Source organism: Vulpes lagopus, chromosome 5, assembly GCF_018345385.1.
Source record: "Vulpes lagopus strain Blue_001 chromosome 5, ASM1834538v1, whole genome shotgun sequence".
Lineage (NCBI taxonomy): Eukaryota > Metazoa > Chordata > Mammalia > Carnivora > Canidae > Vulpes > Vulpes lagopus.
This window is the reverse complement of record NC_054828.1, coordinates 94,749,050-94,893,228: the sequence shown is the minus strand read 5'-3', so window position 1 is coordinate 94,893,228 and position 144,179 is coordinate 94,749,050. Positions and strand designations below refer to the sequence as shown.

General features: G+C 44.0%; 1 protein-coding gene, 1 long non-coding RNA gene and 1 pseudogene across 2 annotated transcripts; 1 reads left to right on the top strand and 2 right to left on the bottom strand.

Moving 5' to 3' along the window:
- Positions 1-9,320: 9,320 nt before the first annotated feature.
- On the bottom strand, positions 9,321-42,072 carry LOC121490567. The gene is made up of 3 exons (XR_005987714.1): positions 42,012-42,072; positions 41,576-41,699; positions 9,321-10,911 (listed from the first exon to the last, which is right to left on the bottom strand). It is a non-coding gene; the product is annotated as an uncharacterized LOC121490567 (long non-coding RNA).
- A 13,250-nt stretch (positions 42,073-55,322) lies between these two features.
- Positions 55,323-109,137, top strand: ST3GAL5 (ST3 beta-galactoside alpha-2,3-sialyltransferase 5). Its single transcript, XM_041755920.1, has 7 exons — positions 55,323-55,530; positions 80,814-80,937; positions 83,982-84,093; positions 92,899-93,242; positions 98,172-98,358; positions 100,771-100,929; positions 106,255-109,137. Exons 1-7 carry the CDS (start codon positions 55,440-55,442, stop codon positions 106,501-106,503), a joined length of 1,266 nt encoding a protein of 421 aa, XP_041611854.1. The 5' UTR covers positions 55,323-55,439; the 3' UTR covers positions 106,504-109,137.
- Positions 109,138-113,614: 4,477 nt separating this feature from the next.
- On the bottom strand, positions 113,615-116,280 carry LOC121491542 (annotated as a pseudogene).
- Between the last annotated feature and the right edge of the window lie 27,899 nt (positions 116,281-144,179).

Sequence of the window (144,179 nt, the reverse complement as noted above, 5' to 3'; positions counted from 1 at the left end):
TGCCACTGCACCTAAGAGGTTTGAGATACAGTGCTTTCTGAACCCACGTATGATGCTGACCTTAGAAATTTTACCCCAAACCACAATTATCCATCCCCACATAATACTGGGACAATTTTTCTCCTCCGTATACCCAGGAGGTATATATTTGTCATCTCCAGAGCTTGTATTTTAAGATGACCTTTAAAGTCCTTGTTTACAAAAACATGCAATTCTTTTCCTTGTGAGGTCATATCCCTAGGGAGACTTACTAAATCTGTGTTTAAATTTCTTTGCCTATTTTTTCCACCAGTGTCATCAGGTGACCTTTATAAACATACAATTTAGCACTGATTGAGGTCAATTCAGGCTAAGGCATCTTCCTTCCTTCCTTCCTCTTTTAAAGGAAGGAAGGGGGAAAGAGGGAGGAAGGAGGGAAGAAAGGGGGAGGGAGGGAGAAAGAAAGAAAAAGAGAGAAAGAAAAGGGGGAATAAAAGAAGAGGTAGGGATGAAGAAAGGACACAAACAAGCATGCAAACAAAAAGGCTAAGAACTCCAATGTAAGAATACTTAGAACTAATGTTTAATAAGGGATGATTTTCAGGACCCCTCCCCCACACTTGCCTCATCTCTAGAGCCTCAGTGTCTGGAACAGTGCCAATAAACATTTGTAGACTGAATGGCTGTTGTTTCGGAGCCCTAGTAAAGATTTCCTCCATGGCTCTTAGGACCTTGGGGCTCTGGTCCTAGGAGAAACATGAGCCCCCACACCCAGCCCATACTCTGCCTCTGCTCCCTGACAGAGCTCCAGCGTGCTTCTTTTCTCCTGCAACATGTGTGTTCAGAAACACTTTGGCTTTTATTAAATCCAACTCTACTGCTAATATATTATATAACTTAATCTTGTGCCAGCCACCCCCTGGCACAGGATCCTGCTGGGCAGGGGGCCAGATTTGAAGCAAAGTTCTCCCTGCTAGAGATTAAGTTTGGTTAAGAGGTGAGATATTCACTGCCAGATGCACAAACTCCAGAATAATTTTCCAGCTGCATGTAGGCCTCTGTGTAGTTTCTGCCTCTGGTGGCAAAGGTCGCAGGTCATCTGAACTGGGAATGATAAGAAGCAGGAGTTGCCATAGGAAAGTATAAATAAAAGGGATAAGGGTGGTGAAGGGAGCTGGGTCTGGCCAGGAGGTTGAGATAATTTCCTGCGTTGTCAGAAGGCCTCTATGAGCTTTTTTTATACCCCTAACTCCAGCCACCTCCAGCAAGCCATTGTGTGGACTAGACTTGGCTTTGAGAGTTCTACCAGTGTCCATTTTCATAATGTGTGATGAGTTTTTAGACCAAAGAATATCGAGGTGGCTGTTCTTTAGGAAAGGTATAGTTCATTTTGCAGCTTCCTGTGTGGTCAGGGAGCTTTATTGGCTCCTCCAAGCATGGTCTCAGCCATGGTGGCCTATGGCCCCGAGGTTGAGAATCCGCCCTCACAAACCATCCCCCTGGCTGTTGAGTGTATCCTCATTAAATGACTCCATCCTTGGGGATCCCTGGGTGGCGCAGTGGTTTAGCGCCTGCCTTTGGCCCAAGGCGCGATCCTGGAGACCCGGGATAGAATCCCACATCGGGCTCCTGGTGCATGGAGCCTGCTTCTCCCTCTGCCTATGTCTCTGCCTCTCTCTGTGTGTGTGTGACTATCATAAATAAATTTAAGGTTTTTTTTTTAATTTTTATTTATTTATGATAGTCACAGAGAGAGAGAGAGGCAGAGACACAGGCAGAGGGAGAAGCAGGCTCCATGCACCGGGAGCCTGATGTGGGATTCGATCCCGGGTCTCCAGGATCGCGCCCTGAGCCGAAGGCAGGCGCTAAGCCGCTGCGCCACCCAGGGATCCCCTCATAAATAAATTTAAAAAAAATAAATGACTCCATCCTTATGAGCTCCAGCACAATGGAAAAGAAACACTCTCAGAGTGAAACTCTGCAAGCACCTTTGAAAAAGTCCTAGATGAGACATCAGTCAGTGACAGCATGGTGAGCAAGTATTCCTTGGTCTTTGCATTCCCTTTCCTGGAGCCTGGAAACTATTGAGAACTTGCAATGCACTCAAGGCTAGGGGAGGGACAAGCATAATGTTAGCATAAAAAAGATATAATAAAAATGCCAGCAGGAAGTTTACTCTTCCATGCTACAGATGCTCCACCCTGAACCTGATCATAATCTAATCAAATCCAAAGGAACTCTCTACCACCTTCTTATCCATTTCTTAGCATAGCACTTCTCTACTTTGTAGAGCTCGCTAGAACAGATCCTTGCCCCCTCCCCACACTCCAGAGATTCTGTTGCAGTAGCTCTGGGCGGCGGACAAAATCATCACTTCTGACAAGCCCCCCCAGACGATGCATATGATGAGGCTCAGGACACATTACCCCAAAACATGGCCCCTTGATATACTGAACATCTTAAGCAGAAGGAGTTTGAGAAAACAACATATGGATGGCTGAATGGTCATTTTGCTGAGAACACACATGCCAAAAGATTTATCAGAAAACAATATTTGTGTTTGATCCAGATCTGAATACTTGTGGTTGGACATGCATATTAGGCTCCATATTTGTAAAATATTGGAAAGACTCCTCCCTTGGGGATCATTGTGAGGATTATACTCACAGCTAGTAAGTGTAGCACTGGAGCCAAAATCTAGCTTCTCAGACTTGGAGAGTGCAGAATGGTACCCTTAATAGTGAGGACCTGACCCTGGTTCCAGCAGAAGGAGCTCTTCCAGGGTCCAGACATTGTGCTAACTGCTCCATAGATAATGTTCCATTTAAACCTCACAACAGGGGATCCCTGTGTGGCTCAGCAGTTGAGTGTCTGCCTTCAGCTCAGGGCGTGATCCTGGAGACCCAGGATCAAGTGCCACATCAGGCTCCCTGCATGGAGCCTGCTTCTCTCTCTGCCTGCGTCTCTGCTTCTCTCTCTCTCTCTCTCTCTCTCTCTGTCTCTCGTGAATAAATAAATAGAATCTTAAAAAAAAAAAAAACACCTCACAGCATTCCAGGAGAAAGATATTATTATTATCCTTGAGGAAAGCTGAACTGGGAAATGAAGTAACTTGTCCAAGGTTGCAGAGTGGGAAGTGGAACCCAGGTCCCCTCACCATAAGGCTGCTACTACTTCATAAATTGTGAGACTTCTCCCAACAGGGCCTCTCAGGAAACCATCAGGTTGGCTGCAGCCTGAATAAGGCTGGAAGCAAGGAGACTTGGGATGTAGTACCGGCTCTGCTGTCACATGCAACATAGGGGTGGCATGGAGTAAGATTTGGAGATTCAAAGGAAGCACTAATCTCTGTATTAATCCTTATCTTGTTTATGGGAAGAGATTTATCTGGACCAGAAATCAGTGAATTTATTCAGACATTTAAGACTTTGCCATTTTAACTATAAACAGTATATAGGCCAAAAAATGTGGCTGTATTCCAATAAAACTTCACTTATGGATGCTGAGATTTGAATTATGGAAATTTCGTGTGTCACAAAATATTATTCTTCTTTTGATTTTTTTCAACTACTTAAAAACATAAAAATTATTCTTACCTGCAGGATGTACAAAGGCAGATGATGGATTGGATGTGGCACACAGGCCATAGTTTGCTAACTTTTGATCTAGATGAATTCAAAATGCTTTAGAAAATTATGTTTCAGTATGCCTTAAAAATTTAATGGTAACCACTAAAAGAAAAGACATAGGATGTATAATTTCCAGCGCACAATAAGAAAAGCAATGAAATAAAGAAAAACTGATCAGCTGAAGAAAAAATAGAAAAAAAGGAAGAAAGTATGATGGAGAACATACAAACAACATGATAAGGATAAATCTGATTGTATAAGTAATCAGTGTGCCCATGGAAAGGCTAAATTAGCCAATTATAAGACCTAGATTTTCAGTTTAGGTTAATAAAAAGAAAAAAATAAAGCTATATCCTATGTCCAAAAGGTATATATAGAAGAAAACTATGCAGAAAGTTTGCAAAAAAGGTAGAAAAAAAACAGAACAAATGAACACAGGGGGGAAAGAGAGAGAGAGAGGCAAACCATAAAATAGACTCTTAACTCTTGACAACAAATTAAAGGTTGGGAGGGTGAGGTGGGCAGGAGGATGGGTGAGATGAGTGATGGAGATTAAGGCGGGCACTTGTGATGAGCACTGGGCGCTATATGTAAACGATGAATCACTGAATTCTACTCCTGAAACCAATATTGTAGTATTTTAACTGACTGGAATTTAAATGAAAACTTGAAGAAAAAATATAAATAAAGGCAGAAGGAAAGAGATACTACCCAAACAGGTATCTTATGTTACATAATAACTAAGAAAACAAAAACAATCATTTAAAAAACATCACACCTATTAGGATGGCTACTATAAACAAAACACAGAAAAATAGAAAACAAGTGTTGGCAAAGATGTGAAGAAATTGGAACCCTTGTACACTGTTAGTGGGAATGTAAAACAGTGCAGCCACTATAGAGAGAAGGATGATGGTTTCTCAGAAAATTAAAAATAGGATTACCACAAGATCCAGCAATTCCACTTCCACCCCAAATAATTGAAAGCAGGGACTCAAAGAGATATTTGTACACCCATGTTCATAACAGCATTATTCACAGTAGCTAATGGGAAAGCAGCTCAAGTGTCCATCAGCCGATGATTTGATAAACAACAAAAGGTGGTCTGTACATACAGCGGAATAGGATTCAGCCTCAAAAGGGAAGGAAATTCAGTCACATGCAAACTTGAGGACTAGATGAAACTTGAGGACATTATGTAAGTGAAATAAACCAGTCCAAAGGGATGAATACTGTATGATTCCACTTACAAGAGGATCCTAGAATAGTCAGATTCAGAGACACAAAGTAGAATGGTGATTGCCTGGCGGTGTGAGGGGAGAGGAGTGGGGAATTGTTACATAATGTGTAGAGTTTCAGTTTTGCAAGATGAAAAGAGTTCTGTGGGTCATGGTGATGATGGTTGTACAACCAATGTGAAGTACGTAATGCCACTGCACTGCACACTTGGAAATGGTGAAAATGAAAAATTTATGTTATGTGTCTTTTACTACAATTTAAAAAAATAAAATAAAAAGCATCCCAGCAAACATGGATTTGTTCATTTTGATAAAAGCTACAGTCCGCTAAAAAGATAGTCATATGCTTCAATGCAATTTGCCTTAGAGTTCTGAAATATATCTAATATATATAAATAAAATGTATCCAATGAAGAGACTACTCATTTTTTCCAGACACCCATGGCCCTTTTACAAACTAACCATGTATTTGACCACAAAAAGAATGCCAATAAATTCCAAAGAGCACACAAATCTTATTACTTGGTCACTCTGCAATAAAATTAGAAATTAAAAAGCAAAACAAAGCACAAGAAGTAGCAAAATAAAAAATCTTTTCACTGGAAAATTTAAAGCCTCTTTTAAAGTAGCTTTTGTGTTAAAAAAAAAAAAAAGAGAGAGAGAGATTATAAACTAGAAATAAACCTAAATGAGCCTTTGTTTTCAGGGGCTTATGGGACCTGATCCAAGTGGACTCAGGGGAAATTTATTAAAAATGAGAAGAATTCAGAATAAATGAAGGAATAATTAAAATCAAGAGGCTGGAATGAAAGATCCACAAAATAAACCCAAAGAAACTAGGTGGATGGAATATAAAAATTAGCAGAATTTAAACGAGGTGGAATATTCATATCAAAATACACTTAATTAATAAACAAAATCTTGTTCTTGAAAAAACCATATTACCATAGACAAATCCTTTTTTTTTTTTAGATTTTTATTTATTTATTTATTCATGAGACACACAGAGAGAGAGGCAGAGAGAGAAGTAGGCTACATGCAGGGAGCCTGATATGGGACTCGATCCCAGGTCTCTGGGATCAGGCCTGGGGCTGAAGGTGGCGCTAAACCGCTGAGCCACCCAGGCTGCCCACCATAGACAAATCTAACTAAATCACATAAATAAAATATATGAATAAAAATTAAAAGAATATTCACATTTGAAACGAAAAAGGAAACACAACTACTGAGATTTTAAAGCACTCTAAAAATTACTAAAAAGAAATTAATGTTAATAAAAGTTTTTAAACCTAGGTCAAAATGCAGAATTTTCTAGAAAGATGCAAATCACTAAAATGTGTCTAAGAGGAGATGGAAAACCTGAATAGTCCAATAAACACAGAAGAAATTAGAACTGTTGTTAAAGTTCTTTCCATGAGCCCAAATCAGGCTTAGATGGTTTTTATTGGTGAATTACATCTGATTTTCAAGGACCTGGTTATCTCTATGGTACATAAATTCTTCCAGAGTGTAGGAAACGTAAGTCTAGACGCCAAGCTGGAAAGATAGCCTGTGTGTCTAGTGCAGGGGCGGGGAGGGGGGGTTCTGGGAAGCCAACTAGAGTTAGGAGCACAGTTTTTTTGGGTGAAAACACCTGTGCTAGAAAAAAGGAGGCATCCAGGTTCGGTGGGTTAGTCGTCAGACCAGGATGCAGATCTGACCAAGTCTTTGCCGAGCCAATGAGAAGCTCTTGAGCAGGGACTGCCTATTAGAGGAGTCCCACACTAGTAGAAATAGCTAGGCATGTACCTTCCTCAGCCTTGCTACTCAGTCCTTGAAAACAACTCGAGAAAAGTGTGACCTTGGCTCACCACAGTGCATTAGAAAAGGAAAGAAATCAACAAAGAAGGAAGGAAAACTATGAGCTAATTACACTAAAAAATTAAAGGCCCAACACTCTAAATGAATGAAGCAAAGAATCTATTAATTGGCTACATTAACAGATTAAAAAGCAGAAAAGATTATTCCCATCACAATAAATGCCTTGATAAATGGATTTAATAAAATTTGTGCCTGTTTCTAAATAAGAACATAAAATTTTGGCAAGCTCGAGGTAGAAAGAAACTTTCTTACCTTGATAAAGTCTAGCTGCCAAAAACTGTTAGCAAACATCCTATTTAATGGTGAAAAATCAGACATTCTAGAAACATTTGGAATGAGACTAAGTTACCCACCATCACTATTACTGCTAACCAGTTTACTGGCGTCCTAACCAAATAGGAAGAAAAAAAAAGAATTTAAAGATTGCCGTTTATTGTTTTAAAATTAATTGTGATGATGGTTGAACAACTGTGAATATGCCCCCAAAACATCAATTTGTGCCCTTTAAATGGGTAAATTGTATTGTATGTGAATTACATCTCCAAACACTGTTAAAATATCATTATCCTGTCCATTATAAGACTTACTACTTAGAAAATATTGTCTACCTAGAAAATCAAAGAAAATACACTTAAAAACGAATAAAAGTAAAAAAAAAAAAAAAACGAATAAAAGTGAGAGGGTTTAGAAAAGTGGCCAAATACAAAATCAACATACAAAAACCATCTTCTAATAAACAAACAATAGCCAATTTCACAACATCACAGAAAGAGAATCCCATATACTCCATGCAGAAAGATTAAACAGCCAAAGATGGATCTAATTAGAAATGTGGAAGACTTAAATTTTAAAGACAATACTTGACCAATGAACAAAAGTTGAGGTATAAAGCATGGCAGCCAAACAATTCCTGCACCCCACTTCCCCTTTGGGAATGACTACAGTGGAAATTTCCTTTAGAAGAAAGAGCCTGTGGATATCATGGGACCATGAAGAATGTTACTAATGAAGTATTTAAAATGCCTAGCACAAAGTCTGGCGAATAGTGAGCACTCAACAAATGCTAATTATTTTTCCAGATTCCACATACAATCAGCACTCAGGGGCACAGAAATGGAAAATTGGCCTTGATCCTGCAGTATACATAGATTGATTGGGGTGGTAGAAATGCTCTGAAGGGAGTTCGACACTTCCTTGAACTAAATGTGCCACTTAGGAATGGAGGGATCTGACTGGACATAGGAGCTCATGGGAAAATAAGTCATCATAGTTCAGAGATAGAATCAATGTGTGCGTTTGGCTTCTCAAAGCCTGAGGTTCTTGGGCATTTATCTATTCAGGGGAACACTGACCCAACTACCTGGCACCACTCAGAACTGCACAAGAAACAGGTGGATTAGAAGAGTTTTCATTCACTCATCTGTTCATTCATTCATTCAAAAAACAATTATTGGGTTTCAAACTGTTCTTAGCACCTGCAAGGAGCTAAGGGAAAAAGGGAGGTGTATAAGGTAAAGACTCTTTTTTTTCCAGTCTAGTAGAGTGAGAACAGGATACAAGGAGACCAACAAAGTTGGAAGAAGGACCAGGCAAGAGATTTAGGAGCAAGGCCAGGGGTAGGTAACTTTAGGGACAGGCATGTGGGAACATGACCCAAAAGGAGGCCCAGGATTGGGAACCCATTTCAACAGCTGTCCTCACTTCTCAGAAGGGCAAATCATTAAAGATTGACACCACCAGGTGTTGCTGGGGTGTGTAGAACCAACTCTCCCATATTGCTGGGATGGTGTAAATTTGGGCCAACCTTTCTGGAGAGCAACCTCACAAAACATGCCAACATTTAAAACACCTACATATGACTCAGCAACTATCCCATGGGAATAATTGAACAAATGAAAGCAAATATCAGTACCAGCACAGAATATTCATGCATCATTGCTTGAAGAGGAAACAATTGTAATCCTTGGATCAGTCACACATTCAGCCTTAGACCAATCATGATGATCACAGGAATCGGGTCCCCTGATTGGCCAAATCTTAGTCACACATCTCTCCTCTGTTGCCAGGGTATGGAGGAGAATCATGCTGGACAGTTGAAGATTAATCTGGGGGAGGATGTTCCCCAAAGGGGAAAAAAAGGAAGAACACTGTTACCATAAAACTGGGGATAAGAAAACGTGTTGAATAAACAAAATCTATACTTACTTCCATCCACTAGAGTAGGAATAGGTGGTGCATGTTTCAGGCAGAGGGAATAGACTATTCTTCACAGCGCCTCAGAGAGCCATCATAGTCTGTGATGAAACTCCCTGTCCTGAGAGGATGAGGAGGGACATGGGGGAAGGTTAGCTTTTATTAAAAAAAAGACCTAGGGGATCCCTGGGTAGTGCAGCGGTTTGGCGCCTGCCTTTGGCCCAGGGCACGATCCTGGAGACCCGGGATCGAATCCCACATCGGGCTCCCGGTGCATGGAGCCTGCTTCTCCCTCTGCCTGTCTCTGCCTCTCTCTCTCTCTCTCTCTGTGACTATAATACACAAATAATAAATAAAAATTAAAAAAAAATTTAAAAAAAGACCTAGATTGGTAAAATCCAGCCATATGAATAATTGAATAACTTGAAAGGTATGGCTGAGGCTGTGGGGTGGCTGTGACAGAAACATAAGACAATTGAGAATACTTTGAGTAAGTTAGGAAAGTTTCTTACCCTAGATGGTCCTATGTTGTGTCTACACATGTCAGCGTGTGGCTTGCACAGAGGGCACCACTTGCTGCCTGGTGACGTGGGACAAATGACTTAATCACTTGAAAACTTAATTTTCTCATCTCTGAAACTGAGAGAGGAAACCAGTCATATGGGCTGACTGGGAGAATTTCATGTGGTTGTGTAGGTGAAAACTGCCAACACTGTGCCAGTGAACATGCGTTGAATCTAAGCCAAGAGAAGGGCCTGCCAGAAGGAGCCCCCAAATTTAAACAGAAGGGGCAAAATGCAAACAGAAGACATTAATTATGGTGGCCTTAGGAAGTCTGAAAGCCAGAGCTTTGTTCTAGGGCAAAGGGAGCCATGGAATGTAACCTGGGGGCAGTAATGAGAGTTATAATTGTACTTGACCTAAAACTATGTTGAAAAACCAGAACTCGCCCCTCTCCAAGTTCTTAACTGTACAAATGGAACAACTGTTTACTTTTAGGTTTTTATTCTTCATGCACACTTTCCCAGGCACCCTTCAGAACAGGAGCTACTTAAACTCCCCAAGGCAAGGATAGCCCCCCCCCACCACGCCTCTCCACTTCTCCTGCCCCATACTCCATCTTGTCCTGTGCCTAGAATACCACAGGCTTTGTGTACCCTTCCTCAAGACCAACGACAACATTTATAATGGCTGCCTTGGGGCACCTGGGTGGCTCAGTGGTTGAGCATCTGCCTTGGGCTCAGGGTGTGATCCTGGTGTCCCGAGATCAAGACTCGCACTGGGCTCACTGCAGGGAGCCTGCTTCTCCCTCTGCCTTTGTCTCTGCCTCTCTCTTTGTGTCTCTCATGGATAAATAAATAAAATATTTTCCAAAAAAGTTGGCTGCCTTGAATCTCCTCACCTCAAACTCAAGCCCAGGGAGCCTTATGCCAACAGGGCAGCAAGCCTGTGTTGCTCCGTCGGGGAGGTAAGGAGAGAGGGACACCACTGCGAAGACCTGTGTGTCCGGAGAGCATGAGACAGTCCCGCCCCTCCAGACCCCCACGTGGTACAGCCTGTAAAGAAAGAGCATTGAACCAGAAGCACAAAGGCTGCTCTGTTGATGTGGAATTGGGCAAGCCACTGGCTTCTCCAGGCCCCTTTCCTTACTCTTAAAACGGAGGCGACGATACCTCAGGGAGCAGTGGAGAATGAGAAAAACCTTGCAATGACAGGTCCTCCGCAGCCTCCATGCGCTGTGTAGGTGCATGTCGTTATTACCCTTCTACATCCCACAGGGCTTTCCAGAGTGTCAGAGCAGTGCTCTGCGTCCTGGGGTAGGAAGTAGATGGTCTAACTGGCTCAGGATGCTAGGCACAAAAGCGAAGCCAAGAAGCAGCAGTCATTTCTTAGAGTTCCTCTTGCCATTTTCCGTCTGGGCTCCAAAGTGATGCTGTTGCCAAAGCCACCAGGACTTCCCTCCTGTGTCCGGAGGGAGAACTGATATGTTGGCCAGGAAATCTCACAGGTGTCTGTGGAACAGAAAGGAAGCACCTCAGAAGCATGTGCCCATGGGGGTGTAGAACATGGAAATGCCGAAGCAGAAGGAGCTTTCCTTCCCTCCCTTGGCTCCTCATCACACGTCCTGGGGTTCAACCTTCACCTTGGAGCCCAGCCACCACCACAGGGCCCCCACTGCCAGCAAAGGGCTCCCCCTGGAAGCAAAGAAGAGGCTCTCCCACAAAGATGCTAGTGTTCCAAGGCAAACATTTCCATTCTGAATGGCTTTCGTGAGACCATTCCTCTATGTTTGGCTGTATGCTTGGCACTTTGGAAAGAAACGAAAGGCATGAGGGAAAAGACCCACCGCCACCAGCTGCTGGTGATAAACAGCTGTATTTGCACAGCCAGCCTTGGAGAGGGACTTCCCCAGGTCTAAGCCACCAAGTAACATAGGTGTCACGAGGCTTACCTTCACTGATGCCTGTGTCAGGGGCATTCTGGAAGCTGCCTCAGCTTACTTGGCCAGAGAGAAGATACCAGATCAGAGCAGGGCAGATCCAGCAGAAGGAAGGCTGTGTCAGGAACACAGGCTAGCCAACAAGAAGTGGCAAAGGCTCCTTCAGGGACATAAGACATCAGGCCCAGTGGACAGGGAGGCTCCAAGGCCAGGTGCCAGGCTGGAGGTGTGCTTAGGATGATGGAGGCTGGTGCTGGCTACTCACTTCTGGCCCCTGACCATGAAACCTCCTTCTTTCCCTCCTTTTCCTACTTTTCTTTGATTTAGCAACTTTTTATTAGACCGTTTCCCAAACAGCAGGATTTCTTGGAAACTTTACTACTTTATTGAGTACTGTAAGTCTGAAAGCTATCCTGACAGTTCTCGCTCACTCTTCAGTGTCACAAAACAGTTCTGCTGAATGAAAGGAGCAGGTGCATGCTCAGGCTCTTGTTGATCTTATATTAATTCCACCAGAGGGGCCAGTGAAACTTTGTGAGGCCAGGCACTGGCTGCCACGTAGGGAACTCCCTGCTCTTATCAGTAACACAGCAGCTGTCTCTCAGGTGGACTGTTTGCGCTGAAGAGTTACATATTTTATTCAGCTTTCTTGAGTTGGGCTCCAAAGCTCAGGGTCAGATGACCTGATCCTCCTCTTCCTTAGGCCAGCCTCAAGGCTCTTCTTGAGCATTACGTCCCTCACAGGGTAAACTGAGGCAGATGGAACAAGCCCAGGAGACTGTGCCTAGCCACGCAGGATGGAACCTTCCCGCTCCTCACCACAGCCTGGCAGGCTCAGCCCATGGGTTCCCAAAGAACTAGTGCCCAGGTATGTTGGAATCTTTCTAGACAATAGATGCCTAGCCAGCCTCCCTTATTCTACTGACCTCTCTCCCATTCTCCCTCGTGGCTGGCCTAAGTACTATTTAAAACATCAGTCTGGGGATCCCTGGGTGGCGCAGCGGTTTGGCGCCTGCCTTTGGCCCAGGGCGCGATCCTGCAGACCCGGGATCGAATCCCACGTCGGGCTCCCGGTGCATGGAGCCTGCTTCTCCCTCTGCCTGTGTCTCTGCCTCTCTCTCTCTCTCTGTGTGACTATCATAAATAAATAAAAATTTTAAAAAAATAAAATCTTTAAAACATCAGTCTGAGGCATTCCTCCAGTTGAAAAGCATCTCTGATCTCTGCCATTACATCCCCAGCCCCAAACGCCCTTTGTTCCAATAAACTTCTCAAAATGGCTCTACCTGGGAACCCCGGGTGGCTCAGCGGTTTAGCCCCGCCTTCAGCCTAGGGCGGAATCCTGGAGACCAGGATCGAATCCCATGTCGGGCTCCCTGCATGGAGCCTGCTTCTCCCTATGCCTGTGTCTGTGCCTCTCGCTCTCTGTGTCTCTCATGAATAAATAAATAAAATCTTTAAAAAAATGGTTTTACCTCCCCTGCCACTACCCACCAGCAGCATCCTGATGATGCCTCTCCTGGAAAATCATTACTCATTCTCCTAGATCCGGAGCAAACATGGTTACTCTGTGCACCTTCTCCTCCCCCAGGCAATTGGCCATTCCGGTCTCCGGTCTCCGAAGCCTGCTGCCCCAGCCTCCCTAATAGTACTCACCACCCACACTAGGGTTCCAGTACTCCAGCTGTTGACTCAGTTATCCCCCTGCCACCCACTAAGGCAGCTTGAGGGCAGGGGCTGAGCTTAGCATCAAAGCAGGTGCTTACTACACATACGTTGCTGAAGATAAGACAGAGGTAAGAAGCTCTGGCTAGAGAAGAAGAATAGTGCATTGATTACCGACTGTATGACAGATATGTTCTAAGCTCAGTTAATATCGCAGCAACTCTATGAGACACATATTATCACAAGCTTCAATTTACAGTTAAGGAAACGAAAGCAGAGAATGGTTAAGTAGCAACACAAAATCTACTAAATAATAAAGCCAGGATTCAAAACCAATCTCTGCTCTTAACCACAATATATATGCTTTTCAAACCAAGTAAGAATGAGATCAAGAACTAAATTTTATTTCTTATTTTTTTAAATTATGTTTATAGGCACCATTGCTTTTATTTATTTATTTTTAAAGATTTTATTTATTTATTCACGAGAGACACACACGCACACAGAGAGAGAGAGAGAGAGAGAGGCAGAGACACAGGCAGAGGGAGAAGCAGTTTCCGTGCACAGAACCTGATGTGGGACTCGATCCCGGGACTGCAGGATCATGCCCTGGGCCGAAGGCAGGCGCCAAACCGCGGAGCCACCCAGGGATCCCCAAGAACTAAATTTTAGAAGGCTTGAAGCTTCAGCATCAAATAGGCCAGAGTATAAACTTTGGTTCTGACCTTGACCTTACTCAACCAAGTGGAGTATCAGTCTCCCCGAATGTAAAATGGGCATAATAATAGTATTTTGCCTTATCAACAGTTTGGTTGATTTTAAAATTCCATAAATCTGGTATAATCTACAACAGTAATGCCAGCGGGCTGTGGCCTGGTGACGTTTTTAGAACTCCTGCTGCCAGCCCTAATATCAACCCTTGAGAAATAATGTTCACAGAGGATTATCTGGAGAATATGCAGGATATCTCCCCATTTCGACCTGACTGAGCCAGACTAACAAAGGCTTTTCTCCGAGACAACTTTTTCTGAAACTGACTTTCCCTCAAAGTATTGCACTTGCTTTCATTATCCCTGCTCTTGGGCACTAGGCCTTCTGCCATGTATTTGAGATCAGTGGGCTTATTGTGGGCATGTTGTAGCAGATGCCTTGAACCCGACTCCATTTCCCTTATGTGAGGATTGTAGGGACACTTGTCTCACACAGGGATTTTCTTCATCAGAAGCACAGTGCTAAAACAAGGGGACATAGTTTGATCCTAATGGCTGGTAGCAGAATAATTCTTAGGAAGCGAACAGTCCTTGTTTGGGAAAATATTTTGATAAGCTGGAGGCATGGGGGTAGAAACACAAGAACTGGGTGCTTTTATAGGACAAGCAACTCGGGGTAAGGCACAGATTGAGACAAAGAGGGGAATTTGACCTCTGAGAAGGAGGAGAGGAGCCAGGGGAGGAATAGGAAGAGGTGTCTGTGAGATGATGGGAGAGGTGAAGGCCAGTGGCACAGGGGCTTGCTGTTTGCTGGGGCTGCTGTAACAAAGCACTATGGACTGGGTGGCTTACACAACATACATTTATCTTCCTGCAGTTGTGGGTGCTAGAAGTCTGAAATCAAGGTGTGGGCAGCATTTGTCTCTTCTAAAGCCTCTCATTGGCTTGCAGATGGCCGCCTTCTCCTGGTGTCTTCACATGGTCTTCCTTCTATGCGTGTCTGTGTCCCAAAGACACCAACCAGTCATGTTGGAATAGGGCCACTCCAATCACCTATTTTAACTTCATCTTTAAAGACCCTATTTCCAAATACAGTCATATTCTGAGGTACCGGGGAGCTAGGACTTCAACACATACGTTTTGTGGGGAACACAGTTCAACTCATCACAGGAGGCAAAGGACATTTGAAGACCACCCTCCGTCCAACCCTGTTTTCCTGTAAAAGTCTTCATTAATTACTTTGTGTGGGTGAAATCTTTTGTAGATGCTAAAAAAAAGATAAGCCTCCTGTCTGGAAGCCATATGGTGTGGAACAGATTCCCCCTTGTGGGATCAAGAACCCTGAGAAAGTAAGCCTCCTGGGAACCGGCAAGAAAACTTGGGTCACGCTTGGGACCTCCCCTGGGCCTGGAGATCTCAGCTGGCATCTGGTTTGCATCACTGATCATGTTTTCCTCTTGGCTTTCTTTGATCATTAGGAAACTCAGAGGCAAATTGGAGGTTCCTTACAATAAATGCTGAGGAATTCATGCAGAGTTACTTCCCATGCTGTATCCCACTATTTAGCCCTCATTTTCTCTTGACTCTCCATTGTGGACTTTTCTGTCTTTGTCGTCTATTCCTTTGAAGCATTTTACCCCACTCCATATAGTCCCTACAGAACTGCCAATCATTATACCCAGCCCCACCTTTCACCCTCATCAGGGCAATGTGGGCACCTGGCTCAAGTTGGCTGGAATACCCCAACTGAATGACTACAGTCCTGGCTATGTAACTCAAGATAAGTCACAGAATTGCCTCAGATTGATATGGGGAGACAGATGTCCTCTTAGCTATTTGCAAAGTTGAAGTGATATGAATCTGAGGCTTCCAAAGGCTATCTTTCCTATCATATGGATACAACCTCATTCAGGCAAAGGCCACATGAGGCAAGCAGAGCTGAAAAAGGAGAAGAGACAAAGCTTTGAGGGTCTATTTGAGCCTTAAGATCAAACTACACCTAGAGCTGGATCCACCCCTGCATCACTTATTATCAGAGTTAATAAATTCTCTTTTCCCATTGGGCACTGAGCTACAGACTGGAGGTAGGTATCAGATTAGATCTGTTTCCCACTTCAAGTCTAGAAGGGAGCTCTCAATTTGAACACAAGGCCAAAGGGCAGTGATTATCTCTGAGTCAGAAACCTCAAGGCAAGTCTAGTTCAAGGACCATGACCAGTAATAAACTTCTGTTGTTTTTAATTAACAGAGTTTGTAAACTCAAATATAACAGCTCCTCACTAGGATTGTAGGGATATTATACATCCAGAAAATTTCAAGCTTGGCCAACAGTGGTATGTGATTGCTTAAACCCCAGGGTAACCCCAGGCCCAACAATTACGCTGAAAGGGAGAGGCCACTAAAGTAGCCCCACAATGAGGAGTCTTCCCCTACACCTTACTTAGAAGTGGTCTTGGAAATCTCAAGACCAGGAGTGTCTTTGCAATTAGTAGAAAGGGCGCAGTTGGGCTGTCTGACCCAGAAGACTGCCTGGGGCTGTCTTTGTTCCTACCCTGCAGAATGTGGAGTATACTAGAAGCCACTTTGCATGATTATTCCTTCTCCTCACTGCAGAATGGGAGACTTATTGTGGCATTTCTGATGTCCCTTTGTCATTGGGTTTTGGGTATGCTGGGGATGGTGGAGATGGTGGTTAAATTTATCTTTTGGCGATAGGGTGCTAAATCCATGAAAGAATGTTTCAGAACCTCACAAAAGGGGAAAATGCATCACCTGGAAATCCTGAATTTTGGACTGAGTGTGGCAACTAGACATGATTTTGGTTTTCAGTATTTGTTTGTAGAGTCATTGTATTCTGTTCCTTAGGAGTGTTTATAGAATTGTATTTATGGGAAGAAGGGTGATTTTGTTTGTCAAGCTTCCTTCCCAGGAAGGAAGGCCCTATGTGGTCTTGGAGAGTATAGGCATCAAAACACTCCCACTCCTATTTCCAGCTTCACAGAGGTGGAACCTAGCCCAGGCTGACCAATCTGAAGATTCCAGTCATGTGACTGGTTCAATTATGGACCTGTCATAAGCAAGTCCAATCATGATTGACATATGATCATTAGCTAAGAGAGATCCATTAACACAGACAATGGTGTAGAAGTAAAATCAGCTTCAAATTCAGCATTGGACCCTCTTTTCTTTATTTTTATTTTTATTTATTCATTCATTCATTCGTTCATTCATTCATGAGAGACACAAAAAGAGAGGTAGCAACATAGGCAGAAGGAGAAGCTGGCTCCATGCAGGGAGCCCAATGTGGGACTCGATCCCAGATCCCAGGATCATGACTTGAACCAAAGACAAGCACCCAACCACTGAGCCACCCAGATGTCCCATGGACTCTCTTTTCTTAAAGGGTCTTCAGTCATTCTACCCTCAGAGATTTCTCATTAGCTGTTTCACCTCTTGGAAGTTTGGAGCCTCAGACCGTTTTCCTTTGACCCCTGGCATGATTTGTTTAGATTATATGTTTTAATTCCCAAATCTATTATAATTTTTTGTTACCAATGACTTGCTTGTTTAAGAATGTGATCTCTATGAATCTATATGTGATCTGTATGTTCAACTCTTTGAACTTTGTTTAGACTTGCTTTTCATTCATACAAGTATGTGGCCAATTTTTGTAAAACATACCATGGATTCTTAAAAAGAATGTTTTCCTAATTTGATTAGTGCAGAGTTCTGTGTAAGTTAAACATTGCTCAAGTCATCAATAGTCCTACTGATTTTTGCTTTGTTTTGTTTTATCTACTTGGTCTGTAAATTACAAAAAAGATGAATTAAAATCTCCTATTATGATGGTGGATAAGTCAATTTCTCCTTGTCACTCTGATTTTTGCTCTCTATGTTTTAAAAACAACAATTTCTTTAGAGCAGTTTTAAGTTCACAGCTAAATTTTATTCTTTCAGATTTTCTACATGGGCAATCATGTTATCTGTGAACAAAGGCAGTTTTAGTTCTTCCTTCTCAACCAGTATACCCTTTATTTACTTTTCTTATCTTATTGTACTAATTAGGATTTCCAGTAGAGTGTTAAAAAAGAGTAATGAAAAGGGTTTCCTGATTCTAGTGGGAAACCTACTGGCCCATTTCTGCTGGGTGAGGGTTGAAGTCTCCAACTATGATAGTGGATTCGTCTCTCTCTCCTTGCAGTCCCACCATTCACTGCTTCACATATTTTGACACTCTGTTGTTAGGTGGATGACCATTAAAGATTGTTATGTCTTCTCAGGGACTTGACTTCTTTGTTATTATGTAATGTCCATATAGCTCTGATAACTCTCCTTGCTTTGAAATGCACACTGAAATTAAGATAGCTACTCCTGGGACGCCTGGGTGGGTCAGCGGTTTGGCGCCTGCCTTCGGCCCAGGGCGTGATCCTGGAGACCTGGGATCGAGTCCCACGTCGGGCTCCCTGCATGGAGCCTGCTTCTCCCTCTGCCTGTGTCTCTGCCTCTCTCTGTGTGTGTGTCTCTCATGAATAAATAAATAAAATCTTAAAAAAAAAGATAGCTACTCCTGCTTGCTTTTGGTTAATGGTAGCATGGTATATTTTTTTTATCCATTCACTTGTAATTTGTGTGTCTTTGTGGTTATAGTGGGTTTCTTGTGCATAACATTTCTTGGGTCCTTTTTTGATACACTGTGATGTTCTCTGTCTTTTAAATGGTGCATTTAGACCATTGACATCCAGAGTGATTATTAATATAGTCAGATCAATATTTACCATATTTGTTACTGTTTTCTGTTTGTTGCTTTTGTTCTTTGTTTCTGTTTTTATCCTCCACTTTTCCCCTGCTTTTTGTGGTTCTAATTACACATTTTATATGATTCTATTTTCTCTTCTTTCTTAAAATATCAGTTACACTTTTTAAAAACACTTTTTAGTGGTTGCCCTAGAGATTGCAATATACATTTATAACTAATCCAAACCCACTTTCAAATAACACTGTACTTCACACACAATGTAAGTACCTTATAGCAATAAATAATAATAATTCTTCCTTCCCATCCCTTGTATCTTTGCTGTCATTCATTTCACTATATACATATATAATCAAATGTATGGTTGCTATTATTATTTTGAGCAGTTATCTGTTAGATCAATTAAGAGTAAAAATGAAAGTTTTTATTTTACCTTCACTTATTCCTTTTTTCAGTATTCTTTTTGTAGATCCAAGTTTCTGACTTATATTATTTTCTTTTCTCTAAAGAAATTCTTTTAACATTTCTTCCAAGATAAATCTATTGACAAAAAAAAAAAAATCCCTCAATTTTGTTTGTCTTGACTTGAGAAAGTCTATTTCCTTCATTTTTGAAGGATAATTTTACAGAATTCTAGGGTGGTGGTTTTCTTGTCTCTCAACATTTTAAATATCATTGACTCTTGAACAACATGGGTTTGAATTGTGTGAGTCCACTTATATGAGGCTTTTTAAAAAAGTGGTAGAGCCTAATGCAGGGCTTGAACTCATGACCCTGAGATCAAGACCTGAATTGAAATAAATTGTTGGACACGTAACCAACTGAGCCACCTGGGCGCCCCTATATGTGGCTTTTAAAAAAAAGATTTTATTTATTATTCATGAGAAACAGAGAGAGAGAGAGAGGGTGGGGGCAGAGGGAGAAGCAGTCTCCATGCAGGGAGCCCGACATGGGACTCAATCCTGGGTCTCCAGGTTCACACCCTGGGCTGAAGGTGGCCCTAAACCGCTGAGCTACCCAGGCTGCCCATTTTAAAAAAATAAATACAGTATAGTAAATGTATTTTTTCTTCCTTATGATTTTCTTAATAACATTTTCTTTTTTTCTATTTACTTTATTGTAAGAACACAGTACATAATACATATACAAAATATGTGTTAGTCGAATATTTATGTTATTGGTAAAAATTCTGGTCAACAGTTGACTATCAGTACTTAAGTTTTGAGGGAGTAAAAGTGATACTCAGATTTTTAGCTGTACAGGACGTCCAGCCCTAACCCCTTTGTTGTTCAAGGGTCAGCTATACTTCACTCCGTTCTCTTCTTACTTGCATTGTTTCTGAGGAGAAGTCAGGTATAATTCTTATCTTTGCTCCTCTATAGGTAAGGTGTTTTTTCTTCTGGCTTCTTTAAGGATATTTTCTTTATTTTTGATTCTCTTTTGTTTGGAAAATGATATGCCTAGGTGTAGGGGGTTTTTTTTTTGGGCATTTTCCTTCTTAGTGTTCTCTGAATTTCCTGGATCTGTGGTTTGGTGTCTGACATTAATTTGGGGAAACTCTTAGTCATTAATGTTTCAAAGTATTTATTCTGTTCCTTTCCTTCTTTATTCTCCCTTGGGTATTATGATTATGTGTTACTCTTTTTGTAGTTGCCCTATAATTCTTGGATATTTTGTTCTGTCTTGTTGTTGTTTTTGTTGTTCTCTTTGATTTAGAGTTATCTATTGATAGATTCTCAGTCTCAGAAATTCTTCCCACAGCCATATCCAATCAACTAATAAGCTCATCAAAGACATTCTTCATTTATGTTACAATGCTTCTTTTTTAAAAAAGGATTTTATTTATTTATTCATGAGAGACACAGAGAGACAAGGCAGAGATATAGGCAGAGGGAGAAGCAGGATCCCTGTGAGGAGCTTGGTGTGGGACTTGATCCCAGGATCAAGATCACAACCTGAGCAGAAGGCAGATGCTCTACCACCGAGCCACTCATGTCCCTATGTTATAATATTTCTAATCTCTAGCATCTCTTTTTGGTTCTTTCTTAGGATTTCCATCTCTCTTCTTAAACACTGTTCATCTATTCTTGCATGCTGTCTGTTTATCCAGTAGAGACCTTAGCATATTAATCACAGATATTTCAAATTCCCTGTCTGATAATTCCAACATCCAATGTCTAATTCTAATGCTTTCTCTGTCTCTTCAAGCTGTTTATTTTCTTTTTAGTGTACCTTATAATTTCTTCTTGATAGCTGGATATAATGTAGTGCTTGAAAGGATCTATTGTAAATAGGCCTTCAGTGATGTACTGGTAAGTATAAGGGAAGGAGAAGCATTCTGTAGTCCTCTAATTATTTCAGTATTTCAGTGAGCTCAGTATTTCAATGAGCCCCACAAAGAGAGCGGGTCCTAAGTCCTGGAAACTGTGAATATTACCTTACATAATAAAGTTTTTGCAGGTGTGATTAAGTGTTTTGAGAAGAGAAGATTATTTGGATTATCTGGTGGGTCCTATAAATGTCCTTGTAAGACAGAAGCAGAGAAAGATTAGACACAACAGAAGAGTAGTTAAGAGGAAGATAGAAGCAGAGATTGGAATGATGCAGCCACCAGCCAAGGAATGCCAGCAGCCGCCAGAAACCAGAAAACATGAGGAATGAATATCCCTCCCTGCAGAGCCTCAAGAGAGAAGATGACCTTACCAATACCTTAATTTCAGACTTCTAGCCTCCAGAACTGTAAGAAAATAAATTTTGCTATTTTAAGCCATGGAGGTTGTGGGAATTTGTTGTAGCAGCCCCAGAGGACTAACATAAGAACATTTTCATTTATTGGCTATTTGGATATTCTCTTTTATGAAATGCCTATTCAAGTACACTGCCTGTTTTTCTTTTTTTAAAGATTTTATTTATTTATTCATGAGAGACAGAGAGAGGCAGAGAGATAGGCAGAGGGAGAAGCAGGTTCTCTGTAGGGAACACGATGTGGGACTTGATCTCAGGACCCCAGGATTACGATCTGAGCCAAAGGCAGACACTCAACCACTGAGCCACCCAGGTGTCTGTATTGCCTATTTTTCTGTTGTGTTGTCTGCCATTTTATTTTATTTATTATTTTGTAATGATTCTTTTTATATATTCCAGTTATAAGTTAAAATGATTTGAGTTCTCTAAGAAGTAGAGACTGAGGTAGAGTTAGGAAGTGAAAGGCTTATTGTGGAGTAATACCCATGAAAGAAGAGGAAAAAGAAAGAAAACAAAGAAAAGGAAAGGAAGCAGGATTAGACTATAGTGCAGACCTGAAGGTCTCTGACAGCCCAACAGGGAGGTCTGGAGCAAAGGCTACCCATTAGAGGAGTCAGTTCCATGGGGAATGGGGGTGGAAATCACTAGGCTCTTGTACCGCTATTTTGTTTATCATTGGCTGGGGAACACTCCACAGAAAACATGCTTGGTCATTATTGCCTTTCTTAATCATTGATCAAGGACCACTGGCCTGGTCCTTGGCTTGAAAGTTGGTGTGGACCCAAAGGAGTTAACAGTAGGAGATTGTGAGTTAATCACACTCCTCACTCAGCAGTGAGCAGTCCTTTCTTGAAGGAGGCTTTGAATAGTGTATTGGCCATATGAGTCCTATATTGTAAATATGTTCTTCCAGTTCATGTTTGTCTTTCACAATCTTAATGGTGCCTTTTTATGAACAGAAGGGTTTTTTTTTAAAGATTTTATTTATTTATTCATGAGAGACACAGAAACATAGACATATCTCATATTCATGAGAGACATAGGAAGAGGGAGAAGCAGGGTCCTCACAGGGAGCCCGATGTGGGACTCAATCGCTGGACTAGGATCACGCTCTGAGCTGAAGGCAGACGCTCAACTGCTGAGCCATACAGGCATCCCATGAACAGAAGTTTTTTTTTTTTTTTTATCTCAATGTAGTCCAGTTTATCATTTTCCCCTTTATGATTAGTTATTTTTGGGTCATGCTAAGAAATATTTGCCTACCCTAAGTTCTATTCTAAAAGATTTTTAGGGTGCCTGGTTGCTTCAGTTAAACTTCTGTCTCTTAATTTCAGTTCAGGTCATGATCTCAAGATTGTGAGATCAAGCCCTACATTGGACTCCACACTGGGCATGGAGACTGCTTAAGATTCTCTCTCCCTAAAAAATAATAAATAAATGATTGTTCAAAAAAAAGGTTTGTTTATTTATTTATTTATTTATTTATTTATTTATTTATTTATTTATGAGAGAGGGAGAGAGAGCACACAGGGGGAGAAAGAGAGGGAGAAGCAGACTCCCTGCTGAGCAGGGACCCTGATGTCAGGCTTAATCCCAGGACCATAGGAACATGACCTCAGCTGAAGGCAGATGCCTAACTGACTGAGCCATCTAGGTGCCCCTAAATAACAGATTTTTAAAAATTATTTCCATTTAGACCTACAGTCCACCTAGAATTGATTTGTGAATGATGTGAGGTAGGGGGTCATAATTTATTTGTCCCCTTTGCTATTCAATTGCCCTAGAAAAGAATATCTTTTCCTTTCCCCACTGTTTCCCAGTGTCACCTTGTCATCCATTAGATGAACATACATGCATTGATTTACATTTCCCTGATACCTAATCACGTTGATTAGCTTTTTGTGTGCTTATTGGCAATTGTATATTTTCTTTGGAGAAACGTATATTCAGATTTGCTCATTTTAAAAAATTGAGTTATTTTTCATATTATTATTGAGTTGTAGAGCTCTTTATATATCCTAGATACAACCTTTTATCAAATATAATAGTTACAAAAATTTTCTTTCATTCTATCATTGTCTTTTTACTTTCTTGATTATGTTCTTTGAGGCACAAAATTTTGACATTTTGATGAAGTATGATTTGTATATTTTTTTCTTTTGTTGCTTGTGTTTTTAATGTCATACTAATTCAAGGTCACAAAGATTTACACCTATGTTTTCTTCTAAGAGCCTTATAGTTTTAGCTCTGATATTTAGGTCTTTGGTCCATTTTGAGTTACCTTTTGTATATGGTGTATATGGTCAAATTTGATTCTTTTCCATGTGGATATCCAGTTGTCCCGACACAATTATCTGAAAAGATTATTTCTCCATTGAATTGGTTTGGCACCCTTGTTGACAATCAACTGACACTAAATGTGAATATTTATTTCTGGACTTTTAGTTCTATTCCATTGATCTATATATCTGTCCTTGTGCCTATATCACCCTGTCTTGAGTACTGTATCTTTGTAGTGAGTTTTAAAATTGAGCCTTCCAACATTTTTTTCTTCTTTTTTTTAAAACAAATCTTTTAAAAAAGATTTTATTTATTTATTTATTTATTTGAGACAGACAAAGAGGCAGAGGCAGAGGGAGAAGCAGGGTCCCTGTGGAACAGGGAGCCCAATGCAGGACTTGATCCCAGGATTCTGAGGTCATGACCTGAAACAAAGGCAGACACTTAACTAACTGAGCCACCAGGCACCCCAACATTGTTCTTCTTTTTCAAAGTTATTTTGGCTATTCCAGTTACAGTTGATTTTCATATATTATCTCCCTCCTTGATAAATTAATTTAATTTTGATTGTTTGGAGATTCCTTTGGATTTTCTATGTACATAAATATGCTACCTACAAATAATAGCACCTTCATTTTTTTCTTTATACTTGGTCAGCTAGATAGATTCTAGCTTCTCTATGGTACTTCCTAGTTTCTCTTTTTACTTCTTTAAATATAGTAAACATATTTGTTTTATATTATGCATTCAATCATTGCTGTCTTTGGGGGTCTAATTCTACAGTTTGTTGTTTCTCTCAGTTCTAACTGATGGTGACTTTATATTTAAAATATGTTATGATTTATTTATTGTTGTTTCATATTTCTCAAAGCTTTATCTTTGGGGATGTTTTGAGGTGTGGGGTTAGTTTTCGTCCTTCTCAGGAGGGTTTCCATTTCTTCTATCAGGTGCCTACAGGATACAACTAAACTGGTACAAAGTTTACACTGAATTTTTAGCTTTGAATTTGGAATTACATAAGAAGTATATATTTCAGGGATGCCTGGGTGGCTCAGGGTTTGAGTGTCTGCCTTCAGCTCAGGGTGTGATCCTGCGGTCCTGGGATCAAGTTCCACATTGGACTCCCTGCATGAAGCCTGATTCTCCCTCTGCCTATGTCTCTGCCTCTCTCTCTCTCAGTCTGTGTCTCTCATGAATAAAAAAAATAAAATCTTTAAAAAAAAAGAAGTATAAATTTCAACCCCTAAAATATGTGTATGCAGGCTTATGATTAAGAATTAGCAAAGGAGAGGTACCTGGGCAGCACAGTCGGTTAAGTGTCCAACTCTTGGTTTCAGCTCAGGTCATGATCTCAGAGTTGTGAGATCAAGCCCCACATGAGGCTTCACATTCAACATGGAGTCTACTTGAGTCTATTCTCTTTCCCTCTCCCTGTGTCCCTCCCAGTCATTCTCTCTCATAAATAAATAAATAAATAAATAAATAATAAATAAATAAATAAATATTTTTAAAAATAATTAGCAAAGCAGATCTTTTTTTCTATTCAATTTAGTGCCAAGTCTTAGAACTTTGAGGGTTGAGCTTTTTTTTCTAGTTCACCCACTGGGAATGTTACTTTTCTGAGCTAAATGAAAGTGTCTCTAATCCTACATCCCATCCCACATTAAGGCCCAGAGTTTGGCTCATATTCCCGGTACATAAGACTTCTCAAAATCCAGCTCCAGGCCCCCAGGGGTTGGCAGATATCTTCAGGGTAAATCCTGACTTCAGCATTTGCCTCTCTGTATTTGGGTTTTTCTCACCATGGGCCTCTGAAGGTTTCTCTTACTTGGCCACTACTATAACCCTACATTTAAAAAGATATTTTAAAAAGCATTTTATCCAGCATTCTGAGTATTCTGCATTGGCAAGGCTTCTCCAGCATCTCTGCTGGGAATAATCACTGTTGGATACTTGCCTGCTGACAAATTCAGCTCCAAGCTGACCTGAAATATCCAAATCCATCAAATGACCAGAGCTGAACAAACAGGCCTGTTTCATAACAGATTTTTTCCTTTATAAGACAGTTGTGTTGACCATAAAATTTGTTTCCCTCTGTTAAAATTCATACAGAGGATTTGACAATGATCAGTTGCTCTCAACTGCAGGTGATTTCCCACCTTCCTGCCTCCCAGGGGATATTTGGCAATATATCTGAAGACGTTTTTTGGTTGTCATAATTGAGAAGGGGGTATAAATGGCATATGGTAGATAGAAGCCAAGGATGATAGTAAACATCCTATGATGCAAAGGACACCCCCCAAAACAAAGAATTATCCAGCCCAAAATGTCAAAAATGCCAATGTGGAAAAAACCTTGGACAATAATTACTATTTCTTTCTTTAAAAATTATTTATTTATTTGAGAGAGAGAGAGAAGTGGGAGGGGCAGAGAGATAGAGAGAGAGAATCTCAAGCAGATACCCTGCTGAGCACAGAGCCCAGTGGGGTATAATCTCATTGAGACCATGAGCTGAAATCAAGAATTGTCTGCTTAACTGACTGAGCCACCCAGAAGCCCCAGTAATTATTATTTATTTTGAAAATCTTCCTTCAGGAGTCTCAAGTGTGTGTAGCGGGTGTGACTGTTACTTGTTTCTTCTAATACTTTTGGTTTAGGTACAAAATTTTAAAATGTTTATTGGTCAAAAATTAATGCAAGGGAATGAACATTGCTACCATCTAACAACACCTTTTCTGTGTCTGGCCCAGTGCTAAACAGATTAATGAAGACAGTAACATTCATTTCCTCATTTTCTCCAGAACTCTAGCATTTTGGATCAAAAGTGGATGTGAAGCTTCCAAGGCAAATGATAGGTAAGCTTCAAATAAATTATTCACTACAAAGCAGAAACTAGATAGAGAATCTAGGCATGACAATACATAACATTTCAAAGCTGGATTTTAGTCAATCAACATATCACAGTGTGATTGATATGATCACAATCATGTTTCCTTTGACATTCAGAAAAGCTGGCCACGCAAACACAGGTGCAAGATGTCATTCACCTTCCAACATTGTGTGACTCAGGCTGCATATAAGAAGCACTCCTAGGATAAACTCGTGGGGCCTCCAATACCTGTCTCAGCCTGAGATGTCTTTCCTGTAGAGAATAGGATAAAACAATTTGCTCGGCAGCATTGAGCCCCCTTTACTAGTTAGAAAAAAAAGATAGGATAATAAAAATCCTCACAAATCTAGGGCCATTGGGCTTGAGGAGTCACACAGCACTATTCAGGGATCAGGGCAGGAGATAGGAATGGGACAAGCAGCTGTAAGGCAGGAATGGAATAGGGTTTTTTTCTGGATTAGTCAGTACAGACTTACTAGAATGCCAACCATGCTTCTGGTAGTGTTTGAAGCCATTGGGAAAGGGTATAGTTATAAGCTAGTGATAATTGCAACTTACTGTGTTTGGTATGTCTGCTCCATTGCCTTGCTTTCATTTGAGACAGGCATGATTAATCAGAAGAAGTTATCAGCTGTCTCAATAGTGTCATTTATATGGGCCTAGGAGAGGGGCCATCCTACCACTCAGCAGCAGGTACTATAGGAAGGGTACAAATCCAGCTGAGTGTTGGTCCAAGTCATCCATGCTTCCCTGTTGTCCTATAGCCCTGTGCTACTTTCTGATCTTTCCTGGTTCTCCCATTTGGTCAGTATGGTAGATCAGCTCCTGATCTCTCTTCAAGTGCCCTCTTTGGTGTTCATGCCTCAGTGCCTTGGACATTGCCCCTTTGGATGTCACCCTGGCAGTGAGCTCCCAGTACTATGTTTGGGACTGAGAGTACATGACACATCAGTGTCCCTAATCCTACCTCGGGACAAATCAAATGCTGGCACTTCCAATCGTCTTTTATCAGCTGGAGAATTTTATGTTGTATGTTTTCAAGATTTCAGGCAAAAAAAAATCTGGATAAGAGATGATATGATAGGACATTCTGGGGGGCAAAATCATTCCCCCCTACCCTGGAACTTGTTGTGGCTTGAGACAGTCCTTAGGCTCATTTCCTTCTTCAGGGTCTCAAATAAAATACAAGATGCCTAGTTAAGGTTTAATTTCAGATAAACTAGGAATAACTTTTTAAAAGAACAGTAACATCCCATAAAAATATATTCTATTTCTGAGTGCAGCCAACATTGTGTCCCCAAGCCAGATCTGTGAGCAAATCCCAGGTAGGTGGGGCTCAGCAGGTGTCAGCTTGCACCTCTCTTCTGCAACTCCCCCCTCCCCAGATCAGCTCCCCACCTGGCTAGGATGTGCACGCAAGTGAGCCACCAGGTTTTGTGCTGCAACCCCACTGCCAAGGATGCTGGGAAAAGGAGCACTACCTCCCAGGCCTCTGGTTTGGAAGCTTTTTCAAGGCTCCTGGGGCAGAATTTCCTCAAGTCAGGACAGGTCTGAAAGTGCTGTCTGGTAGCCAGAGAGTGATGAATAGTCACCACATACACAGGCCTGGACATTACCCCCAAAGGTCTTGCCAAACAAGATCTGACCTAGGACATCAGAATGAGCATGACCTGGGGGTTATTAAAGCCTGAACATGATCACCCACAGTGGCCCTGGATTCTAGAGGGAAGGAGAGGGATGCTTCCTCCTCCCCTAGCCTACTGGCCACTCAGAAGGAACCCTGAGATGGGGTCAGGGCAGGGCCAGGCTGACTGTTCTTATTCTGCTAGTCTCCTGTTTGGCTGAGCACCAGAGGGCCCTTCTCCCAAGGACAGTCCCTAAGCCTACCCACCCTTCTCATTGGGACCCTCATTCTGCCACTGGGCTTCACTGACTGCCTACATGACTGCAGACTTAACTTCACTTTACTAGGTGCACACTTTACCCATGCACTTAGTGCATAGATCTTGGCCTCTAATACCATCCTCCAGGGAAAGGAAGCAGGGTTCCTGGGAGGAGAGATTGATTTTAGGATTGGAGCAGGGAATACACAAGGTGAACCTGGAGCCCTTGTGCCAGAAGGTAAAGAAGTGCTTTAAAAACACACACACACACACACGCATAATACAAGACCACATTGATGGGAATATGTCAAAAAGGCTCCGGAGCCAACTCAAAGAGCTCCCAATGGCCAGAAGCGGAACAAATATTTTGAGCAACAAAAGAATTAAAGTAATATGGGGTTATAACTTGAAGTACGCAATGAATATCTATGAGTCCATACTGATAAAACTAAATGATTGAAAAAAATAAATGGAGGACAAGAAACAAACCCCCCATGCAGAAGAGTTCTACATATATGAAGACAGTTTATCCTCAAGGAGGTGGAGCATTCAGTAAAGAACTAAGGAAATCTGGATAAAGTATGGATTTTAGTTTATATAACGTATCAGTATTGGTTCATGAGTTGTGATGAATGTACCATGTTAATGTAAAATGTTAGTACCACAGGAAACTGGGGTGGAGTGTATGGGAACACTATACTGTCTTTTCAAGTTTCTGTAAAACTATTTGAAAATTGAAAGTTTATTTTAAAAAAAAGATCAAACAAACAGCCCAGCTTTATCGAATTTCTGATTATGAAAACAGATAATAATGTAGATTCAGGCAATGCAGAAAATATAGACAAAAGTAGCAATCACCTAAACTCTCAGCCTTCCCCTGACATATTAGTAATTCCTTCTAGACTGTGCCTAATGTCCACAGAGTCGTATGGGAACAATTTCATGTAAATCAGCTCCTATGTGAATAGCCATTTTTACCATGTGCTTTTTTTCTACACAACAATACATCTAAGATATTTTCTATTCCAATATAGAGCTAGATCATTCTTTTGTTTTATGATGTTCTGTTATGCTATAATTTACCTAAGCAAGATTGTGCACCATGTAAGCTTGAGTTATTTTTTCTCCTTTTTCTCCTGTGAACAATACCACATTCACACACAAACATTCTTGAACTCTTGTTCAATTATTTACATAAGATAGATTCCTAAACCTAGAATTGGTGATAGCAAGAGATACACATTTACTATTTTGGCAGAGGTTGTTAGATACCCTACAGCAGTATTGGTCCATTTCTTTGCTACCATCAGCAGTGGATGATAGGGCCTGATTCCTCATATCCTGCCCCAACATCGGGTGTTCTCATTCTTTTCAATATTTGCCCATTTGTAGTTGAAGATAATGGCTGATTTGATCCTCCCTTGTTGGCCTATATTTCAAGCTTGTGTTCCCACGTTTCTTCCCCTAAAATTATTGTCCCTACTCCATATTCTAACTTCAGCATAGCCCTTGGGCCCAATGGTTAAGCCCCTACCACTAGAAACAGAGCATGGAACACACGGAGGTCAGAATCCTCATATTTCAATTCTTCCTTTTCCTTTCCAGGGCCTAACATATTCTGAAAAGGTACAGGACAGCCCCCCCAAAAATGCTTGTTGGATACAAGTATGGGATCAGAGGGAAGAACTAATCTAAGCTGAGCCAATTAGATTCTTTCTCAGATATTTGAAGTAAGAGACATAGAAACCACTGTAGTATTGTGGGCCAGTGGAGTCATAAGATTCTGGAGAGTTGGAGTTGTTTTTTGTAGCATGGTAACCCAGAGCAGTGAGTTATTTCCTAGCAGAAGATAACAGTAGCCAGTGGGAAAAGCTAAGAGAAACAAAGATGAAGAAACATGGGAGGGAAGGAGCAGAAGAAGGAGAGGAGGAAGGCCTGCCTTCCTCTACCAGGTCCTGTGAGCCCTGGCTTTCACTGGTGTGTTCCTAGAGGTTACCTTATATCCTTAGGATAAATTCTGCTTTTGTTAACCCATCCTTGACCAAGACTATGAAATAATGGTTCAAGCCCAACTCATTTTGCTTATTTTTCACTGTTCTCAAGCAACTTTCTGATGATTAACCAAATTCCCTTGACACCACAATATAGGGACACTACCCATAGTGTGTATTTACCATTACAAATGTATGGCTAGCAAAAACAAAACAAAACAAAACAAAAAAACCCACAAATGTATGGCTATCAAGTAGTTACTGAGTAACAACTAAGCACTTAGCACTAGGTGGGGAACCTTGTATATACCCAAAAAATAGAAGACATAATTCATCACCCCAAGGGACTTAAGGTGGGAGATAAAATGAACATATGAAAGAATCACACACCCTGATCAGTCCAGCATGGTAAGAGCTGGGCCAACACTATTGTTCCTTGAGAAGACTGCTGAGATCAGACAGTCCCAGATGACATGTCCCAGAGTCTATGTGACATGTCCCAGACATAGGCGGGGTGAGTGCTGGAATGCTGCTGTGTCTGGGACACCCTTAAAGAGAACATGTTGGTTGTAGTTGTCACACATCGAGCCCCATGCAGCCATGTCTCAGCAACTTGGGAATTTCCCAGGTGGTTGATGAGCCCTAAGGGCCGGTGTGTGTGTGCATGGTGGGGAGTGTATGCCTGGGAAGTGGGGAACGCTGCCCTACTGGGCTTGACACAAGGGTATGGGTGCAGAGGGAAGGAGTCGAGCTTCATAGGCTATGTAGGATGGAGGTGTCAGAGGGGCTGGCCCACTCCAGGCAAAAAGCCTCCATTTAATTTTCTATAAAAAGGAGGATATTCTGCTTTCATCATAAGCAGATAAGTTTTAAGACTTCAACAAAGCAAATGTGTGGAAATCACACTGTAATTTTTATTGGGTTTTCAGTTTTTAAAGATTTTTAAAAAATGTCTTAAAGTAATCTTAACATCCAACATGGGGCTCCCACTCACAATCCTGAGATCAAGAGTCACACACTTCACCGACAGAGCCAGCTAACCACCCCATACACTGCAACTTTTAAAATGCTATTTGGAAAAAAAAATAAATAAAATGCTATTTGAAAGAGAACTGTGGTTATCCTAGTGGTTATAATGCCAAATGTAGTTTTATTTGATATAGAGCATTATTTTTAAAGGTAACAGCTGATTGACCCCTGTAATTACACTCTGCTTTCTATTTTGGAACCACTTCTGATTTGCTAGAGGGGTTTAGGAGCTCAGTAATGGCTGATGTGAATGAACACATCACATGGCAGGTAGTTCTTAGCTATGTGTGGTATCTGTCTCCATCCTTCTTCAGAGGTAAGCACTACAATGATTCTGCTGAAGTAGAGAAGGCCAATAACATGCCCAAGGTCACACAACTAGGAGCGGTAGAGCCAAGGTTCATCCCAGGAAGCCTTATCCCAGAGCCCTTGTTCTTGATTTACTCACTCTGCTGCCTTTGGAAACCTTCCAGCTGAGGAGCTACCCTCCCCTTCCCTCTTCTGCTCTAAGCATCCAGATATGAGAAATTCCTTTTCACTCTTTGAACAAACCCATTTGTCTCTTGCCTCTGGGTCTTGGCACATGCTGTTCCTTTTTCTAAAATACCTTCCTCCCCATCCTTCTTTAGTTGAACAACATATGGTTAGAGTCTCAGCTTAGCACACATGTCCCCTGGGAAAGCACCTCCTGAGTCCTCTGAGTATGAAGTAGTGTCCCCACTCTACACTTGTATAGCACTTCCTCCCTGGTGGGATGTATCACTCTGTTAGAACTGCCTTTTGACTTCTCTGTTTCCCCTTGAGCACTGTATTAGCAGTGAGCACTGCACACATTTCCCCCTGGGGTTAATCTTTCTTACTGCCATAGACTGATGGTTAGCCCAGTGCCTGGCACAGAAGGGCCTCCATACATCCTTGTTAGAGAATGAATTAATGAACAGCTGCTTGGTACTGCATGGTCGTGTGTATGTGCCTTTCTGAGGGCATGTGGTATGAAGCATTCTTCACGAGACCCAGAAGACAGTGACTGGGAGAAAGAGATGGAGGCTACCCTCCCTCAGCCCATCCCTTGAAGTACATTGTACGAGACTGTCCCAGGAGGCTGAGTGAACAGGAGATCAGCTCGTGCCACCCGGCAACTAACAGAACCCAGAGATTCCCCCACTGGAGAGGGTCTCTGCCTCTGAGGGGTGGGAAAGGAGGCATATTCTAGAGACAATTTGACAAAAAAGGGAGAAAGGGCTGTAGGTTTCCTTTGCATTGGTGTGTGTGTGTGTGTGTGTGCTTTCCAGTAGAGCTCTGTGTTTAAAAAGCTTGTCTAAGGGGAGCTGGGTGGCTCAGTGGTTGAGCATCTGCCTTTGGCTCATGTCTAGATCCTGGGGTCCTGGGATCAAGTCCCACATCAGACTTCCCACAAGGAAGGAGCTTGCTTCTCCCTCTGCCTATGTCTCTGCTTCTCTCTCTGTATCTGCCATGATTAAATAAATAAAAAATTTAAAAAAAAACGAAAATAAAAACTTGTCTAATCAAGCAAGCAGGAGGAAAACTCACGGCCCGGTTCAGTCCTAGGCCACATCAAACAAAGCCAGACCTTCAGCACAAAGGAGATTTTTGCCTTTCCTGGCAAGGACAGCAGCGTGGGGATTATAAAGGATTTTGGTCAAGGCAGAATCATGATGAACGTCCTGTTCTAGGAATCCTGAGGCCCTGGATAGATCAGAGGAAAAGCAGCAACTGCCTTGTCCAGGGTCACAGCACTGTTTGTCTATAGCTGAATGCCGGCAGGTTCCTACATGGATGTACTGGCCAGGGCAGGTTATTGGAAGGTCAGTCTCACTCCAGGCATATTGGGTCCCAGTCCAGAGCTCCTCCCACCACCCCAGCTAACAGGATTCTCCAACTCTGAGGCATCTTTAGACAATCATGTTTCATCTTAGGCTGGAAAGGTGCTGTCTCACCCATATGTCACAGACTTTTCAGACTCAAGGTCTCAGGGCTTGGAGAAGCCCTGCTCTTCAGCAAGGAAGCATCATGGACCTTGATGTAAAAGTCACCCATCGTGATGTTTGGACTTTACTAAGTGGAACCTAAGATCCACTTGCAAAATGATTTCAAGAACCTCATTGGTTGAGTCTCATACTCCTTTTTCAGAAGTTGTTTTTCATAAATGTTAGGTAATTGTACAAAGTGAAAATGTTACCAGTTGGCTGTTGACCACATGTTACCAGCCACCTTTTTACCTCTAAGGTCACCAATGTCCCCATTAACATTTAGTACTTGGACCTCTTAAGTTTTCTTTTATACATTTCTATTACCTAGAAAGTTCCTTCTTGCCCTGTTCCAACCAATTCCACCTGTTCTGACCTCTATCATCATTGACTGTTTTTCTCTTTTCCAGAGTATCTCTGAGGATTCAATATTTGTGTCTCTCCAAAATTCATGTTAAAACTTTAACCCATGATGTCAGAGTATTAGCAGGTGGAGGTGGGGACTTTGAGAAATGAAGCCCTCATGAGTGGGATTAGTGCTCTTATAAGATGAATCCCGGAGAGATCCATACCCCTGTGTCCTGTGAGGACACAGGAGTAAGATGGCCATTTCTGAACCAGGATAAAGGCTCTGACCACACAGACAATTGGCTGGCTCTTTGATCTTTGGCTTCCTAGCCTCCAGAACTATGGGAAATAAATTTCTGTCATTGTAAGTCACCCAGCCTATAGTATTCTGCTATAGCAGCCTGGACTGACTAAAACAGTGTTATAATACTGGAATCATAGAGGAGATAGTCTTTCATGTGTGGTTTCCTTCACACAGCATAATATCCATGAGATTCATCTGTGTTGTCACGTATGTTGTCTATCCTTTATTTTTATTGCAGAAGAGTTTTCTATTATACATATATTCCACAGTTTTTTTTATCCATTCAGCTGTTGATGGACGTTTGGGTTCTCCTAGTTTTTGGCTATTAAGAATAAACCTGCTGGAGCACCTGGGTGCTCAGTCAGTTAAGAATCTGACTCTTGGTTTCAGCTCAGGGCATGATCTCATCAGGGTCATCAGGTAGAGCCCCACGTCGGGCTCTGTGCTCAGCAGGGAGTCTGTTTGAGATTCTCTCCTTCTGCCTCTCCCCTCTTCAATAAATAAATAAATCTTAAAAAAGAAAATAAAGCTACAATGAACATCAATATACAAATCTTTGTGGGGGGGGGGTGGACAGAAGTTTCATTTGTCTGGAGTAAAACCACCCAGGAGCAGAATTCCTGGATTATAAAATAGGTGTATGTTTAACTTTATAATGAACTTGTGGCTTGTTTTCTATGTCACCTTCCTGAAAAGATGTTTAGAAATCAGCCTGTAAAGTCCACACTAAAACAACCTCCATAAGGAGAAGGTGGTAACAGACAGGTAATAGCTCTTAGGGAGAAAAGCCGTTTAACCAGTTCCTCAATTAACCAGCTTCTGCATCATTTTCATAATTCATGCTAATTTTGGGCTGTACCCAAGGAAATGCTTATTGCAGACACAATATTGAAGGGCCCAGAAGGGTATTTATACCAAAATGTTGACCAAAGCTTTCAGAATTTTGCTTTAAGCTCAATCAACTGCAACTTAGCAGGTAATTTATTGAGACTGTAAAATATGGAAAGATCACCCTTTGGAAACCTAATCTGACTTCTGAATTTTCACTGCTGGAGTCTCCATCTTAACCTAGGAATGTTAAACAGGCTTTTCTGTGAATTGAGGGCCTGGCTATCTGGGTCTTTGCTCTCTGCCAGATGTATCATCAGGCCATATTGTATAGGAAAGCAGCATAAGAAAGTCGTATTTGGGAGACTGAACAGGAAAAAGGGGTCTGAACTCTGCTGGACCCTAGGAACAGGAACAAAGGGGTCTGGCCAGGCTGAAGGAGACCTGAAAACCTTGGAAGCCCTGTTTCTTTTGGCAGGACTTCAGAGGACGTGGATGTGGGGTAGCTGGTGAGCCAGGAACTAGGAATTGTGGCCTAGAAAGTTTATGCAAGAGGCTGGAGTAGCACAGTCCCTCACCTGGAAAGTCCCTCCTCAGAAACAGGAGGCTAGAGTAGAAGTTGACCATCCTAAGAAAAACACCACTGGTGGGCTCCTGGAAAGTCCTGGAGCCAAACGACCCACACTGCATTTCTGGGCATTTGTTGTCCTCTATCATAGAATACATCATTGCTCCTGTCTTCAGATCCTTCTTGTAGTACAATCTTACACTCCCACCTTTGCCACGTGCCTTGGCAGCCCTGCCCACTAGCCCGAGCCTCCTACTTCTCACCACTGATGTCAACACAGCCGTGTGACTTGCTTTGGTCAGTGGAGTGTAGGCAGGAGTGACTTGGGAGGCCCCAAGAGGTGTCATGTGTCTCTGCTCAGCTTCCTCAGCTCCTACCATTTGATTGGTAAAGAATATGCCCTAGTAGTGCTGCTCCAAAGAAAATACAGAATTGTATGGTATGTGAATTGTATCTCAATAAACCTTTAATAAAACTCAATCATCTGCTCGTTGTGTCTACCATAGTGAGGCAAGCACTAGTATTTTTCCCTTTATCACGGTACATGAAACTAAGGCCCAGGGAGCTTAGGTAGCCCTCCAGTTTGTTCACCTCCTAAGTTTTTTTTTTTTTTAAAGATTTATTTATTTATGATAGACAGAGAGAAAGAGAGAGAGAGAGAGGCAGAGACACAGGAGGAGGGAGAAGCAGGCTCCATGCCGGGAGCCCGACGTGGGACTCGATCCCGGGACTCCAGGATTGTGCCCTGGGCCAAAGGCAGGCGCCAAACCGCTGAGCCACCCAGGGATCCCCTACCTCCTAAGTTTTTGAGCTGAGACAGGGATTGGGGTCTTGACACTGGCACCTGGGGGGGTCCTTCCAGTGTGTTTGCTATCCCATCTTAATGCCAAAGGGAAACTAGATTTTTTTTTCAAATATTTTATTTATTTATTCATGAGAGACACAGGGAGAGAGAGAAAGAGAGAGGCAGAGACACAGGCAGAGGGAGAAGCAGGCTCCACTCAGGGAGCCTGATGTGGGACTCGATCCTGGGACTCCAGGATCACGCTCTGGGCCGAAGGCAGGCGCCAAACCACTGAGCCACCCAAGGGTCCCTAGATTTGAGGACTATTTAGACAACACTCGGTTATGTATAAGGGCTGTTTTTAGCTCTTTTTCTAGCACCTCCTCTCCTGGCACCCTCCTCCCTGCACTCACCTTCCCTCATCTGCTGACGACACTGGTTGTTCAGAGTCCCTCCTTGCTCTCTTTTAGCAAGCACTCTTGCTAAGAATATCAAAAGATATTTGACTAGTGTAAACCAACATTTAACATGATCGCAGGTAGTCTTTCCCACATTGCCAGGTGCCCTGAGTCTCTGATGCTCTTGCCTCCCCCACCCCTACTTAGGGTGGCTGGAGATGTGGGGCATCTTCCTTTTGGGCTCCATTGTCAGGGAGGGAGATTTTTCATTTGACAGAAATATGCATCTCTGGGATGTCTCCCATGAACTGGCAATTCATGCTGGCTTAAATGCACCTGCACTCAAACTTCCCGGCAACCCATAGACTGTGTGCATGGATGAGCATGTTTTTCAGATAAGGAGACTGAAGCTCAGAAAAATTAGGGAACCTACCCAAGATCTGGCAGAGAGTGAGGGCCCCACCAGGCTTCCATTACAGGTCTCCTAATTCCAAGTCCAATATTCTTTTTCTTATTTAGGGACGTGTATTTTTTTTCTCCCAGGGTCACCCCACGGAGTCTACCACAAGCCTGGAGCAAAGAAGGAGTCCCAGAAGGGAATGAAAAAGAAATCAATGAAAGCCAACCTATGCCAGCTTGCCCAAAAGACTTTTTTCCTTAAGAAAAATGTATGAGTCAGCCCTCAACCCTAGCACATCTGTGTGTGACAGAAAGACTTGTCCTGGGATTTTCATTTGCAAGAGGAGAAGAGTACCAGTTGCCCTGAATTGGCACAGTTTGAGCATAGAATGGGCAGAAGAGGGATGGATGGGTATTGAGGGGTAGTTAGAAAAGCTGATGAAATGTTGCTTCATCTTCTTAGAGGCAACAGAAGCTACCCAAACACCTGCCAAGGAGATGGAGGGTGAGCATTCCGAGAGAGGAATCCCTTGGGAGTTGTTGAAAGGGATTGAACAGTAAGGAAACTCACAAACTACAGAAGGAAAGGGAATTGTGGAAAGGCCAGCAAGATGTAGAAACTTTATTGCAAAGCTAACATCATATAATTTCATTTACAATACTTCTCCCCACCTTTCAATTTTAGTATATGTGCTGCCGAAGCGAGCACTCTCCCCACCTTTCAAAATGAATTGTAGGTAACTGGGCACTGGGCACCCCAGTGCCACCGATGCCACTGGCCACTGGGTGCCTTAGCTATCAGCCCCACCAGAAAGGATTCCAAGTACATTGTTCAGTCTAAATTTAAAAGTCTTGGGTGAGAATCTGATTGGCTGTCTTTAGTTCATATGTCCATACTCCTGCTGCCAGGTCAAGGGGAATTTTCCACCTTCTCAGCCTCCAGAGTGAGATCCTCTTGCAAAAGCAGAGGCCTCACAACCAGGAAGCAGACTTAGGTGCTGCATAATTATTTTTTTTAAAGGATGATGCTGCACAATTATGACAAAAATATGTCTATTCTCATCAAGACCATGATACCTACTTCTCAGGGTTGCTGGGAACATTGAAAAAGGTCATTCAATTATTCTACCATCATATATCAAGTTACCAATAGTATTCCTAGCACCATGCTAGGTGTTGGGTAATGTCTCTAAGTTCTGACACATACTAAGAATTCAATAAGTGATAACTATGTTAAGAAGCTATGAAATGGGAGCGGAGTGAGAGAGAATGACACGAGGGGTCTCAGCTAAACACTTGATTGAGCTCTGATCTCTGAACTTCCTGGAAGCCAAGAGAAATAGTTCTAATGACAGGAACCATAAATAGCTGATTTACTGGGTTCTTTCTATGTATCAGGCACTGTGCCAAACATCACACATGTATTATCTCACACTGAATCCTCATGACAACTCTATAAAGTAGATATTATTACTCTGATTGTACAGATTATGAGAAAAGGTTCAGCATGGCTAAATAACTTGGTCAAGACCAATCAATCAGTTAATGGTGGCACTGGGATTTGACCCATATCCTTTTGACCCCAGAGCCCAAACTCTTAATCACTGCTCTGTGATTCTATCACCAAATGTCTGGGACAAACTACTGAGGGGCTGCCAGCTACCACTGCCATGGGGCAAGCCTTTGCAAAGTTAACCGAGGTCTATTTGTTCAGGCTCCCATCTTTTTTCACATTTTTGTTTGCCGGGCTGGTTAGCATTTTATGCAACTGATTTAAAATTTCCCTTTCTTTTTCTTGCCTGGGAATAGTGGCAGAAGTAAATGAGAAATAAGACAGAAGGTGCTGAGGATAGATGGGGAGGGAGTGAAACCATTTACCCAGTCATGGTGGATTTGCCATGGCAGAGAGCCTGGCAGGAGATTTAATCATTAGTTTCCCATTAATTTTTGGAATCAGATCCTCCCTGGCACAATGCTGAGGAAGACAAGGGTGATTTTATGTTCAAAAACACTGAGACTGGAAAGGACCTTAGAATCTTCTAGTCCAGCTGTTTTCAAAGAGTTTTAAAGCGGTGGAATCATACTTTAAAGGAAATCTTCACAAAAGCCCATATTCTAAAAATAGATCAAACAAGAGCTGTTCTGGGCAAAGGATAGCTAGAGGCCCAGAGCAGTTCAAGAATCACCAAGTCTGATACCTGTGATCTAACTTTGTGTGCACAGTGAGCAGCGTTTGTACTTGGGAAGCAATCTATGGGTGTCTGCAGTGGCTGTACTTTCTAGCTCCCTTGAGGCCCACTATGCCTCCATTCTGCTGGGTGCCTGCTCCACTCTTGCTCCAGCAGAAGTCTGCAGCTTCACTCTCATGAGAGGGTAACCAAGTGGATCTGGATAGGGGGCTCAGCAACAGTGGAGTGTGGGTGCAGAATGGAAAAGGAAAGGATCAAGGACTGATCCATTGATTTTTCATCTTAAGGACTCCCAGCCCTTCTTGCCGCTTGGGGCTTAAACACATAAGGAGGCTGACCCCACCCTCCAAGCAAGAGCCTGGAAGACTTCTCTCTGGGGGAGTCTGAGCAGCCCAAGGGGAAATATCTAAAGATGTGGCCAGCAACTTGGGTCCCTTGGTATAAAGAGCCAGCCCGGATCCCCTTCCATATGAGCGTACTCCCTCCATGCATGCTGGGCTGATAAGAAAGTGCCATTAAGATGGGGGGGGGGGTGGTACTGTGAGGGAGTAAATTAAAAACTTTAGGTGGAAGGAATGGTATAACAACTGTACAAAGACAGGCTATGGAGAGGTTTTTAAGAGAGGTATGAATAGGACACTGGGCTGGGAGTAGGGCAGGCAGGGGTGAGGAAAAAGTAGATGAGATTCAGAAGGTGGCTGGGCCTAGCAGGTGCCAGAGAAAGCACCAAGGTGAGCGCAGGAACAATGGGCTAATGTCCAAGGTCAAAGGCCTCTTTCAGAGCTCTGTACCCTGAACAGGCTGTGCCAGCCCAGGGCAGGGTGGAGAGAGGGTGCACTTGGCCCTGGGTCTGTGCTGGCAGCTGCCCTGGGGACTGGGTAGAGGACAGCCACCAGGGCCAGTCTTAAAGGATGCAAGTGACTTCAGTAGATAATGAGGAGCCTGGATGAGAGTTGGGAAATAGGGTGACGTCTAGAATCGAGTTAGACTAAAGGAAGAATGAATTTGTGAGCCAAATGCTGGGAGAGACGATGGGGGGCTGTGCCAAAGTCAACCCCAGAAAGTCTCAGATGAAACTGAGACGTGTTCACAAGAGGAGGAGGAGGAGGAGATGGGAGCCCTGAGGACAGAAATCGCTGGCAGGGAAGTGAAGCCCTTTGGATGGGATACAAGAACTCCGATGGAATGCAGGAGGAAGTGTGGAGCAAGAGAGAAATCCGAATGAAGACAAACACCTGTACGGGGGCAGGGGTCTTCAAATGTTCCGAAACTTTCTGGCCATCTTCTCTCCCTTAACCAGTGTGATGTGGGGAATGCAGGGAAGAGTTCTTTCCCTTTCCCAATGCTGCAGTGGGCTCAGCTGAGAACAGTCTCATGGACCCACCAGCCAGGTACCGATCCAGTGACAAATGAAGGAAGTTTGTGAAGTTGGGTTTCCCGGGCATTCTTCCCTCAGCCTTCTGCACAGACTTCGTAGATAACACTGCACTGACGTAGATAACAATGTCCATCCTTTCACAAGGAGAGTTGGTGATGCCTGCAGAGTCTCCAGTGAAGGAAGCAGGGCCTTCTACTTAGAAGACGCCCTCCCTCAGCATGCCTGCGTACCTAGGTTTCATTCCTTACTCTTTTCTCTGAATGCAGGCATGGAATATCTTGGTTACAAGTGCAAATAATTGTCTGGGAAGAGAAACTAAAAGTTCATTACTAACCATTCACACTTTGGTTCACTTCACAGGGCCCCAAGGAAAGAAGAGTTTCCAGGATAAATAATAATAAACGCGAATCACACTTCTGAGTAAATTAAAGACTTTTACACTCATTGTCTTGATCCTCAAAGTAACACTTAGGGCCTTACAGGATGATGATCCCCCTCTTACAGCTGAGGGAATCAAGACCCAGAGAGGGTAAGGGACTTGCCCAAGAATACACAGGCAGTTGTTGGCAGAAGTGACACTTGCACCCAGGGCTCCTAAAATCCAGTTTGGGGCCCTTTCCTCGGTGTACATGGTGGGGAGGGGGCTGTGATGGGCCAGGTGTGGGGCAGTATTCCAAGATAATGTGCAGTGGGGAGGGTATCCAGAGGACTTGAGAGAGAACAAGAGTCGGGGAGCTCCTTTGTGTATACCACCACTGGCTAGGGTTGAGGCCACAGTCAGGGTCCCCTTAATTCTACCCATTGTCAAGGCCTCTTCCCACAGCTCTGGGTGAGACAGAACAAAGAGGAGGAGAGAATACTGGACAATAAGCCCCAGGCCACCCATCAATCCCAAACAAAGTGCCCCATCCTAATTCTTTGCTTCCCTGGGGGAGCCTGCCCTGGAGAGCCAGCCCTACTATCAGTACAACCTCCAGATTTCCCAAGAGGTATGATTGCTGGGTTAAGAGCTCGGCATTTTTGGAGCACCTTGTTCTGACAGCATGTGGCCACCCTAGGTCACAGTCCAAGGTCCCTGAGGTGCTCAGAGCTGGGAATTGACTTACCTGTGGATGAGCTCATGGTCAGCAGTAAACATGGAGGCCCTTCTTGGTATAGTGACTAGATATTCTCTACAACAGACTTAACTCCCAAGCCCAGGCGCCAGACAGATGCTCACAGGAACTATGTCTGAAAGAAAAAGGACATGGTCATCACTCTGCATTCGAATGCCTAGATCCCAGATAAGCTGCCCCTTGAGGCCAAAGTTAGCCTTCCCCAAAGCCCCCATGAGAGATCTATTCACAGAGGAAAAATTCAGGAGAACTGACAATTTATAATTCACAGGGGGTTTAACCCAACCTCAGACATGGATATCATCAAGACCTCCTTTATGTTCAAAGCCAAAGTGCTCTTTGGAGCTGGGCTTCTTCAGAAATTCAAAAAGCACTCTGAAGTCCTCCCTTCCATTCCTTTTCATGAATACAGGGCATGCACACTCACTCAGCAGTTGTAGAGCTCCAATGTGGCTCATCTAAGGATCTCAGCTGGAGGAATCATGACCCATAATGAAACTAGATGATCACTCCCTCACTCTTTTCTAGCAGGGGAAGAAGAAGGTTGGGAAGAAGCAGCCCTGACCCCACCCTCAACTCAGACCATGTCTCTAACATACTACCTTAAAATAAATAATTGTTAAAAATTAGTAGTCTAGGAATTCATCTGTGACCCCTTAGAACATCTTTTGTGTTTTAATGTTCTTATTGGTCTAATTAATGCAATTTAGTTCAACATAGCATTGTGAAGGGTTTGAGTCAGGCTTAAGGGTGGGTGCTGATCATACAAAGAGGTTCAGCATGATCATTCAGAGAAGGGATCACAGTGTAGTTGAGGAAACACACACAACTTGTTACCAATTGGGCCAATGCTAAAGTAGGGCTATGGGAGAACAGAGAAGGCAATGATTATTTCTGGACAAAGGAGAGAAGTTTACAGAGCAGGCTCATAGAGGAAGAGATGTCTGGCCAGGACTTTGGGCCTTTCCTGGGAAGGATTCATGATCAAAGGAAGTACAAGGGTGTCTGAATAAAGGTACAGGCTCTACAGGGGCTGATGCATACAATATGTCAGTATTAGGTTTGGGGGAGGGCAGAAATAAGCAAGCTGAGATCCAGGTAGATCTGGGGCCCAGTTAAAAAACAAGATTAAGACATGGAAGAGAGGGTAAGAGAGAGGATTAGAAAGAGGACTTGCAATATTGAACTCTCAGACACTATTATCAGAACTGGCCAGGTTCTCCCCTGAGGAATAGCATCCATCTTGAGAAATGCACCAGGGAGACCATTCCTAGCTCTGGCACTCACAGTAGGGGGACCTTGGATAAGTGAATTCCCTCTTGGGTCTCAGCTAGCACCTACACAGAACAAGGCATGCATGCATACCATTGGCAGTGTTTAGTATCACATCTCTCCTAGCAGGAAACAGATGGCCCCATGAAAGGGGAAGTTGAAGAAGGCTTAGTAGGGATTGTTTATAAAGAGATGGGCATAAAAGGGAACCAAGAAAGGATAAAATGCCAGGGACTTACAACATCTGGAGAGGTAAGGCAATAAAACTAGTCACTGTGAGAGGGGGCTTCCTGACCAGCCCCACAGCCTTTGATAGAGAATGGAACCAACTGCCATCTGGGGTAGGGAGACATACTCTGACCTCTAGCTACCCCTCTGTGCCTCTCAGCTAGACACAGACAAAGGCAAGGTGGATTTTTATTTTTTTAGCTTTAATTAAATTTAGTTATTTGAAAGAGACAGAGAACACAAGTAGGGGGAGGGGCAGAGAGGCAGAGGGAGAAGGACAAGCAGACTCCCAAATGAGCAGAGAACTCTGAGATCTTGACCTGGATTGGGTCTTCAAATGTTAAAAGTTCAACAGCTGAAAGAAAAATATTAAATGATAGTCTGGGTGGTACAAGAATATGGCAAAAATCACAATATGGCCTTTGTAAAACTGAAGTCTGGGAAATTCTGGGCTGGGTGATAGAGAGGATTGCTTTTACTTCTGACATTTTTTTTTTTTTTTTGAGGTTTTAAGTGTCTACATGTAGTTATACTGAGTGCAGGGAAAATGCTGGGAACGGTCATGCGGCATTTTCAAATCATATTAGTTCAGTACAATGTTATAATCATGAGTAATTATGGTGAGAAAACTACAAGACTCCCCATCATTCCACTACTTTTTTAAGATTGCTCTTCCCCTTCTTGGAGCTTAAAAAAAAAAACACAAAAAGCCAAAGCCACCAACAGACATGAGCAAGAACATTCACAGCAGTCCTGTTTGTTAGAGTCTCCAACTTGAAAAACAACCCAAATGTCCATCAAGGGGATTTTTAAAATTGTGGTATGTCCATATTATGCAATAATGAAAATGTACAAATTGAAGCTACATGCAGCAACATATGAAACTCCCAAATGCAATGTGAGCGAAAGGAACCAGACACAAAGAGTCCACACCGTAGGATTTCTTTTATGTAAAGTTTGAAAACAGGCTAAATAAAACTAAGGAGTGATAGTCAGAAGAGTAACTACCATCATAGGAGGAAGGTGAGGGTGGTGACCAGATGGAGCCACAAGGCAGGCTTTGGGAAGATGGTCAATGTTTTGTTTCTTGATGTGTTTTCAACATGGTATGTTCATTTAGAGATAATTTATTGAGCTATGCATTTAGGGTTCTGGAACTTTTTGGTAGGTCTTTTGCACTTCATTAAAAATATTATTTTAAATGTATATAAAATGGAAAAGCTATGATTTTTCCTTGTTGACTCTAGGAAAATAGTCACAAAGGATGAGTGCTCCTCTGGGATTAGCAGAGATGGTGACATGTTTCTGGTGATCCAAGGCTTGGTCACTTCTCCCATTTCTACCAACACTCTTCTCCCACCTCCCTTCAATTTCCATTCTTGGTAGAGCTCCTTCCATCTACAAACATTTCACAGATGCCCATGGGATTGGCACAATAGTTCCAATTGTTTCCTAAATCTTGCTATGCCTGGTTGACCAGAGGACTGACATTACTCACCTTTGTAGTTTCCCTCCTCCCCCCAGATGATGGTAGAAAAACTCTAGACCATATACAGTACCAGGAAAATAGGTCGGGGGCCTCCTCCCTCATTGTTACCATTTACCTCTATGTCTGGTTCTGGACATCCACTGCTCCAGAGCCCACAGAGATGCCCTCATCACACACAGGCCAGCATTGGTCTTGACCATAGGACCTCCAGCTTCCTGCCCAGCTGTGGCATTTAGTGGTCAGTACCTGGCCATCTTCAGGCATTGCTATAGAAGGTTCTTCACCTTCTAGGGCATTTTAGGGGAATTTGGCATAGGTGTCAGCTTCTTTAGGAGGCCATCTACTAGAGGCTGGGCAAGGGAAACCATCCCTAGGATACTGCAATCTTGAGAGGGTGAAAGGAGAAAACAATTTCTCCAGTTCTTCAAGAATGAGAGACTTGGAGGAGGGAGAAGAAGGGAGCTAATTTCTCGCCAGTTTGTCTGCCCCACCCTCTGAAAGCCAGGCAATGTGCTGTATCCTGTGGCATGTTCAGAGAAGATAAGGCCACCACTATTATCTCAAACCCAGCCTCCTTACCTCACTGGTGCCACCTGCTTGATCCTACTCCAGACATCCCATCTTATCCTTTTTTAATTAAAAAAAACTGCCATCTGGGGTAGGGAGACATACTCTGACCTCTAGCTACCCCTCTGTGCCTCTCAGCTAGACACAGACAAAGGCAAGGTGGATTTTTATTTTTTTAGCTTTAATTAAATTTAGTTAAATCAATATCTCAATATCTTCCTTCTGCCAGGAGGATAAAGTCCAAACACCTTTGGCTGGTAAACCTTTCAAATTCTGGTCCCAATCTAATTTCCCATTGCTCCCTTACACGTGTTTTTTTTCCCAATCTTCAGGTGCTCATGAATGATTTTCATGGTGTTATGCATTCAGCTGGTTGTTTTCTCAGAACCAAGTTTCACTTGTTAACTCTTTCACTTGTGCCTTTGATTTATAGTCTACTTCTGGCATCTCAGACCTTCCAAGATCACTTTCCTTCTCTCTAACGTATATTTCTTAGAAGTTCCATTACTTAGGGTATGTCTATCCATCAATTTTTGTTGTCAGAAAATGCTTTTATTTTGCCCTTGATCTTGCAAGATGGCTTGCTTGCTTATTTATTTGTTTGTTTGTTTATTTTTTATTTATTTATAAAGATGTATTTATTTTAGAGAGAGAGAGAGAGCACACATGGGCACAAGTGAGCATGAGGTGATAGGGAGGAAGAGGGAGAGAGAATCCCAAGCAGACTCCTGGCTGGGTGCAGAGGCAGACTGGGGGTGCAGGGCTCAATTCCAGAACACTGAGATCATAAGCTGAGCCAAAATCAAGAGTTGAATGCTCAACCGAGCCATCCAGGCACCCCAACTTCCTTATTTATATATTTCTAAGTGAAGTTACTCTCTCCCAGAATTTGCAAATTTTATTCCCCTCTTATGGCAACTTTCAGCATAATTGCCATTTCTCTGTAAAGAATCTATCTTTTCTCTCTGATTACTTAAGATTTTCTTTTTGTCTCCAGTGTTCTGCAATTTCACTGTAATATGTCTCAGATTCCTGTCAATTTTCCTGCTTATGATTTTTTGGGGTTCCTGAACTTGAGCACTGTGTTTTTCACCAATTCAGGAATTTTTAGAAGTCATTATTTCGTCAGTGGTTGTGTCTATACTACCTCCTATTTTTTTTTTTTTTTCTTTCTGGAAATCTGATTAGGTCCCTGTTAGAACTTTGACTTATCATTCTATCCTCTAGTCTCTTAATCTTATTTATTTTTTTCTATAACTTTTTTCTCTTGGTGCTGCATTTTGCATAATTTCTTTTTATCTATCAATTCACTCATTATATCTTTACCTCTCTTCTATTTTGTAACCTGTTTACTGAGTTACTATCAATCCTTTCCTGCTTCTTCTATTTCTTAGTCATACTTTCTGTAAACATTGAATAAACTTATTTGGTATTTTAAGTCTTCAAATTCTACTCTCTATAAGTTTTGTGGGTCCGAGTCCTCATTTTATTTTTTCTGCTGACTTATGGATAGTGGCTTGTTTCCACATGTATTGTGGTATTTTAAACTGTAAATTCATTTCATTCATCAAATACTGAAAAATCACCATAATATGGTATCACAAAAAGAAACTGATAATTCTCCAGCAACTGAACTCAAAGGCTTGGAATGTTGCAATCTAACTGCTAAAGAATTCAAAATAGCTAATTTGAAGAAATTCAATGAACTATAAGATAACTCAGAGAGGTAATTCAACAAACTCAGGAATAAAATTAATGAATAGAAGGAGTTCTTTACCAAACAGATTGAAATTATGAAAAAAGAATCAAACAGAATTTCTGGAACTGAAGAACTCAATGAAAGAGACAAAGAAAGAATGCATTAGAAACCATACACAAAATGCAAACTCAAATTCCTTGGAACTTGGTGGGAATTGTCTTAGGCTTAGGCTTAGGCTCAGGTCTAAGATAGAGGTGTTTTGCTGCTTAGAGGTGCCAAAGAGAACTATCAGCCTATTATCACTTTAAAAGGTTTTTGATCATTAAGGTAGTATGAATTTCAGCTCCAAACTTGCATAAGGATAGACTTTTTGATTAGAAATTCTAAGGGGAAACTTTTTTCTTTTGGTTCCATTCTGAACTAAAATTGGGTATCTTAAGGCAAGTGATGATCTATGGCATGTATGCCATTGTTTCCCTTGGGGAGCAAGATCTGACAACATTTGCTAAGATTTCTATCTTTTGAAGGTTCTGGGCATTCATAAGGATTTCCAATCTCCTCTCACATCCTGCTTCAGTCTAACTTTGTCGCGTAGCCCATTTGGCCAGAATTAACAGGGGCTCCAAGGCAAAGTCTGGCTCTTGCTCACTTCTCTGGGTTTGTACTTCCTCATAGTTTCTGCCTCTGAGGGATTTCCTTCCATCCTGCCAGCTCAGCCTTGCTGTAAAAACAGGCATTTAATAGTTTCCCCAGCATCTTAGGGATTTTTGACTTGGCAGATTTCTCCAGAATCTCTTCTTCCACGTTGTTGGAAACATGGCACTCACTTTTCTATTCTTTCCCAGCAGTTTCTCAGAATTCTTGCTCACCCTGTATATCCTCTTCCTAGATTGATCTTCATCTTCATCATTTGCTAAATCTTACTGTGGTAGGCAGAATTCTAAGATGGTTCCCCAAATCTCTAGGCTCTGGTGGATGCACACTTTCTCCTACTTATTCGGCTGAATGCTGATCTAAGGCTGCTGTGAAGAGATTTTGCAGATATAACCATGTCCTAAATCAGCTGATCTTAAAATAAGGGTATTATCTGGGTGTGAGTCTGACTTAATCACACAAGATTTGATTTATTTATTTATTTATTTATTTATTAAAAATATTTTATTTATTTATTCATGAGAGACACAGAAAGAGGCAGAGACAGGCAGAGGGAGAAGCAGGCTCCATGTAGGGATCCTGATGTGGGACTGGATCCTGGGACCCCGGGGTCACGCCCTGAGCCAAAGGCAGATGCTCAAACCCTGAGCCAGCCAGGCGTCCCACACACAAGATTTTTAAAAGCAGAAAGTTTTGGGGGTGCCTGGATGGCTCTGTGGTTAAGCAGCCTTTGGCTTAGGTCATGATCTTAGAGTCCTGGGGTCAAGCCCTGAGTGGCCTTCTGGCTTCCCTGCTCAGCAAGGAGTCCACTCCCTCTCCCTCTGCCCTTCTCCCCTTTTGTGCTCTAGCGCTCTCTCTCTCTCTCTCTCAAATGAATAGATTAAAAAAAAAGTCTTAGAAGCAGATAGTTTTGTCCAATTGGTAGTAGTAGAAAAACCATATAGCTGTGGGCTCTAGCTGGCCTGGAAGAAAGCAAACATCTATGTTGTGAACTTTCTATGGGGCCACATGGCAAGAACCCTTGGGCAGCCTCTAGGAGCAGAGGGTGGTCCTTGGCCAACAGTTTGCAAAAAAATTCCCCCCAGGACTTCAGCCCTGTAACGGCAAGGAAATAAATTCTGCCGAAACCTGGTGAGCTTGAGTGAACACCCTGAGCTCACTTGAGAACTGCAGTCCTGGCTAATACTTTGATTTCCATCACGTGAGACCCTGGGCGGAGAATTCGGTTACACTGGACCTGGACTTAAACTGTGAGACAGTAAATGTGTACTGTTTTAATCTGCTAAATGTGTGGTGATTTTTTACGCAGCAATAGCAAACTAATTCAGCCCCAAACTCATATACCTACCAATATACCCACCTTACCTACCCTTCACAGCCAGATTCAATTGTCCTTGAGCAGCCCTAAGGCAGTTCCAGCCTTGCCTCTACTCCCACCCCCACCTCCACGCCATGCTCTCCTGACTTCTTGTGAATAGTCCCTCTGTTGTAGCTCACTGTGCTACTGGTTTTGCTTGTTCATTTGTCTTAAAGTGTCTTTCTCTTGGGATGCCTGTCTCAGCGGTTGAGTGAGCAGTTGAGCATCTGCCTTCAGCTCAGGGCATGGTCCCAGGGTCCTGGGATCAAGTCTGGCATTGGGCTCCCTGCATGGAGCCTGCTTTTCCCTCTGCCTGTGTCTCTGCCTCTCTCTCTGTGTGTGTCTCTCATGAATAAATAAATAAAATCTTTTTTTTTTAAAGGTGTCTTTCTCTTCAGTTAGACTATCTAACCTTTCGAAAAAGGACTGTGCCTTAGGTGAACTCTGGTGTCTGACAGCCCTGGGTTCCAATCCTGACTTTGCTACTTCCCAGCCATGTGACCTTTGGCAGTTTATCTCATATCCCTGAGTTTCTCCAAAGCCTCCAGACCTTCTCTTAGGGAAGATATGAGCATGAGAAGACCCCACCACAAAGGGATGTTGTGAAGATAAGATGAAATCGTTTTTGTAAAGCATTTAGTGTCATACCTGGCACAGGATAGGCTCTTGGCAAATGTTCGTGTGATGAATAAATAGATGCATGAAGGAAGGATGGAACAAGAGGCTGCAGAAGCGCCTGGAAAGGTGGCGCACAAGGGCTAAAAGAATTGAGTCTGTGCCAAACTGTTTCCTCAACCCAACCGGCCATCTGTCAACAGACCGCCTTCCTCTGATGTTTCCTTCATTTTACTCCTGCTTTTCCTGCGATCGCTCACAGGAAGCATTCCTAGAAAAACCTCTGGGGATTGATTTCCTTTGTGCTTTAGGGCAGCAGTCCTTCTGTGTTCTGTCGGCTGCAGCTGTGCTCCAGCCCCTGGGGACTGAGGAAGGGAGGGAGGGACAGCACTCGGGAGGATGAGGGTGGGAGTCCAGCAGAAGGTGAAACTCGCCAGGAGAAAAATACACAGATGATACCTGGGTGGGAAACCCGACAGCAAGACGATGGTAGAGGGTGAGGGATGGTTGCCCCCCACTGCCCCCCACCACCCGCCTTCCACACAGGCTCCTCTTGGCCCCTACCACTGCTCTACCGTCCTTTCCTTCTGGCCGCCTACAAAATAGTCACACAGCATCACCCCTAACAGCTTCGGAGATGCCAGGCCCTAGGGAAGGCACAGCTTCTGTCTTGGTGTCAGATGAGAGCCATTTGGCAGGCGAAAAGAAACAGGCCATCTGGAAAAGCCTCTGAGACCTCAGTAATTGGAACCAATGACTCCCTTCAGTTTTATTTATTGTAAAAAAACAACATTATAACAACATGAAAGGACATCTCTCACAAACGAAAAAAAAAAAAGATTACTCATGATCCTACCACCCTAATACCACAACTGTTTTCTTTTTCCAAGTTCTTTTCTCATTTTGGTCACATAGTAGAAGTTTGCATCTCATCTGTATCCCCTTTTTTGATTTCACTTAATGTGATATCTCAAGCTTTTTCTAGTGTTGATCTAATCATCACATTGGTCTCTCTCTCTCTCAATTGCAAATATTCCAGCCACTTTGATGGAGACATAATTAATGATTCCTTAACCCTTGGGGATTCTTGCTCATCCTCTTGAATCTTTGAGGTTGGCTCTTGGCAAAGCTGTAAATGAAAGGAAGTTTGTTTTCTAGGCCTATCTGCATCCCTTACAGATCTTTCTTCCCTGCTAGCAATTTTAGCCCAAGACGTTTCTTGCTATTCTTGATGCCAGTCTGCCCTCTAAGCCTGTGCTCTTTTGAAGGGCTATTAAAAAAATAATAATATAGTTCTCTTTTTTCCTTAAGAGAGCAGTGCATGCTAATGTTGTCCAATATGAGAAATACCTAAAAGCAAAGAAAATAAAAATCTGCTATAACTTTGTTATTCCAGATCATATGCCACTGCTCCTTACTGTTCTCAAAAATATTATTGGTGCTTTTGATCTCACTTGTCTGTGCCAGGTCCCCTTCCTCCCAGTTCCTGCTGTGCCTTCCAGCTTCACTTCAGAGGCTAACATAAGTTAGCATAAGTCCATGATATGATGAAAAAAACTAAATGAATAAACCCTAGAAAGTATACTATCCTGAGGCCTTCAGCCCCTATGTATGTAAAAATATTCACAAAAAAATATACACAGAACGTCAAGGGAGCACCTGAAGTTGGCTAGTTTAACCCACAGTAGACCTCACTGGCTCAGAAAACTGGAGTTTATAGAGGTAGGATGAGCTGCAGGGCTGGTGTGATCTAGTGGCTCAAAAATGTCATAAAGGGAATGCTTTCTTTCTAACTTTTCTCTCTGCTTCACTCAGCCTTATTCTCTTCTAAAGTAAGTTCTTGTAGTCTAAAGTGACTGCCTCTTCAGCAACTTCTGAGGCTACTTACTGCCTGACTCCTGTGTAGCTGAAGATGAGAGCATCTCTCTCTCACCATCCCATAAATCTGAGATTTCCTCTGACCAGATCAGTCTGGTTCCTACGGCTGCTCATGAATCAATCCTAGTGGCAAGGAAGATGGGATGACTCTGGGTGGCTTAGACCAGCAGGTCTCAAGCTCTGGTCTTAGGGCCCTTTACACTCTTAAAAATTACTGAAGATCCCAAAGTATTTTTTTTTCCAAAGTATCTTTTTAATGGAGGTTTCATCTATTGCTTTTTTGCCAAATTAGAAGTTAAATTTATTAAGATTAATAAAATAATTTGTAAAAATAATAAAATCACATGTTATAACAAGTAATTAAAAAATAACTATGTTTTAAAAGGTATTAACACCCCCCCCCCCCAGTATAGCTATGTTTTCCAGAACAAAAAGATGGTGAGAAGAATGGCTTTTTTTCCCTTTATTTTTTTAATTTGCAAGTCTCTTTAGGTCTGGTTTAATAGAAGACAGCTGGATTTTCATATCTGCTTCTGTATTCAATCTGTTGCAAATCGTTTTGGTTAAAGTACAGGAAAAAAATATGCTTTACATCCATATGTAATTGGAAAAGGGAGGAGTAGTGTAACAGCTTTTAAAGATAATTGTGGATATTCTTTTTTGGTACTATACCAAAACTCTACAAGAGGTCATTTCTTAAAGGTTTGTTGCACAGTAGAATCTGAAACCTTATCTATACATTTTTCATACTGTTAAATTAAAATCCATTGTCTGTCTCACATTTAAAATTCACCTTTAACTCATGTGTGATTTTGTAACATCATGCATTAGCCATCTGGAAAACCTTGATTCATGGAGTAAATGCAGGTCTTCCAAATGTTGGCACATCATACATGATCCATTATCCCCAAATCATATTTATTAACATCACCGTCAGTCCCATCAGAAAAGTCCTTAAATATTGAGAAGCTGTCTCATTGTGATAAAACTCTTCCAAAATTCTAAATTTCTTTTGAAAGCTGGGATTTTTCATCATTGGCAACAAATAGTCCATTGTTTTCCCTGAAGAGACAGGCTCACTTAATTGACTGATTTTGGTAGAAATATCTACCAAATAACCATGATTTGTCAGTTGCTTCCTCAAGCAAAAATGGTGTTTCATGAAAAAAACCTCAAAACAGCTAGTTCAGCTTACAGCTGTGCAAGTGTTTTCCCTCAGACAACCACCATGCTTTAGTTTGTGGCAGAAGGGATTTATGTGCATTTTCCATTTTGTCAAATAAAATATTAAAAAAAGTATGTGCTCGACGGTTGAGATTTTAATTTAGTAATATTTATTGTTCCATCAAGAATATTAAGTGAGACTGCATTTTTTTAAATTAAAAAAAAATTTTAACCATGAGTGTGGTAGTGAAAGATGTTAGTACAGTTCAGTGCCACCACTTTGATTTGTGAAGGCCCCAGTAGTTTTGCACACATTTACCCTTGCACCGTCAATGAGAAAGATAAATTATGTCTTAGGTAATCATGAATTTTGACTTCAGAGATTCCCTGAAATGTCTTCAGGGACCCCTAGGGGTCCATGGACCATACTTTGAGAACCTCTGACCTAGAACAATCAGAGCTGACTGACTCATAGAGTTAAAAGTGGGGCAAACTTACCTAAACCATATGTTGCATCACAGTTGGGTGGATGTTGGGGGCAACCACAATGCCTGTGATCAGAATGACCTAAGTCATGAACATAAGGAACAAAAGAATTACAAAATCATGGTGGCTGTCCCGGATTTACAAATAGTTTAGCCACTTTGCTAATAGTTTCCTTCACCACAGGAAAAGCCATCCTGAGCTTTTCTGAGATTCCAGGTAAAGATTTGAGATCTAGGGATCCTTGGGTGGCGCAGCGGTTTAGCGCCTGCCTTTCGCCCAGGGCACGATCCTGGAGACCCGGGATCGAATCCCACGTTGGGCTCCCGGTGCATGGAGCCTGCTTCTCCCTCTGCCTGTGTCTCTGCCTCTCTCTCTGTGACTATCATAAATAAATAAAAATAAATCTTTAAAAAAAAAAAAAGATTTGAGATCTAGTGGCTGATCCTAATTTATGATTTAAGGATCTCTGTCTCAATCCAGAACATTGAGGATGGCTCTGCAGCTAGTAAAAGGGCTGTTTTAAGGTAGGGCTTGTTTTGTTGCACAAGTCAGTTTCTCTTGCCACCAAATGTGAATGAGGTGAATGAGGTAGTGGGTGCAGGGTAAGTGTAACATCTGTCCTGTCAGGCTGGGACAGGAGGCCGTTTCAAGCTCCCTTTTTTTTCCCTTTCTTTCTCCCTTTCTCCACCTTACACCCACTTTTCCAAGGCACAGTATTCTGATTCTTATATCAGCCATATTGCTTTTGTGGCATTTTACCAACAAGGAGTATCTGGGAGAAAGGGGAAGAGCAGCTGAGGCAGAGAGGTAGAGTATCTGATCAAGCCGGCTGGCCTTGGGCTGGTCTCCAAGAGAGAAGTGGTGAGGTGCTCAGCATTCTCCCTGCAGCTGTCACTGACCTCTCGCAGCTGCTCTGCCTGGCCAGCCTTGGCTGATCCACTGGGTTTAGATCTCCCAATGACAGCTTTTCCTCCGATATTTTCAAAATGCTCCTGTGTTCTCACCTTAGATTAACCTGGAAACATTTTTATGGCAACATCCCTTTGGAAAGTATGACGGCAGAGTCCTCCCCTCTCCTTCCTTTCCAAGATTTCCCTCCTGATTTTTGTTACCCAGATAGCACATTTTTTCTGCACCCCTGCCCCCACCAGGGAAGAACACAAACATTTCCAAACCCCCTCTGGAGCTGTGCAAACCCTGAGCAAACTGTTGCAAAAAAGGAACTGGGTGGCTTAGCGTTTGGGTGTCTAGACGCCTTTGGCTCAGGTCCTGATCCTGGGGTGTTGGGATCGAGTCCCGCATTGGGCTCCCGATTGGGAGCCTGCTTCTCCCTCTGCCTGTCTCTGCCATTCTCTCTGTTGTCTCCCGTGAATAAATAAATTAAAAAAAATTTTTTTTTTTTAAAACTCTCCGTTCATGCAAATATATTTGGCTCCGTGTCTAGGATCCTCCTTTTTAAACTGGAATCGGTATCACAGGCACATGACGGCGATGCTCTGTATCCATTAATCTGAAAGGAAATTCTGAAAGCAGACCAATTTCACTGAGTTCACCCAGGAGTCAACAAGTCCTAAGGCACAGAAATGTTGCGGGCGCATTATACACATTCGGCTGTGTTAAAGAAGTAACATATCAATGCTTTAAACTCCTTTTCCTTCTTGAATTTGGAGGTTCACTAATACTTGTGCCTAAAAATATATGACATTTCCTTTCCAGAATCAAGGAAGATTCCTGAGGTATGGAAACGGGCACTCTAAGTGCAGGTTCTGATCCTTGGTCTGCCACCAAATGCCCCAATGACTTCTACTTTCCGGGCCTCGATTACCCATCCATGATACCAAGTGGGTAAGCAGCACTATTTCCCCTTTCTCAGACACGTGGAACAGCGTAAGATGTTCTGCAAGTCCCCAGACACTCGGCCAGGCTGCCCTAGTGCAGTTCTCAAGGGTGTCGGGTCCCTGAACCATGATGGGCCTAGGGGCTTGAGCTGGGAAGTGAAGCACGTGACTATGTAAAGCCCCTTCGTTCACGCGATCCACATGTAACAATTCTCTGCGCAAAAGCCTATAATCAGCCCAGATGCACCTTTATCTCCTTCCACCAGCTAACCACACGCAGAGCTCCAGAGAACGCTGCGCGCCCGACGCCCTGGTTTCTCCCAGCGCACCAGCCCGCCACATCCTGCTGGGGGCGCCCCGCTCTCCCAACCGCTCTGGGTGGAGGGGTTGCGCGTCCTGGGGGCGGGGCCTCCGCGGGACGCCCTCGCGAGCTCCGATTGGTCGCTCCTGTCCACGTGACTCCCGTCCCCGCCCCGCGTCCCTCCTCCGCATCCGCGCGGGGGAGCGGACGGTCCGGTGCTGAATGGGCGCGAGCGCGGCGCCGGGGACGGGCGGGGGCGGGGGCGCGGGGCCCGGGACTGGAGGCCGGCCAGCGCCCCCTTCCTAGCATGCGGACGAAGGCTGCGGGCGGCGCGGAGCGGCGTCCCCTGCAGCTGCGAACCGAGGCGGCGGCGGTGGCGGCGGCACCTGCCGGCCGAGGTAAGTGGCGCAGCCCCCTTCTCGGCGTAGCGGGGCCCGCGGGCTGGGGGCGGCGGCAGCGATCACCCCTGCCCCTGCCTGGCTGGGCCCCGCGGCTCCACCCGGGCCCCGCGGGGAGCGCCCCGGGCTCGGCGCCCCTAGACGCGCCTCGCGGGGGCGCGGGCTGAGAATCGTGGCCTCCCGCCGCGTGGACTAGGCGGGGGACGCCGCGCCGCTGTGGACGCGGCGGAGGCGCAGGGGAGAGCTGCCGGGGTGTCGGGTCGAGCCCCAGTGGCCCTTTCTCCCCGGGCTTTCCGTGGCGGCTCGGGGTTTGATTCATTGGTGGAAGCGTCTAGCCATCGGAGCCGAGTTCACTCATTACCCTGGGACGGGATTGGGGAACCCTTTGTAGGGTAACTAGGAGCTTCCCCAGCTGCCCATTGCATCCTTCGGGAAGGCGCGATATGTGGCGTCTGCAGGTAGAAATTCTCCATAGACCTTCCTTGCCGCCTCTCTGCAGTCAGCCCTACGGAAGAGACACATTTTGGTGACCTTTTGCTTCCTTTTGAATTGTAAGCAGTGACTTGCCCTGGGCATGCATTCATTATACGCTGGTAGTAAGTAACTCAAGGTTTTCGGAGAGCATCTCTCAGAGGAGCTGGGCTAAGAGGGAGAGGCGGGTCTTGTCCCTACCCCACACCAGCTGGGTGACCTTGACTGACACCGGTCCCCCTGTGGGGCTCTGTGTCCTCATCTCTAGTGGGAGGCTTGAGCTGCTGATGGATGTGCTTCCTTCCGGGCCTCCGGTTCAGTGGTTCTGACCGAAGAATGTGTTTACCAGTGAAGAGGGACCTGCAAATCAATAGATGGCTTGAAAAATGAATTTTACGTCCTCATGTCTTAATTCGCATATGTGGCCTTTGCTTAATTAGGTATCGTTCTTGTAAAAGAGAAAATAGTTTTATGTGCTACGTTTCATCTGGCACCCTTGGCTTGCCTGCTTGTGCCAAGCAGGGAGCTAGGTGCCCTGGTACAAAGATGAAGGAGACTCATCTCCTGCCTTCTGGTGTTTAGCCTCACTCTCCTCTTGGTTTATAACTGTTAATCCTCTTCCATAGTGAGATGCATATCTTGAAACTGGAAGAGGAATCCATGTCTGTTGAGAGAAGGGGCACCAACTCAAAAACATGATGGGTTGTGGTTTCACTTGTGTAATCTGGAAAGCTTGACAGCTTGGAAGAATGTCTTACATTTCTAGTGTTAGAGCCAGGATCACCTAAATTTCTTGGATGGGAGAGACTGCTATGAACTGCCAGGACTCTATAACCAGGATGTCCTGAGTCCTTTTTTGTGGCTGTTGGTTATGCGAGTGCTGCTGTTTTTGTAAGATGGAATGAACCTTAGTTATGATCAGTAGCCATTTCTTTCTTTAGGCCAGAAAAGAAATGAGTGAGCTGGGAAGGCGTGAGGGGGTTAATGGAAGAGTGAAAGGGCTGACAGGCGTAAATTCTAAAAGCTCATGTTTTTGACTACCTATTTTGAAAATGCTTATGATTTTGGTACAAGCTGCCAAGTTAGCCCCATGCTGTTTGGCAGCAGTGAGGGGAATTTATCCCTTGGGAGGTGAACAGACCATAAAAAGAGGCTCAGAGTTCTCTGTGGGAGTCCATCCAGGTGCTGGGGGGCAGAGGGGTGTGTCTTGGAGCCAGCCATTCCTGGGAGAAGGATCAAGACTCCCCTTCCATACCCTTCTAGCTCCTGAGGAACGATTTAATCTGAATGGCTTGTGGAGGGTTGAGATCATTCCCAGAGGGCATGCTTCATGTCTTTAGTCTAGCTGAGCAGAAATAAAACAGCTGGGAAGATACATAATGATGGTACAAACTTCCTAACTGCTGAAAAAGGAGAAGCTAGGACTGGATCCCTGTGAATGGTGTAAGTTAGCAAAGGCATCCAAAATGGGGGAGCGGGGTTCAAATCACCAGCCTCGTGTGGGAAGAAGCCATAAATATGGATGGTGACATGTGGGTTCCCCAGGGAGAGAGACCCAAGCTTAAGCACATATGCAGAGGGGGGAGTAAGGAAGTTGTGTAAGGGAATAATAGACAAATGAGGTTAGAGGGGTACAAGGACACTACCAGGCTTATCTTACCTGGAGAGCTTTTTCTTTTTTTCTTTCTTTTTAATAGAAAAGTAGACATACTATAAGTGTACTGTTCACCAGTTTTCCAAACTGAATACACCCATGCACTCAGATCAAGAAGCAGGAGCTCCTCATGTGCTCCCTTCCAGACCCTACATCCCCAAGGATAACCTACGCCTGACTGTCCACGTTTGTATAAATGGATCCTGTGATGTCTGCCGTCTTTCCTTATGAGCTGGGTTTCCGATACTCAGTCATGACACTGCCTCTCATTGTAGTTGCTCACTCTTGTTGCTGAGTTTGGCCATTGGGTGAATAATATATCACATATTTATCTGGGCACTGTTGATGGACATTTGGGCAGTTTCCAGCATTTGGCTATCTCGTATAATGCTGTTGTGACTATTCTCGTACCTGTCTTTGGTATACATACATATGCATTTCTGATGGGGGTTATAGTTGGTGTGTGATTGCTCGGTCATGGGTCTGTGTATACTCAGCTTTGGGAGATGCAGGCAAAGCTATTTTATTCCAGTTTTTGAATAATAACCTTGTTATTAGTATAATGATCAATATGGTTATTAAATGGTAATTAGTGGTTAATTTGTATTGGTATAGTGTTAATACATCCTTCTTCTAGCTGATGAATGCACTAAGGTGACAGTCAGGAGTCCTACCGGGAGTCGTGATCAGTTTCTACCTGGCATTGCCCCATGTCCCACATGCTTTTGGCAAGTGGAGTCACCTCCATGCCCCAGTCACCCCAGAGTCAGGCAGCAGGACAGGCTGAGCTGTGGGGAACCCAAGAGCAATGTTGTCAGGAAAGAGTTTATCTGGCCAAACTGCTTTACCTTATCTCAGATCCCAGCCTTCTTGCTGCAGACACTTCTGGGAACCTCTTCTCCCTCTGGTTCCATTAATATTGTACTTTCTATACTTGTTTCTGCTTCTCTGACCTGCCTTCTATGTATTTCTGGATTTCTGCTAGGAATTCCCCCATGTCCTAGAGGAAAAGCCCATTTCTTGGTCTTTTGAGGCCATATAAGATATTTTTATTCTCTTCTTCCAGCATGGAAAAAATATCCAGGATTAAGTTATCGGATGGTTCACCAACTCCTATAATGTATAAATCCTTCCCCTTTTCCCTTCAAGTTTTTATTATCTGGAATCATAATAGCTAAGTATCATATGATATGATTAATTCAGAGAGAGAAATGATAAAAATAACAAAAAAGGTCTATTTTAATGGAATAGTAGTTCTGCCTTTTGATCAGTTAGGCTGTTTTTAATATTAAGTGTCATTTTCATAATTAAAGGCTTAAACGTATTGAGTTCAGAAGAGAAGTAGTTGTTCTATTATATGTGTAGGGTTCCTTCTTCCCTGTGTTTTCTCAGCTTCTGCTTTTTTCTCTGCTTCTGTCTTGTTCTTCACTTCCTTTCTGCTTTTCAGAAACATCTTGGTCTCATTTCCTATCTACACTCTAGCAGCAAGAGAGGAAGACAGAGTATGGTGCTTTATTTAACAGAGCTGCCAAGACTCTCCCCTCTTTGCTTGTTATTTTTTGTAGTCAAGTCCTTGGTCTTCCAGGGCTTGGTGGTTGGTGCAGACTCTTTGCTTATCCTTTCTCTAGACCAGTGCTGTCCGCGGAAAAATAACCCAAGCCACATATAACTTAAAATTTTTTAGTAGCTACATTTTTTAAATTGGAGTTCAATTTGCCAACATATAGCATAACACCCAGTGCTCATCCCATCAAGTGCCCCCCTCAGTGCCCGTCACCCAGTCACCCCCACCCCCCGCCCACCCCCCGCCCACCTCCCTTTCCACCACCCCATGTTCGTTTCCCAGAGGAGTCTCTCATGTTCTGTCTCCCTTTCTGATATTTCCCACTCATTTTCTCTCCTTTCCTCTTTATTCTCTTTCACTATTTTTTATATTCCCCAAATGAATGAGACCATATAATGTTTGTCCTTCTCCGATTGACTTATTTCACTCAGCATAATACCCTTCAGTTCCATCCATGTCAAAGCAAATGGTGGGTATTTGTCGTTTCTAATGGCTGAGTAATATTCCATTGTATACATATACCACATTTGAAAAATTAAAAGGAAACAGGTGCGAGACTCCTGGGTGGCTCAGAGCATCTGCCTTCGGCTCAGGGCATGATCCTGGGATCTGGGATTGAGTCCCGCATTCGGCTCCTGGCAGGGAGCCTGCTTCTCCCTCTGCCTGTGTCTCTGCCTCTCTCTCTCTCTCTCTCTCTCTGTGTGTGTGTCTGTGAATAAATAAATAATAAATCTTAAAAAACAAACAGCTGCATCAAAGTTTCAATTTCTGAGTAATATGAGAACTTCTAAACTCTTATGCACCTAATAACAGCTTCAAACTATATAAAGTAAAAAGTAACTGAAGGATAAGCAAGTTGACAAATTTGCCATCATAGTGGGAGATTTTAACATTCATCTTTCAATAACTGATAGGACAAGCTGAGTGAAAATGAATAAGGAATTATTCCAGCAAACAATAAGCTTGATCAAACTGATTATATAGAAAACATGGTCCCAGCAAGTGAAGATTGTACTTCTATAAAAATTGAGTGTATACCTGGTTGTGAAAGAAGTCCTAACATATTTAGAATAATCAGTATCATACAGATTTAAGTTCTCTGAACACAGTGCAGCTAAATTATATCCGTATTAAAAGATACTTTGAAAGAATATATTTGAAAATTTGAATTTGAAAATATTTAGATTTGAAATATAATTGATAATGTTAAACATATATGTCAAAACTTGTAGGATGAGTTGTATACTCAAAAAACTTGTGAGGTGCAACTAACTTGGTATTTAAGGGGGAAATGTACAGTCTTAATTGCTTATTAACAAAAATGGCAATGATTTAATTAGCTAAATTAAGAAGTTGGGAACATAGCAATTAAAACAGAGCCAATGAATTAGAAGAAAGGAAACTTTAAAAAACACAGGGGAAATTAATTTTTTAAAATATTTTATTTATTTATTTATTAGAGAGCAAGAGAGTGAGGGACAGCATGAGCAGTGGGGAGTGGGAGAAGCAGGCTCCCTACTGAGCAGGGAGCCCGATGTGGGGCTTGATCCCAGGACCCTGGGATTATGACTTGAGCCAAAGACAGACACTTAACTGACTGAGCCACCCAGGCAACCCAATTTTTTTTAAAGTAGGCTGCACACTTAGTGTGGAGCCCAGTGCAAGGCTTGAACTCATGACCCTGAGATCTAGACCAAAGATCAAGAGTCAGACCCTTAACCAACTGAGCCACCCAGGCACCCTGTGAAATTAATTTTAACAATATATTTCAGTTAACCCAATATGTTCAATATATTACAAAATCAATATAATAATTGTTAAAGAGCTATTTTACATTGATCTGTTCATACTAAGTCTTCAAAGCTTGGTGTATCTCTTATTATATACAGCACATCTCAATTTGTTTTGGCCACGTTTGACGTACTTAACAGCCACATGTAGCTAGTGGCAACTGTATTGGACAATGCAGTTCTGCATCTTAGCCTATAAACATTGAGCTGGTGGGGGGACAGTCAGAGCTAACTCTGGTGGTGGGGTTCAGTTCCTGCCAAGCAAATCTAGGATCATAGGAATCTAGCAGTGTTTTTTGGTTGGTGAAGAGGGAGTGAGCTCTTTGTGAAAAATCTTCTTATTAAATTCACCCCCCTCCCAACAAACCTACATGCTACAATACAGAGATAGGACAGGAAAAAAGACAGATGCTGTACTGCCTCACCTTATTCTCATCTGTTTATCCTCATGTTTAATATATGTATGTCATGTTTTTTCATATATGTGTCATTTTGTTTATTTATAATGTCAACTCACTTAATTTTCACAAAAGCCATATGAGTTTGGTGTCATTATTATTCTCTTTTTACAAATGAGAATTTTGAGGCTCAGAGAGGCTAACTAAGAACTGTAAGGGAGAGAACCAAGGGGAAACATCCAGGGGACATTCTGACTCAGGCAGTCTGACCTGGAGGCAAATACAGCCCTCCCATGCCTCAGAACGGCTTCTGTGGAAATTCTTGAGAAGGTTACCTGAGGTGGCTGAGACAGCTCTGTTCCCTCTCCAGGTTGGTGTGTTCCCTGCCACACCATCACCACTCCTCTGAGTCTCTACAGCAGCTTCCTAACTGGTCTCAGGGTACAAGAGGACTTCCGCTTCTCCAGTCTGACCTCAAGAGAGGTCTCTCCAAATCCAATTCCAGTTAACTCCCTGTCCCCTATGCTCACCCTTTTTCTTTTACCTCAGGATAAAATTCCAGCCTGCCACGGCATGACCTGCTTCTTTTTCCAGCTTCTCTTGGCACATTATTCCCTTCCAGGCTGGATCTTCAGACACTCCATGTGAAGTTTTTCCCTCTGTGCCTGCTCAGGTGGCACCTGCCTGCCCACATCTACCAACTCCCACTCCTGCCTTCCTGGGAGGACCTTTCCTAACCCCTTCCCAGACACATACCTTCCCCCACCCCCAAATCGAAAGCATCTTGTAACATACCCCTCATGTCCAACATAGAATAAATTTGAAAGAAATACTATGAATATTATTACACTGGTGGTAGATCTACTTGTTTGATTTTTAAAGTATGGTAATGAGAGCCTCTGGAAGAAGAGCCTGTCCTGAGTTACTAGTGCTGTAGTCCCAGGCCCATATTCCACCTCCATGCTTGATTAAAACTGGTTATGTGAGGGACACCTGGGTGGCTCAGTGGTTGAGCATCTGCTTGAATTCAGCTCAGGTCTTGATCCCGGCATCCTGGGATCGAATCCTGCATCAGGCTCCCCACAGACAGCCTGCTTCTCCCTCTGCCTATGTCTCTGCCTCTCTCTCTGCGTCTCTCATGAATAAATAAATAAAATTTTAAAAACCCCAAAAAACTGGTTATATGAGTGGCAGTGTGCCTCTTTAGGGGCCTGCCAAAATATTTGGAGCAAAAGAGTAAAAGGGATGTGTAATTGGGGCGTAAAAGGAAATTCTCTCTTTTAGCCCTGTTTCTTGACAGACCTAAATACATATTGTTGGTTTTAAGAGTTCAGGCATATTTAACTTGTCCTGAACTTGAAATGGCCCAAACAAAACTCGCCTTTTTCTTCTATAGGATCATTTCCGCCCCTTTAGTCTCAAAAACTGCGAGGGCCTGTCGAACTTCTGGTTCCACTTGCTGTCTCTTCATTTCCTTTTCCAGGGTCATTACTGATTTCTGATTTAAGTTTGATATAACTAGTCTGCTTCTTCTAGGACATCGAGGCTTATCCAATCCTGTTACTATGTAAACCGTAAACTGCCTAGCGAATCCTTCTCCTTTCCTTTCCTACCCACCTGGATGGTGGCTGTCACAGGGAACCCCCACTGGAGAGCTGTTAGAGCTTGAAGGGACTCAAAGAGGAGGGGCAGTTCTCTGAGCACTTCTCCTCAGTTTACTCCAGGGTCACCTGTCATTCCCTCTGGCCTCCTTCTCTGAGGGGTACCACCACCTTCGCCATTACATCATCTCAGAGAACATTGGAATGATGGAGCTGTATAGTGCCCTCTTACATGGACTTTGCTTTTTTTTCTTCTTTTTTTTCTTCTTCCCATTACTGGCCTGAGTTATGTGGGCCAGATCTCAGCTGGCAGGCCCCTAGAACAGGCACTGCCAGCTCGGTTACCAAGTTCTGTGTGGCATCTACCTCCTTGTCCCCTGATCGGCCCCCTAATCATTGCGCCCACTCTGGTTTGGCTCCCCTATCGCCCTCAGCTGTAGCAAACTCCGTGACCTCTCCCTTGATCTCCTCTCCCCTGGCCTCCTTCATTCCAGCCTGAGCTGGCCATCCTCCCTCTGGAACCACTTACGGCCACCTGGTGCCTCCTCCTTTGGGGTGCGTTTGGAGGGCCTGGTTCCTTCTCAGCCACGTCTTCTGCCACTTTCACCAGGTACTCTGATCAGGCCTGAGCCTGTCTCTCTGAGCATTTTGGCATGGCCTTCCTTCCATCTGGAATGCCTGTTCTCTCTTCTGTCTTTCTCTGAAGTCTTGCCCATCCATTAGGGACTCATTTCTGCATCATCTACTCAGGGAAGCCTCCCTGCTATCCTGTGATGGAGGTGATGGTTCCTGGCTGCTCCAGGTGTACCTCTGTCCCTCTGTCAGGGCATTATTTGGTGTTTGGGGTTTTAAGATATTTTCACCTTTACTGGCTGGATTATTCATTTAAAGAAGAAAGAGGCTGTGTCTTATTTATCTTTATATTCCCAGTGCCTGGTGTATGGAAGGTGCTTATTAAATGCTTATTTAAAGGATTATTAGGTAAATGAAGCAAATTATCCAACAGTATAGACCAGACCTCTGCAATGGGGGCCTGCAGGAGAATTAAGCCCTACTACTCTAAGGCAACCATGGTATGTAACGAATTAACTTCTCTTCTGTGCTTCAGGAATGATTCTAGTTATAGACCATCATTGGCAGAATTGAGAAAAATAGGTATTCAGATCCTTTTCTGTTGGGCCTAATTCTCCAGTAGAACCCAGCTTGGAGAAGGCCAGTATAGATACTTTGATTCCAATCCTGATAAAATATATGTATGCAAAGACTGAAGACAGACCAGAATGTTAACAGTGGATATCAGTAGGTTGTAGTATGACAACCAGTATGTGATTTCAGAATGTTCTTTCCACTGTTAAATAATTTCTGAAGTTTCTAACTTTGTGATAATAGAGCTTTAAAAAAATATTTCTCAAATGAGCCAAGTCAAGAGTTCCTAAACCTGACTGTGGCTCATCTAAGGCAGTAGATAGTTGGGGGTTTTGTTTTCAAATATACCTCCCTGTGCCACGCCACAGCACACCAGGAATCACCAAGCTGAGTGCCTCAACGTTGGCTGCTGGAGAATCAGGCCTCTGGGCAAGGATGACTCTAGCTGTCAGCTCTCTGGACGTGGGTGTCTCTCTTTGCTGCCACTGGACACCTTGCAAATTGCAGGGCTGAGTTTCCAGCAAGCATGGCTTGCCATGAGAGAAATTAGCATGCTAAGGACACTAATGTATATTCTCAGAAGTAAATCTAGAGGTGTTCTTTTTCTTCTTCTCCTTAATTACTAAGAGTGAACATAACCCAGGGTTATTTGAATTAAGTCTCACATGCTAATTCTTGTTCATGAAATACTGTTTCAACAAGCCCACATTTTTTTCCTTGAAGTTTGACCTTGTGTGTCCTCACACTGGATTTTACCCTTATTCCAGCAAGAATCCACCAATGGGTGCTGAAATAAGTATTTGATAAGGAAGAGGATATTTGCTTAGTCTCTAAGTATTGACCATCAAGTTACTTATTAATTACAAAGGAAATTACGAAGTTACTTATTAATTATGAAGGAAAAATAGTAATTTGACAGTGGAGAAACCTGCCTTCCACCACTTTAACCAATTGATCAAATTTAATATCACCAGCAGTGGGACAAATCCAACATCAGATACCTCCTAAGAAAATGCATTGAGAAGAGCCCAGCATTAGTCTGTGATATTTCTGCAAAAATGTATATAACTTAAATCCAATCATGAAGAAGTAGACAAACTCAATTGAGGGACATCCTACAAAATAACTGGCCTGTACTTTTCAAAAAATGCAAAGATCATGAAAGATAAAGCAACTGTTTCAGGTTAAAAGAGGTTCAAAATATGTGGTAACTGAACACCACATGTGATCCTTTTTGCTCTAGGGCTATTATTGAAACTAATAAAGAACTTTTTGTCTGGTCTTTAGATTAGATGGTATTGAAGCAACGATAGTTTCCTGATTTTTATCATTATATTGTGGTCGTGTAAGGGAATATCCTTATAATCAGGAAATACTGAAATATTTTCCCAGGGTAGGTGGGAATGTCATATTTTCAACTACTTTCAGATGGTCAAAAAGGTAAATGCTTGGATGCCTGGGTGGCTCAGTGGTTGAGCATCTGCCTTTGGCTCAGGTCGTGATCCCGGGCTCCTGGGATCGAGTCCTGCATCAGGCTCCCCACAGGAAGCCTGCCTCTCCCTCTGCCTATATCTCTCTCTCTCTCTCTCTATCTCTCATGAATAAATAAATAAAATCTTTTTTTAAAAAAGTAATATGCATGGTATATTGTGTTATATAGAATGACAGAGCAAATATGGTAGATTGTTAACAGTTGAGGAGTCCGGGTGAAAGATATATGGGAATTTTTTTGTACTGTTCTTGTAATCCTTCTGTAAGTTTGAGATTATGTCAGAAAATCAAGCTTGAAAATCAGAAGCCTGCAGGTCGTGGTGCTGTGGACAGTCTAGCATCAGAAGGCACATAGGGCTTTTCAGGGTCTCCCCTTTCCGTGGTCACTAATGAAGTCATTTCCCACAACATTGAGCTCTCTTCATCATTGGCTTGGCCCCCCTGGCATTGGCAAAAGACAGTGGAAGAGCATTAATAGTGCAGCTTCACCTGACAGGAAGGTTTCTTTCTACTGCTGCTGTTCCTCAGACTTCCCTCCTGCTGGCTGTTCTCAGGCAGCTGAACCACCAGCTCTGACTCACATGTTTACTTGGTGTAGTAGACTTGGTTTAGACTTCACTCCTGCTCCCACCCCCAATTGTCCTGTACAAGAGGCTTCCCCGGCAGAATGTAACTTCGAAAATATATTTAAACACAGTGGAGAGTGTTGATGGGTGAGATCAGTGCACTTCACTAAGACACTTTGGTCAAGCGCTTGCCAGCAAATAAGACACAGAGCTCTTGGAGAGTGCACTTTGTCCAGAGCCTGGGCATGAGCCCATTAAAGATAGTCCCCTCTCCTGCCTTGACAGACTGTCAGGTTGTATGTTTTGGTAGAAATCCTGCATTTACTATGTTCTGTGTGAGGAGGGGGTCCTTTACCAGCTCCCACTGCATTTTATGTCATCTAGGGGAGTCTCTCTAGAGGGGTGGGTGTGGCAGGGGCAGTTCTTGGATTCAGAAGGGGAGCTCTGAGTTAGGGCCTGAGGTGGGTGTGTGGTTGGGGCTGCGTATTAGAATTTGCAGAGAGGGGTTCCTGGAAACTGTCCAGCTCCAGGGAACAGAATATGAGAACACTGAAGCTTCTCTTCCTCCTTCCTGTTTCTCCCTTCCAGCTCTCCTCTCCCAGAATTTCCTGTCTCCTAGGCCCCCCCACTCCATTTCCTCCACTCTGTCTTCTCCATCCTACTCTCTCTTTCCCCTTTTATTATTATTTTTAAATCCATTTCCCTCCACTTATTCCAGCTTCCTATTTCTCTCTCCTAAATGGCTGTAATGTATGAGCATCCATTGAATCAGCTAAGTTTTATGTTTCCTGTTCTTACTTTGAAAAGCAGGTGAGACTCATAAATTTTAGTGGAAGAAGAGGCAGTTAGAAATGTTCTCATCCAACCCTGCTTTTTACATATTAGCAAACATCCTGAAAGAGCTGACTTGGCCATTATCAAGCAGCGGCACTGTTGACTGTTTTATCTCTTTCCTCTCCTCTTAAAAAAAAAACAAAACAGATCCAGCTGCTCCTTTTATTTCCCATGATGGTGGGTGGGACAGTCATTTGACTTTGTTTATAAAGGATCCCCATCCCTGTTCTCTGAGTGTCAGGCATGCTCTGGACACTTCACAAATGCCCAGTGATTGTGGTATCTGGACACAGGCAAGGATCTGGTTTTCATGTCTGCCTCTTGTCGACTTTGGGTTGGCTATCCTGCAGAGACTTGGATGAGTCCATCCTTTGCAAGTATTTAGAGCCTTGCTGTAGGTCCTGAGGTTATAGCCATAAACTGAATCGCCAGAGCCTCTTTTCTAGGAAGCTTGTATTTAATGGGGAGAACAGACAACAGGCAAATATGTGTGAGTAGTAATGAGTGCTGTGCAGTAGCAGGAGTGAATAACAAGGCTCAGGGGTGGGAATGCTGTTTTACCAGGAGGGTGACTTGGGAACAAAGACTAGAATAAAGAGGGTGAAGGAGAGAGCCACTTGGAGAACCAGCAGAGGCAGAGGACCCTGAGGTGGGGTGAGGGTGGGAGCAGGAGGCCCTAGGATGAAGGGGAATGATGGGGAGAGGAGGAGTGTCAGAGAGAGAGGGGATGGGGAGAAGGCTCTGGATTTTTAAGAGGTGCTGCACTGTCAACAACTTTGTCACTTTAGTGAAATCTTGGAGAAATACCATGTGTAGCTCCTGGACGTGTTCTAGTTTTGGAGAATGTTTATGTATTCCAAGGATTCAGGATTAATTGCCTTAGCGCTTTTTTTTCTCAAGATTTCATTTATTTATTTGACAGAAAGCGCAAGCAGAAGGAAGAGGCAGAGGGAGAGGGAGAAGCAGACTCCCCACTGTGAGCAGGGATCCCAGTTCTGTGGAGCTCAGTCCCAGGACCCCAGGATCATGACCTGAGCTGAAGGCAGATGCTTAACTGACTGAGCCACCCAGGTGCCCCTGCTTTAGCACTTTTTTTTTTTTTAAGATTTTATTTATTTATTCATGAGAAACAGAGAGAGAGAGACAGAGACAGAGACAGAGACACAGGCAGAGGGAGAAGCAGGCTCTATTAATCCAGGGTCTCCAGGATTGCACCCTGGGCTGAAGGCAGCGCTAAACCACTGAGCCACCTGGGCTGCCCAGCACTTTTAAACATATGAAAAGCCAGCAATTGAATGCTAGTAATGATGCATTCTCAACCTTAGAGGAATACCCATTGACTAGCAGATTAATAGGCAGACAGACCTCAGATTCATTGCCATGTTTACATTTTGATTGGTGATCAAAATTAATAGAGTGTGGACTGCATTCGTGGCGCAACACTTATTTTTCATTTCAGAAGACAGGTCCTTGTAACTGCACAGTTTGTAGGAGGATCTTAAAATCTTTAGGCTAAAGATGTAGCCTTGGTTTCTCAAAGTGCCACATGCACATAAGTCTGTAGAACTTGCTTGGAATACACATTTGCATCCTTACTTGGTCCTGCCGGGTGGGAAGTTCTGGGGATGAGGTCTGGGAATCTGCATACTTCACAGCCTCTGAGTGGTTCTTGTGCCTGGTCAAGTTGCAGAACCACTGGCCAGGGCAGTGGTGGAGGCATTATTTATTTATTTATTATTTACTTAAATAATAGGCATCCATTTCTCACAGTTCTGGAGGTTGGGAAGCCCAAGATCAAGACATTAGAGACCCTGTGTCTGGCGAGAGCCTCTTCCTGGTTCCAGGAGAACCGTCTCTCTGTGTCCTCACCTGGTGGCAGGCACTGATAAGTTCAATTGAACAAATCCTAGAAAACAGGAGATGATTGAGTATGGTCTCAGCGGCAGAGCTCAAACCAGCACTTCCTTTGTGGATTTTGGTATCATGGTTGAAATTTCACATTCCTAAAGGAGAAGTAAGACCCTGCCCATGCAGTAGAAACAGGAAAGGATTGTGTAGAGGGAATTTTTCCCGCTTTGGTGGTGGGAATGGAATGGGGTGGTTCCCAGCTCCAGGGAACAGAATATGAGAACACTGAAGCTTCTCTTCCTCCTTCCTGTTTCTCCTTTCCAGCTCTCCTCTCCCAGAATTTCCTGTCCCCTAGGCCCCCCCACTCCATTTCCTCCACTCTGTCTTCTCCATCTTACTCTCTCTTTCCCCTTTTATTACTATTTTTAAATCCATTTCCCTCCACTTATTCCAGCTTCCTATTTCTCTCTCCTAAATGGCTGTAATGTATGAGCATCCATTGAATCAGCTAAGTTTTATGTTTCCTGTTCTTACTTTGAAAAGCAGGTGTGAGACTCATAAATTTTAGTGGAAGAAGAGACAGTTAGAAATGTTCTCATCCTCTCATCCTTTGCATAAGACACTTAGATCCAGAAAGGAGTGTGCTCCTTCCATCCCCATGCACATCTAAGAACCCTCCTCTGCAGTCTGGTGCTCAGCCCTGGCTGCTGTGTGAATGCAGGCTTGTGCCTGTCTGTTGGCTGACACATTTTACAGGTGAGAACACGATCATTTACCTTGATGAATCCAGTTTCTTGAGATCAAGCAACCCAAACCAGACATTAACAAGATTAGATACTGAAACTCCAAAGGTCTTCAATTTTTAGTCTACTCTGATTTTCATTTTTCGTAATGAGTTTGATAACCCTCAGTACTTAAAAAATATGGTTGTGTTTGGAATTTTAATAGAGACAATGATTTTATTCCACTAGGTAAAGTTGGGGGCAGTTTTGCCCCCCAGAGAACATCTGATAGTGTCTGGAGACAGTTTTGGTTGTTACAGCTGGTGCTCACTTCGGTAGCACATATACTAAAATTGGTTGTCACAGCTGGCAGAATCAGGAGACCGGAGATGCTATCGGCATCTAGTGAGTGGAGGCCAGGGATGCTTACTAAACACCCTACACAACACACCCTACCTGAGACAGCTTCCTACAACAAAGAATTACCCAGCCCCAGTGTCAGTGCTAAAGTGAAGAAACCCTGCAAAAGATCAATTGCATGACTCTTTTTTTTTTTTTTTAAAGATTTATTTACTTGTTTAAGAGAGAGGGAGATTGAGAGCATGTGAGGGAGGGAAAGTGGGAGAGACATAATCTCAGGCTGACTCTCTGCTGAGTGCAGAGCCTGATGCAGGGCTCGATCCCACAACCTTAAGATCATGACCTGAGCTGAAACCAAGAGTCAGAGGTTCAATGACTGACCACCCAGGCACCCCTAATTGTATGCCTCTTATCTGTATTATGGTTTTGTTTTGTTTTGTTTTGAGAGGAGAGAGAGAAAGAGCATGAGAGAGGTGGAGGGGGAGAGGGAGAGGGAGAGGGAAAAGCAGACTACCCACTGAGTAGGGAGCTTGACGTGGGGTTCAATTCCAAGACCCTAGGAACATGACCTGAGCTGAAGGCAGCTGCTTTACCAACTGAGCCACCCAGGTACCCCAGGTCTTAGGATTTTAAGTGAGCTTTCATACAAAGTTCCATGGCTAAAACTGGTGTAGAATGAGCCACCTAGATTGTCTACCTGGTTGGATGGGGAGGACAGGTTGGCTTCTGGGATCAGTGGGAGAGGAGTAACCTGTCACCCAGAGCTCTGGAAGCCACAGGTGAGGCCCTGGCCTGGTGTCCTCTTGAGCTTTTCTGGCTACAATGCTGTCCCCCCAACACCTCTCCCACCTTACCCCACTGCTTCTCCCTGTGGGGCGAGGGCAGGAGGAAGTTGAGTGTAGACTTCACTCATCCCCACTGTTCCCCAGCTCCTGGGCCCCAGCCCTCCCCCTCTTGTCCTGTGCCCATGGATGAGCTTTAGCAAGCTGGCCTGGAGGAGGCGGGGGTCAACTCTGTGACTAAACTGTGTCTGTGTGTATGCTGGGTGGCAGGTGCTGCACTTCCGAACAGTCTTCTTGCTCCCACGCTCCCTCCCACCCCCACTGCTGTGAATATATTCCTGTTCTCACCTCCCTCGACTTTGGATATCTGGAAAGTAGGGGCTCATTCTGGACTCAGTCTGTCAGCTCATCTCTGCATTCTCACAGAATTGATGAAATGAACTTTTAGACATTGCCCTTTTTGATGTGGGCACCCATATTACTTGTTTAGGGTAAAGCAATTTAAAATGCATTTTGCGGGACGCCTGGGTGGCTCAGTGATTGAGTGTCTTCCTTTGGCTCAGGTCGTGATCCCGGGGTCCTGGGATCAAGTCCCATATCAGGCTTTCTGCAGGGAGTCTGCTTCTCCCTCTGCCTATGTCTCTGCCTCTCTCTGTGACTCTGATGAATAAATAAATAAAATCTTAAAAAAAAAAAAAGTGTGTTTCACTTAGGAACTAGTGTGCTCCCTCTCTTAAATAATTGGAGTTTCAAGTTGTTTTGAAGGGGATCCCTGGGTGGCGCAGCGGTTTGGCGCCTGCCTTTGGCCCAGGGCGCGATCCTGGAGACCCGGGATCGAATCCCACATCAGGCTCCCGGTGCATGGAGCCTGCTTCTCCCTCCGCCTGTGTCTCTGCCTCTCTCTCTCTCTCTGTGACTATCATAAATAAATAAAAAATTAAAAAAAAAAATTCAAGTTGTTTTGAACCCAGACTTGGAATTGTCACATCACAGTTCTGATTTTGCCTAATATTTCCTTTTCTGATTTCCAAAGCTATCTCATGTGTTTCTTCCTTTCCTCCCCAACCCCTTGAAGTTGGGCTGCCTGGGGTTAAGACAGCTCTGCATTTTGTTCTTCCCCTTGGGCATCTTATCTCTTTAGAGAAGTCTCAACTACTAACCTTTTATCCAGATACCCCAGGACCTTATTTCAGGTGTGGCACATCCTACTATTGACTAAGCAGCCAGCCCAGCTTGTAAAAAGTTCCTGGCTGACTTTGCAGCTGGGGGTAGCCACGTGATGTAGTTCTGCCCAAAGAGATATAAATGGAAGCCTGTCTGTTTCCGGGGAAGTTTTCCCTCTCCTGATATAAGTGTTTCTCCTTGTTTCCATCTCATCTCTCTTCTCCTTCCTACCTGGACTGTGGGGTGGAGGTTGCCCATGTACCAAGCCTGGAAGAACAGAGGCTGGCAGGAGCTGGGGACATCTGTGACATACCAGAGCCACTGCACCAGCCCTCCCTAGCCTGCTTGCTAGACTTCCTGTTCTGTGAGAAAAAGAAACCCACACTTGGCTAAAAGCCATGATACCCAGGTTCCTGCTACATGTAGCCCAGGGCACCCCCTGACTGATACTCTAGGTGAGATCCCTCTTAGGGACCCCAGGCCTGGGTTTTCAGCTGTCCATTTAGCAGCCTGATGGCCTACAAGCATTTGGAACTCAGCAAGGCCAAGCATATCTCAGTGATTCCGCAGCCACCAGCCTTGTGACCTCTCTCTGTAGAGCGCTCCCCCATCTTCCCTGCCACTTGAACTGCACATCTGCTCTATGCCAAGCCTGTGGGTGCTACAGCCCAAGCGCATCCGCCCTCTCCCCCCCCCACCCGCTCTGCCCCCAGGCTGCTGCCGTCTTTGCTGATGCACCCAGGATCTGTAGCTGAGAACCTTATGTTGGCTCCCCACCAGACACCCCTCCTATCTTAGGCTCTCCACCCCTTCCTTCACTGGCCCTGCTGCTTCCCCAGTGGTTTTCTTCCATTTCTCTTGACCTCCCTTTGAATAAAATCCTCAAGGGCTTCTTGTGACCTTCTGTGGTCTTCCATATGTTGACCTAATGGCCTGTCTTAGGTTGGGTTCCATAAAAGCAGAGCCTGAAACAAGACTTTGGGGACCCCTGGTTCTTTGAGGGGGCTTCCAGGAGAAAGAGGGAGGGGTTGGGGTTGAGGGGAGGGAGGCAGGGAAAGGAGCTGAGCAGAGCTATGGTCCCAGCTGATCCCTCAGGGAGCACTGGAGCTTGAATTGTTCTCCCAAGGTGATCCCACCTAGAGGCCAGAGGGCTAGTCTTTTGTACCTCCTTAGTCAGCGGTAGGGCAAATCTGCAGAGTGGGGCAGATGTGCTTTTGGCACTGGTCCTGGGACATCCAACAGGACCATAATATTCCCTTAACTCCTGCCTGCACTCCGACCCCCCACCGCCACCCCCCATGCCACACTTTCTCAGCTATATGCAGTCATTTGCTCTTCCCTATATTAGCCAGGCCTCTGGACGTTGCTCATTCCATTCCTTCTGCTCACAGCATGCCTCTTCCCTCCCTACCCAGCTGCTCTTTGCTATGCCCTCTGCTCATGCTGCGCACATTCTCCTGGACACCATGACATACTGAGTCTCTGTGCACCCCAAAGCTGTCTTCTCCTGAAGCACAGGCTTCCTGCCTTCTCTTGTTCTCCTTTATCAAGTAGAAGTCTTCATCTAAAACACAAACCCCAAACATGATTTGAGTGATCATTTTCTCAACTTTCCGTGGATGATATATAACTCATACCAGTCTGATTAAAGGAAAAGTTAATTTGTTCCATACCATGGATGCCTTACTTAGGGCTTAGCTCTCTTGGACCTGGTGGGAAGGGCTGGTGGGCTGGATGTTCTCTTGCGTCAAGCTATATTTCCAGCTGTCTCCTGGGCATCTCTATCTGGTTATTTATCATCTCATATTAATCACATCATCACAAAACTACAAAAACGGACTTCCATCCCTGTCTTTCCATAACTGGGATGCAGCTTTCCGTTTGTACACTTCTTGTTGCTAATACTCTTCCTTTCATCATTTTTCAGTAGCTCCCTGTCCGGTCCCTGCCCTGTTCCTTCTTTCTGCTCCTCACCAGATGGGTCTCAGGCTCCCCTTTCATCTGGGCAGCAGCGAGCATCCAGGACCCTCCCTTGCTGTCCCTGGGCAAGCAGCCTAGCAAGCAGCAGACTGGTGTTCCTTCTCTCCTGCCGTGAAGTCCTCCCACCTTAAAAGGCATGTTCTTTCAGCTGCCATATTCACATCTGAGCTATACCTATTCACCTTCCCAGGCAGCCCACTCCAGCCGTGTTGGCTTACTCCCTGCTTTCTCAAGTTCAGATTTTTGTTTATAGTGATCTGTGCCTTGTCAAGCCTTCATTATTCGAAACAAAAGACCCTTCACATATATGCATATCTAGCCTTCCGAAGCTCTTCCAAGTAGAAGGGCATGCAATGCACTTGGAGGTGAATAGATGTGGGTTAGAATTCTCAGCCCTTTACTTCTCCATGCATGACCTTCGGCAGGTTAAGTACATAGTAGGCTTTACTCCCAATAAATATTAATGCCCTGTCCACTCTTGTACCAATAATTGTCTGTATAGGTAATTTGGCAGTTTATCATGTCTTGCTTTGTGGTATCTATCCTACTCTTGTCTTGAACGGTTCTTAATTTTGAAAATGTTGTGTGATTTCCTCAAATGGAAAGCGTAGGCCTTGCTCTTGTCCATCAGGGCATTAATAAGAATTATTTCATCAGGCATATAAGCGTTTAAGAAGGATATGTTATGTTTTTGTGTGTGAATAGAAATATGTAATTTTGAAAGCCAAGGCTTTTCTGCATAAAGATGGTTAGCAAAGCTATTATGTGAAGGCTCATCCCTGGAGCCTGAGTGAGAAGAGGATTAAACTTATGAGCCCTGGGACCCTAGGACTTAGGAGCCCTGGGACCCTTCTTGATGGTAGGAGAAGAGCTACCCATGAAGGAGATGGGGAAGAAGGACAAGAGGGTGCCATGGGACAGAAGAAGATAGGCAAGCTATTGGTGATGGCCTGCCAACAAAAGTCCTTGGAAGAATGCCTGAAACCACCATCACCTCTGAAGCTCTCATAAGAAACTGAATATTTATTCAATAAATATGTACTAGATGCCCATTATGTGCCGCTTAACATCCTAGGCACTGTGAATTCAGTGGTGAGTGAAGTGAAGACCCCTGCTGCCATGCAATCTATATTCTTGCTGGGGAGACAGGGACAAATGTATATTAAAAAGAAAAAAATTATAAATAACATGTCTGCTGATAGTATTATAAAAACAAAATGAAGCAATGCGTATAGGAATCTCCATAGAGGCAGTTTGGGTAAGTAGGGTGTATCTGTAGTGGTTTTATTATTCTAAACTAAGCATTCTTCACATTAGATAAATGAATGGAGCAGAGAGGGTCCAGATCTCCAAAGCAAATACAGTCTATGTGTGTGTGTGGTGCATGTGCAAGTTGGCAGGGGTGGCTGTCCCCTGTGCAGAAATATTTATCACACCCTGCTTCTCCAGCAGATGCCACAGTGCCGGGCTAGAGCAGGTGAGTAGGAGCCCTCTGAAGCTCTAGGAGGGCCTCTCTCATCCTTCGTTTATCCACTAATTTCACTCACCAGTTTTGTGAAGCCCCCTGGTGCTCAAATAGAGTTGGGCATGAGACTTCCATAGAATGGCAGGGGGAGCTCAGTCTCTGCTCCTCAGACAGACTGGACTTGCTGAGTGTCAATGTTCTTCATTTTGCTTCTCTCAAATATATGTTTTTTTCTAGCTCAGCAGACTTCCCCCCAAAATAGTAACTTAGTTTCTACTTTTTTGCCTTTAAATACTTTATGAGATACTGTCACTAACACACTAAAGAGATGCTTTTAGGGTTCCTAAGAATATTTTTTTGTTGGAGTGGTTTTCAAATGTCTTTTCATCATAGGGTAAGGAGCCTCCTCCCATGAAAATATCTTTATAAGCTTTCAAAAATAAAAGTAGTAATGCACAGAATTCAGGTAGTATAAGAAGAATGCAAAATTAAAAATGTACTCACCCATAATTGTCGATAACCTATAAGTATGCCTCCTTCTAAATACCTTTATGCCCATATACACCTATGGAATATATAAACAGTCTTCTCCTGCATTTGGATCGTTTTGTTAGCTTAAAGTATAATTACTTTTGGGATTAATAGTACAGTTATGCAATAATTAACAAAACATGCCCATGGCTTAATGTTTGTGTAACATTAAGCAACCCCTCCTCCACCAAATAGAACATTAAATTTGAAAGAAAGAAATAAACTGTGGATGTTGCAGAACTTAAAAAGACTATAAACTGGTAAATTCCAGGTTCTCTGAGGGAGCATCTTAAGGCCACCTAGCTAGCTGTATGTCAGTTGTATATTTGTGAAGATGACCCAACCTTTTTTTGTGATGTTGAGGAGCATGGAATCTGCATGGTCTCTTGTAAATCCGAAGAATACCTTCCAAGATCAAGTAGGATGATTTGATGAAACTCAGTGGGCAGTCAGATTCTCTTACCTTGAATGGAAACATCCATGAATGGAACATGATTTCTATGTATATTTCTATACATTTTTATAAAATTCCTTTTTTTCTTACAGTATCTTTGTCAATCAATGTACATATCAGATACTACAAGCTAATGCTTCTCAAACTTTAATATTCATATGAATTCCCTGATTTAGCAGATCTGGGGGGCCTGAGACTCTGCATTTCACATTTGCCCCCAGGTGATGCTGAGGCTGTGGTCATGGCATGATGACTTGCAGTAATAATTTACCAACAGATTTCCTGGTTTTGGACATTTTAGATGTTTCAGTAGAGCTTATGCTTCATTCTTTGTTAGCGTTCAGTTTCAGTTTTTATTGTAGGCATTTGGGGAAAATACGTTTTTGGGGGGATGCTTATGTTGTTTGATGACAGGTCACAGGCATGCAACACACATTCCATTCAATGCGAAATGTTCCCTAAGGATCTGCTGTGTGCCAAGTTCTATCCTAAGTGTTGGGGATACAAAGATGAACAAAGTTCTGGCCCTGCAGCTCATTCTCCAAGTGCTTGCAAAATGGTAGAGGAGACCTTAAATATACACAGACAGTGTCAGTTCATTGCAGTAAGCAAAGATGGGGAAGGGTCCAGGGACAGCCATGATGTTGAAAAATGATCTTCACAGAGGAGAAGGTTTTAAGGATGAAAAGTGATTGACCAAGCAGATTGTTGGGGGTTCCCACTGGAATTCCAGACTGAAGGTAACATCATGTACAAAGGCACTGAGGTAGCAATCTGGCACATCCAGGCTTCTAACAGGGGCCAGACTGTGACAAGTTTGTCCCTGGAGTCATAAAATCTGAGATGAGCTAGAAACCATGAAACAGATATATATTTTAGAGAGATGGCTTTGAGGGGACAGAATCAAGACAGAGAGAGTCCAGGGACTTGAACGCTGGGGAATGTCAATGGGCATGAGAAGTTCAGGAAGGTATGATCGAGAGGCCCTGGAGATTGGTTGAGGCTGGGAATGAAAGTTAGAAGCCTAAGTTGAAAATGTCTGTCATGGAGATTTTTAGCTTGGATGGCACAGCTTCCAAATGATATAAGGAATAGGGGAAAATACCAGGTTCTCCTCTGTAATGTTGTCTGAGGTGAAGATAGCAGGCAGGTTGTTGGATGCATAGTCTGAGCTTAGGTAGGAGGTCTGCACAGAGACAAGGGTCTGGGGATCTCTCTCTTGAGGAGGTGAGTGAAAGGCAGGTGGTGAAGCCTTGCAGTAAGTGTTTGTGGGACAAGGAAAAGACTGTGCTGGGGGTGGAGACCGGGACCTTGGAGTCAGAAGATTTGCATAGGGGGGTTTAAGGGAAGGTTCAAGAGGTTTTAGAGGAAGTACGGTTGCAAGATATCCCAGACGTGTGCAGATGGAGTGAAGGAAGATAGATAGGATGGGAGCAGTGACAGGGGCCAGTGAACACTGAGCATTTAGAGGTTCTGCAGAGTGAGAAAGGGGTGAGAGGGGAGAGAGGATGCTGGGTAGGACCTGACCCTGGGGGAGTGTGTGAGGAGCTCCAGGAGGGTGTTGCTTCTCCAGAAACACCAGAAAGGGAAAGGGAATGGATGGAAGAGAGAACTCCATAATAGAGCTAGGGCCAAACTTACAGCTAGAAGTAAGGGTGATCAAAAGACACAAGAGCCTTAAAGCCCCAACAGATAAATCCTGTCAAATGAGACTGGGTGTCTATAAGTTCTCTTTCTGTGTGATAATAGTAGCAACAACCAGCAGGTACATGTCATGATCTCAGCACTGTGAGATTGAGCCCTGTTTCGGGCTCTGCACTTGGCTTGGAATCTGCTTGAGATTCTCTTTCTTTCCCTTTCCACCTCACCCTACTCGTGTTCTCCCTCTCTCAAATAAATAAATAACATCGAGAGAGAGAGAGAGAGAGAGAGAGAGAGAGAGAGAGAGAGAGAGAGAGATGTAGAAGTGTTAGAGAGGTCAGGAACCTTCTGTCACTCTGGGCTGAGGCTTGTACTCATAATAAAGCTGCTGGAAGTGCCATCGCTTTTCTCCAGGAGAAACTATGGATAATGGATGCCACCAGTGCTGCTAGAGTCTTGTGGAGTCACCCTCTCTTGCCTGTGACTGTCATTGCCCCTGCCAGAGGCCATGCTGAATAAGGGGACCGGGAAGGTTGCCTCTTTCATGCTGTCTTCCAGTTTTCTACCTGCATGTCCCACAATCACAACTCAGCTGGAAGCCAGCTGGCCAGTGTGGGAAGGGAAGTTCATGGGCGTGTGGCCTGCAGGACAGCGCTGTCCAGGGCACCAGCAATAGGAAGAGGTGGAAACCATTTCTCTCTGACACTGCAGTCACTGTGTTGGCTGGAGGTCCACCTCACTGTGAATTGTGGGTCATTCTGGTTGTAAAAACCTGGACAGCTTAGAAATGTCTGTTTTCTGTATGTACTGGTTACAGATAGCCTGCAGGTTCCCATCACTTGACTGGCCATGCATTTAAGTAACCCTGACGTTGTGTCTGAAAAAACCTTCCGGATCTCACTTGTTCTTCAGCAGGGGTTTACTAGTGAGGTCCTTGGCACTGTTTTTTGAAACTATTCAGGAGGATACATATCTACAAAAATTCTTAATCTGTAGTAGCGGTAACAGTGAGAGTTGGAGTTGAGGGAGAGATTGTTTCCAGTAGCAAAAACAATACTTGAAAGTTGATTTGATAAAAGATTTTTTTCAAAGGAAATGACACAACTTTAATGGAAATAAAGTGTCTAATAACATATTACTGCCTCTTGACTGGAAATCTGTAGTAAAGATATTATTGCTTAACATGTAAGTTTATCATAATAGCATAATATGATAAACGCCTATATTAGTAAGCTATGGTTTCACTTTTTTTTTTTTTTTTTGGTTTCACTTTTAATTAACAATTGCTGAAGTAAGACAGAAGTTTATTTCTCCATCTTACAACAGCCCAGAGGCAGGCAGTCCAAGGTGGAATAGCAGCTCTGTCCTTAGGGTTGTCCTTAGGGTTGACCCAGGCCCCTTCTCTATCACTACCCCACTAGCCCTTGCTGGTGAGCTCTAGGTAGGGTCCACAGTGGCTCATCCTGGGTCAGTATTTCAGCCAGCAGGAAAAAGGGGAAAGTTGTATGCCAGGGAAGACACCTTGGAAGTTGTACAAGTCACTTTTGCTCGTATCCCATTGGCTAGAACTTAGTCGTGAGGCCACACCTAGTTCCAAGGGAGGCTAGGAAATGTAGTCTTTATGCTAGGAGGCCACACACCCGGCTAAAAAATCCAGCGTTTAACCCAGTTGAGGGGAAAGGGAAAAACACTTTTTTTTTCTTTTAAAGATTTTATTCATCTATTCATGAGAGACATAGAGAGATAGAGAGGCAGAGACATGGGCAGAGGGAGAAGCAGGCTCCATGCAGGGAGCCCCATGTGGGACTCGATTCTGGGACTCCAGGATCATGCCCTGGGCTGAAGGCAGGCGCTCAACCACTGAGCCACCCAGGTGTCAGGAAGGGGGAAACTTATACAGGGGTAGACGTACTGATTTCTATTACAGTACCCGTTAGAATATTATTTAGAAATTGAAAATTTGAAAACACAGTTAATTCAAAAGAATATGTAGACAGGTATACTCAACATATAATTTTTAAGAGAAAAATGTCTTTGAAAATCGCCATTTTTTTTCTTAGTGTAATACTTTTGTTCTGTGTTTAATATAACACTTCCTCTTTAAACTTTTTTTATTATAGAGAACTTCAAATGTAAAAAAGCATGAGAATATTGTATGAGCCCCATGTACCCAATGCCCAGCTTTTACACTTAAGCAGTGTAAAGCTAATGTTGTCTTATCTGTTCCCCCATGTCCACTCTTATTCCCTTCCTGACTTTTTGGAAGCAGACCTCATTTCTCCTGTTTATCTGTAAATAGTTCTGTATGCACCTCTAAAAGCTAAAGGCTCTTGAAAAACATTAGACTTTTTATTTGGTGGTAACTAGGTTCATGTGCAGTTATAAAAAAATAATACAGAGAGATCCCTTGTACCCCTTGCTCAGTTTCCCCCACTGGCAGCATCTTGCAAAGCCATAGTATAATATCACAGCTAGAATATTGATGATACAGTCAAAACACAGTATTTCCATCATCGCAAGGATCCTGCCACCCTCAGCTTACGCTTCTATAACTCCTGACAACTACTAATCTGTTCTCCATTTCTGTAATTTTGACATTTCAAGAATGTTATATACATAGAATCATACAGTATGTAAACTGTTAATTTACATGGGTCAGCATAGTTACCTTAGATTCATTCATTCATTCATTCATTCAGGTTGTTGGGTATATCACTAGTTTATTCTTTTTTATTGCTGAGTAGTATTCTGTGCCATGGATATGCCCCCCTAAAGTCTTTTTATAAACATCACCTCCCTTTGGCTTTCCTTCTCTTCACAGCAATGCCCAGTGAGTATAACTGTGTGAAACTGAGAAGCGATCGCTCAAGACCCTCTCTGCAATGGTACACCCGAGCTCAAAACAAGATGAGAAGACCCAACTTGTTGTTAAAAGACATCCTTAAGTAAGTATGAGCCCTCGGGTCTTCCGATCCCCCTGGCTGGGTCAGCTGTGGGAAACTGGGAGAAGATTGTAGTGGGACCCAAAGGATAGCTCTCATACTTGGTCAGAACGTCATATAAAGGGACATTCAAGTGAAGGTTTGGTACACAGATGTCTGGGTTTATACTTTGTGAGAGGGCAGCGCCAGCCAGGAAGCTCCCAGGCCCTGTCCCCAGGCCTCACTGCCTTAGAGAGAGTGGCTCTTACGTGTACCCTTCCTGCCCTTACGTAACAAATGAGGGCTTTTCCCTTTAGCTATTTTAAGTTAATCTAAAAATATGGTTAATTAAAGTCCCCTTACAGGCTTTTGAAGAGCCTTAAATATTAAACCCAGAAAGATGACAGGTGTTTCAACCAGGTCACCCTTATATCCTAATGAGTGGTATAATTGTTAAGGGAGGGACTTGGCGGTTACATTTGGCTGATTAGCAGCCAAATCAGGTTGAAAATCACCCCTTTAGGGCACCTGGGTGGCTCAGTTGGTTAAGCTTTCAGCTCAGGTCATGATCCCAGAGTCCTGGGATTGAGCCCCACCTCGAGCTCCCTACTCAGTAGGGAGTCTACTTCTCTCTCTCCCTCTCCCTCTCCCTCTGCTCCTACCCCTCACTTGTGTACACACTCTCTTTTTCAAATAAATAAAATCTTAAAAAAAAATCACCCTTTTGAAAATACTCCTTATGTAGTAGGTGTAGGAGAAGGAAGATAGGAAAAAGAAGTGTGCATTAATATTTTCCATCTCCTTTTATCATCAATCAGTATTTAATGAGGCCTGACATGCTTGGCACTGTGTTAGGTGCTGGCCCATGGCAGCAAATGAGGTCGACCTGGGTTCATGTTAGCTACAGTGTGGGGTTGAAAGACTCACAACCAGGCATTCTAGTACAGTGTCCTCAGTGCTGTCCTTCTTTCCTGCCTTGTTTGTTTGTTCATTTGTAATTAAGATAAGGGAATTATTATATGCACCAAATGTGATACCTTTTTGGGGGGCTAGGGAGAGGAGCAGGTGATACTACATTCACAAGATTTAAAATTCAAAGATATTCAAAGTACTCAGTAAAATACACCCTCATTCTTGCCTCCCACTTAAAGATAACCAATGTTACCAATCTTGTGTACATAAGAAATTGTGTGTGTGTGTGTGTGTGCGTGCGCGCGTGCATGTATGTTACCCACCCCTGACTTTTACACAGGGGTAAAAGGGGTACTTTTACCATGATGGTAGCATCCTATTCATTTAGCGGTGTACTCAATCCCAGGGAAAAATTAGGATGCTTGTCCAGGTTTTCATGGGAGAGCCTGTTGAAAAAAGAACCAAGAAGTCTGGAAAACACTTCCTAGCAATACTTTCCTACATCATCCTCCTCAAATAGTAAGAAATATTTAGCATCTATTTTATGTAGTATATTGTGCTAGATGCTGTATTTTTAAAACTACCCCTTCCTTTAGAAAAGAGATCATTGGACATCTGGGTGGCTGTGGTTGAGCATCTCCTTCCAGCTCAGGCCATGATCCTGGAGTCCTGGGATTGAGTCCCGCATAGGGCTCCCTGCTCAGTGAGGAATCTGCTTCTCCCTCTGCCCATGTCCCTGCCTCTCTCTATATATTTCTCATGAATAAATAAATAAAATCTTTATAAAAAAGAGAGAAAAGAGATCATTTTCTTATTCAGGTTATTCCTTTACTTTGTTTATTTAGTGTCATTATTTAAAGAAATGGTTCTTAAACTTCCATTTATTTATTTTTATTTATTTATTTATTTTTACTTTTAGTTTGTCAGTATCACTTGGGAAGCTTATTTTAAAAATGAGGTTTCTAGGGGTGCTTGGGTGGCCTAGTCAGTTAAGTGTCTGCCTTTAGCTCAGGTCATGATCCCAGGGTCCTGGGATTGAGTCCCACACTGGGCTCCCTGCTCATTGGGAAGCCTACTTCTCCCTCTACCTCTGCCCCTCTCCCTTGGCCCGTGCTTACTCTCTTTCTCTCTCCCTCTCTTTCTCAAATGAATTAATTAAATTTTTTTTTAAAAAAATGAGGTTTCTAGAGGTTCTTGGGTACAACTCAGGTCATAATCTGATGGGTTGTGGGGTCAAGCCCCCAGTCAGGCTTCGTGCTCAGTGAAGAGTCTGCTTGAGATTCTCTCTCTGCCCCTGCATGCCCCGCCCCCCCCCTTGTGCTTGTTCTCTCTAAATAAATAAATAATTTTAAACAAAACAAAATAAAATGAGGTTTCGAGAACCAGGACTAGGCTCATTTCTTTTCTCCTAATCCTGTGTGTGTGTGTGTGTGTGTGTTTATTTTAAGCTATATAATGATAGGAATTTGTCAGATCTCTAAAAGCAGTTTTTGTAGATGGTCTTAAGGGTGACTAGTGGTTCTCTCTCATGTCAGTTAAGCCTCATTTCTGGGTAGAATCTTTAGAAAAATAATGAGTAGAATGTTTGTCTTCTTATTTTCCTAAGGGCTCCCAGTATTTTCCCCTATTTTTTTTTATTGTGGTAAAATACCCAGAATATAATATTTACCATCTTAACCATTTCTAAGTATACAGTTCAGTGATAGTAAATGCATTCACATTGTTATGCAGCCATCACACTATCCACCTCTAGAACTCTTTGCATCTTATAAAACCGACACTCTCTACCCATTAAACACTAAATCTCTCCCCTCCCCTTAGCCCCTAGCAGTCACTGTTCTACTTTTTGTCTCTGCAACTTTTGACAATGTGCTTCATATAAGTGGAATCATACAGTATTTGATAGACCGGCAGTATTTTAGAGTGGCAAAAAAATGGAGGCTGAGATTCTGTTACTCAGAAGCTATTACTTGGTTTTATAAAGTTCAGTGGTCTGCATTGTGATTCATGTCTTATGCTTATTATGCCTTAAAGATTGTCCCTTGATGTTACATGGCAGGCAAACTCAGTCTGGGGGTAGGTTTTCACTTACTTCATATGATTTCTCTTGATTATCCCATAACTGCCTCATTATACCTAATTGATTTTTTTTCCAGGTGTACATTGCTTGTGTTTGGAGTGTGGATCCTTTATATTCTCAAGTTAAATTATACTACTGAAGAATGTGACATGAAAAAAATGCATTATGTGGACCCAGACCGTGTAAAGGTTAGATATGCCATTGGTGTGGTTTAAATTAAAACATTTCCAAGCTTATACTTAAACAGAAATGTCATTTCTAAAGGCTTCTAAATAAGTACTTGTGAAAGTTTTAAACAGGGAAAACACTATCTTAGTACTCCAAAATCAGAGACAGCCTTTCCCCACTGCCCTGCAAAAAACCAAATAACCAACTCACCCACCCACCCACCCCACAGTATTCTTCATTTACTGAAGTCGTTGAGGGAGGTGAGTTGCATGTGACCCATTCTAGGGCACCTGGCATGGGGGCACCATGCTGTGATATTGCCAGCATACACGTACTTAGCACAGGATCAAGTTCTTTCAGCATCACATCATTTCTGGGGGGTATTTTTCATTTTAATGATTTTAAACTGTATTTCAAGCTTTTTTCCTTCAATTTATATTTATTTATCTGAATCAATTGACCTATTAAATGCTAATTTCACGGATTATTTGAGTGGTTAAACAATCCAGTAATGTTCAGTCCTGGGTGAAGGAAGAGATGATTTGAAGTCCAGTAACATAGCAACAGTGACCATCATGTATGGACGCTTTATAATTGTCTCGATGGGGAGATATTTTAGTACTTGTCCCTCTGACAGATGATGGCTGGGAGGTTAAGCCGCTTGCCCAAGTTCACATCTGGTTAAGTTAACCAGTTCGGTTAATCTAGTTTTCTATATACTGTGTAGCTGTTCTAAAAGTACGTCAGCAATATCAACTCATTTAACCCTCATGATGGGAGCTGTCGTTACCTCACAGCTGAAGTGTTGGCAGGCAGGAGAATAAGTAGCCTGTTTCAGATGACCTTCACTCATCAGTGGTGGGGTTGGGACTTGGACTCAGCAGCCTGGTTGCAGAGTCCGAGCTCCTGCTGCCTGCTGTCTGCCTGGTTAGGGGGTACCCACAGAAGGAGCCAGAAGTTCTAGGCAGGGTAATGCAGAGAGGAGGGAGTTTAAATTTCTGACCTAGGTTCAAGTCTAAATGCCACTGAGTCAAAGATGAGACCTCAGGCAAGTGACTTAACTGTTTTGAGTTCACTTTTCTCAGCGCTGAAATGTAGACAACAGCATCTGTGCAACAGGGCAGCCCTTAAAGTTGAATAAGATAATGTACATGGAGCTCCTTTTCTAGTCTGGGTTCTAACCTATTTTTACTTCCATCTGTATGTTCTTGGAAGTGTCTCACATGCTCTGTGAGACAGGCAGATGTAAACAAGGAAATGAAAAGAGTACAATTAATAAATATGCAGCGTGGCCTCTGCAGAACCGTCGTGTCTCCCAGAGCCTTCCTTTCTGTGCTGGCTCCATCCCCAGAGGTTCGCTGACTGTTCATTTCATCAGCATCAGTACATCTGTTTTGGTGGAGCAGGATGCATCTGATGTCTCTGCTTGGGCCTTCTGCCTCCCTCTCCAGCTGCCCTTGCACACGTCCTGATAGCTGTGAACTCTTCTCTTTGCTTCTATGCTATGCTTGTCCACATTCTCTTTGTGGCCTCTTTCTCCTGTCCATTTAATTAATCACGCTATTGGCCATCTGACCACCTGCAAAGATAATCACTCTCGAGTCTGTGTTAATTGAAGAGAGATGGGAGCTCTTGTGTGCAGGGGTCCCACATACCATTTCATAAGTACAAGATGGGGAGGATGTGTTTTAGTAACACCTGGGGTAATATCCACTTTGCATTTTAGTGCCTGGCCTGCACCATCTGCATAGGCCTGTACTGTGGCTGCCTACAACTGTTTCCCTTAAACTACATTAATAGACCAGGGATGGTCTGCTTGTCCCTACAGAGCTCAGACAAGTACTCTGATCATTATGGCTATTACTCTGTAAGGTTCCCCAAGGAGTCCTAGTGACTTCTGATGATGACCAGAGATGAGACTCAAGACCATGTCCCTGAGGAACCTTTGAAGGGATGAGAACGTTAACATAACCTGAAGGAGAGAAGACCTGGTACAGGGCATGTGGCAGCTACTGTCAACAAGCCAGAGGCCTGGCCTCTGGGAGGGTCATCTGTGCCCAGGTGGCCTTAACGGCAGATGGACAAATCAGGGGATGGTAGTCCAGCTGAAAGGAGAAGGATTTGATGGTCTGAGGCATCTGAAGATGGGATTAATGGACCACCTTCGTGGCGAATCTCTGGAGCTGTTTAAAGCAAAGCCAGGGTAACTGTTTGGTCCTGTGGGTAGACTTTAGGCATCAGACAGTTGATCAAGGACTTTTCTGATCCCTTCCAGCCCTATGACTCCGTGGTTTTCTGTAGTTGTATCAGTACCCTGGCTGGAAAGTATAGGCTTGTTTATTCCCTGATCTGAATACTGAGTACCAGCAGTACCCAACTCAGTGACTTTCACACTGAACCTGAGGGGTACTTGGAAACGCCTCTGAAACTTACCAGACTCCATCTGATACAGTCATTTACTTAAGCATTTTGTTGTCTCATCTAAAATATAAGTTACCTGAGAACAAGGATGGTGTTTCTAAAAATACACCATTTCTGGGATTCCAGGGACAGGAATAATGCTCCAGTTGCCCTTTAGCATCCTCTGCTCTCACCCTTTGCCCCAGTTTCATGTCTCCTTACCCGCCTTTCTGTATCCAGGTATACCCCACTATGATTTTGATTTGCATTTCCCTGTGAACTAATGATGAGCATCTTTCTTGTGTGCTCATTGTCCATCTGCATGTCTTCTAAGGAGAAATGTCTATTCAAGTTCTTTGTCCCAATTTTTCATTGGGTTATTCGTCTTTATATTATTGAGTTGTAAGAATTCTGTGTGTATTCTGGCTACCAGTCCCTTAAATAGATATATGACTTGCAAGTATTTTCTCCCATTTTTCAAATTATCTTTTCACTTTCTTGATAGTGTCATTTTCAGCATAAAAGTTTCTAATTTTGATGAAGTCCAGTTTATCTATTTTTCCTTTTGTTCCTTATGCTTTTGATTTCATGTCTAAGAAATAATTGCCTAAGCTTATGTTTTCTTCTGAGAGTTTTATACTTTTAGCTCTTAATTGTAGGTCTTTAATTTGAGTGAATTTCTGTAAATGGTGTGAGGTTGGGGGTCCAACCTTTTTTCCTTTGCATGTGGACATCCAGTTTTCCCAGCACCATTTGTTGAAAAGACTTTCCCCTATGTTTGCTGCATTCTTTCTGACTTCTCTGTCTGGAGCCCTTCCCTTTGCCTCTTTGCTCCTCATCTTTCACATCAAGTTTCAGCTCAGGAGTTACCTTTCCTAAGAAGCCTTCTCTGATTATCCTTCTCTGTCTTCTAGAAACCCCCTTCATACCTTAATCCTAACACTTAACACTGTACTATTTTAATGTCTTTCTCATTTGTCCTTTAAGCAAGCCCTTGGGAGATGGGGATTGTGTGCTAACATTTTGTATTAATTAATATATACATAGGTATATTAAACTAGAGAGGGAGGGGAGATATTACTGAGACTATGGTGTGGTGCTTATCTCTGAACTCCAGATTGTATTGAAAATCCACAGGTAAATAACAGGCAATTCTTTGAGTATTTTCAGTAATGTACATTAAGTCTAATATCCCTTTAAGGAATAGGTCAGATAGTTCCTGTTCAACTCCTCATATCCGCCAGTGGATAGTAGACAGGAAAAAAAAATCTCACCATCCCCTTCCCCCAAACCATAGAATCTGAGTCCTCCATTTAGGCTGATGATTCCAGTTTTAAAACTTACGTTCACTGCTGCTAGTGCCCTGCCCTGATTGGGCTCCAGTGAGCATTCTTGACCAATCCCTAGCAAGGGGGATGGGAGTATCTGATGGGCAAGGTCAGCCTCCCAAGACCCACTGACTGCCTGGAGAAGGAGTGTTAGCATCCTGCACAAAACTAAGGTTCCCTAAGAAGGAATGGGAAATAGATACCCAGTAGGCAGCCCACAGTGACCACCATATCCACCCAGTTTTAAAAGGTGTCTAAAAGATCATTATTTTTTCCAATTATAAACATAACACCAGAAATTCAAATAATACCGAAATGAATAAAGTAGAAAGTCCCCTATAGTTTGTGGAGAAAGAGGGAAGAATCAGGGGGTAGTTATATAGTCAAATGTGTCTGTGAAAGCATTGGTCAGTTCAGAAATTAATAAAATAGAAAGTGAAAGCTTGCTATAACCACTGTGGAATTAGGGGTGTTTTTTATTTATTTTATTACTTGAGACTTTTTAATAGCTTTTTCACATTGTTGATGCTGTCAGAATGCTCCACTTTTCACAGTGGTCCTGACAGGTTGTCCTGCTGCATTCCAGGCAGAGGGAGCAGTGTATGCAAAAAGCATATGCCCCCGAGGGCTTTGCAAATTAGACGTACAGCAAGAGTTGGCTATCACTGAGGATTTGGGGTGAGGCATAGCAGGATAGAAGGCTGAAAATGAGCCAGAACCAAAGAGGGAAAGGCCTTGAATGCCACACTGAGCAGATCCCAAATTTGATAGCTGGTCATGTTTCATTGAAGCAAAATCAGAAACCCTCTCTCAAGTCCCCAGAATAGAGGAAATGGCCACGGAAGCTGGCTGGTGTGGTCCTGATGTTCTGAATGGCTGGCTGCGAGGTGGTATTCAGTATGAGCTCTCCACAAAGAAAACCCTGTCTCCAGGCTGTTGTTGGAGGTTGTCCTTTCCACCAAGAGTATTTAAACAAATTTGAATAATTGTGGCTGTTTGTTAGCCTAAGATGATCTCAAAGCCATGAGGCCTTGTTAGCTCTGTTGAGGATATTCAGCAGCTTGCAGTGTTTCAGTGGGACCCTGCTGACCCTGCTGGAGTCTGAGCATTGTCTGGTTATGCTGGACCTGGCCTGTGTTAATACAGCAGCAGACGTGTGGCCATGGTAGTTGTAGATTTTGTCTTTTCTATTTAAAGATGCCCCTTAATGTGCCATTTCTTTAAAAAGACTAACAGTGGTCTCTGCCAGAATATGGACACCTTGAAAGTGCATTTCAGATGTGAAATTGCACATGAAAGATGTTTGAGGAGAGATGAGGGCACAGTCCTGTCAGTGTAGGTTTGGACACATGGTAGCAGCAGTTTGACTAGGCCCTCTCTCTTCTCAGAGAGCTAAAAACCACATCCCACTCAGGGGACTGCATTTCATGCTGTGTAGTTAATTATGGCCAAATTTACTTCTTCCTGACTCTGCAGATCTACACCCTCATGTAGCTAAGTTATGCGGAGTAACCTGGGCTGAGTTATCATTCAAGGTGCCAGAAGCTCTAGACTGATTCTTTTCCTTGGTTCTGCCCATCCCCCCAACCCATCCTCAGATATCAGAGATGAGGGAACTGAAGCCTTCGCCTAGGGCTAGATGCTTTAGCAAAGTCACACTCTGGCTAATAGATCTAGAACTGGACCTAGTGTCCAGATCTTCTGATTGCTTTTTCTTAACAGTCTGCCGTGACACAGTTCCTCCTCTGAAGCATGCAGTGTGATAGTGTGTGTGCATTCACATAGTACCACCACCAGCACCCCAGTCCTAATCTTAGAACATTCTGTCCATCACCAGTCCTGGGCGGCCACTGACAGCTGGAGTTTTTACCCTGGTGTTCTTTCTGTGACTTAGTTATTCAGATTTGGCCCTGCTTGTACTGCTTGTAGCCAGGTGGACATACAGACAGCTACCTTGAATGTGCGGTAAGGGTGGCAGTAGCTTGGCCTATGGTCGCTGTTCTTCTGTGATGGGCTCAAGTCCCACCTGGCTTGGGCACAGTGCATGAAACTGTGAGCCTCAGAGCAGCCCTGTGAGGATAGAACGGTGCTGGCCTTCTCCAGCCAGGAACTGCAAGTTCTCACTAGGCCTGCCCTCCATTTGCGTGGTCTGTGGTTGAGTTGGGCTCCTACCTGAGTTTGGTCAGCCCCAGCCCCAAAACTCACCTTCCACCTCAGTGCCATGCCCTGTCCTAGAGTTAAAGAAAGGAAAGAGAACATTGCCTTTTGCTAAGAATTATGCCACTGACTTCTGTTTCTAAGAAGTGTTATCCTAAAAATTATGCAGCAGAAATGAAAGTGGAGACTTTGGCGAAGGAAAATTAATTTGATTTTTTTTTTTTTAAATACCCTTCAGTGAGGTCTCACATGAGGTGGCCATTTGCTACCTGACTCTGTACTAAAAAGCAGCTTCTGGCTAGAAGAAGCGATCCCAGGGGCTTCAGGGCTTGTTACACACACATCTCTAAATGAGGTGAAACAGAGGGATAAAAGGAGTTGCTGTCGCTGTAGACGTTTCCAGTGGCATCTAGAACATTTATTTCCCTGGGGATTGATTTATTGTACCTTGCAGTGAGAGAGGCACCAGCACAGTCATGGTCAGAGGGTGATTACTAAGCCTTGTGCTCTGCTCCTAGTCTAGAAAATTAAGTTTGAAGCCTGAAATGGAACTCTTTGCCAGAATGGAAATGGAGTGAAATTTCCCTCCTTCCAAATGAAACTTCTAAAGAGGAAATTTGGCAGCCCAGAAGAGCCGAGCCCACGTTTCTGGCTCAATCACCTTCTTCTTCCACGTCACCCGTGGATCACTAAGCTGCTCTGGGTTTCTCCAGGCACTTCTCAGACGTTCATTTCTGTCCTAGGAGACCTGCAACACCAGATGCTTAACATGTTGTTCCTTAGTGAAGGATCTCTTCTCTAAAACTTGCTGTTCCTAACTTTCAGGCCTTGGGTCTAAAGACAAACTGTGTGTGGTGTGTGTGGTCCCTCCGCTGATGGGGCGTTAAGTCTCTGCTGGGTGCTGCGTGCCATAGGCTTGGCAGGCCTTCCGTTCTGGTGCCTGCTAGAATCCAGGGCTCACGGTTGGCCCTTGCTTTGCTTTCCCATTGATTCCTCATGAAGATGCCAGTTCATATTTAAACTCTCGGTCTCCACGGTGGTGTCTGTATGCTGCTCTGTGTAGACAGGGGCTGTGGTTTTAGGCATTTGGGAAGTAATGAGACCAGGTGAGCACGCCAGCTTGGCCCCCCACTGGTCATGTCACCTCGAGCCTACAAAGTGAAGATACGAACGATCATTTTGTGATGTGTGGGAGTGTCGGTGCCAGTAGACCAAGATCATGTCTGTGCATAGTGTCTGTAGCATCATTTCTGCTTCAGAGAGTATGAGTTCCCCTTTTAAAAAATGAGGCCACATCCTCCAGATGTAGACAGTGTGTTCTGTGCAGGTACTAAGAATTTTTTGAAGCTGTATCTTAAAATGGGAGGAGTGTGTGTGTGGTGGTGGGGGGGGGGGTTCTGCTATAATAAGATAGGTGTTTTCCTACAACTAAATTTATTATACAGAAACCAGACAATAAAAATTGTAAAACTTGGAGGAAAACCATATTTGGGGCAGACATTTAAAACTATATGCAGCTGGGCAGTCCGGGTGGCTCAGCGGTTTAGTGCCACCTTCAGCCCAAGGCATGATCCTGGAGATCCGGGATCGAGGCTCCCTGCATGGAGCCTGCTTCTCCCTCTGCCTGTGTCTCTGCCTCTCTCTCTCTCTCTCTCTCTCTCTCTCTGTGTGTATTTCTCATGAGTAAATAAATAAAATCTTAAAAAAAAACTATATGCAACCATAATAATCCTCATAATAGGATGAACAGAGTTTTAAAAAAGACGTATTCAATCCTAAAAATAAATATCCCAGAAAATCTAGGACTTCATACATGCATACGTGTGTGTGTGTGTGTGTGTGTGTGTGTGTGTGTGTGTGAGGAGAGCTTGGTGGGAGGAGGGGTAAGGCGGGGCCAAGGCTGCTGAAGGTGGAGGTGAGGACAGGAAGCACAAGGATGAGGGAAGACTTCCCACCAGGCAGTTCTGAGGCAGCATTTGGCCAGACTGAGCCAGGAGGAAGACTGGGGTGCTTGGGCCTTTGTACCACATCCCTCTGGTGAGTTTTGCTTTCAGCTGGGCTACTGTACTTGGCATTCAGCAGCCTTTCCTTGTTGAGGCGAGGCATTCACAGTGCAGGTAGATCATATACAAAACTACTTCTATGTTGACATGACACTGATCCCTGATTACATTTAGAATAACTTACATTCCAGACTCTATGAAGCTCATTGCCCCAACTGATAAATAAGCATCTTTCTCATCTTGAAGGATAAGAACCTAAAATATGAAATTGTATTAAATTGTGGTTAAAAAAAACCCCAACACATAAAACTTACCATCTCAACCATTTTTAAATGTGCAGTTCGGCCCTGTTAAGTATATTCATGTTGCTGTGAAACAGATTTCTAGCACTTTTATATCTTGCAAAACCAAAATTCCAGACCCATTAAACAGCATCTCTCCATTTGCCCCTGCCCCCCAGTCCTTGATAACCACCATTCTACTTTCTGTTTTGACCAGTTTTAATACTTGAGAGACCTTGTAAGTGGGCTGAAACAGTCCTTTTGTGACTTATTTCACTTAGTATAACGTTCTCAGGGTCCATCCATGTTGTAGCATGTGACAGGATCTTATAAGACATGAAATACTTCAAAGTGTGTATTTCACCCCAAATTTATTTGAGGAACAAGGTTAGGCCAGGGGCAGGAGGTGGGGGTGCAAGGACATGCTTTCCTTATACATGCTTGCTGTGTTTATCTCCCTGTCCTATGATTCTCCCAGTTTATTTCTTTAAGTTTCTGAGCATCAGTTAACTCTTAAAAAAAAGCAACTGTTTTGTGCTGAAAGAGTAATCGACAGGCAGCTCTATCAGATATCGCAGGACACAGTGTCATCTGTAAGATGATATTTCTAATGCCTAAGAGTTATTCAAACTCAGATCGCTGTGATTTCATTCCAGAGAGCTCAGAAATATGCTCAGCAAGTCTTGCAAAAGGAGTGCCGACCCAAGTTTGCGAAGAAGTCGATGGCGCAGTTGTTCGAGCACAGGTACAGCACGGACTTGCCACCTTTCGTGAAGGAGACCCCCAAAATGAATGAAGCCGAGTACAAGTATGATCCTCCTTTTGGATTCCGAAAGTTCTCCAGTGAAGTCCAGACCCTGTTGGAAATACTGCCCGAGCATGACATGCCCGAACACTTGAGAGCAAAGAGCTGTAGGCGTTGTGTGGTCATCGGAAGCGGTGGCATACTCCACGGACTAGCACTGGGCCAGGCCCTCAACCAGTTCGATGTGGTGATAAGGTACATGGGTTCACCTCTAGAGTTCACTTTACTGCTGTTGGTCAGTGCCATACCAGCAACAGGGATGCAGAAAGTACTGCCAAGTCCCTGCCTGCTAGGGACTTACTGCTTGAGATAATGAAACAAAAATATGAAATGATTAGATGCCCCAAACTGTGCCATACTGACCCAGATTTGGCAGAACCTTGTCAGAAGAGGTGAGGTTTGGAAGTTTGGGTAGAGATTCAGGAGGAAGCCTGAGCTAGGCAGGACCAAGAGAGGGCACAGTGTTGGGGAGTAAGTATGGGGGATGCTTGGCTTCTGGGAATGGGGCTCGGTGTGGGTGCACCCCATGAGACAGTGCTGGTGGGGACAAAGGAAGCACACAATCTGAACTCCCCCCATCCTAGATTCTTTTTGGTTCAGCTGGCTAAAAATTGTTTTCCTTATAAAAGCTAAATAGGCTCATTCTTGAAAGTTAAAAAAGTATAGAAAAATGCAAGGAAGAAAAATAACCCCTCGTAGCCCTAATAACCAATCACTATCAATCAGCTGTGTTCCACTTTTGTTCTATACACTACTAATGAGTGCATCTGCATTCTTATAAAGTGGTTTGCTTTTTTTTTTTAAACATAACATTATGAACAGTTTCTGAGGTCATTAAATATTTCTTGGAAAATTAACTCTTCCAAGTGCTTAGTATTCCTTTAAATGAGAGTATCATAAGTCATTCAGCTGTTCTTCTAGTGCTGGATATTTTGAATTTTTCAGATTCTTTGTTACTGTGAAAATGCCCTGCATATCTCATACTTATTGTCCTTATCTCTGATTATTACCCTGGAAATAATTCTAAGAATTCTTAGAGTTGTTGGCTTAAAGATATTGGAATGCTTTTAAGGCTCTTGATACATTTGGATACATTTGAATAAATTCTCCCTACCTGAAGGATATGCAGAACCAGAAGTACAATGTACTCTGGGTCTCATCAGATCTGTTCAGCAGGAGCGTGTGCGTTTGTCCCAAGGCAGGAGAGCCCCGGGCTGTGGATTGGGTTTCAAGGTTGTGGTCAGTGCATGAATGTGTGGGCCTGGTGTGAGGCAGAGAAAGTGGAAATGGAGACTGATCCAAGAGGTCTACTGAAAAAGTAAATTATAGGACTTCCCAACAGCTTGACAGTTAATGCCAAGGGACATCAGGATTTCCAGTCTGGGGTCTCACATGTTAGTGGAACTGCTGTCAGAAATTGGAGTAGTTGGGGAAAATGTCTGGTTAGTGAGAGAGGATGACAAGATCCATTTCAGATATTTTGAACGTGAAAGTGATGTATTCATATAGTACCTTTGTTCCCGATAGCTGTGATCTTGAGCAAGATTCCTAACTGTCCTGTGCTCCTATTTCCTCATCTGGAGGCAGTAACAGTACACATGTTATGGGCTTACTGTGAAGACAAAATAAGTTCACAAATGTACAGCACTTAGAACTTAGTGCTAAGCATTTAACATTGGGCTTGGGATACATGGAAATATACAGGTAAATGAAAAGAAACAGATAAGAACCTAGTTTAAAGGCAAAAGGGGTGCTGTAGTCCTCAGTGGCCAGAGAGCAGGAATGGTGTGAGATGCGGGAGTAGGAATGGGGTTAGGCTTTGAGGAGTGGGGTTAGGCTTTGAAGGAGGCTATAACCACTGCCTTTCACTGGATGCTTGCTTGCTTGCTTGCTTTTCTTTTTTTAAAGATTTTATTTATTTATTCATGAGAGACACAGAGAGGCAGAGACATAGTCAGAGGGAGAAGCAGGCCCCCTGTGGGGAATCCGATTTAGGACTTGCTCCCAGGACCCCAGGATCACAACCTGAGGCAAGGGCAGATGCTCAACCACTGAGCCACCCAGGTGCCCCTCACTGGATGTTTTCTTTGTGCCAGACACTGTGTAACGTGCGTTAGATGTTCTCATTCCTCCATGAAGCCATCATTGTTACTGTCACCAATGAAGACTTTGAGGGCCAGAGTCTAGGCCAGATGCCAGCAGTCCAAATGCAGGGTATGAGGCTTTCGGAAGCTAATTCCTGGCCCCATGCAAACAGTTGAAAGATGTGTGTGTAGGCAGACAGGGCCTCATGCCCATTTAATGGTGCATTACTAATATAGGAAGAGAAGAGGAGAGAAGCCAGGGGTGCCAACAGTGCACACTCTGGGCCAGAGGAGAGGAATGGTGGGAGGGAAGGGTAGCCCCGAGCTGGCCTTGGCAGAACAGTGCCATTTGGCTCTTCAGGGAGGAGGTGGGCAGGGAGATCTAGGGTGTGGAGCCCCGCCCTGGCAGGAGGAATATCATGAGCACACTATGAAGGCACACACACGAGTTGGCTTTCCACAATGTCAGCTTTATTCAGTCTTAAAGCAAAGTTAATCATGATTAGGAAGGAGGTTCAGGATTCCAAACTCCATGACATTACACCATGTGATTCAACCTGGCTTCTTACACAGTCTAACAGAGCAGACCATAAGACAAGCCACACAACAGACGAGATGACAGAAGAGGGTAAGGGGGCCCCTGGGTGGCTCAGTCAGTTGAACATCTGACTCTTGGTTTCGGCTCAGGTCATGATCTCAGGGTCCTGGGATCAAGCCCCACCTCTGACTCCAGGCTCAGCACAGAGTCTGTCCCTCTCCCTCTGCTCCTCCCTACACTCTTGCTCTCTCCCTTTGCCTCTTCCTATCTGTCCATTTCGGTCTCTCTGTCTCTCTCTCTCAAATAAAACAAAAACAAAAACAAAAACAAAAAACAGGGGGTGTATGAAGTTAACAAACCGAATGTGAAATCAGTCTGTGGGTGCACAGTTGAGATAAGGCCTCAGTGTGGTGTGGGTCAGCTCTTGGCACTTCATGCTGCTTATATTCAAGCAGTGAAGGATCTCAGTTTTGCTTAGAGATCCATCGGGCAGATCCTTCAGTGCAGTTGTCTTTTTTAAGTGGTCGGACGTAGAAGAGTCATGTCTGAGGAGTCTGACAGTTTGCTGCTAGAATCCTTCCCTTTTTAAAGGGTCTTGGGCCCCTGCAGACCACCTCTGGTCTGTTCATTATCATTTCTGGGCTGTCAGCTGATGCTGGTCCCAGCAGTATATCCTAGCTGCAGGACCTTTACCTGCTTGCATCATTGCTTGACACAGTCCCCTGCTTGACAATGAGAGACTCCATTTTGTTCTCTATAAGGAAGATGGGCCAGGATATTGGGAAAGGGGCTCGAAGGTGGCCTGATGCCTAATGGTGGCCCACAGATCACCACATTGGAGAGCATGGACTTCATGCATGGCCCCTGGGAGGCTACTGAGTGCTGGGGATAGAGGAAGGGTGGCTTACCCTGATTAGGAGGGAGAATATCAGTTAAGAAGCTTTTGGGGGATGGGGCATCTGAGGGGCTCAGTCAGTTAAGCATCTGCCTTCGGCTCAGGTCATGATGCCAGGGTTCTGGGATCAAGCTCCACATCAAGTGAGTTCTTTGCTCAGTGGAGGGAGGGGTCTGCTTCTCCCCTGCCTCTGCCCTTCACCCCCACTCATGCATACGCTCTCTCACTCTCTCACTCTCAAATAAATAAATAAAATCTTTTTTTAAAAATGAAGTTTTTGCGGGAAACTTTTAGGTGTAAAATAATTTCAAATTTAACAGAAGAGTTGCAAAAATAGTACAAAGAACTTCCCATTCATGCTTCCTCCCCCAGATTATCCAGCTGGTAACGACTTCATCACGTTACTTCATGATTTTCTCTCCATATATTTTATTATTCTTTTTGGAACTCTTTGATAGTGGCAAATATCAAGCCCCTTTACCCCTAAATAAGTCAGTGAGGGTTTCCCAAGAATGAGGACTATCATAGAACTGCAGAACCACAGAACAGCATTCAGAATTAGGAAATTAACACTGAGAAAATACAAGTCCTATCTACATCCTTATCCAGATTTCACCAGCAACCCTGATAATGTCCTTCATTCTAAAAAAGAAAAGAAAGGGGAGAAAAATAACTGCCTCAGGGGCATGCCTTGCATTTGGTCCTCATGTGTAATAATATCCTTTGATAATCCAGAGGTAGGTATCAAATCTAGAAGAAATGGCAATATAATAGAGAAGAATGCCGAGATACAAGTGTGACAATAGAGGTGTATGATGCAGGAGAAGAGCCCAATAGACTTTGAGATTACAAAACTCTTTGGGTGAGTGTTAGTGCTTTCAGAAGAATTCTTAGAATTTGCCCCAAAACCTAATGCCTGGTAAGAGCCTTGGTTGATCTAGCAGGTGTTAAGTGTCCCACATCCTTGCTTTAAAGGATGTACCTGGGGGACACCTGGGTGGCTCAGTGATTGAGCATCTGCCTTTGGCCCAGGGTGTGATCCTGGGTCCCAGGATCGAGTCCCACGTCGGGCTCCCTTCATGGAGCCTGTTTCTCCCTCTGCCTGTGTCTCTGCCTCTTCCTCTCTGTGTCTCTCATGAATAAATAAATAAAATGTTAAAAAAATAAATAAATAAAGGATGTACCTGGGCCCAGTGCCCTCCTTGGTCCCAACTCTGTCCATATAATTGTGCCTGGCCCTGGTTTCTAGGTTTCCTTTCTGATTACCTTTTTGAAATTCTGGCAAGAACATCTAATATCTGAGCACAACGGGAAGCTTTCAAGGAAACATTACTGATGCCCAGAGAAAGCCCAAAGTATAATGTTTGGGTTGGCTTAAAATGGCAGGATTGGATGGAATTGCTTGACATTCAGAGAGGAGATGTGGGCATCCCTCAGGGACTTGAGGCTGCTGGGAAAGAGGCCTTACTTCCGACCCACAGCTCACTCTCAGTTCTAAAAACATGTGGGGAACACAACGCAGGGATCTTGCATGTGACTTGCATGATATGACAAGATAGTTGATGGCTTGCTTTGTCAATCTACTTTTGTCCTTTTTTTAAATTTAGGTTAAACAGTGCACCAGTTGAGGGATATTCTGAGCATGTTGGTAATAAAACTACTATAAGGATGACTTATCCAGAGGGTGCGCCACTGTCTGACCTTGAATATTATTCCAATGACTTGTTTGTTGCTGTTTTATTCAAGAGTGTTGACTTCAGCTGGCTTCAAGCAATGCTAAAAAATGAAACCCTGGTAAGCACTAGAAATTCAGCTATCCAGTGTTCCTTCGTAAAAAGTGGAGGGATCTCTTATTGTAATTCCAGACTTTTATTTTTAAACAAACACAGTGGAATGCATACAGTTGACCGCAGAACAACATGGGTTTGAATTGCCTGGGTCCACGTATATGCAGGTTGTTTTCGATAAATACAGTGCAGTATTATAAATGCACTTTCTCTTCATTACAATTTTCTGAATAACATTTTCCTTTCTCTAGCTTGCTTTAAGAATACATACAATATATGATACATATAACATTGAAAATATGTATTAACTCTTTATGTTATTGGCAAGGCTCCTGGTCAGCAGTAGGCTATTAGTAGTTAAGTTTTTGGAGAGTCAGAAGTTATCTGTGGATTTCAACTTCTTGAGGAGGGGATGGTGGTGCCCCTCCCCTACCACATCATTTAAGGGTCAGTTATACTTTTTGTTGTCTTTCAGATAACTACTGCCTTTGTAGAAAGCCATCAGCAGTCCTTGTTGCGAATTACTTTCAGAATTTAAGATTAAATTCTGATCACATGGAAATTGTGATCATTACTTAATGGAAATATCAAGTTTTGGACCAAAATTGTTATTACCTTACTCACCAGACTTGAATTTACATATATCTTGGATAATCTAGAAATTAGATTTGCTTGGATAAATATAAACCATTATTGAGGTTTTTTCAAAAGAGTATATATATGAAACCTCTGAGGAATATTCCCCAAGAGATTGTCTAAAAATGCTCTGATAGGCAGTCCTTTTGTTGGAGGAAATTCTCAGAATTCCAGAGGGCCAGGTGTTGAGGGAATGGACTCAACATGAGCTTGGTCATATCCCCTTTTGTTTGTTATAATAATTAATCATATTACCTTATAGCCCCATCCATTGTGCTGAAATAAATTTCAGAGGTCAAATCTAACATTTGTAGACACACCCAAAAACTAGCTCTCTGCAAAATTAATAGGATATAGTAGACTTTTCACATAAGCTCCATCTGATGGAGAATTTCAATCTGCAAAGCCAGATTCTGTAGAGTTTATCATGATCTTCTAGATTTTTCTATTGAGTAGAAGTTGGGTCCAAGTTTTTTTTTTTTTTTATTCAAATAAGTCTCAATTTTAATAAGATCCTCTACATACACATTTGCTACTAAAAATTGAAATAGCACATCAAGAAAATTACAATTTCTGAAAACCAGAAAAATCTACCTTATGCACACCCTCCCCTAATTATACTCTAACCAAACCACCCCAAGTTTTCTGTGTATTCCTTCTGCACAAGTTACTTGGCTTCCGATTTTTTGATGTTAGGTTTTATCTTAATGACTTTAGGCTTCTCAAACACTTAGGCACACTCAACCTAGTAGTGCTTCCTTAGGTCAAATTGAAAAGTGGACATAAACTGAAACCATTCAAATGCAAACTACAGGAACTGAAGTCATTCAAATGAAAACTTTTTTTTTTTTTTTTGCCTTTAACAAAATCATTTAATGTCTAAACAAATTCAATATCTAAACACATCTTTGTCGATTAAAATAGGGAAAAGGGAAAGAATATCAAAACACAGGCCAAGAAACAATCACAAAACATATTACTTTTAAACTTAAAAAAAAAAAACTACCAAGAAAACAAACTTGAGTACCTCAGTAAGACTTGCTATTCTGAATAATGTAACATCTTTTCTAAGTTCTGTAAACAGAGAAGTTTTAGAACACATACACACTTAGGAAAAGAAAGGCTAGTTCCTTGGGAATGACTATCCAATATGATACAATTACTTCAGGATGACAGAAGCTGGACCTTTCTCACAATTAGATTTTAACAACTGATTTTGCCACTAATAGAAGTGGGGAATGTGTGAATGACTAAGATTTGGAAGGTTAAACTAGTTGGAACTAGTTGGAAGATGAAGCACATAGGAGGGAATGCCTTACAGTCGGTTACCAGGAGACTTCATAGGGCTATGACTTAGGGCAAGTCAGTGGAGAGGATGCAGGGGGAGGGCCTGATCAGAGTGGGGCACTCACAGCACTTAATACCCTTAAACTGGATCTGCTCACCTGGTCTTCCCTGGGACAAAAGATGCCTTTAGGTCCTAAAAAGCCTTACTATCTCAGATCACAACCTGGGGAGTTTCTTCCCCAAACAAACCAGAGCTGGTTCTACACTTTCTCTTCTTGTCAAATGCCACTGTCATAGAATAGGTCCTTTGGGTTGCTACTCTGACTGGGGTAAAATTGGCATAGATCTCCATGACTGTGCTGCAGAATGCAGCACACAAGCCCACTTGGGGTCACACCCACAGCTTTGTGCTGGTTAACAGGGATGCATTCTCACCTTCTGGTGGTAGGATCACTTGATTAAGTACCCCTAATGATTGCTTGCTTTCTTTCTGTAGCCATTTTGGGTGCGGCTCTTCTTTTGGAAGCAGGTGGCGGAAAGAATCCCACTACAGCCAAAACATTTCAGGATTTTGAATCCAGTTATTATCAAAGAGACCGCCTTTGACATCCTTCAATACTCAGAGCCCCAGTCAAGGTTCTGGGGCCGAGATAAGGTATTTTTTTGTTGCAATTGAAAGTTAACTCTTCTTCTCTGTGTTGGAAGGGAGACCTCTGTACAGATTTCACTTAGGCTCAGCTGTATACCCAGAAGTGTCTCCCAGTGTAGAAATGCAGTCACTGATGAGATGCTCTGTGTGTGTTTGCCGATCTGCATCCTGACTTTAGGGCTCCTCATTTTTTACTTGGTTTTTCCCCTGGTGACTCATCTCTTTTGTATAGTCCATATGTTGAAATTTATGTCACTAAGATATTATTTAAGGTAGTCTAACTCTGGGACTCCGATCACTAATGGTAGGTCACTGAAAGGCACTTTGGTGGTCTGAAAGTTCTTTACATTTTTAACTCTGGGGGCTGCTTAGGTAAGAATTGACATTTATCATCACTTTATAGGTAATAGTAAATAAAATTTACCCCCTAGAGAGTGCTTTTCAGTTGATGCTTGGGTCCCATCCCAAACTTCCTATTTGTTTTATGCTGTGGTCTATACATTGGGATTTTCAAAGTCCCCTGGGTGATTTTATTTTGCAGCCTTATTTGAGAACCTTTGTGCTATCTATAGGTTGCTCACTGCAATAGAAATTCTTTACCTTCGGTTGGCCTGTGCTGCCATTGGGAGGGTGGCTTGCCTTTATTGTCGGTTTCCTTATGACCCAAATAGCTAAGCCTGTGTCTTTAGAATAACTTTTTAAAAAGTGGTAGAGGGGTGCCTGGGTGGCACAGTGGTTGGGTGTCTGCCTTTGGCCCAGGGCGTGATCCCAGAGTCCCAGGATCGAGTCCCGCGTCGGGTTCCCTGCATGGAGCCTGCTTCTGCCTCTGTCTCTGCCTCTTTCTCTCTCTGTGTGTCTCTCATGATTAAATACATTTTTAAAAAGCAGTGGAAATCATCCTTTTTTTTTTTTAAATGAGGAGCCTGAACTCATGACCCTGAGATCCAGATCTGAGCTGAAATCAAGAGTCCAATGCTAAACCTATACAGACTGAGCCACCCAGGAGCCCCCATTCTTAAACAAACTTTTAAGCAAAATCTCCATATATAAAGGAAAGCAAGGAATTTGGAAAAGGCAGGGGTACTGCTCATACTGGGGTCCTGAGATATTGTCTAGCAGATGCCTGAGGCTCTTCAAGGTTACAGTTTCCAAACAATGAGGTAGACTCTTAGATGTAGTCAACCAGTAGGCAGATTAGCAGGTTCTTCTATTTGCCCCATGAATCAAATTTTATTTATTTGAGAGAGAGAGAGAATGAGAGCACGAGCAGAGAGGGGCAGAGGGAAAGGGAGAAGCAGCCTCCCCACTGGGCAGGAAGCCTGATTAGGGGCTGGATCCCAGGATTCTGGAATCATGACCTGAGCCGAAGGCAGATGCATAACCCATTGAGCTACCCAGGCACCCCTCCCCTATGAGTCAAATTCTAATTAAAAATGTTCTTTAAAACACCTGTGTAAATTTTAAAGGAAGAAAGCCAAATACTTAAATAGGCTCCTTATTTTTTTAATTTTTTATTTATTTATGATAGTCACACACAGAGAGAGAGAGAGAGAGAGGCAGAGACATATGCAGAGAGAGAAGCAGGCTCCATGCACCGGGAGCCCAACGTGGCATTCGATCCCGGGTCTCCAGGATCGCGCCCTGGCCCAAAGGCAGGCGCCAAACCGCTGCGCCACCCAGGGATCCCCTTAAATAGGCTCCTTAAAACAAAAATCTCGTTCTTTACTATGATCGGTAACAGCGAACTCCAACACTGGCCCCAGCCTCAGGTTTGAATACCCAGCTTTCTGTGAACACAGCTGAAGCTCTTCCCTTAGCAGGCCACCGTTTTTCTCCCGTGCTCTGCCCTCCCCAAGAGGCTTTCCTGCCTCTCCATCCATGGGGAGGCCACCAGGGCCATGTATTTTGTGCCCACAGCAGGAGCATGTCTGGGACCAGTTTTTCTGGTCAGCCTGTGGTACCTGTTTCCCTCTCTGAGGAGAGTGGCTCCTCTGCCCCTCAGCAGCAGCTGTTGGGTCTCTGATTGGACTTGTTATATTATAGGTTGCTTTAGCTGCTCTTCCCCATGTGAGAGCACATAGGATCCTCCAGAACATGGACTTAAAACTTTTAAGCATCAATTTTAACAAAACAGCTAAAAAAAAAAAAAAAAAAGACTTAAAACAGACTTTGACATCAATTAGCATCAATTTTAGCATCAATTTAGCATCAATTTTAACAAAAGTTAAAAAAAAAAAGACTTAAACTTTGACAAGATTAAGTTATAAAGAAGTTTCACTATCCATGGGTTTCTGTATCTTCTCAACTGCCCTGTGTCTTTATGAAATCCCATAGTATTTTTTAAACATAGGGAAATGTTCATCTATGGTTTGTAGGTAGATTTTTATTTTAAAAGTAACCTTTAGGGGCACCTGGGTGGCTCAGTTAGTTAAGCATCTGCCTTCAGCTCAGGTCATGATCCCAGGGTCCTGGGATTGAGTCCATGTCAGTCTCCCTGCTCAATAAGGAGTCTGCTTCTCCCTCTCTCTCTGCCTCTCCTTCTGCTCATGCTATCTCTCTCTCACACTCTTTCTCTCAAATAAATAAATAAAATGTTAAAGAAAAAAGTAATCTTTAAAAAATTAGCAGATACAATTACATAAAATACGAAATGAACAGCAAAAAATATCAACACAAAATAAGCAGGGGAAATTTTATCATATATATGATAGTAAATACTTCTAAAGTATAAGATCTTATTAGATAAAACAGAAAAGAGGGCCAATAAAAAAAAATGGGGAAAAGATATGAACAGACATTACACAAAAGAAGAAATTAATACAGCCAAGGAATGCATGATAAAATGTTCAACTTCACCAATAATCAAATAAAAGTAAGTTAGAGCCACAATGACATTTCCCCCTGTTTTTTTAGCAAAGATTTAAATGCTTAATAATGTCTTTGCTTGGCAGGAATACAGGTAGAATTATAAGTTGGTACTTTTCTGGAGGGTGGTTTGGCAATATATATCAGCTTTAAATGTGAATAGTCTTTTCCCAGCAATTTTACTCTAAAAATTTTATTATAAGAAAATCAGAGGAGCATCTGGCTGGCTCAGTCAGTGGAGCATGTGACTCTTGCTCTCAGGGCTGTGAGTTTGAGCCCCACATTGAGTATAGAGATTTCTTAAAAATATGGGATCCCTGGGTGGCGCAGCGGTTTGGCACCTGCCTTTGGCCCAGGGCGCGATCCTGGAAACCCGGGATCGAATCCCACATCCGGCTCCCAGTGCATGGAGCCTGCTTCTCCCTCTGCCTGTGTCTCTGCCTCTCTCTCTCTCTCTCTGTGACTATCATAAATAAATAAAAATTTTAAAAAAAGAGAGATTTCTTAAAAATAAAATCTTTTAAAAAAAGAAGAGAAATCTGCAAAGGTGGCTATTCTAATTCTAGGATGTTCACCATAATGTTAACGGCAAAGGACTAAAACCAGTCTAAACATTTCTCATTAGGCGATTGTTTAAACATATTATGTGTAGTGAATGCAATATTGTGTGACTCTTAAGGATGAAGGAAAATTAAGGGATGTGAAGACCCCTCCATAATGTATTAAACAAGAAAATCAAGTTCCAGAGCATTTATACCATCCTATTTTTGTTTAAAAATAAAAATGGGGCTCAGCCCGGGTGTCTCAATGGTTTAGCGCCACCTTCAGCCCGGAGACCTGGGATCAAGTCCCACATCAGGCTCCCTGCATGGAGCCTGATTCTCCCTCGACCTGTGTCTCTGCCTCTCTCTCTCTCTCTGTTGCTCATGAATAAATAAATAAAATCTTTAAAAAATAAATAAAAATAAAAATGTATGTACAGAGATGCATATGGAAAAGCCCAGAAATAAACACCAAACTGGGATGGTGTTGTCAGGAACTTTCTGGTATGCAAGCCCTTCCAGAAGAGAGGGAAGTCTGGTGGGTTATGAGATGGGATCTTAGGGGATATGTTCTGGAGATAGCATCTCTGAGTGGTTTTCGATGGCTTCTGAGTTTCTCTCCATACATTGCCCCTATGAGCAGCTGGTTTCACACAGTCCTTCTGCAAATACTGGTTGAGTATTCCCGATACGCTAGGTACAGAGCTGGCCACAGGTAAGACAGGTCACTACTTTATGGTCCTGTGGCTGAACAGGAAGAAATCTTCCTTTGGGTTAACTTCTCTTGTATTCAGTGACTCTTGAGTTTCTTTTTAACAAGTGACACAGATGCAACACATGAAGGAGCAGGAGGTGGCCTAACAAATGATGAGCTCATTTGATGTTCTTAACCCCACTTAAACTATGAACTCTAAAGGGCTCACTGTTGTTCCAGTTTATAGAAATGGAGAGTTGTTTCTGGAAGCCACAGACTCAGGATGAACAAAGTAGGTACATTTACACATGAAAAACTGTACAACAGAATGCCATTAGTAGATCAGTTGTCACCTTTTGGGGAGTGCTCGGACCACTGTGGAACTTTCTGTTCTCTCTACCCTGGGTACTGTTTTTGCCCAAGGCTGAGAGAGGGATCCAGAAAGCATGATTTCACATTTGCAAGTGGCAAGATAGCAGATGTGCGGGAGTGGTGATATAATGAGAATCCAGAATGATTCAGACTTTTGGTACATTAGGCCACAGTCAGTAGGAGACATTTTAGAAGGAACAAATGTGGAAATCCCTAATTTGGGCCTAAAAATTGCCCAAATAAAGGGTGAACAGAAACTGGCTTAGCAGCTGTGCATGTGAAAATGGCCTGTAAGTGTTACTTGCCAGAAAAGCAAACAAGGGCCTTAGGTGGGACATAGCTTCAGGTAAGAAGTGAACATAGCCTTCACTGGCAGGAAGGGAGGCTGCTCTGTGGACAGTCTGAGGCAGAGATTGTCCACAGGGGCCAGCAAAGAAGGGCCACCTCTAGAAATGGGTCCCAAGAAGGATTTTGGGAGGTCCTGTGACCACTGATTCTAGAGCAGACCTTGTAGATCTTTATCATGTAAGAAAGGAAATGGACTTGTTTTGCAGTTCTGGTCATCACCTATAGGACGAGTAGGTAGAAATTTTACGAAGAACTTTAAGTCTGGTACAAGAAGGGCTTCCAGGCTGTCTCTTGGTGGTGTGTTCAGAGGTATTTACATCACAGATCATGTTTTAGAGTCTAGATTGCTGACTTGGGTGGGAAGTCAGACTCTAGGATTCTATGATCTATAAAACCACATGCTGTATAAATCGAAGCCCATAGTGAAGCCACTGTGACTTTGCAAGGCATGTATACCACTTGGAAAACAGTGAATTGTGCTAAGCTTTGTTTTGTCTTTTCTTTTTTCAGAACGTGCCCACCATTGGTGTCATTGCCGTTGTCTTAGCCACACATCTGTGTGATGAAGTCAGCTTGGCAGGCTTTGGATATGACCTCAATCAACCCAAAACACCTTTGCACTACTTTGACAATCTTTGCATGGCTGCCATGAACTTTCAAACCATGCATAATGTGACAACGGAGACCAGGTTCCTCCTCAAGCTGGTCAAAGAGGGCGTGGTGAAGGATCTCAGCGGAGGCATCCATTGTGAATTCTGAACACAGGGAAACCTCATGTGACAATGCAACTCTGACTCTGAAGGCTGTTTTTCGTAGCCTTCTCGATGCAGCGCATCCTGCAAAATACTTTGAGGTGCAGCTGGGGTTTTTAACTTTTAATTTAAAAAACAACAGTTTCGCTCTTCCCACTTTGTCCCCCCTATTTATTTGAGGTCGGTGTTTTTGCACAAAATTTTGTAAGGTAATTTTGAGAATTGAATTGGAAAGACTTTTCCAAGAGACTTCTATGTAATGATGTTTTATTGTATTTTAAGAAGATTATTTAATTTGTAAAAACTCTGTCCACGTCTACTGCACATAGAATATCAGGTAATTAAGTGGAAGGAGAATGGAGGTCACTCCTTTGATGAGAGCCCTGAATGCCTGATTCTGATTCCTTGTGACTGTTTGGTGGGACACGTGCCAGGGGCACTTCCGGGATGACGTGCTCAGGAGCTAAACCACGGGTACTGATTCAGCCGTGCTGCTGCGCGAGGCCTGGGCTGATCGGAGAAGTTCACGGCCCCTCTCTGTGGGTCTGTCTTCTGCCAGAAGACTTGCAACAATCAACAAGGTGGTAGCTGTCCCGGGTGTCCCTGTTTGGGAAGGGGCACAGAAGACATTTTCTATGTCCTCTGAGTATACAAAGCCAGCTTGGGCTGCAGAAGCCACTGTCTTCCCTGAAATTGTGACAACTCTTGAATTTCTTGAGTGTTTTTTTACTGCCCTTCCAAAAGCACATAAATGTTAATCTGAAGTGTTCCACTGCCTGCCTGAGGTGGCTTATAAAAATTAGGACACAATCTTTGTTACCAGAGTTGTAGCAAAGTAAACCCTTTCCAAGCATAGTCACATTTTCTGAAACACTGAAATAAAATCTTCCTGGTGTTATAAATTGCCTATTTAAAAAAAAAACAACATATTTTTTTAATGCCTACCTGGCCGTGGTGTACCAGACAATGTGCTGGTCAAATGAACAAACCAAAAAGGAACAAAAGCTTTTGAGGAGCTCTCACAGTCTACTTCATTTGAGCACTTAAAAAAAAGTCCATAATCTCCCTGAAATGTCCTTGGCTGCTGCTAGGTGGGGACCTCGGTGGGGGATGCCCCAGTGAGCGACAGAGCAGAGGGTGCCTCCTCCTGCCAGGGCTGCCTCCCTGCAGCTCTGGATGCTCGAGTGTCTGGCTTCCTCCCAGAGAACAGGCTTGTTTCAGCTTCTGACTCTTAATTGCTCCAGTCTTTGTCATCAGAGGGTTGGCAGCTACTTTGCTCCCTCCCTGCCCCATCGAGGGTAGGTTCACATCTCTGCTCTCTTCCTCTGCCTTCCAGTCCCACTGTAGCTCTGACTCCCAGCCTGCTCCCGTGCCTCCATGTCTGTCCCCTCCTCAGCACACACAGGGCGGGGGAGCCAGTCACAGTATTCACACGGGGGTCCTGATCTCCAGGGCCCCAGGGTCAAGTTCAGAGTCGCCAGCCTAGCAAAATAGGATTTCTCTGCATTAGTGACTTAACATTTTCTGCAGATTTTGCTCTTTTTTTTACTAAATACTGTTTAAGAGAAAAATGCTTGGAAATTTTCGCCAGCTAAATGACTTAATGTTGAGAATTGAGACTCAGGAAGGTGGTCCACAGCTGTCCTGTGACTTGGTAAGGCCAGCCCTGCACCATCCACCTCCAGCCCCTTGCCCTTCAGGGGCGACTTGAAACCTGATTTTTTTTTCATTTAAATAGTTTGACAAAAGCCAGGGTTTGGAACTTCCTTAGACAACTTTCCTGGTGTTTGTGAGCACCTCCCCCGTGGGCTACGTGGCCTCATGTGCCACTGCCCTGCAGGGCCGCTGGGAGGTGTGTAGTTCCTTGCCCAGCACCTGGCAGCTTTCAGCCAATGTCAGGCCTGGCCCCCTCACCACCTCTTCTCTGTATGGCCGTTTGTGCCTCCTTACATTGCTTTTCCCAGGCCTCTCACCTTTGAATTATTTGCAGGGAGTAAGTACTCCGTGGCCTTAAATAAATGAGTAAAACATAATTTTTTCAAAGACCTTTTATGGAGCCCACCAGCCAGTCGGAGTTGATCAAGAACTTTTAGCAGGTTGGCAGCTATTTATTAGAAGTGGCTTCTTGGCTTTGGACTTATTCCTCCCTCACCCCACCCCACACATACTCACTCTTTGGGGAACAGACTTCTAGGTGCTTCAGGATGTCACAGGTGGATTGCCAGTGACAGGCTTCACGCCACCCCTCTGACTTTGTAGAGCTTTGTAGGTGCACTCGCATCCCTCATATGGGGCAGGAGTCCTTGCTTTTGAGGTAACTGAGGACAATGTATATATGTTCTGTATCTTAACATACATCTTACCAGAACTTTGGACCACAGAATTTCAGTGAGTTGTATGTTTTGTTTTTATTTATTTGTTTTGTCTCCTACAGAGAGCAGAACCTAGACCCACCTTAGGAAAATGCTTGGGGACTGGATGAGTGTGTGTCATGTTTTCAGGCAAAGCTAAACTGGGATCATCTACACAACTTCATGTATTCTAGGTGTCCCCTTTCCTTCATGGCTCCTTTTGTGTTGCACTGGGTTTTTCCTTTCCCTAGAGTATATCGATAAAGCTATTGGCAATGTCTGTTTTCACAGCTTTGGGGATTGTCATCATTTGTTGGGCCCATTGGTTAAAATGTTGTCAGACCAGGTTTGACTCTGCTTGTGTTTGAACGTGATGACCTTTTAGCCGTCAACACTCAGTGTGGTTTTCGTGGCAGACAGAGGCTTAGTAGTAAAAGAATAAAAGTGGTCATGTCTCCTCAGGTTATTAAAGATTTCTAGAACCAAGGACCACTTTGTTGTAGCTGTATTCCAACCCCAGCACTTTGGGACTTGATATCAAAGGGATTGTTGATTTGCCTTGTTACTGTCTTAGGAGAAACTTTTAGAACAGCATTGTAGGAAGATTAAGAAATGGTGACTTACTCTCCTCCTTGGCAAGTTTACAGCATCCCAAGTGTGGGCTACCTTTTCATCTTTTCTTCAGGACACTTCAGTAAAGTCCACTGAGAAGGAAGAAAATGAGAAAATGAGTAGTTCCTGTGAGTTAGCACAATTGCCCTTGGAATGCAGTGAGTTTTTAGTAAGCTTGCATAGCCAGCAGGAACCCTGTGACACCCGGTCTTCCTTCCATTTACACATGGTAACAAAATGCTTCTCTTGAACAAAGGACCCTGTGTTTGCTGCCGAGGGACCAATGCCCTCTCTCCAGGCACTGACCCTCTGTGAGGGTGCGCCCAGATGACCACACACTTGGTTCTCAGACTGTAGCACAAAGAACAAGGGGAAGTGGATCCCAGTACACAGAGCACACCAGAACACACAGCTGTCCCTGCCCTTTCCCTGGGGGTCAGGACACCCTGGCCCCACCTCAACCTTTATTCTGTCCTTCCCCACTTCCTAAGGTCATTGTAGGCAGCATGGATTTGTGTTCTCAAAACATGGTGTTTATCTGTATTTACCTATAACCAACACTCAGTATAAGACCAAAGTAAATTGGGCAGGAGAATTCATCGTTACATGGACACACATTTTATTGGCTAGAAATTCATGTCCCCCCACAAAGGAAATTGCAGCCTTGGTAGTTCAACCTTCATTATCGAAATGCTTAGATTTGCCCAATTCCCAATATTAAATTTCAACCCGTTGAGCAGAGAAGAAAAGCATCCATCTTTAGAGGATTATGGCAGACCCGAAAGTAAATAACATGCTATGAAATTTGGCTCTAACTTTTTTAAAAACAGATTTCTCCAGTGAGCTGTGTCAACAAAACATAGAAAGGGAGACAAGTTTACACATTTCCTCTGTGGGAAGGAGCAAGATGTCAGATTTTGAGTTGGAGTCAGGCTGCCATCCAAGATGTGGCAGATGTAGGCTTTCCAGCTTTTGTGTGCCTAGAAATGTAGTGAAGTGAATTTTCAGAAAATGCAAACATTATTAAAGAAATGTAATATTCGGGATCCCTGGGTGGCGCAGCGGTTTGGCACCTGCCTTTGGCCCAGGGCGCGATCCTGGAGACCCGGGATCGAATCCCACGTCGGGCTCCCGGTGCATGGAGCCTGCTTCTCCCTCTGCCTGTGTCTCTGCCTCTCTCTCTCTCTGTCTCTCTCTCTCTCTCTCTCTGTGTGACTATCATAAATTTTTTTAAAAATGTAATATTCACTAGATAACTCATAGAAGCAATGCTAATTATGGATTATATACCAGAAATTTGTAACTACTAACAGCAATGTATTTTCACTCTCCTGTTACCTGACTTAATTTTTTGACTTACTGAAGAAAATCAGTTCCAAGAAAAATTAAAACGATGAGTTCATTTAAAACGGTTAGGTTCTTAATAGGAAAGACCACACTAGAGGCGCCCGGTGGCTCAGTCGGTTAGGCACCTACCTTTGGTTCAGGTCATGATCCCCGAGTCCTGGGATCAAGTCCCACATCAGGTTCCCTGCAGGGAGCCTGCTTCTCCCTCTGCCTGTGTCTCTGACTCTGGGTCTCTCATAAATAAATAAATAAAATCTTTATAAATCAATCAATCTTTCAGAAAAGACTGCACTAAACTACCAGGCAGTAACATAAATGTGACATGACTGAGGACAGAGCGTGGGCAGCAGGGGCCAGGGGAGGGTGATTAAGGACAGTACAGTAGTCAGATGCAAAAGTCGTTTTGAATGGACAGTTCCCCATAACATATCAAGATCTCCTATCAGGCTGGCTCCTTTGGTGTGGGAAGAAACTGACATCGGCCCTAAAGCAATGAGAATTCAAAAGGACCTTTGTAATTAAGGGATGAACTCTCTAGTGACAGAATTTTGTACTTTATTCCATCTATAGCCCCTGTAACAAGGCCTCGCCTATTATAGAATACAGGTAACTAAAGCAGTAAATGAACACAATCACTTTTTCTATATGTAATTGTCTTAGTGACTTAAATGAATCTCAAAAGAATATGCCAGAAGCTGAATAGGCCTGTTTAGTGGCTATATACACACCCATACATTGTGGAAAACTCACTTATTGCTGAAGCTTCTGAAATAGATGTATACCTTATCTTTTCAAAGACCTGCTGTGCTGTTGTGACTTCTGATAAGCATATGGAGATCTTTCCCTCCATTTCTGCCACAGAGCACCCCAGACCCTTGGAATTTCCTAAGTGTTGAGAATGATAAAGATGTTCTGTGTTATGTTAGTGAAATGACTTGGAAAACACCTGAGGGATGGAGTCCTCAGAAGAACCGGTGAGAATGATTTTGGTCCTGTTGCCTGACCTCTGGAGAAGAGAGAGGGGCTGAAGGTTAAATCATTTGCCAGTGGCAAAAGATTTAATCAACCATGTCTATGTAATGAAGCTTCCACAAAACTCCAAAAGGATGGGGTTCAGAGAGCTTCTGAGCTGGCAAACACATGAGATTGGGGAGAGTGACACACCTAGGGAAGACATGGAAGCCCCGAGCCCTGTCCCCATGCCCTGCCCTATGCATCTCTTTCATCTGGCTCTTCCTGAATTCTATCCTTTTGTAACAAACCAGTCATCTAGTAAGTTAAATGTTTATCTGAGTTCTATGAAGCACTCTAGCAAACTAGTCCACCTGAGGAGGGGCCCTTGGGAATCTGATTTATTAGCTGGTTGGTCAGAAGCACAAGTAACAACCAGGGCTTGGTGATTTGCATCCTGAGTTGGAGGAGTTCACTGGAACCTCCAGTTTGTAGCCAGTTAGGCAGAAGCCTGGCTAACAATCTGAGCTTGGGTCTAGGAGGGCACCTATAGGACTAAACCCGCAACCTGTGGGATCAGAGACTATGTGGGTGGATAGTGTCACACTTGGTTTGAATTCTCACACACCCGGCCAGTATTGAAGCTTTGCTTGCTGGAGGTGTGGGGAACCCCCTTCCTCAACACACATTGAATTTGGGTGCTCAGGACAGCAAAGACTTGCCAAAGTGTATCAAAGTGTAAGTGTATATGTAGGGGTTGGTGTTTCAGACTATAATAAGGAAGGTCCTTGTCGAAGGTTCTATGCTTTGTAGTCAAGGCAGTCGTAGTGAGTTTATTATATGGAATTTGGAAACCAAGATGATATACCTCTATTGTGTGTATGTACATATTTGTCTGCCCCCCCTTTTTTGCTATATATCATTTACTGGATAAGGACTACTTTTAAAAGACATAATTACTAAAGATCTGATCATTTTGAGTTATGTGCCCTGTCTTTAAAATAATAGTGGACAAAAGGCCTTCTGACTGAGGCTTTGTGCTGGAGTGGCTTGCTCTTCCAATGTGATGTTTAGTAAGAGGAATGAGTGAGATTCAAAACACACACACCCCAAGCGCACAAAATTAGATTCGAGTCTAAACTAAGAGTCTTTTCCTAAAATGAAAGATTGAGTGGAGGGGCACCTGGTGGCTCAGTGGTTGAGGGTCTGCCTTCAGCTCAGGTCGTGATCTCAGGGTCCTGGGATTAAGACCCACATTGGGCTCCCTGTGGGGAGCCTACTTCTCCCTCTGCCTATGTCTCTGCCTCTCTCTGTGTGTCTCTCATGAATAAATAAATAAATAACCTTAAAAAAAAAAGAGAGATTGAGTGGAATGTCATAGGTGTGGCTTTTTCCCTCTCCATCTTTTGTCTGTGGCCCATCTATGTCACTTTTCTCTACAAACTTAACCTAAATTTAAGAACATGAGTTCACTGCAAATCCTGGGGGAGAGGAGCTGAAGAGAGGTCAGAAGGGACAGGCCTCCATCTTCTTGCTAACCTCACCTACTCTCCCCACACAGCTACCACTCGTCACAGGGAATGAAGAAACATCTAGTACAACCCCTGGCTTCATAGGCAAGCATCTCTTTTAGGGTTCATGCACATTGACCGAGCACCCCTCATCTGTAGGGGGTAGGAAGTCTCACTACAGCTATCCTGTTCAATTAGCAGGTCAGATGTCCCGATTTTTACTTTGGACAATATAATCATCATAACTTACTGCTTTATATACTTATTCCTAGAGACTATTTTGTGTTTCTTAAAGTATTTAACATCTTGGGATGTTTGGGGTCACTTTTAGAAGGGATGACTTCTGACCACTTCTGTCTCAGCCTGCAGCTACATAAGTCTCTCCAGAATTTTCCCCAGTCTTCTCTCCATAAAAGGCTAGTCCAGCACTTCTTCACTTCCCTTCTCTCTATCCATCCCTACCCCCTGCTTATGTCCTGTATTGAACAATGATTTAGTCTTCCTCCAACTAGAAAGACTCTTCCCTTTTCTTTCTTTCTTTTTTTAAATGGATCAGTCAGTTTAATTAGGTTCTTTGTAAGAAATTTAGAACACCAATTTGTGAGGGAAAACTCCATTTGTGAGAGAAAACACAGAGCGGAGGTAGCCCTGAAGCTGAGGAACAGCTTTGATTTTTGGCAGAGTTTGCGAGTCCACAGCTTTCTGATCAACCTTGCACTGCTCTGTAATCTCGTATTTCTCCTTCTCTGTGTCAAAGATCTCCCCTTCCTGGTGTCTGGGTTTACGCAGCTGCTTCCTCTTGAAATAAGCGTCAGTGAGATGTTTGGGGATTTTCACTCTGCTGATATCAATTTTGGTGGAAGTGGCAATGACAAATTTCTAGTGTGTTCTACTCAGAAGAACTCGGTTGAGAGCCAGAGGTCCAGTCACAAGTAGCAAGCCACTGCTCAGTTGCTTCAGGAAAACTAACCTCTTGCCTCTGTGGTGCCCAATGAGGATGGTCAAAATGGGGCCAGGAGTGATGCTAGCTTGCAACTTTCTTACATGCTGACTGGAAAGTTTTTTGCCATGGCCCAACAGCTTTCGAGGCACATCTTCAGTAGGATAATACCTAGGCATTTTGTGAAGTTTAACCACTCAGGTACCACCATTCTTGTCACCACCAACTGGTCTTATAACAGTAGCAAGAACCTTCTCCTTCTCTTTCTTTTCAACCCTAGATTTAGCTGCTGAATACTTCCTCTTGTACACGGCTTTTCTGGAATACATAGCTGATCAGGAATATCTACCAATTCCTCTGACTAGGACAGGGTTTCAGCTGCAGAGGGGGCCTTGAGGTTACCCTTCTTTGCCTTGCCACCAGCATCAGCCTTCTTGGCTTCAGGTTTCTTCTCCTTAGTATCCGGCTTCTTGGCTTTTTCTCGCCTGCCATCTTGCAAGATGGAAAAGAGAACAAAGGTCCAGAATCTTCCTTTTCAGGAAGACAGCAAAAATTGAGCTGACCATCAATAAAATTCTGGCCAGGAGCAAGAAACAAAGACCACCTTGTTTCTACTTGTCAGATGTCATAACTTCCTGCAGAAACAAATGCCTTGAGGCAAGTCATAGCCCCCCTCTGGGATTCTCATCTGTTACACAGGGCATTGGCAGGGCTCCAGGGCTCCAGCACACATTAATTTCTCTTTAATAAAAATTAAACTGCCAACCCTGAAAGGTGTGGCCATTAGTGTGGGCCACAGCGCCACCTACTGTCCATGAGGTGTGTGCAAAGCTCTGCGCGCTGGGCTTCCACGTGGCCCCCAAGGGCAATGAGTAGAGCCCAGTATTCTGAGGCCTGCTGGCTCCTCTGCCCCTTAGCTGCTGCTGTGGCCCTTCCCCTCTTCCTGCACTCTCTCACCGCTTCTTAGGCTCCCCTTCCTCCTCCCACGCTTCTGCTCTTCATCCTCTCTCTTCTCTCCCCTTCTGACTGTGATCTCTTCCCGTGAGATCATCCACTCCCATGGATTTGATGCTACCTCTTTTTATTTCACTCCCAGGTCTGCAGTGGGACCTCACTATCAAGGCTCCAGAATTCCAGGCCAGTATGTCCACCTTCTTCAGGATATTACCTCCTCCCTGGCTACTGGGCTAGCCTGGAAACTGGGCTGAAAATGCTGTGCCTCACATTGAAGCTCTTTCACTGACCAACTTGCTTTCTGCTAGGTGTGATCTCCCAGGTGCCATGAGTCAGTCCCGTCCAACTGCTGGCGTCTCTTACATCCAAGTTTGCCGCTTGTTAAATGGATGATTTTGGAAGAGCCCACATTGCCTTGACACTTCCCTGATCTGCTGGTCTCTGCCTACCTACAGCCCCTGACTCCTCCACCTGCCACCAGTAAAAAGCACAACCTGGGTTTTTTCCTTATGGTACAAATATTACATTTTAACATACATACTCACAGAAACATAAAAATTAAAATCAACCATGTTCCCATCCAGAGGTACATATTGTTGTTTAAGATATATTCTCCAGGGTATTTTTTCTATGCATGTGCATGCACATAGGTGATAATAGATAGATTAGATTTTATAGATGGAATCATATAAGCCATACTTCTCTGTAAGAATCTCTCCCACTTTTCATAATGTTAATTCATATAGATATACCTCATCCTTTTTATGGGGCTATGTTTGAATACACCATAATTTATTAAACCCTCAAGAAAGGACAATTAAGTTGTTTTACCCTTAATATTATAAATAATATATATTTTAATTCTTGTTAGGTAATTTCCTAGGGACAGTTCCTAGGAATAGGATCACTAAGTCAAAAGGACACATGTTTAAAAGAAAATCTTGGTGCGTGTTGAAACAGACACAGAAGTGTCTGTTTACACATGTCCTTGATAATCCTGAGTATAGTTCTCTTTTTGGACAATATGATAAAAAAACAATGTGTTATTTCGAATTGAATATCTTTGACTGCTAGAGAGGCTCACTATTTTTCTGTTAATTGGCCACTTGTATTTTTTTCTAAAGTCAATTTCCTATTACTCTTCACACATATTTCTGTGGGAAATGTTCATTTTTTTCTAATAATTTCACAAGAACTCTATATGTTTTAAAAAGGTTCGGTTCCACTTCCAAGCTGAAAGCATGAGGAGCCACACAGAGCTGTCATCTCCCCAATGACAGAAGCAAAGCTGCTAAAACTGTTTTTAAAAAGTTTAAGTGTCTGGAAATTATCCTAAGAACATATAGCAAATGAAGAAATATTTTTTCAAGAAAATCTACTTAAACTCATTAAGAACAGCAAGAGTATTTGAGCCACCATTTCCTTCCTCTCTCTCTCCCCACTCCCAACCATCACAGCTTGATGGAAGCTCCATCTCAGGTGGTGTGGCCAAAAAGTTAGGCTTTTCTCCCCTCAGCGGCTGATTAGGAGCTATTTTATCTCACTAGTAGGGACAGGCTATCGGGATATCTCTTCCCCTTCAACTCTAAATTAAAGAGGTGAGTGTGGCCAAGAGGTTGAAGATTCCTTTTTTCTACCCAGCCCCTAACTATATGATGAAGTCTGTGCCCTTGGCATGACAGGCCAAGACTGGAGCCTCAATCATCCTCACCTCAACTCACCTATTCCATGATAAGTTTTCATGGTAGACTGACAGAATTGAGGGGAGAAATTGATAATTCAGCAATAATAGACTTCCAGACCCCACTTTCTACCTTGGATAGATCAGCTGGGCAGAAATTAGACAACTAGATTTCCATATGCAGAAAAATGATGTTGGAGCCCTACCTCACACTGTATACAACAGAACTCACTCAAAATGGATCAATGGTCTAAATATAAAAGCTAAAACAATAAAACTTTTAGAAGAAAACGTGAGGGTAAATCTTTTGAAACTGGATTTGGTATTGGCTTCTTAGATAAGACATCAAAAGCATGAGCAACAAAAGAGAAAAAAATTGATAAACTAGATATCATCATAATTAACTTGTGTTTCAAAGGACACTATCAAGAAAGTGAGAAGACAACCCACAGGATGGGAGACAATTTTTTAATAAATCATATATTCAATAATTGACATATCTAGAATATGTAAAGAATATACTAATAAAAAGACAAATTGGGGGTGCTTAGGTGGCTCAGTGGTTGAGCTTCTCCTTCAGTTCAGGGTGTGATCCCGGGGTCCTAGGATCGAGTCCCGCATCAGGCTCCCTGCAGGGAACCTGCTTCTCCCTCTGCCTATGTCTCTGCCTCTCTCTCTGTCTCTCGTAAATGAATAAATAAAATCTTTAAAACAAAGACAAATTGCCCAATTTAAAAAATGGGCAAAGATCTGAATAGACATTTATCCAATTGGTCAAAGAGCATATCAATGGCATTACCCTTCAGAAAAATGCAAGGCAAAACCACAATGAGATGCCTCTTCACACCCACTAGGATGACTGTAATAATAATAATGATTATCTTATTTTATTAAATTTAAAATTATTATTATTATTACAAAGATAATAAGGAATGCTAGCAAGGATGCAGATAAATCGTAGTCTTCCTACATGGGTGGTGTAAAGATAAAATGTTGCAGCCACTTTGGAAAACAGTCTGGCAGTTCCTCAAATGGTTAAACAGAGAGTTATCATATAACCCAACAATGTCATTCCAAGTGCATACCCAAGAGAAGTGAAAACATAGGTCCACACGAAAACTTGTACATGAATGATCATAGCAGTATTATTCATATTAGCCAAAACATGGAAACAACCCAGATTCTATCAACTGATGAGTAGATAAATAACGTGTGGCATATCCATATGTTGGAATATTATTTAACCACAAAAAGGAATGAGGCATGAAGTAGTGATACAACATGTGAGGACCTTGAAAACATTATGCTAAGTAAGAGAAGCCAGTCTAAAAGGACCATGTATTATATGACACATTTTATATAAAATGTGTAGAAGGCAAATCTATAGAGACAAAAATTAGACTAATGGTTGCCTGTAGTTGGGACAATAGAGGGGGATTGGGAAGTGATAGCTAAAGGGTGTTAGGTTTTATGTTTTGAGTGATGAAAATGTTCTATTATTAATTATGGTAATGAATGAATACACAATTCTATGAATATACTAAACAGCCCTGAATTGTACACTTCAAATAGATGAATAATATGGCCTGTGAATTATACCTCAATAAGGTCTTTAAACAGTATTGTTCATATTTTCTTCATCCTTCTGAGGACACTAAGGCCGGTGGCTCAGTAGCCTCCTCAGAACCCAGGACATCCCTCTGTGCTGATTCAGGGGCTGCAGGTCAAGCATCAGAGATACTCAGCTACCTTTGCATCCAGATGTAGCCAATTTTGTAGCCTCACACCCCACCGCACCCCCCAAGGATGAGTTCAGCTGTCCCTTCTGCTGCCTAGACCAGACCCCACTTTCTTTTTTAAAGGTTTGATGTTCTACATTTATTTGAATTAGTATGTTAGCTTTAAAATGCTACAATTAGAAATTTTACTATTTTTGATGAACCTTTACATACGTAATCTGAGAGCAAGCTTTTACTGCATCTCACTTTGGAAAAAAATGATTGTATGTGTAGTAAACTTACTATATTGCTTCAACAAGTTCAATGGCAAGAGTGTTAACCCCACTGCCATGGATCCTTTTAACATCTCTGTCTTTATGTAACTCCAGTTCCCAAATCCTCTGTATGGACTCCACTCTCCATAGGTGAAGAGAAGTAGTCCAAACTGGTTTGTCTCCCTGATAAGAAAAAAAAAAAAAAACAACTCCAGATTCCACTTCCAAAAAGAATTCTGGAATCTCAAAGATTACATATAGCTAATCCTGCAGCTGCCACCAGAAGATGTTGGGAATCTTGCTCATTCTGAGGCTGAGTGGACGCTCACCTGCAAAAGTGGACACTCACCTCAGTTGGAGGTTGCATTGTGTCCTCAACCCGAGGAAGGACTCCACACACCTGTCTGCATGAGGCTACAGGAAAGACTCTAATATCTTTCCAAGACTATCCCATGAGCCTGTCTCCACTTCCATTTTTTTCCTGGCTGCAGAAATTTTCTGTTACCCAGCCACCAAATCGAACAGCAGATCTGGCTGGACCCTGATGCCTGAATCAGCTGCCTCATCAGATCCTCATAGCTACAGAATGTCCTTCACATGTCCCAGAGCATAGTCACATGTGTGCGCGCATGCACACACTCACACACACACACACACACACACACACACACACACTGAGAATGAGAGAGAGAGAGGTTTGCAAAGGACAGCGATGCACAGGGAGGCTGATCTGGCTGGCCTACAATGGGGTCACCATCAGAAGGAGATTTACCTTAAGTCAGCAGAACTTAGGGTCTATGGCCCTCACCTGTACTGGCTCTTTCTAATTTCACTGTAGTCTGAAGCCATACTTTGTATAGTTTCTATTTTTTAGTATTTGTTAATGTGTATTTATTGCCCAGACCTTGATCTACCTTGGTGTCTTAGTCGGCTTGGGCTGCTGTAACAAAATACCATAGACTGAGCGGCTTCAACAACAGAAATCTCTTCTATCACATTTCTGGAGACTGGAAATCCAAGATCAAAGTGCCAGGAGGGTAGGCGCCTGGTGTGGGCTCTCCTCTCGGGCTGCGGATGTCTGCCTTCTTGCTGCATGCTTGCATGACGTCTCCTCGCTTAAGAACACCAATTGTATCAGATCAGGGTCTCACCATTATTATCTTATCAACCTTAATTACTCCCTCAGAGACCCCACCTCCAAATTTGCCACACTGGGGATTAGGGCTTCCCTATGTGAATTTCAGGGAGGGGGTGACACAAACACTCGGTGAATGTTCTGTGTGAGCCTGAGTAGAATGTGCATTCTGCTCATGTTGGGTGAAATATTTTCTAAGTGTCAAAGAGCCAGACAACTGATAGTGTTGTTCAGTTCAACTGAACTGAACAGTATTCACTGTCTGCCTCCTCAATCTGTCGGTTTGTTCAGCTTTTCTTGTCTCAGGATGGGAATGACAACTTCCAGGCTCTTTACATGTTGGACCTGAAACAGAGGTCCCTGGATTTGCGTTTCTGAGCCAGGAGGAGTTAAATAAGTGGGCAAACATAGCTCCTTCCCGGCTGTTCTTGGGAACATTTGTAGATAAAATGTCTTCATCCATGTAGGATGGAGAGCAGGAAGGTTGCCCTTGGAGTATGGAAAATAACGATGGGCTAGAAATAGAGACAGAAAAGGAGGAAGAAGTTTCTGAGGGGATCCTGGGTCTGTGGCCCCAGTACCAGGGACAGACAACAGCCTTGATGTTCACACATGGCCTTTTTAAAGAGGGTTTACAACCTCAGACAGATCCTGGGGCATAAGCATGAGGGGGCTCTGGGGGCCCTTATTTCCAGTGGGCACGTAGGATGCTGCAATACAATGATTTATAGAAAATGTGTATCTGATAATTCAGATGCCAGACACAGGGTTCGGGGAGCTTCTGAGTTGGTGAACAGGTGGCGAATGGGGCTGTTGGCTGTCCCGGCAGGACAGGGAGGCTCTGCGTGTACCTCACCCTATGCATCTCTTTATCTGGCTGTTGATTTGTGCCCTCTAAAATATCCTTTAATAAACTGGTAAATGTGTTTCCCTGAGTTCTGTGAGCCACTGTAGCGAATTAAAAGAACCTAAGGAGGAGGTTTTTGGAACCTCCTGTCTGTAGCAGTTTGGTCAGAAGTACTAGTAACAGCTGGGGGCTTGTGACTGGTCTCTGAAGTGGGGGGTGGAAAGCAGTCTTCTAGAACTGAGCCCTTAATCTGTGGAATCAGATGCAGTCCCCAGGTAGGTCATGTTGGAATTGAGCTGTATTCCTGGGGTCTGGGAATTGCTTCATGTTATGTGTAGGGGACCCCCACCCCACAATGTTGGAATTGGGTCCAGGAACCTAAAAGAAATACCAACGAGTGAGAATTTCCAGGACATTTAGGTGGTTTCTAAGATCAGGCAAACAGAACAGTATTGAAACTGCCTACCAGCCATAAAAATCTCTACCGAGTACTGTGCTGGGTGCTTCGCAAACATTATCCCTAATCTTTATGGTAAACCTATAAAGGATGCAACCATTACTCACTCATACAGATGAGGGCATGCTCACTCTGTCCACAAGATATCAGACACCAAGTCCCACTCGACACGGCCTCCCTCTCTGGGCAGCGTTAATTCCCCTTCTAATTCATTCACTCATCCCACCTGAACTTTGTTACTTGGAAACCGTACTGTAAGGTGAAACATCACCGCAGTTCTTCTATAGGCAGCAAGGGAAAACGTTGAATGTACACAACGAGGAAGAAAATATGCAAGCTCCCATACTTGTAACTGGTCACCAGGCCTTGGCTGGTATCAGAATCTCTGTGTTTGTAGGGCACGAATATGTGGCAGTTCTACAAATGGTACTTTGGGATTCAAATCCAGGCACCCCATTTCTGTTGAGCATTGAAGTGGCTGGGCAGGTGGGAGTGCCGACAAGATAGCAGTCACTGATAGAAGTTACGAAGAGTGAGCCCATTCTCCAGGGAGCTCAGTGCAAATCCTAGAAACCCAGGCTCCAAAGACCATCTGACACTGTGGCTAATCGTGTAGTCTCTGGAGTCAAAGGGGCCAACTCACGATCATCTTGTACTACTTCCTAGATGCGTGGCCTTGAGCAAATTCCTGCCCTCTCAGTGTCTCCCATCTGGAATGGAAGATTAGATGAGACAGTGTAAAGCACTCCATAAACGTTATCTATTAGTATTAAAAGCTGTCACTGTGAATTATTTTTTTTTATGTTGGAGGGCAGTCCAGAAAGGACTACTTAGAGTTACTGAGGATTTAAATTAATGTTCCTTTCATTAAAATAGAAATAACCTAGTTATCCTTAAGCTGTTATGTTCATTTTATAAATCTTGTTAGTCTGTTTATAAAAATGGCAAGATAAGAACAGTGCCCTTCAATTTTCTTTGATTAATGACCTATTAGCTCAACTTGAAGATCCTAAGCTCCTTTTAGAAATCATCTGTAAACATAATTAAATTCCTCTAAACATTCTGAACTGCATTTATAAATTTAATATATTACATTTCCTCTATAAGTCCTGCAGTTGCCTAACAAAGCAAACTAGTGACTCTAACAAATAATGAATTCTTATATGCCTAACAAAGAAAATGTATTAATGCAGTGAAAGAAAAGAAAGAAAAATTAAAATGCATTAACATAGGGAAACACTGATTTTCTTTCAGATACTATTAGTATTCACAAAAAATAAAGTCAAATTTTCTTTCCCCTTCCAACTTAAAATCACAAGTCTATATTTATCACACATCTAAAACTGGAAGTATCAGGCTAACAAGTCAGTCTTTAATAGGCTAGGTTCTCGTAACTATTACAGTATTTTAAAGAAGCAATTAGGCACAAGTTAACTCCTAAGCTTACCATGACAGTTTGATTCTAAAAACTTCATTTGCTTCCTCATCTTATTTATTTTATTTATTATTATTTTCTAAAGATTTTATGTCCTCATCTTATTTAAACGTCAACTTCCCCAGGTCAGGAAAGGGCCCTGGAAGAAGCAGATGCACCATCTCCAGAAGGCCGAGGACGCCACCCTGAGGGCAATTGTGACACCAGGCTGGCAGTTTATGGCCAAGATGTTGAATATTCCTGGGTCAGAGTCAAGACTGAGGATTGTGGATCTGGGCACCACAGAGTCCAGAGGGCCACAGTCCGACCTGCCAGGCCCACTGTATACATGGGACGACAACGGGCGGGGGGGCATGTTTCTTTCTTTTAGACAGTGTTAGCTTTGCAACTCAGGCTCCCTAGGTGTTTATGTGTTCACCCATTTTTCCATAAACGCTTTTTTAACTTATATTGGTTTAGTTGAGGAGTAGGCATGCTCCATTCCCCATGACCAACCCTCTTCCCCAGTATTCTTTGACTAGATTCAACCAACCTACTCACTGTCCAAGTCATATTGTGTTGGCTTCAGCTGCAGCATGAAGATCACTCCAAAGACAGAGCATTTTCCTACAGGCGTATATGTTGCTATCCAGCTGATTTTAGAGAAGCAGGCACTTTTCCTGACATAATCATTTGCTATTTGTTCTTGATAGATTTTCCTCCCTCTATCCAGCCTACCTTTCCTGCTTTTATTTTCAGGATCTTGAGCAATTTAAGGGGATTGGGTGGGAGTTGGGGAACAGGAGAAAGAGGTGGTTTGGGAAAACTCAGTGGCCAGAAGTATCAGTGCCCCCCCACCCGCCCACCCCCCATGTAGGGGAGAGGACCTTAGGTGGCAGGGCTGGCTGCCTGGGGGAGCCCGGGAGGGAGTGAGCATGGGCCCCACCTCCAGGGCTGCCAACCTTGGCAGGGAAGGGACAGAGCCTCCCTGAGGCTTCGATATGAAGCTTCCACAGGGGCCTGACACACCGAGAGTTTTAACCTCCCCACCCTCCTCCCATGTCTCACATCATGTCATGCTCTGGCTTCTTGTACAGGCCTAGGGAGGGGGAGCCCCACTTTTATTTTCCAAAGCAAGGACAAACAAATGCATTTTTCTGCAGTCCTGGCAGGGTGGAGTCAGATCTAATTTGATTTTAATGAAACAAATAATAATAATAATAAATACTTTGATTTTAAAGAAACAATAATGAATAAAGAGTGGTCTTGCCAGCATGCCTGAGTTCTGTTACGTTCACGCAGGAAGATTCAGCCTGGAGCGGGAGAAAGCAGCCCCGGTGGGCCTGGCGGGGCCCGCAGCAGCCCAGCACAGCCAGCAGAGGGCACCGCCGCGCCACGCAGACTGCGCTCGGCCTGGGGAGCCCGGTCGGCAATCAGGGCTATAGGGAGACGCATGTGGCATCCAGTATCCAACCCACTTCCAGGCAAGTGGTCCAGATGCCTGGACCCTCAGGTCTCACCAGCCGGTAGGCAGAAGGTGACAGATCCCACAGATCCTCAGCCCCTCAGCACTGTGCCCCATCTGGAAGCCCTTGGGGTGGCTCATGTGTGGTCACACACCAGTCTGCGCCCACAGGGCACCACTGCAGCTCTGCTGCTAGCCCTCTATGGGTAGGGGGGTGGTGTCCCACATGGCACCCATGGCACCACAGACTTGCAGCAGCTTCCACCTGTACGTGGGCATCATCCCTATAGGTCAAAGCTGAGAGGTACTCAGGGCAGAACCACCCCCTCCCCTCTGTGGAGGACTCAGCTATGAGTCCTGCAGGGGCCACTGGTCTCCCCATGACCAACTCCTGCCTTCTCACAGTGGGGGGCCGGGTCACAGGTCATCCTATCAGGCTCGGTTCCCAGACCACCTGGAGGGGCCAGGTCACCCTGGCATGACTCCTACTTAAACAAGCAACACTTCTGCTCCTACACTGTGCCAGGCCCTCTCATACCTCTCATGCCACTTAATATCAAGGAACTGAGACAGACGCTATCACTCCCATGGGGAAACTGGGACTCAGGAGAGATTAAATGACTTGCCCAAGATTTCGTGGAACCACAGCGCTGGGACTGAAACCCAGGCTCCAGATGCCAAAGCTATGTGATTTCTACAACATCGTCAAACCTCCTGAGTTTGGACCCTGAGGGTCCAGGCTGTTTGGGGAAAGAAGGCTGGGGGCACGAGCAGAGGTCCAGAAGACCCACTGTGCAGGTGCAAGCCAACTCAGCTCAAGCTGAGGGCAGGCCACAGAACAGATGCCCTTTGTGGGCTGCTTGTTGGCAGGGAGCCCAGCCAGAAGGAGCTCAGACCCCTTTGAGGATAATGTTGAGGCAGCTCGGAGAGGGAGTGGATTTCTCTGGAGGGGGTGGCCAGGGAGGACCTAGGACACACAGGGCACAGACTGCAGACAGAGCTTTGCCTTAGAAAGGGCTGAGCCTGGGCTGAGGGCTGGGAGGGGGAGCACTGGTTCAGAACCCCGGGGAGGATTGGCCAGCTGCATGAGGGGTGCTTGAGAGCACTTGGTAGGGATGAAACTGGGAGGGTGGGCCCGGGCCCAAGTGAGGGGAGCTCCATGCCAGGCAGAGGACACGGTAGGTACATATAGCTGACCAGCAGTGCGGAGTGGCAGCAAAGCACCTAAGACTCTGAGACTGCCTAGGTTCACATCCTGACCCAGCCCATCACTGACTGTGTAACCTTAGGTAAGTCATTCAGTTCCTTGGGGTTCTAATCATTCAGTTCTCCCCCATTCAATTTAAACTGCACGTAGCACTAGCTTGCGCCTGGATCATAATGGTGCTATTACTATTACTTCACACATATGATAACAATGGTTACCATTTATTTATTTATTTTTAATATTTTATTCATTTATTCATGAGAAATACACACACACACACAGAGAGAGAGAGACAGAGGGAGAAGCAGGCTCCTTGCAGGGAGCCTGAGGTGGGACTCGATCCCAGGTCTCCAGGATCATGCCCTGGGCTGAAGGCGGCGCTAAACCGCTGAGCCACCCGGGCTGCCCCGATGGTTACCATTTAGTGAGCACCTATGACGTACCAGACTCTGGACTATTTCCCTATCACCATCATCTCTTTAATCTTCACGGGAACCCTGGGGTAGCTTGCCACTAATGCGCCCATTCTCCGGGTGCAGAAAGGGAGGCCCTTGCCAGTCGGCGGGGGGGTTGCAAAGTGGTGAGCCAGCCTCCCCGCCAGGCCTGCCGGATTCCAGGCTCTAAGGCCGTCTAAGCAGCAGCTCTCTGCTGGGCACGAGGGGCCAGGGCCTGGGCTGAAGGGTCAGGGGATCCTGTGCTCACAGGGGCGGGGGGGGGGTAGGGGGTCCCATCGGCAGCCGGCGGGCCCTTCGCAGCGGAGCGGGAAGGCGGCGGAGCCCTTAAACAGCGCAGATGTGTCCCCCGAGCGCCTGATCCTCCCGGAGCCGGGCGCACAGACAGAAGTTGTGTACACAGGATTTTAGTATTTCCTCTCCGGCTCCAGCCCCAATTTGAGGGCCTGTAAAAGCTTGAACGGCGTCCAGTGCGGCGTGGTTTGCCTCGGCTCGGCTCCGGCACGGAGTCAAAGCGGCCCACACAGGGGCTTGGGGACGGGGCCGCGGGGGCCCACCCATGGCCGGGCCGCCCTGCCCGGGCTGCCAGCGCCAGCCCGCACCCCTGGGGACTGGGTCACTAAGGGGGGGCGCCAGGGTGTGACCTTCTGTGCTCCCCTCCCCTGCTCTGCGCCTGGAAGGAGAGAGGGTTGGGGGCACCCCTCAAACGTCATTGAGGTGGGTGGGCTCCCCTTGCTGGTGGGCTGGTCTGGGGCTCTTCCCTGAGGTCTGTAGCCGGGGTTGGGAGGCTTGTCTGGTCCCAGCTTTTAAACCTGCCTCCAGCACCTCTGGCCCTGTCTGAAATGCCCCCGTCTCTGTCCCCTGGCTAGCTGTGTGGGTGTCCACAACTCAGGCACCCTCTCTGGGCCTCCATTCCCTCATCTGTAAAAAGGCACTGGTGGGGCTCCCTCTCAGACCCCTGCCAGCTCCAGCTCCAACTCCAGCGGCTTGAGGAGAACGTGAGCAGCCTGGGCAGCAGGCAAGGTGCGCTCTCTCCCGTGGCTGTGACTTGCACCACGAGTCTGTAAGGACTAGGCTGTGTCTGAGGGCCAGGAAGAGACTCCTGAGGGCACCCCAACCCCCCACAGGACACTTGAGGACTGGTCATGACCTTCCAGAGAAGGTCATGGACTTCCCACTAGCACAGTGGCCTCTGTGGACACAATCCAGGTCACGAAGGGCTCCACGTGGCTGCCCTCCACACAAGTTAGGGCAGCCACACTCTTCCTGCCCTCCACAATTGCTGCTATAAGTCCCAAGTCCAAAAGTCCGGCCAAACCTGTGTGCCCTCTCGGGTATTAATGTTTGGGGCTAACTTGGACCTGAACAGACTCGTTTGGTGCCTTGAACTGACACTTCAAAATTACAGTCTGTGTTTATCCCACTTTCTGGGAATGTTCATATATTGCATTAATGAGTATTAATATAAGTGCACTTGATAAAGGGAGGCCCCCTGGCCCTGCTGGTAGGGAGGGAGCTACATAATAAAGGCCATAGCGTTATATTACTTCTCTCACCCCCCTCAAAAATAACCTTAAAAACTTCCTGGCCCCGAGGGTTTCACATAAAAAGCTATGGACCAGTGAAAGCCATAAAACAAAGAGGCAGTGAGAAAGAAATGGTAGTAGCAATGACTGAGGTGGCTCTGCCAGGAGTTCCAAGTAATGACATCCCCATCCCAGAAGCCATCATATTGGGAGCATCTTGTAGATGAAAGAATGGCTTTGGTGTTTAAATACATGGATTCTTATGGATAATATGACTTCTGAAGCACATTTCTTTGTGGGTGGCTGAAGAGTTCTTTTTTAAGTCTTATTTTGAAGTTATTACAGATCCTCAGGAAGGTGGACAGAGATGTTGGGGAGGTGCCATGCACCCTTAGCCCAGCCCGCCCCATGGTGAAGGTCAGACATTACCATAGGATGATACCAAACCCAGGAAACCTAGAGTGGTACGATCTTTGGAATGTACTCAGATTTTTACCAGATATGCATGTATTTATCTGTGTGTGTGGCTCTTTGCGACTTGACCACATGTGTAGCTTTGTGTAAATTGTCTTCGACATTCTCAATGAGGTCTTCGGAAGAGCAAGAGTTTTTCATTTTAATGAGATCCAGTTTATCAATTTTTCCTTTTGTGGATCATGCTTAGCCCTAGATCCTCTCTTTTTCAAGTTTTATTAGTTTGTGTTCAAGCCCAGTTAAGTCTATGATCCATTTTTTAGTTAATTTTTGTATGAGGTATGTGTTGAGGTTGTTGTTGTTTGTTTTAAAAGATTTTACTTTTTTATTCATGATAGACATAGAGAGAGAGAGAGAGGCAGAGACACAGGCAGAGGGAGAAGCAGGCTCCATGCCGGGAGCCCGACGCGACACTCGATCTCGGGTCTCCAGGATCACACCCTGGGCTGAAGGCAGCGCTAAACTGCTGAGCCACCCAGGGATCCCCTGTTTGTTTGTTCTTGCCTATAAATATCCAATGGCTAAAGGGGTTGTAAGAGCTATTTTGACCATACCTAGTTTTCGCCTTAGAAACACTACTTTTAGATGAAATAAATGAGACCTGAAGAAATTAGACAACTTTTCCAAAATTACTGTAGTCCTCATGAATGCTGCTTACTAAACATTTCCTGCTGTCCCTCTTCTAGGCACATGACAGCATCACACCTCTGGGCCCCTCTGTGGTTGGGTGGGGCCATGTGACTGGTCCTCACCAGTGAACTGTCAGTAGAAATTATAGGAGTCTCTCCCAAGTTGGAAGAGACAATTAAATGCTGCTGAGACCCTCCAGATCTATACTTTCCCTCTGTCCCAACAACCATTAAGTTCAAAATGGTGGCCACTCCATCAGCCTGCATCCCAGAGTGGAGAGAAATGGAATAAAGCCCCCAATGGATTCATGTGGATATTTAGAATTAACAAGATAAAAACTTTGTGTTTAAGCCATTACACTTTAATTAAGCCTGTTGGTTACCACAGCACGACTCAGCCTTTCCTGACCGATGAAGCCACCAAGTTGGACTTTGGAAGAATCCAGGTCCCCCTCACTCCAGATTGAGTGTACTATGTGCTTGTTATGAGGGAAAACCAGCAAGAGAGCTCATGGCTCTCTAGGAGCCCTCTCTGCTACTGAAACATCAGACTCCAGCACCTGTACCAGTTCAGCTTGGGAAAGGCCCTCAGGAATCTCAGCAATGGTGCCTCCAGTGACCCACGGAGCCCTCCCTACCCTGCCTAGCACTGGTCATTCCCCCCAACACAGGGGCTAGATCTACTTCGAAGGGTGATAAGGACAAACTGAGACCCAGTGAGGTGAGGGTTTGGAATGGGAGCAGAGGACACAGAGGGCTTCATGGCACCAAGTCCAGGAGGTAGGGGTTCTGAACCCTTGCCATGTCACCTGCTAGAAGGTCTGTTTCAGAAAAAAAAAAAAGGAACAAAACAAAGAAAACACATCATTTCAGTCTATGTCTCGAGGATATGCCCGAGTTCCTCTAGCAGACTCTCCCTTTGTTTACCAACATCCATGTTTCCTTCTTCCTTGCTAACAAATTAAATTTGTTTGCAATAGAAATGGACCTAGGGACACCTGGAAGACTCAGTCGGTTAAACATCTGCCTTCGACTCAGGTTATGATCTCGGGGACGTGGGATCCAGCTCCATATCAGGCTCCCTGCTCAGGGAGGAGTCTGCTTCTCCCTCTCCCTTTGCACCGCCCACCCCATCTCTCAAATAAATAAAATCTTAAAAGGAAGGAAGGAAGGAAGGAAGGAAGGAAGGAAGGAAGGAGAAAAAGAAAGAAAGAGAGAGAAATAAAGAAGAAAGAAAGAAGAAAGAAAAAGAAAAAGAAAGAAAGAAGAAAGAAAGAAGAAGAAAGAAGGAAAGAAAGAAAGAAAGAAAGAAAGAAAGAAAGAAAGAAAGAAAGAAAGGCACCTAGCCCCAAGCACAGAATCTGTGGCTGGTGTCAAGCAGGCATGACAGGCCTGCTACTCTGGTCCCAGTCCCCTTGCAACCAGGATTGGACCAGAAAATATAGGTGGTGGTCCGCACACGTGCGCGCGTGCGCACGTGTATGTGTGTGTGTGTGTGTGTGTGTACACATCAAGTAAAGCTTCTGCTTTCCCAATAAAAAGAGACCGATTCTACTGGCCTGTCCCCTCTCTGTCCATCTCTGTGTGTCTATTTTCTCTTGAATGTGGGCATGATATCTTGAGTTGTGCCAACCACCAGAAAAAGGCCAAAAGAATCTCAGAGTTGTTGAGTTAAAATAGCAATGTTACAACCACCACTTCCTGATTCCTTGTCTGTGTGTTTAAACCTCTATAACCAGGTTTCCAGCTACTTGTAGCCCAATGCCTACCTAACTGGTATAATTTCTAGCAGGGAGATGGGGCAGATGACTTTTTCTGGTTATCAACCTCTGTACTTGTCCTCTTTCCTCACCTGGGATTGTGGGGCCGCTGGATCAATTCTGTCCCCAGAAACTGTCCCTAGATCAATTCTGACCTGCAGCAGGAGGGACAACTTGAGCATCCCCATATGTGGGCTCTGCAGCAGGAACCTTTTGTATCTTCCACATCAACTCCAGAGTTATCTGGACAAACCGGAACATGGCAGTCTTCTGCTCAAAATTCTATTCACTTCCCTCAGACCCTAACAATGGCATTCAGATCCTTTCCCAGGCCCTCAAGGCCCTCCCTACCTTGGGCCCAGCTTACCTCTGTAGCTTTAAATCCCCGTCCTTCTCACCAGGCACCATCCCCACCTTCTAGCCTGGCTCTGTCACACCAAGTCCACGATGGGCTGGTATGCCGGTTCCCTCCTCTGCATTCTTTCTGTACACCTTTGTTACAGCAAGTGGTGCTTTGCCTTGTAATTGCTTGTTTACAAATCTTTCCTTCCCAAGATGGTGAGCTCTGAGGACAAGACCCAGCTTCAAGCATACTTAGGACTCCAAAAACAGCCTGTTTGATAAATAAAACCCCAGTGCTTTTGTTATACTTTGAGTACTAACCTTGAGCTTCCTCTTTGGACTCTATTTGAAGCCACTGTTCAGGCAACTTGTGAAGTTCCTTATTATAAAGAAACGGCTTGTTCAGTTTCCTTTTAAGAAATATTTATTGAGGGATGCCTGAGTGGCTCAGAGGTTGAGCATCTGCCTTTCGCTCAGGGCGTGATCCTGGGATCCAGGATCGAATCCCACATGGGCTCCCTGCATGGAGGCTGCTTCTCCTTCTGCCTATGTCTCTTCCTTTCTGTGTCTCTTGTGAATAAATAAATAAAATCTTAAAAAAAAAGAAATATTTATTGAGTACCTACTATGTGCTTGTATCAGTTAACTATATGCTGTGTAACAAATACCCACAAAACCCCAATGTTGTATACACATGAGCGTTTATTTCTCACTTGTCTTTGGGTTGGTGAGGAGTATTACAGATGTTATTAGAAGACCCATTTTTCAGGTGAGGAAATCAGGGGTATAGAGAGGTAAAGCAATACTCCAAGTTTGCACAGTTGACAAGGAACAGAGCCAGAATAAAAAGCAAGGGAGCTTGGCTTCAGTCTGGATTCTTAACCATTATACCTTTCTGCTATACACTGCATGTCTGTGTTCCCTCGAACTTCATATGTTGAAACCTAATGGCCAATGTAATGGTATCCAGAGGTGGGTCCTTTGTGAGGTGATTAAATCATGAGGGTGGAGCCCTAGGGAATGGAATCACTGACCTTCTGAAAGAGATCTCAGAGAGGTCTCACCCCTCTGCCATGTGAGAACATAGGGAAAGGATGGCCATCTATAAACCAGTAAGCAGTCTCTCACTCGACAGTGTATCTTCCAGCATCTTTATCTTGAACTTCCAGCCTCTAGAACTGTGAGAAATAGATTTCTGTTGTTTATAAGCTAGCCAGTTTATGGTATCTTGTTATAACAACCCAAATGGACTAAGACAGTCTCCATCTTGGAGAGTATCCCACTTCCATGCATAAAAAGTTGGATCGTTTTAAAAAATAACTGCCTAATATTCCAACGAACAGATGTTAATATACCATAATTATTTAGCCAGTCTCTACTGATCTGCATTTAAGTTTTTCCCAAACTTTTGCTATTACGATGTTGCATGAGTAATTTGTGTCAAAGTCATTCAGCATCCATGAAGTGTACCTGCTGGGAAAATTTCTAGAAGTGGAATTGCAGGCTCAAAATTAGGTATCTTTATAATTTTGATAGATACTGCTAAATTGTTTGCCAACAATCTATGGACTGTCAGTTTCCCCACTTTCCCACATGGTGTGTTAGCAAGCTTTTTGATCTTTAACAGCACGATAGATGAAAAGCAGTATCTCAGTGTTGTTTTAATTTGCATGGTTTTTATTATGAGTAGTGTTGAAAAAATAATGTTACATCATGGGGTTGCTGTGAGAATTAAATGAATTAAGACAATTAGTACATATCAAATTCTCAGAACAGTCCTCAGTGGTTGGTAAGCACTTAATATATGTTTATTGCTATCACTATTATATATTAAATGAGGGAGGAGCAAGGCACAGAGCCGTATGTACGATATGCTACTATTCATGGGGGGGGGGAAGGAAGCAAACAAGAATATGTATATATACATATGCACACATATCCATGCATATGTTGATATGTGTGCATATGTGTATACATGTATTCACATGTATATATAACATTTTTCAGGAAAGATATAGAAAAGTAGAAAACATTGATGCCCCTAAGGAAGGAACTGGGTGCTGGTGACAGGGGAAAGATTTTTCACAGAATTCCCTTTGCTTCTCGTCACATTCACTGCATGAATCATTTATTCTCACATCGTCTGCAGTTACTGGCCCTTTCTGTAGGAAGTCCACAGGAATGGACTCCCAGTCCTGTGGTTCTAGCCCTGAGTCCCCAGGAGGTGACCCATCCCCATGTGCTACCGTCCCACCCTTGCCTCCTGAGGGTACCAGGCTCAGCCCTAACAATAGCTCAAAAGAAAGCTGGGTTTGCCACAAGCTGAGGAATGAATGGAAAGGGTCAGTGTTTATTCTTCCTTATTTTTCCATGCTTTCCAAACCCTATCACTCCATCCAAACCCCTCAAGGCAGGAGGAGGAAGGATCATGCCAGAGAAAGGGAGGCTGAAGCCTTGGCTTCCTTCGAGATGCCCCTTGAGGTAATAGAATTCCTGAGCTTGAGTGCCCTCATTCAGTCTCAAGGAAGCCACTGACCTCCTGGGGAGGCAAGAACCATCACCTCCCTGGGCCTTCGTCTCCTTGGAGTCAAAAGAGGTTGCTGACACCCAGCCTACATCATGGCATTTGGATTACATCAAGTAAGAAATACTTATATTTCTTTAGCCACATGGAACACACCAAAACATGATGGTAAGCAGCCTTACAGAACATGGGTGCGGTATGTGACGGCCAGTGTTCCTGAGCTGTCACCAAAGAGAGAGGCTTTTCGTGTGTACCATTTGTGCCATGCCACCGGGCATCTGTTCCCAGCATAGACTTCCAACCCGGGAGCACCTCTTCTCATCCAAGAGAACCAAATGAAACACCTTGGCCAGACACTATCAGATGTCAGACACCATATAGAGAATAAAGTGAACAAAGATGCAGGAAAGAGATAAGACAATTCCAGGTTTAATACATGTCTGTGGGAATTTTGCAGAATGTATTGGGATTCTTCATCAAACCTGGGTGAAAACCCGTTTATTAAGAAACTTAATCCTCAACCATCAGCAGGAATGGATCTTTGACACGTGCTACAACATGGAAGTCATTATACTGAGCGACATCAGTCAGACACAAAAGGACAAATACTGTATGATTCTTCTTATATGAGGTACTTAGAATAGGCAGTTCATAGAAGCAGAAAGTAAAATAGAGTTACCAGGGGTGTGGGGAAGGGGCGATGGGGAGTTAGTGTTGAACGGGTTCTGAGTTTCAATTTGAAGGGATAAAAATTTCTGGAGACGGACAGTGGTGATGGCTATACAACACTATGAAGATACTTAATACCCTGGACTGTACAACTAAAAATGATTGATGTGAATTTTTGTGTTATATGTATTTTACCACAATAAAAAAAAAACTCCCCAAAAGATAAGGGGGAAAAAACTCACTTTATTGCCTGAAGCAAACTCTATGCAATCACCTTAGCAGATCCTGAAACTAATTGGAAAATAGAGTCCCTGAAACAAGAAAAGACCCGGTCCCAAGAGCAGTAGTAGAGATAGCGGGTGTAAATGGCCCAGGGAACGGCAGGGCTTGGCCAAGGAGGAGCTCACAAGGGCCAAACCAGCACCATTTCCTGGCCACACTGCTCAGAATTCCCACCAGTTATTAGTGAGGACCCGCTGGGCAGTGACCCCAGAATGCCACTGGAGAATGTTCATAGTCACGTAGGTTTCAGTTTATGTTTACATAAGCAATACCATAACGAGTATATGGTTTTTGTGTCACAACATAAGGTCATTCACACTAAAACAGATCCTTTTGTTGACTTCATATAGTCCTTAGTTTAAACATAGGGGAGGACCCTTCAGCTGGCTCAGGTGAAACTTACCTAGTTACTAAAATTGAGATTCTGCTGTTCTGAGTAGGTGAAATCAGGAAAGCCCAAGTCCCCTCCTTCTTAATAGAATTCTGACTGAATTGAGGCACCTGGGTGGCTTAGTTGGTTAAGCATCTGACTCTTGATTTCAGCTCAGGTCATGATCTCAGAGTCCTGGGATGGAGCTCCATGTCAAGCAGAGTCTGCTTGGAATTCTCTCCCTCTCCCTCTGTCCCTCCCAACCCCCTCACTCTCTAAAACAAATAAACAAAATCTTAAAATAAGAATTATGTCCAAATGAGGCTGATTCTGTCCGGACACATGACCCATGACCATCACCAGAGAGAAATGACATTAAACAGTTTATGAGAAGGAGTGTGTCCACCTCAGGTCTGTCACCACCCCTGTTCCTGAGGTGGGCAGAGCCCAAGAAGAAAGGGGATCTTGGGGAATGGATGTGGTCAGAGGGAGGAGAGCCAGAATCAAAGGCAGCTTGAAGGTGATTCTCTGAGGTTGTCAAAGAGAGCTCATTCCTTTGTTTGCAGAGTTGGCCCTCTGCCCAGACAGGGTGAGCAACTGCCAATGCAGTGGGCCTCTTGGACCTGGGAAAAGCCTGACCACCCGCAACACTCACCAGCCTCACCTGCCAACATGTGACAGATTCCTTCAGGGCATGACTTCCTAGGGGCCTTATAAGGAGAATGTATGTTAAAATACTAAGTGACATCTCACTTTGCAGAGTGTCTCTGTTAGGATAAAATTGGGCTGTTGTGACAGAGATCCAAAGCTTCCCAAATTTTATTTCCATTATGGCACACAGAGAAAACAATAATAATTCTATAGCTCAGTGGCATAAAAGTACAAGGTTGCTTGTGTGCAGAGGCCACTGGTCGAGGGACAGAGGTGTCACATGCTTGGAACCCATTTGCACACACCAGGAAGCCCAACACTGGGAAGCTGTGGCTTTATTACTATAGCTACTGATCTACCTCTCAGACAAGTGAGTTGTTATGCTGATTCTGCTCTACAAAACCATCAAGGGCCCAGACCCCATCCATGTTGTTGCTCTTCCGTCCCCAGCATGTTGCCCTCGTTTGCAAGATCCAAGATGGCACTCCACACATCCACCCTCCATCCAGAGAGAGGATAAAGAGGAAGAGAAGACCTATTCATCCTCTTAAGGGTATATATTGGGAGTTTACTGCTGCATAGCAAATTCCTCCCAAACTTAGTTGCTTAAAACAATAGTTATCATCTCAGTGTCCATGAGTCAGTAATTCAGATGTTGCAGTTAAGATGTCAACCATGACAGCAGGCATCTGAGAGCTCAACTGAAGCTTCAGGATATATTTCCAAAATGTCTCACTCATGTGGCTGTTGGCAGGAAGCCTCAGTTCCTTGTCACATGGGCCCCTCCATAGGGCTTCTTGATTGTCCTCCTGACCAGCAGTTGGCTTCTCCTGCATAATTATTACAAGATAGAGCAAGGAAGAAGCTGTCTCTTCTTTCCTCATCTTGCAGGTCACACGCAACGACTTCTGTCATATGCTGTTCATTAGAAGCAAGTCACAAGGTAAAGCATACACTTAAGGGAAGGGGAATTAGTCTTCACCTTAAGGTGAAGAAGGAGCATCAGAGAATTTGTGGGCATATGTGTCCTGTGGAAGTTTGTGTATACTTCTGCTCATACCCCACTGGCTAGAACTCAGTCACATGACCATACATAGTCAGGGGAAGCTGGAATTTATTGTCTTTATTGTAGTGGCTGTACACTCAACTAAAAATTGGTGCTCTATTACTATGGGAAAGAAATGGGGCATAAATGAAGTTTCTGCCTCAAAAGGAGCAAATACGCAAGTATGCCAAGTAAAAAAAAAAAAAAAAAGAATACAGTAGAATATAATTTACATTCCAGGAGAGGGAAACCATATTTTTCATCAATGGTATCCTTTATGAAGTTCATGACGTGTGGATATGTGAAAAACACAGTTTGAATAACAGCATGATCCCATTTAAGATGATTTATATACATATATCCCAACGGGTGTGGATGTAGAGAGGTGACTGGGAAGGGTGTTTGCCAACTCAATAGCCATGGTTATGTCCAGGTAGTTAAATGACTGCCAACTTTTTGCATACATATCTATGTCATTTTTCTAGATGATTTACTGTTTCCCAAAACAGTAAAAGCCGTAAAACATATTTCTTCCTATCCTTTCTAATCAACCTACCAGGTCTAGAGAAGGAAGGTCAGTGAAGGATTCTGGGCATCCTGCAGTGAGTCTTGGTGAATCCTATCAGCTCTGAAGCAAGTCAAGTGCAGAGCAGGTAGGAGAGACAGGCAGGGCCAAGAGCCTGGTTAGATAGTCAGGATGTGCCAGTGAACACAGGGTGTTAAATCACAGCTGAGACCATGGGGTAGGGTCAGGAGCAGGCCAGGAATCATGAGAACAGAAGTCAGAGACTGAAGAGGCAGGCCAACAATGGAAGCAACTAAGGTGTGGTGCCCAAGGGAATGTGCCACGATCTGGGCAAGTCATGGTCCAAGCATCCAGGCTGAGGACAGTGTTCCCAGTTCCAACAATTCTGAGGGTCCAGAGGAAAAGGGATTCCAAAAAGGGATGCTAGGTATTAGTGATGGGAACCGGTTGAAAAACCGTTGGTGCCCCTTCTGGGAAGGAGCAGCCAACTGGACCACAGTCCCAGTGCAACTATGAGGCCACTGGCGAGCATGCCGCTGTCCCAGCAAGAGGCCTCTGGCTGCACTGCCTCCTGCCCAGGCGAGAATGTGTGAATGGATTTAATCTTGCCTGAGACCTCTGATCCGTGACTGGTAGCTCCCTGGCCTATCCGATTGAGAAAGATTCTAAGGCTGAGTCTGGACTTCAGTGAAAACCACTGAAGTGATTGATTGGTGATGTCTGCCCAGGCACAGCATAGCGTGCTGTAGGCTGAGTGCCATCATTCCAGCAGCTCATCCTTTTCCACTAAAGATTCACCATCACTTCTTCCCTGCCTTGCTCTCCTGCCTCCCATCAGGGGAAAAATTACCCACAATCCCCCATCCTTTTCATTTCAGCTGATTCACTGCTAGAATTTCTGTATATGGAGAACCTTTTTATGTAACTGTCATCAAAAAGTACATCCTAATTGTAAATACTTTTTCAACTTGGCATGACAGCACAAGGACTTTCCTATGATTGTTTTTAATCTTTTTTGAACTAACAACAGTACATTGTAGAGAATATGGAGAACAACAAAAAAAAAAACTTTAAAACGTCTTTAATTCTAAAACCCCCAGGGGACCCCTGTGGCAAGCCAGGAGGATACTCACTCTACAGCAACAGCTCCAGAAGCTTCATAAGTATCAGAATTATCTGGGATTTTGTTTTTTTAGAAGTGAAGATTCGTTCTAAAAACTCATTAGAAAAGGTAAGCCTTGAGACACCTGGATGGCTCAGTGGTTAAGCTCTGCTTTCAGCTGAGGGCGTGATCCTGGAGTTCAGGGATCAGGTCCCACATCGGACTCCCTGAGGGGAGCCTGCTTCTCCCTGTGCCTGTGTCTCTGCTTCTATTTCTCTGTGTCTCTCATGAATAAATAAATAAAATCTTAAAAAAAAAAAGTAAGCCTTTCCCCCCCCACCACCTCCCTCACCAAAACCAAAACCAAAACATGAGCAAAGGTTACGAACAAGACAACAGAAATAAGAAAAATTCAAGTAATCAATAAATGAGAAACACATACTCCTCTAATTAGTCAGGAAAATGAAAATTAAAACAATGAGATGCCTTCCCCCCTGCTAGCACATTGGCAAGAACTCAAGTGTGATATAACACCCAGCTCACAGGCAGGGAAATGGGCATGACTCGCTACAACCCCTTGGGAATATGATCTAAAGTTGTTTGTTAAAGTTAAAAGTACTCTACACTATGTGCATTTGACATAACAACTTCACTTCCAGGATTTACTCTGCAGAAGTAAAAACCCCAGAACATGAGGGTACATGTACAAGTACGTCTGGTAAAGCCCCCAGGGATTTGCTCAACAAGTATTTATTGTTCTACTACTATGTGCCAGGCACTGTTCTAGACACTAGGAATACAATGAATAAAACAAACAAAAACCCCAGATCCCATGGAGTTTACCTTCCAGAGGGAAGAAAATAATCAATGAGCAAACAGATACATTCATAAGACCTAGCATGTCAGTCAGTGAAGAGTACTGGGGAGAAAAATAAAAGAGGAAAGAAGACAGAGAATGTCCAGGGAAGTGCAGTGGGGGTAGGTTACAATTTAAAATAGACTAATCAGGGATCCCTGGGTGGCGCAGCTGTTTAGTGCCTCTGCCTTTGGCCCACAGCGCGATCCTGGAGACCCGGAATCGAATCCCACATCGGGCTCCCGGTGCATGGAGCCTGTTTCTCCCTCTGCCTATGTCTCTGCCTCTCTCTCTCTCTCTGTGTGTGACTATCATAAATAAATTTAAAAAATTAAAATAGACTAATCAGGGACACCTGGGTGGCTCAGCGTCCTCTGCCTTCGGCTCAGGGCGTGATCCCAGAGTTCCAGGATCGAGTCCCACATCGGGCTCCCTGCAGGGAGCCTGCTTCTCCCTCTGCCTATGTCTCTACCTCTCTCTGTGTGTCTCTCATGAATAAATAAATAAAATCTTTTTAAAAATAAAATAGAGTAATCAGGGAAGGCCTCACCGAGTAAGTGGCATCCGATCAGAAAATTGAAGAGGGTGAGTATACAAGTCAGGGGGGATATCTGGAGTAGAGCATTCCAGGTTGGGGGACCGCTGATGCAAAGGCCCAGAGGCAGGCTGGTCTGATTTGTCCAAGAACCACAGGGAGAAGAGAAGTGGGCCATGAGGTCAGGGAAGTAACCGGGGCAGGTGGTCCAGGCCTTGGGGGCCTCTGTAAGAACCCGGCTGCACTCCAAGTGGGATGTAGCTGTCTCCGGGACACAGTTATGAGTTTGGAAGTCAGTGGTCTGCAAAGGGCATGCTCCCTGAGGGAGGGAGAAGAGAAAAAGACAGATCTGAGCTGCAAGCCACAGGGCAGCCAAGAAGCAAAAGAGGCTGAGAAGGAGCAGCTGGAGAGGTAGGTGGCAGTCCAGAGGGACCCAACATGACTTCAGGAACGGGGGACAGGCGGCATCAAACATGTGGACAGGGGTTCTGGTGCGGACTAAGGATCCACTCTGGCTTTGGCACTGTGAACATCCTGAGGGAGGATGGCTGGAAGGTATGGGCCTGGAGAGAAATTTCGGTCATGGAGGGTGAGCACTTCCTTGTCTGAGCTCCTCAGGGAGGGAAGCAAAAAGCACCCCGAGGGCGAGGCTGTGGCAGCGGGGCTTCTCCACACACAGTGTGGTGTCCCGGAGCACCTGGGGCCAGGAGAAAGCAGATCCCTGGGGAGTGAAACCTCCTCCAGAGCAGGTTGGTGCCTGCCAGGCTGATCCACGCCCTGCCTCTGAGGAAGCGCCCCGGCAGCAGGGACAGGCACGGACTCCTTGGGAAAGTGCTCAGGCCCAGGAGAGGAGGCCCTGACTGAGGCCTGAGGCCCAGGGCCAGAGGAAGGCCATGGCCCTGGGAGGGGCCCAGAGGGCCAGGGGAGAGGACGGGCCAGCCAAGGCCTGTCCTCAGTGAGAAAAGCAGATGGAATGAAATGCCTCTTCCTTCCTTCGGTGGGTGATGCCTGGTGCAGCAGGCAGGCTTAAAATGGTGAATTTAGAATAGAACCTAAGTGGATTTTTTCTTTTTTTATTTAAGTAGATTTTTAAGTCAACCTGGTGTTGTCTGATATCTTCTAGGGCCATAGACTTGTGTAGCTGGAAGAAGCTTTATTTATTTATTTATTTATTTATTTATTTATTTTTAAAGATTTTCTTTATTATTCATGCAAGACACAGAAAAAGAGGCAGAGACACAGGCAGAGGGGTCCTCGCAGGAAGCCCGATGTGGGACTTGATCCCGGGAATCTGGGATCAGGTCCTGAGCCAAAGGCAGACGCTCAACCGTTGAGGCACCCAGATGTCCCTGGATAAAGCTTTAGTCATCATGTCCTCCGACCACATATTTTATGGATAGAAACTGAGGCTCAGAGAGGGGAACAATTTGCCCTGGGTCACAGGCGTGAGCAGCAGGGCTGAGCACCAGAGTCAGGGCTCCTGGCACCTGTGGCGACCTGCATGCCAGGAGGTACCTGGGGGCACACAGGGGACCTTGGAGGCCACAGAGCCCGAGGCTACTTGTACTCAAGAGAGGGAACTCGGAGAGTTGAAGCTGCCACTGAACCCATACCAGGGGAAAGCAGGCTGGGGAGGGGCAAGCAGAAGCCAGGAGAGACAGAATGGGCTCCCAGAGAGGACAGAGAAGGGAGAGAGGCAGGCCTCTCCTGGCAGGGCTGGGCTCTGTGAGCAGAGAAGAGGACACCCTGAGAACAGACCGACCCAGTGGGAGAGGGAGACGAACTCCGTGAGAAAGCAGGTCCCAAGGTGGGCTCGGGACCTGGGAGGCAGGTATACGCAGGCCCTGGTAAGGACGCGCATACATCTCTGGCTGGTCCTGTAGGTGAGGCCAGTTCACTCCAATTCTCTGAAGAGCTTTGGGCCAGAGAAGCTCGACAGTCACCCATTCCCCTCACTGTGCCTCCAACTGGCTCGGGCCTCTGATTCATCTCACACCCCTGGGAACACTCATCTTACCTGATACTTTTCTCCCTCTGCTGAACCTCTACAGGGCCCTACAGGACAATCAGCAGGCTGGAGTGGGATGGGCAGGACCCCTTGGGCTCACCCTGCAGCCCCTCATCAGGGCAAAGAATCCCAAGGAGCCCACCCATCCCAGAGCAGCAGTGCTTTACATCAAGGCCTCAGTTCCTGAGGGCTATCCTGCACCGAGGGGACAGCTGGACCTGCTCCCTGCCCTCCTGGACCCCACCACCAAGTCAGGAAGACAGAGGGAGAGGCATGTAACAGTGTCGTGAGGGGAGAAGAGGCTTCCTGGGAGGCCCAAGTCATACGGAGTTTGGATAAAGGGTAAAGGACCTTCATTTGAGGAGGCTGGTCTGGGGGCTGTGGAGGAGTGCCCCAAGTAGGAGGATGAACGCTCATTTATTTGTAATTTCTCTAGGGATACTATTGCTTTTTGATTCTGTGTCATAGCTCTGGAAGGTCTTTGCTCCTTCAAATAAATCTCTGGTTTAAAAGATAATCCCTCAGGAGGAGAAATATAGCTGTTTGTAGCACGGACAAGGCAGGACTCCCAGCTCCTCACGGTGGTGGCTGAGGCTGTGTGGGGAGTTGTAATCTGAGCCCCGACCTCCAGCATGCAGCCAGAACCGATTAGGCTTGGGAGCCAGGCTGGACATCTCTGTGAGGGACCCAGGATGCCACAGAGCCACTGGCTACTTGGACTCAAGAGAGCCGGCTCCTGGAGTTGAAGCTCCCGCCAAGCTGGACTCCAGGACCCCAGGCTCCTGGAGAGGCCTCTGTTCTCCCCGCAGGCACAGACACTTCACTCTGGCTACTGCCTTACTTGCCTTTCTCAGTCATGTTCCTGGGGAGACCCTGCGAAGTGGGGAGGGAGCCCAGCATATCTGCCTGCTGGGAAGAGGTCTCCGAAGTGCTGGCAGGGAAGGGCAGGGAGGGGCGGTGGCTCAGAACAGTTCGTCCAGCTCCCTGCAGGAACAGGACAGGGCATACCTGTGAGGCTGCCAAGAGGGGGCCGGGGCCTCTCAGGCAACTGCTCCTCTCAAGCTTGGCTCCTGTCCAGTCCTATCATCAAAGCCAGGGAAGGCAGCACGGACAGATGTCACCAACACTAAGTTGTCAGTCATCCCAGTGGGTCCCCACGGCACATGTGTCCTGTGTGGGGTAGAGGGCCAGGCTCTCCCTCATTGCCCCAAGCATGGACCACTGACCACCCCTCCCAGGTACTTCCCAGATGGCCTCACCTCTCTCGGGGCCTTGGTTCTACCTTGAGTTTGGAGACTGAGCTCACCAGAGCCCTCCTGGCAGTGCCTGGGGCAACCATATGGGTAAGAAGATCCTGGCCCAGCCCAAATCCAAACCTTCTAGTGGATCCCTACACTGGCAGTCTCCAAACTGTGTTCCAGGGAACCCCCTTAGTGTCCCACGAGAGAGAGGGGGGTATGAGGTAAAGATTAAGCGTGCCATCATTGGAAGAATGAATAAACAAAATGTAGTATATACAAACAATAGAATATCCTTCAGCCATAAAAGGGAATAAAATTCTGAAATGTGCTGCAACATGGACAGATCTTGAAAACAATATGCTTAGTGAAATAAGCCCAATAGAGAAGGATAAATATTGTACAATTTCACTTACACAAGGTACCTAGAATAGGCAAGGTCATAGAGAATAGAGGCTAGTAGGGGCCAGGGGGAGGTGGAAAGGGTTTTCGTTGGGAGTGTAGATGGTGGTGATGCTTATACAACATTGTGCATATGTTTCATGCCACTGAACTATGAACTTAAAAATGCTCAAAACAATAAATATTATGTTTCACAACAGTAAAAAGTAAATCTTTTTTTTTTAAAAGAATAAGTGCTGAAGCACTTGGTTTTCACGGTTAAATGTTTTCCTATTGCAGGACTTTTCTGAGCCCTTATGAAGGGGTATATTATGCAGTGCCCCCAATGGGGAAGATCTTGGAATCCCTTGTTCTTAGAAGACCCAGTCTTAGTCGTCATAGAGTTGTTCCCCAAATTACAAATTTGGCTTCTGAGACTGACTCTCACACCTGGAAGAGGCACTAAAATCATTGTCAAACTCAGATTTTTATTTAGAAAACAAAGGTCAACATAGCTATCCCAAAGTGTGCCAAAAAAACTTGCCTTTTTGTTTTCTTTTCTTTTCCAAAAATGGAGATTTCTTTCTGGGGACTTGGAAGCATTTTGAGTTCTTTATTTAAAAAAAAAAAGTGTGTATTGCATGCATATATGTGTGCGCAAGAGGGAAATTCTCTAGAAACTTCTGGTGTGGGGCTGGAAATGAAACCCCAGAGGATGAACGCATGTTGTCTGTGGGCCAGATGGCTTTGAAGGTGGTTTGGGGTGTGGGCTCTGTCTGCCTCTTGGGAGCAGGGGGCAGGCTTTGTCCTGTCCCCTGCTCCCAATGGTGTTGTCAGTCAGCTGTCTTTGGACGTGCCCTGGTTACCAGAAAGCCTGAAGGGAGAAATGTGCCCGCTCCAGGGCATGCATCTCTCCTCCTGGAAGCAAGACCTCCAGTACCTGCTCAGCTGAGGGTGGGTGAGAACTCCAGCCAGCTGCCCTATTTGCTCATGACCTTTCCATTGGATACCATATTTTATAGTCTCCTGTTTTCTGGCCTGGGTTTGGTGGGGACCTGGGGTCAGTTAGGAGGATATTAGATTGAAGGAAAAAAAGGCTGGATTCAAGCCCCAGCTGTGGGACAACGTAGGGTGAGTCACGGCCCAAAAATGCAGTGTCAGGGAGTGAAGCCAGAGGGGAAAATATTTACAGCTGCCGGAAACATGATGAACCTGTCAAAAATACATGGAATCAGCTAAATACATTGGGAAGAAAAAGGCAAGGTCTTGTTTGGTTTTGTGAGTGTGAACATTTTTTCAAGAAAAATCATCAAGAAAGAGATAATTCCTCTACATACAACTGCCTTATGTGAGCAACGTTTGTGGGAAATCGAGGAGAAGTGGCTGTGTGCCCTTCACAGGGCAGGTTAGAGAGACGGGGTCAGCCATAGGAGGCAATTGGGGGAGAT

Excerpts from the sequence above, each read along its gene's own strand:
- ST3GAL5 (XM_041755920.1), top strand. The coding sequence starts at position 55,440 with ATGCGGACGAAGGCTGCGGGCGGCGCGGAGCGGCGTCCCCTGCAGCTG. Across the intron at positions 80,938-83,981 it reads TTGTTAAAAGACATCCTTAA|GTGTACATTGCTTGTGTTTG; the intron begins GTAAGTATGAGC and ends TTTTTTTTCCAG. Across the intron at positions 93,243-98,171 it reads CAGTTCGATGTGGTGATAAG|GTTAAACAGTGCACCAGTTG; the intron begins GTACATGGGTTC and ends TTTTAAATTTAG.